We start from the raw sequence: 131,577 nt of genomic DNA, 5'->3' as shown, positions 1-131,577 counted from the left end.
ATTTTAAACTCAAAAACTCAATACTCGGTTAACACACCAACTTCCATGGCTCATGCTCCCAGTCACAGATACTGTGAAGCATGTATATCGTTTTCCTAATGAGGACACTAACATCCGTGAGTTCCTGGACAGTGCTTGTGGCGTTCCTACTTATGGAAGTTTGTCTTATCATCAAGCCCTTCTTAGACTTCGGATTACGTAGTCATGCTTTGCCATGCATGGGTTGATAAATTTAGCATTTTGGAGACCGGGGGATGAACAATGGACAATAATGGAAACAATATTGGAGATACTAACGGATCTAGTGTATTATAAACAACAATATTATATCGTGGACGTTACTGGCAACGTTTCGGTTTGTAATATTGAAGATCCCAATCACGCACATACGCAGCTAGTTGTTGCAAAGATGCTACAAAAATTTGTGTGTGCTTCTATTAGAAAAATATATTTGGTCGAATCAAGAGGGTCCTTATTGGCGGTTTCTCGTTTTAGAAAAGTGCCTTATGAACCAACCATCGGGTTTAGGTTTTTTGAGGTGCCTTTTAGTAATGGCAATTGGTTGGAGTCGGAGGTGAACAATTTGGGGAATAAAACCCTCTTCCTAGGTGATAATTCTTCCTTCTCTGTCGATGCTTCCAAATACCCTGGATGTAAAGCGAATTGCATATACTTCACCAATGATTTTCTCATGTCTTACAAACGAGAGCAAGAGGACCTTGGTATTTATAATATGGAAGATGGAAAGATCGAGCCACTCTTAGACAAATCTCCTTGTTTTAAAACTCCATATGTATGGGTTCAACCAAGTGTCTAGCTAAGTGGGATTTTCCTGTCCTTGAACAAACTCTAATAAACAACTTTTATTTCTTTGCAACCAAGAATTTGTAACAGTATCCAGTGATGGTGCAATTTTACTACTATTTTAACTGCAGCTTAGGGGAAATGTAACAGTTTCTTTCATGGCATATCTTGCCTCATTAAGGGGATGCTTCAAACCTCTAATCACTGTTGTATGTTAATTTCTATTTTACCTTGAGTATAGTTTTGATTCTTGACCAATTCTAATCTTGTTAGAAGAAAAAGTGTGAGCTAAGGATGATGGTAGCAATTAATATCACTAAAAATGGTCCTTACCCTCAACTTTTCTTCAAATATTTAAATGAAATTATTTGGTGCAAATTGCAAAAGATTTGTAATATTATTGAAAAAATGTGTATATAATACTGAAGGAATTGTTGCTTAATCGACAACAAGATTAACAAATTATTTTATCCAATGCTTCCCCTCAAGAAAAATAAAATAAATCTACATAAAAGTCGCGATTGTACTATGTCAAGTCAAGGATCCACCACACAACGCATGCACAAAGTAAAATGTTGCATTTGATAAACAAAAATTATATTCTTAAAACTTATGAAAAAACAATGAAAATTGAGAAAAAGAGGCTACTTCCTTCTCAGCCAGATAACGCAATGAAAATTATGTTGCATTACTTGCCCTTTTTTCTTGGAAATTTTTTCACCCTACTTTCCAGCTATTTACTTTCTATATATTCTTTTGTAGTTTCCTCACCATCCAATCACCATCCAAGAGCGTTTAAAACGCAGTGGATGCAAAAACAAGCAAGGCCAACTTGGATGACAACAGGAGTAAAATTTCTTGACAATAAACAAGATCTTAACGATGCATTGAAGTTGGCAAAACGTGAAGGAGTGTTATTATTGGTTTACTACAGAGGTAATTCCTCCTAGCTCTAAGAAATCTCCTTTCATGTGCTTTGATTATTCACTCATAAGTTGAAAAATGAAGAATTGACAGTTCTCATATAAATTTTTCTTTGTGAAAAATAGATAAAGACGATGAGAAGTCAAAATGGCCAGAAGAAAATTGTAACAGTGTCTAAACTGTTTGAGGAGGCTAAACTATTTTAATTCTCACCAATATCTCAACAAATAAATTCAATAGTGTCTAAAATTTTTACTTCTTTCAATTATTTAAAAATATAGTGTGAAATTAATTATTTATAATATGGAAGATGGAAAGATCGAGCCACTCTTAGACAAATCTCCTTGTTTTAAAACTCCATATGTATGGGTTCAACCAAGTGTCTAGCTAAGTGAGATTTTCTCGTCCTTGAACAAACTTTAATAAACAACTTTTATTTCTTTACAGCCAAGAATTTGTAACAGTATCCAGTGATGATGCAATTTTACTAATATTTTAACTGCAGCTTAGGGGAAATGTAACAGTTTCTTTCATGGCGTATCTTGCCTCATTAAGGGGATGCTTCAAAGCTCTAATCACTGTTGTATCTTAATTTCTGTTTTACCTTTTGAGTATAGTCTTGATCTTGACCAATTCTAATCTTGTTAGAAGAAAAAGTGTGAGTTAATGATGATGGTAGCAATTAATATCACTAAAAATGGTCCTTACCCTCAACTTTTCTTCAAATGTTTAAATGAAATTATTTGGTGCAAATTGCAAAAGGTTTGTAATATTATTGAAAAAATGTGTATATAATACTGAAGGAATTGTTGCTTAATCGACAACAAGATTAACAAATTATTTTATCCAATGCTTCCCCTCAAGAAAAATAAAAAGAATCTACATAAAAGTCGCGATTGTACTATGTCAAGTCAAGGATTCACGACACAACGCATGCACCAAGTCAAATATTGCATTTGATAAACAAAATTATATTCTTAAAACTTATGAAAAAACAATGAAAATTGAGAAAAAAAGGCTACTTCCTTCTCAGCCAGACAACGCAATGAAAATTATGTTGCATTACTTGCCCTTTTTTTTGGAAATTCTTTCACCCTACTTTTCTAGCTATTTTACTTTCTATATATTCTTTTGTAGTTTCCTCACCATCCAATCACCATCCAAGAGCGTTTAAAACGCAGTGGATGCAAAAACAAGCAAGGCCAACTTGGATGACAACAGGAGTAAAATTTCTTGACAATAAATAAGATATTAACGATGCATTGAAGTTGGCAAAACGTGAAGGAGTGTTATTATTGGTTTACTACAGAGGTAATTCCTCCTAGCTCTAAGAAATTTCCTTTCATGTGCTTTGATTATTCACTCATAAGTTGAAAAATGAAGGATTGACAGTTCTCATATAAATTTTTATTTGTGAAAAATAGATAAAGACGATGAAAAGTTGAAATGGCTGGAAGAAAATTTTAACAGTGTCTAAACTGTTCGAGGAGGCTAATCTATTTTAATTCTCACCAATATCTCAACAAATAAATTCAATAGTGTCTAAAATTTTTAACTCTTTCAATTATTTAAAAAAATAGTATGAAATTATTTATAATATGCAAGATGGAAAGATTGAGCCACTCTTAGACAAATCTCCTTGTTTTAAAACTCCATATGTAGGGGTTCAACCAAGTGTCTAGCTAAGTGGGATTTTCTCGTCCTTGAACAAACTCTAATAAACAACTTTTATTTCTTTGCAACCAAGAATTTGTAATAGTATCCAGTGATGGTGCAATTTTACTAATATTTTAACTGCAGCTGAGGGGAAATGTAACAATTTCTTTCATGGCATATTTTGCCTCATTAAGGGGATGCTTCAAAGCTCTAATCACTGTGTTGTATGTTAATTTCTGTTTTACCTTTTACCTTTTGAGTATAGTCTTGATTCTTGACCAATTCTAATCTTGTTAGAAGAAAAAGTGTGAGCTAAGGATGATGGTACCAATTAATATCACTAAAAATGGTCCTTACCCTCAACTTTTCTTCAAATGTTTAAATGAAATTATTTGGTGCAAATTGCAAAAGGTTTGTAATATTATTGAAAAGATGTGTATATAATACTGAAGGAATTGTTGCTTAATCGACAACAAGATTAACAAATTATTTTATCCAATGTTTCCCCTCAAGAAAAATAAAAAGAATCTACATAAAAGTCGCGATTGTACTATGTCAAGTCAAGGATCCACGACACAACGCATGCACCAAGTCAAATGTTGCATTTGATAAACAAAAATTATATTCTTAAAACTTATGAAAAAAACAATGAAAATTGAGAAAAAGAGGCTACTTCCTTCTCAGCCAGACAACGCAATGAAAATTATGTTGCATTACTTGCCCTTTTTTTTTTGGAAATTCTTTCACCCTACTTTTCCAGCTATTTTACTTTCTATATATTCTTTTGTAGTTTCCTCACCATCCAATCACCATCCAAGAGCGTTTAAAACGCAGTGGATGCAAAAACAAGCAAGGCCAACTTGGATGACAACAGGAGTAAAATTTCTTGACAATAAACAAGATCTTAACGATGCATTGAATTTGGCAAAATGTGAATGAGTGTTATTATTGGTTTACTATAGAGGTAAGTCCTCCTAGCTCTAAGAAATTTCCTTTCATGTGCTTTGATTATTTACTCATAAGTTGAAAAATGAAGGATTAACAGTTCTCATATAAATTTTTCTTTGTGAAAAATAGATAAAGACGATGAGAAGTCGAAATGGCCGGAAGAAAATTGTAACAGTGTCTAAACTGTTTGAGGAGGCTAAACTATTTTAATTCTCACCAATATCTCAACAAATAAATTCAATAGTGTCTAAAATTTTTAACTCTTTCAATTATTTAAAAAAATAGTATGAAATTTGTGAAGTTGTGAACTACATTATACATATATATATTAAATCCTCACATAATTGGTATGAATAAGTATGATACATTCTTTGAATAACACTACACCCCAAAATATATACATAAGAATTTTGTGAATCCATCTAGATATTTACAATTAGAGTTAGTATGAATGGTATGATACATTCTTTGAATGACACTACACACCAAAATATATTCATAAGAATTTTGTGAATCCATCTAGTTATTTATAATTAGAGTTATTTATGCCGAGCATGTTAAAAATTATTGTTATAATATTTGGTTTTACACATTTATTGCACTAATCATCATCAACTGTTCGTCTCTTAATTACTACTCTTTGTGTAACATCTAGTTCTTAGAAGACTACAATATTCCACATAAATATATATCAGATGCAGCAAGTGTGGGGTAGAAGGCCACAATAAAAAAACCTTTGGCAATGAGAGATGTAGTTCAAGCACTCAACATTGAAAAGAGGTATATATACTTGCCCTAATTTAAAAAGAAGGATAAACCTATATATTTTTTGTTAAAATTTCAGTTAAGTGAACTTGTCTTTATTTTTTGAGTTATATACTGCTTCTAATGTGGTCCACCATGTGGAAGAACCTCAAATGAGCATGGACTAGGTCCAGGTCCAACTGTCCAAGTAAGGTGTTTTTAAATGGCCCAATATGTTTTAGGTTCGTTTGATGTGACCTAAATGCCATGGACTATGCTTACTGGGGATATAAGAGACATATATATATATTGAGGGCCCTTCCAATAAGGGATCCCTCATTTAGTGTTAAATGAGGGATCACCTTGTGGGGCCCACATGGGTCGTTTTGTATTAATCCGAACCGTCCATTTTTTATATCTCCATTGTTAGATCATCCCTGCAAAAAATCAGCCAAATCGGAAATCGTTTACCCGTTCAATTAAGCAGTCAAAGTTATGTGTTTATAGAGGAATTTGTTATTCGTCCATTTGTTTTAAAACTTTGACCGCTAAACCGAACGGGTAAACGATTTCCGATTTGGCTGATTTTTTGCAGGGATGATCTATCAATAGAGATGTAAAAAATGACGGTTCGGATTAATACAAAACGACCCGTGTGGGCCCCACAAGGTGATCCCTCATTTAACACTAAATGAGGGATCCCTTATTGGAAGGGCCCTCTATATATATTAATTGGCCAATATATTAAATGTAGGGGTAGCATTTTCAACAAGCACCTCAATAGCCTATTGGGCCAACCCCACAAGCCCAGTCTCAATGCAATAATCAGGCCAGATTTTCTCAAACAACGATGGGCGTTGTCAAAATCAATGTTGATGGGGTGTGTCGTGCTCTATCAATATAAGGGGGTTTGGAGTGGTTCTTGAAATGAGCTCAGGGGTTCATAAACCCAACCGAGACGGAATTCTTTGATGCATGTGTAAGACTTGAGTTTGCATATGATCCTAGATTTCATGTAGTTGTTTTGGAGACTGATGTGCAACATGTGCTAAACAGCGTATCAAAGGGAAAGAGCGTAGAGGAACTGATAAGAGTATTATACCACGTAGTGGTGTTATAGTCATATCAAAAAATAACTTCTCGTTAAAGCATTTTATATTCCTACTTTATTGGAAACCCCTTTTTTTCTAATCCGCAACAAAAAAGAATAAGTATTTGTTTTTAAATTAAAATAAATAAGTTGTTGGGCCAAGACTATTGGGGCTAGATTATAAATCGAATGTGGATTTGATGGTCGCTGATTTTCAGAGTTTGGTAAGTATTTTCATTTCTTTGCTGAAGTTTTTTCTTTTTTGTTTTTTAGTTGATATTATTTCAAGGACTTTCAGTTACAAAGAGTCACTAAATCTAAATATATTGAAGAAAATGCTGAAAAAATTGGAGTAGTAGATGTTATTGGATGGACCTTTAAGTTTCGGGAGTGAAGGTGGAAGCATATTAAGCTCTGGATGCTAGAAAACGTTTTCAGCTGGATAAGGCCTAAGTGTCTTGGGTACTTAAAACAATTGCTGGGTTTTTCTGGGATTTTCACTAATACCAGAAATAATTCATGGAATGGATATTAATGCTAAGTCTTTGGCTTGGTAACTGGGTAAGGGGTCATAAACGCAGCTTGGAGCTCCTAAGACGGTGTATCAAAGGCTTTTGCTCTTGCCAAAGACACCCTTTATACTTAAAGCCACATCATCATCATCCCCTATGCACTCCTCACCCTTAAGGCCAATTACCTTCCATGGCTTTCCTCTGTCTGTGTGTTGTACACCTCTCTCTTGCCATATGTGGCTGAAGACATTATCATAATCTAATACATTAGCAGTCACCTCAAAAATGTTGATTACCTTTTGTTCATGATTGGTTCTCATGGGTTTTGGTTCTCCCGACCCTACCCAATTATTCGATTATCATTAGATTTCTAGGTACAACCGTACGTACAAGTAGCATAGCACGGAGCATGTATACATTTCAAATCATACATGATATTACATCAGCGATGTAAGACTGTTTGACAATTATTTAATCTGCATAAATATGATGATTCTGACATATGCATAGCAGAAGATGTAATCAAATGCTGATGCTATTAGTTCATCTGTATGGGAACTGCTACTAACTTGGATGTGTCCCATGTTAATCTAGTATCCATTAGGTTCTATAGTTTTTGTTAAAATGTTGAAGATTTTGCTTTTATGTTGAGTTAGGAGACATCAAATGGATCTGCCAAAGCTAGTCTAGCCTATCTTTACAAATTACACATATTCATGATTGTTACTTCCATTATTTTGTAAGTGATCTAGAATCTAGTATTTTATTTTACTGCATGCAGAATGTTGATTTTCTGTTCATCTGAGCATAGCTGTTCTGCTGGAGTAACATCAATTGATATTTTCTCATTTTGCAGGGGTACCTGGATTTTGTGAACAGGAAGATGAAGTCTGAAGCTACCTAAGTGTTTCTTACTTGTTCATGACAGAGTTATTTTTTATGACTGCACTCACAATATACTCTGCAGATCACCTATTATGCAAAAATTGAATTTTGAGGCCCTAAAATCATCAACCCTACAGAAAACAAACTCAGGACTTTGCTAAACTATTAGACCTCTGGTCAAACTTCTTGTGAATAAATTATTTGGCGAAGACAATGACAGTTTTGTCAGATGACTCCAATTTTGTTCACCCAGACTTTGTAATGTACATCACTCTCTATTGATGAATGCAAACGAAACTGTCTGCCGGATATTATAATTTACATTTTAAGTTCTTTGCATACTCTCTGTTTGTTTCCTGTGAATTTTTCTATTGGCATGTTCTAGGTCCATTTGACAAAAGGTTTGTACAACCAAATGTATCACAAGTTCATGTATGCATCACTTGTTAATTGAAGACATTGTCCTATTGCACAGTGATTACCCATTTTTTTGCTCTGCAGATATGCCCAGTTTGTATGGAATCTATAGATATTGTCTAAGCTATTGTTGACTTGTTATTGTGTGAGTCTTAAGTTGGAGGTCTACCAACCCCATTAGCATCTCAACCATGCTTACAAAATACAGTCAACAAAGTTAAAAAGATGTTAAACCTGGGAAAATTTGGTTTGGTGATTAAAGGGGATCCTTGCGGCCCAACTGTGCACATTTAAAAGTGAAGAATTTATAATTCAAAATGAATCACAATCCCATGAATTGAATTCACATTTTAATAACAAGATAATAAAAACAAAAACATTAAAACATGTTGGTAATGACAAATTAAAGAAGGATGTTATATTATCATGTGGGCCTACTAGCCTAGGACTTTTGTTCCTACTCCTTGTCCTAGAGTTGAAAACATTTGTTATGTTTATTGCTTGTGGACCAATAATTCAACAATCAACACTTTATTGACCATGCTGATTACTCATTGATTTGTTCAAAACTACGTGACTCAGCTAATAAGCCTAATATGCCCAATTGTTCCAAAAGCCGTTGATAAACTCATAAACACGAAAATACTTTGCAGGCAGCTCATTTCAATTTTCACCCACCGACCAAGGCAATCACATTAAAGGAAAACGCTATCGTTTACACATATCATGTCCTTTTCTCCATGTCCAGCAATTGTTTTCATTGTAACTTCAAATCCCATCTTTTTCCAAATTTTTTGAGTATAGTAATATTTAGTATTGAGACAAAGGAATTCATATAACATAGTACTCTCATTTTGTATTGATGCACTCCTCTCTTAGTTTTTAACTTTTTATTCATTATATCTTCTTTTATCAATTCTATTGACAAAAATGCTCATCTTTACTCTTTCACTTTCTTGAAGAAAACCTCCGAGCTCCTCTAGTCTCATTTTCTATGCATATTGTTAATCAGGCTCATACCAAATAAACCTAAATATGGTTAGAAAAAAACTTTAATAAAAGTCTAATTCAATGAAAAAAAGGCTCTAGCCATTGCCTCAGGTAATAGGTATACATATGTGCATCCCATTGTAATCTGTAGAGAGAAGAAAGAGATATTGAGGCCATCAATCAAAATAGAGTGTGCGGGAGGGAAAAATTATTGGGTATATCCGATACACCGTCATGTGGTGTAACCAATTCAATATGTAAAGATATTATTGGACAGTATATTTATATTAGTAGGGTATAATATTAATAACATCCACCTATATTATGACACGTTAGATTGATTACACTACGTAACGGTGTATTAAATACACAAAATAATTTCTTGGAGGAGGAATCCAAGCTTAAAATGTTCTAACGTAATGAGGGTAGTTTTGTCCATAGCATTGATAAATTTTTTTTTACAATAAATAAAAATTAATTTGAGGAGTGCAGCAAGTAAAAATGGGAGTTTGAAATGTGAATATAGCCTCCCAATTCACTATACATTTTTAAATAATAAGGCCTCGTTTGGTGCATATGATATAATTGGATGTAATAAAAAAAACTATATTCATGTGTATTCAAGGAAAAATATGAATGATATCTTCTAACTTGAAGGAAGAAAATAAGAATAAGATGAGAATAACATGGATTATTTAATCCTACTATTTTTGAGGGATTGGAAGAGATAAGTCTCTCCTTATGATTAGTCTATCTTAATACATCTTATTCTTTCAAGATATAAACTTTTTCCTTGAATACATATGAATTTATTCATTTATCATATCCTATCTTATCTTATGCATCAAACGAGATCTAAATAACTTCACTTTTATAATTAAATCAGTCTAGTCCACATTATAAACAAGCGTTCAAACTCTTACTCCTTTATAAGCATTCAAACAACCCCCTTATTACCATGGGAGTATAAGACATTAACAAGTATGTGTGAGTTGTATTTGACCAACAATAATCATCATTTTTTTGTTGTTTGGACTTGAGTATTACTTTCTTATAGTTATATATTAAAATTTCATAAATAACATGTAAAAAACTATGTTATGATAATTTCTTTTGACGTAATTGTGAGTTGTAATTGTTGAACGATTGCAAGTCGAGTGTTCGAAGGCTTGATGGAAAAAGTGAGCTGACTTGTATTATTTTTGAGCGACTCTCCTTATGTGTCTACCTATTTTACAATTTTTCCTTAAAAACTGAGTTATATACTTATATACCACCCCCAAACTATACATTATCTAATACGTTGCTTTCTAAACTAAAATTTGGACACTTTATACCCCATACTCAATTTTGTTAAACAGTTTATCCTAAAATTGTTAAAAAATCAATTTTTTCGTTAGTTTTGCGCATGTGGCCTTATGCTTGAGAGTATTTTTAAGTTAATCATCAATTGCAGTTGAAAATGGCCTCAAGCATAAAGCCACATGGTGCCACCTGTGTATAACTAATAAAAAAAATTAATTTTTTAGCAATTTTTGGGTAAAGTGTTTAGAGGAATTGAGTTTAAAGGTAAAGTGAAAATAATTTTAGTATGAAAGAAAAATGTCAAATATTATATAATTTGGGAATGATGTGTAATCAGATAAAAAATTATTCTATATTCTTGATGCTTCTTCAATTTTTTTTTAGGGCAAATTACACACAGGTATGTCAAGTATACACCCTTGTTCACTTGAGTATTCCAATAAAAAAAAAGTTGCTCAGAGATACCTCAACTACTGATTTTGCACATCCAGGTACCTCCGTCAACTATTCCGTCAAGAATGCCGTTAATTGCCTACGTGGCACACTCACATACTTTTAAAAAAAATGCCACGTGGACAAAAAAATAATAAAAAATGAAATAAACTTTTAAAAATGAAATAATTATTTAAAAAAACAAAAAAATTTTTAAACATAATAATTAAATTAGAAAAAAAACAAAAAAATAAAGAAAAAATGGAGTTGCAGGCTTGCAGCCCTCCTCCCTCCGAGACCCAGCCATCCCTCCGACCCCAGCTACCCTGCCACCGACCCCAGCCACCATGCCGCGGACCCACCCCCTCTTTCTCCCTACCTCTCTCCTCTCTCTCTGCCTCACTTTCTCTCTTTGCCTCGCTCGCTCGCTCTCTCTCTCTCTCTCTCTCTCCTCGACCGAGCCACCCATCCCTCTTTCTCCCCTCCCTTTTCCTCTCTCTCTCTCTCCCCGAAACCCCAGCCCCGACTCGCTCCGCCCCGAGCTCCACCCTTGTTCAGATCTGAGAGAGAGAGAGAGAGAAAGAAATAGAGTGAGAGAGTGACAAAAAGATGGAGCTGGTGGCCGGAAAAGGGAGGGAGATGGGTAGGTCACTGGGTTGGGTGGCCAACGCGGGGGAGGCGGAGGGAGGAGGGCTCGGGGCTGGGCTTAGGCTGGGGTTTTGAGGAGAGAGAGAGTTAGAGAGAGAGGAGAGGGGCGAGAAAAGAGAGGGGGGTGGGTGGCCGGGTAGGTCGACGGCGTGGTGGCTGGGGTCGGCGGCAAGGTGGCTGGGGTCGGAGGGGTGGGTGGCTGGGTTGGGTGGGTCTCGGAGGGAGGGGTGGGAGGCGGAGGGAGGAAGGTGGGTGGGCGGGTTAGTGTTTGGTTTTTTGGTTTATTTTAATTTAATTATTGCGTTTTAAATTTTTTTAGTTTTTTAAAATAATTATTTCATTTTTTATTATTTTTTGTCCATGTGACATTTTTTTAAAGGTATGTCAGTGTGCCACGTAGGCAGTTAACAGCTTCCCTGACGGAATAGTTGACGGAGGTACCTAAGTGTGCAAAATTAGTAGTTAAGGTACCTCTGATCAACTTTTTTTTATTGGGGTACTCAAGTGAACAAGGGTGTATATTTGAGGTACATGCGTATAATTTACTCTTCTTTTTATATTTTATATTTTTCATAGTTTATTTTTTGTCCCATTAAGATTTAAGACCGGCCCATGGGCCATGACCAAATTCCACCTCTCTCACCCCCAAAAATAAGAAAAAAATAAAAATATTTTTGGTTCCTAGCACTGTTTACATCAGAATAGCAAATCCAGCAAAGGTACCCACCACAACCATAGAGAGAGAAACGAGAGAGAGTTAGTGAAAGAGAGGTGGGGCCCTGGAGGGCTCTGTGCCCTAAGAAAGGGCAATATGATAAGGACATGTAGGTTGGTACTTTGGTAGGCCACACACTGTCTCTGCTATACAACTAGCCTTTCTTTTCTTATAGTCAGATGCTTACACCCCTTCACTCACTACACAAGAAAATAAAGAAAGGAAAAAGGTCTTTACTCTTACTTAGTAGTTAGTACTTAGTAGTTCACAGTTCACACACGCAGCACACAACTTTAATTCAAAAGCTCCAATTTCAATTTATTTTCCTCCCAACCCCCTCCCTCCCCTCTTTGTCTTTTTCTCCCTCTTTTTTTCTTCTTTTCCACCTCCTGCATTTTCCTTTCAAAACCCTAGATTTCAAATCTAGGGTTTTGTCCTTACTGCTGTGTTGAGGCAATGATTCAAGAGCTGCCAGGTTGTTAGTCTTGCTTTGGTTTAACTAACTGAGCTCCTGAATTTTCTACATTTTATTTTTCCAGAGTACTCTCTGTTCTGGATTTGTGGGGTGGTACTGTTCAAGCTTTGGAATCATTTGGTCTCTTGTTTTTGTGGGTCAAGATCAAAATTTTGTTGGGTTATTAGATTTTTTCAAACTTCAAGCAAAAACCCATGTAAAATCCTTGCTTCAGGAGCTCACTGTGTTACTGTATTTTGAAGATTTAGGGTTAAAGGGGATTTTTCCCCTTTTTTTTTTGGTTTTGATATTTTCAAATTTTTGTGATAAGCTTTTTCCCCATTTGAAGCCTTTGTTTGAATCTCCATTTTCTGTTTAATCTCATGGTGGTGGGTGTTTTCTAGAATCCTTGGCATAATTGACAAACGGGTTTCAAGACACAAGCTTTAGGTGACAAAAAAATTAAGCTTTTGAGTGACTAGTCTCTTAGTAAATGCATGGATGGGAGAGAAGCCATGGCAATGTCTGGTGGGTCAGCTTCATATTACATCCATAGGGGAGGGGTTGGTGGGTCTCTGCCTGGATCACAGGCTGGTGGGCTGCATGCTCCTCCTGGCTTCAGACCCATGTCACACACTATGATTCCAACTCAGTCTAATGTGAGAGTCAGCTCAGTGGGATCAACATTCTCAGTAGAGCCTTCAAGAACTAATTTTACTCATGGTATTAGTATGAATGTCTCTCCTGGAGTGCCTTCAGGTGAGCCTGTAAAGAAGAAAAGAGGGAGACCCCGGAAGTATGGTCCTGATGGGCAGGTTTCTCTGGGATTGTCTCCCATGTCTGCAACACCACCTAATCCTACACCAGGTTCAAACTCTCCGACCCCAAAACGCAGTAGAGGGCGGCCACCTGGGAGTGGGAGGAAACAACAGTTAGCTTCTCTTGGTAAATTTTCTGGCTCTAATTCTATTACTTTTCTAAATTTAGTTTGGCTAGCATGCAGTGGTTCATTGTCTTCATGGTTCCTGATTACTTGCATGTATTGTTAGCATTTATTAGTTTTTATCAATTTCACTCATTTGATTTCTATAAATGGTGGTTAATTCATGCCAATTCTGCTAATGTTCCAAAACTTCCCTCCTTTGTTGATTATGAGTAATGTCCTTGAAGTGCCCCGTTAACAACCACAACTGTATTAGCACAAACATCTCCCAAACATACATAGGAGTTGTGAAACTGAGGTGCATGCTGAAGAAAGAGCAATGAGCTTCTAGTGTTAAGTTTGTTTTTATGGTAGTTAATCCTCAGATGTTTGTATTTTTCCAGTTCAAGTTTTCTCATCTGAATAGCTGAAATCTGTTGTCTGTAACGATCTCCATGTATTTTTAGGTCTATGAATTTTTACCATTTGTTGCATATAACTGTTTTTACAGGGGATTGGATGAACAGTTCGGCTGGACTGGCTTTTGCACCCCATGTTATCAACATTGGAGTTGGAGAGGTATGCTATATAAGTTCAAATTACTAGGAAATATGAATTATGATGCACAGGCATGTTGCACTCTGCAATTACTTGCTCCAATAAATTGTTTTCAACAATGCCCTTATGAAGATATAAGAGGTTGTCATTTATTTGTTTAATTATGACTTTGCAGCTGCATTAGATGCTGCATAAACACTGAAATTCTCTTTCTCATGCATAAGGAAAGGTGAACAGATTGATACTAGAAATGGAAAATGATCATGCTTTACCAGCCCTAATATGCTTGCTTCAGATAATTAACTAGAAGTTTGTGATACATATACTTTTTACTCAATTGTACTGGAGTTTTCTGGATCACAAATATTTAGGGAAATAAGAATGGTGCTATATAATTTTGTATGGTGCTTTACCAGTTATTATGTTAAAGCCTCATATATTATAGAAGTTTTTAACATGTCCAGTTTGTAAATATGAGGACTTTTGCAAGTATGTATGAATGGAATGGCCATATCACTAGGATTCCACAAAATACACACATAGAATTGAAAATAAGCACATGCATATCAGTCTACTCTATATGCATGCACACACACATGCCTGCCTACCGCCTGTTTACTGATTTCTGTAGTGTCTGGCTCTTGATGAAAGTCTTAAAGTTGAAGGACTTGAACTTATTTTTGGATTATAGAAATACTTAGTGGTGATAATTGTTCAAATGCATATGAACTTCTTCCCTGTTAAAAGGTAATTCTTATTATTTTCTTTGTAGGACATTGCAGCAAAATTATTGCTTTTTTCACAACAGAGGCCAAGGGCACTATGCATCTTGTCAGGAAGTGGTACAGTATCTTCAGTAACACTACGTCAGCCTGCATCTGCTGGTGTCAGTGTCACATTTGAGGTTGAAGCACTCACTTCTATCTTTATTTTGCTTGTTTTAAGGCTAAAAAAGTATTCCATTTTCCATGCTTTTCCTTATATGTTAGACTTTATGAAAGTTATTAAGAATTTCCATCCCAAAATTAGGATTAAAAGCTGTAAACTTGAAAATACCATAAGTCGCAACTATAGTTCAGTTTGTGTAACATTGTAACTTTATGATTGCAAAGAGCTGCCCAAGCTCGTCGTGTAAGGTTTTGGTTTGTTATAGTTATAGTACATTTCAGAATTGGCTTTTAAACTAATAATTTGAACAGTTTGGTTAGATTCAATTCAAATAGCTGATGAGAAATTAGTGCAGTAATTAACTACTGATCAAAAACATGTCGACAGAGGAGCAGTTGTATACAAAGTGCTACTGTGGCCATAGGGATACCAGTAGAACCAGAACTAATCAAACATATAGAATGAAAACAAAACAAATGAAGGGCTAGGAGGCAGGAATCCGTCTACGATTTGGAAGATGGTAACAAAAATAAACTCAAGATTTGTTAAGGCTTGGGTTTTTAAGCTATTGTGTGATATTTATTGTTTTGGAGAGATTATTTGGTTTGGGATATAAATTGTATGTCTGCTACTTGAGTTGAGGATTGGGAGTTAAATCTGATTGGGGAAGGTAATGCTTGCATGCTTGGGTTAGATGTAGCAAAGAGTAGTCAAAAAGGGTCTTGGAAATTGTAGGTCTCAGAGAACAGTGTAATATGCTCTGAGCAGATGATTTTTGGGTAGAGAAACAGTAATCTATGCGATAATGAGAGAACCATTGTAGTGTTGATTTCTTCCAATTGGAGCTAGAGATTAGGGAATATCTTAAGCGAGAGCTGGGAAAGTGATTGGGGCAGAATGTATTTATGTAAATTCTACGATAATTGTTGAAAGTTGTAATAAGGTTTGATTACAGTTTGGTCTAGCAATAGCTGGTGTACTATTAGTTTTGTGGAGTACATGGGTGTTTGTCTGCGGTGGTTTATTCAGCAAGTCATGTTTGGTATTAAGCAGTTCTTGGTCAAGTGGCTAAAAGAGTTGATTGACTGGGCAGTTCTGGATCAGTTTAAATGGATAGAGTTTCCCTAGAAATGAAGTGATACTGGCATAGATTTGATTTGGTTTCTAGTTATGGTGGGTTTTAATTGGAGGTGGTTGTTTGATGATTTAACGGATTGATAGAGGTCAATGGCAGTTCATGGTGGGTTGTCCAGGTAATCAGAATGGTTGAATTGTGATATGTTTATAGTGATTGTGAGACTTCATCTACTTTTGGATTAAGCAGTTTTGTAGTTACGGTCTGTAGCCATCCAATCTCAATGATCAAATCTGATGCAATTAAAAGTGGACTGACTGATGCCATTAGGTTTGCCCGAGTCAATTTAAAGTTGGATTAGCTGTCAGAGGAAGGGTTGAACAATATTACTCTGTTCTAAATTAATTAGTTCAGATACTTTCTAGGTTTAAGTAGCTTCAATTGTCTACTTCTGTCCTTTTTGCATGAGTGGCAACACGTTTTTCTCTTCTTTTTTTTATCCATTCTAGAACAGCTTAAAGTCTTTATTTATTTTCCAGAAAATTGGATCTTTTCATTAACAAATAAATTGTCTTTATGATAGATTGGCTTAAAGTGCATATCATAGTAGAGTCAATACTGAAATCACGAATGACATTGCTCCTCTCTCTCTCACACCTTTCCTAGTCCAATATATTAGCTTTATTCCCTTTCTTTAACTCAATTGTTTATACGGCTTTGCAGGGTCGTTTCCAGATATTATGCTTGTCAGGTTCTTACTTGGTTGCTGAGGATGGTGGCCCCCGCAATCGAACAGGGGGGATAAGCGTTTCCCTTTCTAGTGCTGATGGTCATGTCATTGGTGGTGCTGTGGCAATGCTTATTGCAGCAACTCCAGTGCAGGTAGTTTCTTTACTGCTCTGGATATTAACATTTCTAGTATCAATGCTAATTGTGTGTGCACATGTGCAAATGTTGTGATATGTGATTTTTGTGTGTATAAGCACTTTGAAGATGGGTATGTTTGGTTGGAAAGTTGTGTGATAGAAACACATGTCTAGCATGGGATGATCTTAGAGGCATCTTTTTATTGGATTCTGATGGTAGTGCGGAGATGTGGTGGTCTATTTGATGGTAGTGCAGAGGAGGTCTAATTATGTTTGTTACAGGTTGTGGTGTGCAGTTTTGTATATGGTGCCTCCAAGACCAAGAGCGGCAAGCAAGTGGCTGGTCCCAACAGTGATGAGAGTTCCGAGCCTCAGCGTAGTGACAAATTGCCTCCAACTAGTGCCCCATCTACTCAACACTATGTTCCCTCCGCAGCAGGCATTTGGCCTGGGTCGCGGCCAGTTGATTTGAGAAATCCCCACACCGGTATTGACTTGACTCGCGGATGAAGATATGCTGCAACAGACACATGCCAATTTTGTATATATGTGTTGTTGTAAATGAACTGAATCTGTGGGAATTGTAACTTTACAACCCTCTTGTTGACCCACTAGTGGGTAACAAGTTTGTGCTAACATAATCTGTAACAAAGCCATCGTTCCGAGTGTTAACATTATCAACTCGTTGAGGTAGTTTCATGTAGTGTGGAGGTTAAGATACTCATCTGTAGCAAGAAATTCTTTTGGCCTTTGGGTGGAAACTTCCTATCAAATCAAAGTCCTTTTGAAGTTGTAACCAACAGAATCACAATTTGCAGAATTATATGCAGCATGGCTATAACTGAATGAGGTTTTCTTTTCAAATCTCTGGAGCAACTGGTCTTTTTCCATATTGGTAAATGAAGCATGCCTGAAAGCAACTCTTTCCTACAGTAAGCTTTGGAAGATCAGTGGACGTCTGTGCATATTCTGGCAAATATGAATGATTTACAGTCAATGGTGGTGATAGATTGAAAAGATAAAGTGCGTAAAATTGATCCACCAAATTTCCCATTTTGCTGAGCCTATGACCTTCCAAAGGGAAGATTTAGCGACCACGGCTGTGTTGTGAAATTGTTAAACATTCTCTTTTAGGAATTGCATTGAGGAAGAGAATCGTTCAATGAGATAAGAAGGTAATTGTAATTGTTTTGTGCTGAGCAAAAGGGAAACAAATCAGTGCAATCCAAGTAGGCAAATGCAAATCAGTGTAATCCAAGTGAGCAAATCAGTTTCCCTCCAGACGAGTGGAACACCACTTGCAGAGAAGGCAAGCTTTGCTCCACTTCTAAAGTTCACTGGTGTCTTGGCAAGGCAACAATGACTATACACAGCCGGTTCACCGGTGTCTTGGAAAGGTGACAATGACTATAAACAGCTTTGAGGAGGAGAGGATGACGGTGCACCTTCAGAAAAGATGGCAATAGCTACCACTCTAATGACACACCAACCATCAGAACTGTCTGCAGAGACTGCAGGGTGTGACCCACTTGATGCTCTCATCAATATTGGAACTTTATTGGTCAATGCCCTGAGAGAGAGAGTTTTACTCGGTGGAATCGTTATATGTACAACCTGTTAATTAGGAGAGAAAGGACAAGCCTAGGCTGGAAAACATATTCAAATATGTGACTGAGATTATCATCTCTAAACTCCTAGTGTTGCTAATTGGGCACCTGGGGCAGGAATCTTCAATATGTGTTAGCAATAACCAATTCAGCAGACCAGGTTTTACTAGATTTGAAACAACTTGAAGGTCATTGTCAATCATCACATAAAGGAATAGATATGGTCTTGTTCTGTAACTTCAGTTTGTAGAACCAGCAGGGGATACAACTGCTTAATCCTTTGGCACCACACATACATTAATATAATATAATATAAGTACAACCTTTAACAAGTCTTGGCCACACCAACACACAAAAGCAAGCTTTTTCTTCTTCCCCTTCCCGTTACACACAAAGGCAAGCATGTGGATACTGATTAATTGTGCCATGACCCTCCAGTTGAAGCCTTCACATCTCAGCATTCATGAGACTCCCAACAGCTTCTTTATGTCATGCTGCAAAAACAGTATAACATCAAAAGCTAGCCAGCTTGACCAATCTACTCATGATCAACCATAATAAACCACAGTGGCAGCATAAAATAATTAAATTCGAGAATCAGACATCTAGACTTTTACCTCAAAGCTAAGGGGGGGAGTTGTAGGGTAATAGCGATCAACAACCTTCCCCTCCTTGTCAACTAGAAACTTGGTAAAGTTCCATTGAATATCATCTTTAAAAAATCCCCATCTGCCTAACTTCAAGAACTTGTACAATGGAGCAGAATCATCACCGTTTACTTCAACCTAACACAAGAACAAAAGATGGTGAAATTACAAACTGCATTCACATTATTACAATACCATCCAAGCTGTTAGATGTATTTGAAATGACCATAGGGAAGAACAGATGCAAAATTTCCAACTTGCATACAATTATTTACCACAACTATTACCACTGATTTGACTAGCCTAAATATGTCATATTTGAAATCCTTGAAACTAAAACTTGTAACCACAGAGATCCTCAACCAGTCTGAATGACTAAAATTAAGTTTGTTGGCATGCACATACATGGCAATGCATTTCGGCGTCATTTAACAAAGACAATAGATGAATTTATGGTTGAAAAACCTTTTGTCTGGCCTAAAAGTGTAATAGGTATGAGCTGTTGGAAAGTAGATACAACATAATCTACCGTTCCTGCATCTACCTTGTCAAATATTGGAAACTCTGATTTGAAACGAGTGCAGACAAACTCTTCAATCTCTTCATTACTTCCCGGTTCCTGTGAACCAAACTGGTTGCATGGAAATGCCAGTATCTCCAAGCCTGCATCAAACCCCCAGCGTATCATACAAAGGGAGTGAACAAAACAATAGAATTTCTGTAAACTTTTGAACTTCTGAGTGCAGACCTTGATCCTTATACTTCTGATACAGCTGATTCAGCTCCGCGTAATTTGAGTTGGTCAGTCCACTGTCGCAAACCAGTAAAAAAAGCAGTGAATAAATAGTTTCTGGTTTTTAGTACCCAAAAAAAAAAAAAAATTCTTTCTTTTTGTAAGGAAAAGAAGAAAGAAACAAAGAATGTAAGAAGAAGAGGAGGAATACCATTTGGATGCAACATTGATAATCAGTAGAACTTTTCCCTTGTACACGCTAAGATCCACATCATTTCCCTTAGCATCCTGCAACAAATCAACAACGATCAGACAGACCAACTACAAAATCAACACACAGAGCATTTCTCAACTGAACATCCCACATAGATTCAACACAAATATCAACACTTCTTTTATTCCCAACCAAGGAACCATCCAGATACATACGTTTCCATTACGATCATCTGAATGTTTCCTGCTCTCATCCTCTCAAAAATGCTTTTTTTTTTTTTTTTTCTTAGCAATCAACCAGACCAAGGAAAATTGGCAAACATGCCAAAGAGGGAGTACCCACTACCCACCAATCATTCAAAATTTGGTTTTTTTGGCACATATTCAAGACAATCACATGTGTTAAAAACTACCCACCTACTAATTGTTTACATTTTGAACACCCACCTAGAAAGATGCAGCAGAAACTCATAAACAAACTGAAAATAGGCTTTACCTTGACAGTGAAGTCGTAAATGGTTTTTGGGGTCTCAGTGGGTTGGCTTGTCATCCTGTTATCTGGTTTGAACTCTCAAGTAGACTAGAGCTAAGCTAGCACAAGTGAAACGAAACTGAGAAGCAGAGTGAAGCACAAAGATGAAGGATACGCCCCTTTGGCCTTTTGACCTGAGAAGCTCCAATCTAATTGGCCACCGTGTCTAACTCACGTGTGAAGAAAACATGTTTATGACGTTTTTACCCTTGTTTTTCGTCGTATTTTACTCTGGGGACTGGAGAGAGCTATTGTATTTGTTAGAGAAAACATGACTTTCACACCTAATAAACGTTTTTGTTGGTCAAATAGGTATAATTTATGAATTAATAACTCCAACCACTTGTCCAGCATGAATCACCTTGGGTTTATGCGATGGGGATATACTCATTTAATTGTGCAGTTACCAAATTTTGTTTGTCAAATAATATGGTGATGTTTCGTTTATTCAAATCAAAGTTATTATGAGTTTTATTTATTTTTAATAAGTAATAGAGAAAAAAAACCTAAACTTTGCACCTTATGTCAATTCAGGATATAAATTATGAGTTATATCAATCTGCTTTTCAACTTTATTTTGGATGGCGCAATCGTTGCAAATTCCACGTGTCACACGCGTGATCAATTTTTCAGGAGTAAATTCGTCATTGCACTTGTAATACGAGTCTATAGAAGTCAAACCATTTCTTGCATGTGATTTTTTTTTTGGACGGAAAATGTAATTGGATTAACGGAATGAGCAAATTAGCTTCAAAATTAAAGTTAAAGAGACACATTAATACAATTCATAATACGCATATTAAATTGACACATGGATCAAAGTGTAAATCATATTTAAAACATTTTCCTTGAGTAATATACTAACATGTATTAGTAATCCAACATTATCTAGTGATAAACAAACTTGAAAAACTGAAGGAGGTAAGTCACTCGATCTTTAAAACCAAATATTTTGAAAGATCCATGGACATTACATATAGATTATAGATTATGGACATTACGAAATCTTGGGCGCTCTCACGACCGCACATAGTCTCTGAATTTGGTTGGTGAACCTGGTAGTGGTAAAACCACTCAGGTTTGTTTCTCCTAAACTTTTTAATTCAACTTTGAGCATTGCTGCTCTCAACGTTCAGTTGTGAAGCTTATATAACATGCATGCAGTGGTCTTATGTTTTACATTGTGATGATGCATATATATATATAGATGCATAATGACATGCATGTGATTTCACATGGTGGTTTTGTTTGAGCATATATGGTACGTAATTGATTATGTATGTGCTTCCCTTTTACAGATTCCTCAATTTGCTTTGGAAGCTGTTGATTCAGAATTAAACTACAGATGAAAGCAAGAATTTGACCCCAAAAAAAGTTAACGCAGGAAGAAGATGATTGCATGTACCCAGCTACATAGAGTTGCTGCAATTAATGTCAGTGTCCTACCGTGTTGCTCAAGAAATGGATGTAACCATTGGAGAAGAGGTTGGTTATAGTCTCCGTTTCGATCGAGTTGATCCTCAACTGGAAATGGTTTAGACCAAGGAACCTGTAAGGCCTTCCACAGTGGTGAGCTTGAGAGTGAGAGTGAGAGTGCCCTGAAGCTCTAATTTTGCTTACAGTGGGCCGGAGTAATGAGAGTGAGGGTGAGTGAGGGTTAGAGTTGAGGGTGAGGAGAGGATCCGGCTGAGAGTGAGAGTGTGTGAGTTTTTTATCACATTGGGCCCCACCGAAATCGAAAAGACGAAAAAGGGCAGAGAGAAGAATTAAAACCCTTCAGCACAGTCCGGAATTTTCGTTATTGGCAGGGGCATTTTTGTACTTGCAGAGGGAAAGAAAACAGTGGCCGACACGCCACTGTTCACCAGCAGAAGCACCGAACTCGAAAAGACGAAAAAGGGCTTTTGACAAATTCAAAAAGCTGAGGCACGGTCCGGAATTTTAATTATTGGCAGGGGCATATTGGTACTTCGGAGGGAGGGAATAAAGTGGCCGACACGCCACTGTTCACCGCAGGTGCTGCCTCCCACTCGCCCACACGCGCGCTTGCTTCACACCGTTGGCCCAGATCACTTGCCCGTTGCAGATCAACGGTCCTCTTTTTAAGCCCGGTTTCAATTAAAAAAAAAGAAGGCAGCAACACGTGGCAGCGTCTGGAGGCTCAGATAAGTGTATCCGTTGGAGATCAACGGCTAGAATTAATTGACCGTTATAATGCAATTAAAAATACAAAAAAAATACAAAAAAAATTCGAAAAAATATTTAAAAATTCTGAAAAATTTATAACGGCTATTTCATCATTTTTCCTATAAATTGAGCATTCACACTTCATTTTTTCACATATCTATCTATCCAATTCATTCATTTTATCAATCTATTCAAATCACCTCACTTTTCCTAGAAAATTCTTTTTTTCCAATCATGGAAAATGCAAGGAAAAAGAATTGGTCCATTGAAGAAGAGGTAGCGCTTGTTGAAGCTTGGATGGAAAATTCGGAAGATTGTGAAATCGGATCCAATCAAAGAAACATGGAATTTTGGAATAAAGTGTACGATCAATTTATTCGGAAATGTCCTCTCGCCGTGAGGAATGGGCGACAAATTGGGGCGGTCATGGCTCACTTCAAGAAAATAGGGCAAGCCACCTCGAAATATCATAAATGTATCTTGGCGGCCGAACGATCACGCACTAGCGGGCAAAATCAAATTGATACGGTGAGTTTTGCTAATTAAACTCAAATATTTTTGTTAATTAAATTCACATATTTATGTTTGATTAATATGTGTGTACTCTATTTTAAATTGTGTATACTTTATTTTTGCTAGTTAAACTCAAATATTTTTATTAATTAAATTCACATATTTATGTTTGATTAATATGTGTGTACTTTATTTTAAATTGTGTATACTTTATTTGTGCTCGTTAAACTCAAATATTTTTGTTAATTAAATTCACATATTTATGTTTGATCAATATGTGTGTACTATATTTGAGATTGTGTATACTTTATTTTTGCTAGTTAAACTCAAATATTTTTGTTAATTAAATTCACATATTTATGTTTGATCAATATGTGTTTACTATATTTGAGATTGTGTATACTTTATTTTTGCTAGTTATAACTTAACTATAACTTAATCTAACTTAGGCTTAATTTAATTATATACAATTACATTACTCTCAGCTCTTACTCTCAGCACCACTGTAGCTTCAGCACATATCACTCTCACTCTCAGGACAAAAAATCACTTTTCAGGCTATGTCTTACTCTCACTCTCACTCTCACCACTGTGGATGGCCTAAGGGATTACATGGAGGCAGCAATTACAACTGTTGTGAAGATTCATATGGTCTGAGACTTCAGGAGGAGATAGAAGATGCATATATGCTGCAAAATTAACAAAGAAATTGACGAGGCTGGGGGAGATTATGACAATATGTTTAGACAGCCTCACGGTGTGAGGCCGAGATTACTTCATCTCACCTCCAAGAAAGTACTTGATGTTCCAAGAGAGTAGTGGATTTTACAAGGGTCATGGTCACCTCCTTTTTTAATTTTTTAATTTTATAATAGCTTTTTATTTTTATTTTTAATTATTTGGTCCAGTGCACCAAGGGTGAATTCAGAATTAAAAAAAAATAATAATAATTCTAAAGTAGACATTTTTTTAATTGGGTGTGTGATGTCAGTGTGAAGCTAAATTTTGTCATCTCTCGGTTATTCATGTGTGTCAGTTTGCTGGATTTACCACCAATTTTGCTTCATGTGGATGTGTTGCCAATTTAAAACAAAACTGGGTGCATGATGTTTTAGTTCTTAAAAGGAAATAATTAATATTCACTGGGATTAAGCTACATCAGAAAATCAACAAGAGAATTTAAGCTTCAGCTTGAGAATGCAGCCATGCGACGACGATAATTTAAGCTGAGCTTGTGGAACTTGGATTTACCCCAATCTTATCTTTTAGAACATACTCCAAAGTTTCAAACATGGTATAGTTTTGGGGTAGAAAAAAAAACTTTGTCTTAAATGCCGTTAGTTGAGTTGACATCACTTACAAGAAAGAAAGAGAGATGGAGAGATATCATCAAGTAGAGAATTTGTTATGAGAGATGAGCGAAGCTTCTGCAAATTACGAGCTCAATGGCGCATTCATGAGACTCCCAGCAGCTTCTTTATGTCACGCTGCAAAATAAGTGTAATTATAAAAAAGCTAGCATCAACCACAATAAACAACAGAGGCAGCATAACATAATCAAATTCGAGAACCGGACATCTGGCTTTTACCTCAAGGCTAAGGGGTGAAGTTGTCGGGTAATAGCGCTCCACAACTTTCCCATCCTTGTCAACTAGAAACTTAGCAAAGTTCCATTGAATATCATCTCCAAAGATTCCCCATTTGCCTAACTTCAAGAACTTGTACAATGGATCAGCATTATCACCATTCACTTCAATCTACCACAAGAACAAAGATGGTCAAATTACAAACCACATGTTACAAAATTTCTAAATTGCAAAGTTCAAAAGGAATTATAAATAAGCAGCCAGTTGGTACAATTATTTACTACCAACTACTACAGTTCATATTTGACTAACCTAAATATATCATATTTGAAATGCTTGAAACTAAAACTTGTAAACACAGAGATCCTCAACCAGTTTGGCTGACTATATTAATTTCGTTGACATGCACGAATATGGAAATGCACTTATCCCTCATTTTACAAAGACAATAGATGAGCTAGTGGTTGAAAAACCTTTCATTTGGCCTAAAAGGTAGTAGGTGTAAACTGTTAGACAGTAGATACAACATATATATTCCACTATTCCTGGATCTACCTTGTCAAATATTGGAAATTCTGATTTGAAACGAGTGCATACAAACTCTTCAATCTGTTCATTGCTTCCCGGTTCCTCATCACCAAACTGGTTGCACGGAAATGCCAGTATCTCCAAGCCTGCATCAACCCCCCCAGTAGATCATACAAAGGGGAAAAATTAATGGACTCATAATAGAAGCTGAGGGAGTTCTTGTTGTTCTGATAAAACTTAGATTGTCACATATGCAAAACAGTAAACATTTATAAGAAAAAAATAAATGAAACAAACAGCGTATGCGCACATTCCATAGAGAGAGAGAGAGGCAGTCAGAAGGGAGGAAACAAATGTGATCCACATGTAAAGAAACAAACTTGGTAGATGTCCACAAGAATGATTTTCCTAGACAGCTAGACCTGGTTATCATATTACAATTATAAACTCTAATGTTGTCAAGATGATAGGCATGAAGGAACATTATATACTAGTTCAAAATAGAAACCTTGATCCTTATACTGTTGATATAGTTGATTCAGCTCCGTGTAATTTGAGTTGGTCATTCCACTGCCGCAAATCAGAGAAAAACAGCAATGAATAAACAAATTCTTTTTTTTTCAGAAAAAAAAAATCAAAGAATAAATGTAAGATGAAGATGAGGAATACCATTTGGAAGCAACATTGACAATCAGCAGAACTTTTCCCTTGTACACACTAAGATCCACTTCATTTCCCTTAGCATCCTGTACTAACATGCAATTTAAGAAATATCAAACCAACTACAAACTCAAGATATAAGGGCATCTCTTAACTGCATTTCCAAAGGAGATTCAACACAAATCAACATTTCTTTTATTCCCAACCAATGAACCAGCCACATAGATTCTCATTACAATCGTCTAAATGTTCCCTGGTCTCATTATTTCAATTATGCTTTTTTTTCTTGGCAAACAACCAGACTAAGGAAAATTCTCAAACCAAGCCCAAAAATAGAGTACCCAGAATTCAAAATTCTACTATGCATTAGTATTGCCAGAGAAAAAGAACATATTCAACACAATCACATATGTCTACAAAACTACCCACCAACCAAATTGTTTACATTGTGAAGAACATTTACAGACCCAGCTAGAAAGATACAGCTGAAAACGCATGAACAAATTAAAAATAGGCTTACCTTGACAGTGAAGTCGTAAATTGTTTTTGGGTTCTCAGTGGGCTGGCTGGTCATCCTGTTATCTGCTCTGAACAGTGAAGCAGAGCTGAGGAAAGTGAATGTGAAACTGGTAAGCAGAGAGAAACATGAAGAATGCGTCTTTGACTTACGAAACTCCAATGTGTCCGACGCACGTGTACTGAAATGCTAACGAGGTTTGGGCCCTTATTTTGTAGCAAATGGGCTTGTTTCCTTGGGCCGTGGTTTGTTACGGTCTCTCTCCCTAGGTTGGTCATGAAATTTTGTAGTCTGAGGTGAACCATAAAAATGAATCACCACATTGTCAATTTATCATGCACATTCGTGAATGATTAGTCACAACAATTATTATAAGATTTTTGGACCTAACTATATAGGGGTCTATAAAATTTAGAGTACGAAGGCCCTGAATAATTGAGGATCCGAAGCAATTGCCTCACTTGACACTCTACAAAAATGACCCTATCTCGATCCATACTTGATGACTAGTTCATTTTTAGTTTTTCACATTTTAAAATGTAAGAAGATACATGCTACTAATGCCTAATGGTATATGGCCACAGCACATAATCACATATCATATGTGGAAAACTTAAAAAAAAAAAAAAAAAAAAAATTATTGTACGACATATATTTTTCAGATTTTCTTAGGTCCCAACTCCGAACAGCATATTATACTGCTTATTGTCATTATTGTGCCCGGCACCACATCCTTGTACTTGTATAAGACAGCAACTCCTAAACAAAATCTTATCCATTTGTCTGTAGGCTTTGGAAAGGGACACTTTGTTCGGCTTCATCAATAATCACTATGGGAGGCCTCTTTATAATCTGAAATTCTGAATTTACTGCTCAATTGAAACATCAACAAATTAAGTGCACCCTCTTTACATGTTCAAAGAGATTCGTTCTTATTACAGTGCTTATTCCTAGTAATACTCTCATTTATTCATCAACAGCTGGCTGTACTCATGCAACCCCCAAAAGTTTCTTTACATCATTCTGCAAAAAGCAAGACCAACCAGAATTTAGTGAGTCAATCAGAAAAACCAAATTCACATGAAATTGAATACTAACACAATGGCATGAATGATTTTGTACCTCAATGCTTAGAGGAGAAGTTGTTGGGGCATAGCGGTCAACAACATTCCCTTCTTTGTCAACAAGGAATTTGGAGAAGTTCCACTTGATGCTGTTACCAAAGAGTCCACCTTTGCTGGACTTCAAGAACTTGTAGATTGGAGCAGCCTTCTTACCATTTACTTCCACCTAAAATTTGGAAGCATATATTGAAAACAGGTCAATCTCCAGCTCTAGATAATATCACATTTCCATGAAGAGAAAAACATGCAATTCACCATATTAAAAATGAAATCCCAAGCATCTCCTACCTTATCAAAGATGGGGTACTCCGCCTTAAAGCGAGTGCAAGCAAACTCTACAATCTCTTCATTTGACCCTGGCTCCTGAGCTCCAAACTGGTTGCATGGGAATGCCAAAATCTCCAAACCTGCAAGGCCACAGACGTAAGAATCAACTACAAAGAAAAACAAAAACCTCGACAAAATAGCATTACAATGAAAATATATAGCCCGAAGATGAAGTATCAAAACAAAAACAGGCAAAAGGAAATGAGTCAAAAAGCAAACCTTGGCCTTTGTATTTCTCATACAACTGACTCAGCTCTGTGTAGTTTGAATTTGTCAAGTCACTGCATTAAAATCAAATTGCAAAGTGTATAAATAATGTTAAAATGAAAGAGGAAGAAGGGCGGCAGAAAAAGGCTGTTAGCTTTTGAAGAGGGTCTGCACTAATTCACTATTCCATGTTTAAGAACTAAAGATCCAGCTTGATATCTCAACTTCTTTTATGTGTATGGATTGCATCTTGTAGGATGCTACCAAGAGAAACATGATTATCTTTGATGCAAAGAAAGAATGCTTGAAAAGAATAATGAAGCCATATATGGTGTACCATTGTGATGCAACGTTGACAATCAAAAGGACCTTCCCTTTGTAGGCACTGAGATTAACATCTTTGCCCTTGGCATCCTGAAAGTTAAAGGACTCATTATATATTGAAACCTCAGTTAAGACATAAAAATTGGAAGAGATTTGTATAACCTGCATCCCCTATTAGCATATATAAAGTTTGAAAAGAAAACCCCTTACTAGTTGACACAACCTGTCAAGGATGCAATAAGAGGAGGGTTGGTATGGACAAAAATCACAAAACAAATTAAATCAATCCTGAGGAAGAAGATTATAAAAGAAATTCTCACAGGGTATATAACTAACACCAAAAGACTAATACTGACTGCTTGCTCTTAAACATTAGAACAAATCAATCCAAGTACAGCCCTTTTCCATCGATTATTCATCTGGGTCACCATTGTTTTTGAGAATCAACTTTTCTCCTTATGATTCTAATAAGATGGGCAAACCAAACCATTAAAGGCTCATTTTTCTGGGTTGATGACATCAATCTTGTTCTTTCTTGGGATCCAAGAAAGGGACCAAAGTAAAATCCCCCTTTTTCTACACTCAAATTACAAATACAAATAAACTTAGTTGTTCACAAAATAAATACCGCTGAACCCAAATGCAAAACCAAAAAGAAATCGCAATAAACCAACCTTGACAGTGAAGTCGTGGATGGATTTGCTCTTAGACTGGCTAGCCATTCTAAGCTTCGAGAACAATCGAAGGCTAAAACAACAAATGGGGGTCTTAGACTGTGCTATCATAATCCTAACTCATTATCCACTCTTCCACACCACTATTTGATGTTAGCCAATTTTAGTTTTCTACATGTTAAGAGGTAAGAGCATCTCCCGCTCTTCCTTAAATGTCTCCACAAATTTAAATTTGAGGAAAAATGAAATAAAATACAGCTTGGACCCTTTCATAAAATCTTTCCAGATTTGAAATTTTCCTAAAAGTTTCCCTAAATCAAATTGAATGGAATGAATGGAGCTACCCAAAAGCAACTCAAACCTTAAATGGACAAACTTTATATGATTTGAAAAAATTTCAACCTTAGTATTAGAGAGTCATTCCCCAAATTTTAGTAATCTTTCCAAAAACTATTCTTTGTTTTCATTAGTTATAAATATAGATGAAGAAGAAAGGAAATTTTTAATAACACTTTATGAATAGAATACCAAATATGCTTTTTTCCATTTTTCCACAAATTTCGTATTTGAATGAAATATAGGGAAATTTATGAAGATGCTCTAAGACTACTTGATGCCTAAAGGTGTATTTCTATTAACCCCTTGAGGCTATCCAATTGGTGAAGGTGAGAAAATTTTTGTGTGTAATCGTAGCACCAAGTAATAATATAACCAATTCACTTAGTTATAATATGTGTTTAATTTTAAGGATTTTAGATATTACTTATTATGCGTGAGTTATAACTTTAGTGGTTGGTCATACCATCATATAATGTTACAGATACAATAAAAAGTTTATCATAAAAATGAATGCGATAATAAATTAGGGTTGTGATAAGTTTAGAATCGATTTCTTCCAATGTTATTTTTTTTTTTTATTCAATCAACTGCGATTCCTAAATGTTACAGAAACCATGCAACAACAAAAAACAAAACTTATTTTTATTTTTGGGAATTCTCATTTAGTTATTTTAGAGTTTTTGTTTTATTCCTTATAGGATATTATATTATATTGCTCATTGTCATTATTGTGACCGGTTGAACATCCTTGTACTTGGATGGGACAGCAACTTGCAAACAAACTGTTAAACCATTTGTCCGTATCATTCGCAAGGGACAGAATCTTCGGCTTCGTTACTATAAGGGCCCTTCTTAGTTCTTCCTTTTCTGTAAAATTCTTGATGTTTATGCTTGGTTTCAACTTGATGGTAATTTTAAAATATTTATAACTGAAGATATAAAGAAGAAAATGTTTCACCTTTGTCTTGTTGGATCATGGATGCCATTTGTCTGGCCTGCTTTTTTTTGTTTTTTAAAATTTCAAAAATACCTTTCCAATTTTACAACCATAACTATTAACTGTGCTGCTCCACAACTCACACCTACAATTGATTTGGAACTTGGAAGTGTGATAAACTCAAACTCCAAGAGGCCTCAATTGTGGGTTAACATGTAACAAAATTTCGGAACTGCTTTACAAATCTTGGATGCATGTTCTGATGTACAGCACTCAAATTTGTATTAATATAACTGCACACTAGTCTTTATCTGAAAGTACTGCTTATTGATACATCAACAAAGAGCGCCCTTATAACATGTCCCAAAATACAAAGAGATTCATTATTCATTATTATTACAGATATTATTCCTAGTAATTCTCTCCTTCATTCATCAACAGCTGCTCATGCAACCCCCAACAGTTTCTTCACATCCTTCTGCAAAAAGAAGGGACCAACCAGAAATTTGTTAATCAGAAAAATCACATACACATGAAATTGAATACCTAATACAATGGCATGAATGAATGATTTTTGTACCTCAATGCTAAGGGGAGAAGTTGTTGGGGCATAGCGGTCAACAACATTGCCTTCTTGGTCAATAAGGAACTTGGAGAAGTTCCACTTAATGCTGTCACCAAAGAGTCCACCTTTGCTGGACTTCAAAAACTTGTAGATTGGAGCAGCCTTTTCACCATTTACATCCACCTAAAATTGGAAGCACATATTGAAAGCATGTGAATTTCCAGCTCTAGATAATAACATAATTCCATGAAGGGAAAAGCCTGCAGTTCTTTCATATAAAAATAAAATCCCAAGCAGCTCCTACCTTATCAAAGATGGGGTACTCAGCCTTAAAGCGAGTGCAAGCAAACTCTACAATTTCTTCATTTGACCCTGGCTCCTGAGCTCCAAACTGGTTGCATGGGAATGCCAAAATCTCCAAACCTGCAAGGCCACAAACGTAAAAATCAACTATAAAGCAAAACAGAAACCTCGATAGAATAGGCATTTCAAGTCAAATGACCATTAGATGAAGTATGAGCATGATGAGATGGAGAGAGAGGATTATCAAAGCATAAACAGGCAAAAGAAAGAAAAGAGTCAAGAAAGCAAACCTTGGCTTTTGTATTTCTCATACAACTGACTCAGCTCTGTGTAGTTTGAATTAGTCAAGCCACTGCATCAAAATAAAATTGCAACTGTATAAATAATGTACCAATGAAAGAGGAAAATGGATAGCAGAAAAGGGAAAGCTTTTGAATAAGGGTCATCACTATTCTATGTTTAAGAACTAAAGACCCCCAGCTTGATATCTCTACTCCTTTTTTGTGTATGGATTGCATCTTGTAGGATGCTACTAAGAGAAACATGATTATCATATGATGCAAAGGGAGAATTCCTGAAAAGAAAAATGAATGCCATGGTGTACCATTGTGATGCAACGTTGACAATCAAAAGGACCTTCCCTTTGTAGGTGCCGAGATTAACATCATTGCCCTTGGCATCCTGCAAATAAAAGGACACATTATACACATTAAATTCCCAGTTAAGAGATGAAAAATGGAATACATTTGTATAAACTGCAGCCCCTATTAGCATATATAAAGATTGAAAAGAAAACCCTGTACTAGTTGACACATCCCACCAAGGATGGAATGAGAGGAGGTTGAAATCACAAAACAATTAAACCAATCTGGAGGAAGATAATCAAAACTCAAATTCTCACAAGGTAGACATATAAAGAGACAAATCTGTTTCCCCTTAAAGATTAAACAAATCAATTAAAGTACAGCCTTTTCAATCGATTATTCATCTGGGTAACCATTTTTGTTAGAATCAAGTTTTCTTCTTATGATTCTAATAAGATGGGCAAACCAAACCATTAAAGGCATCATTTTTATGTTGTTAATGGCACCAATCTTGTTCTTTCTTGGGATCCAAGAAAGGGAACAAGTAAATTCTCCCATTTCTATTCTCAAATCACAAACACAAACAAACCCAGTTGCTCACCAAACAATTACCACCGAACATTAATGAAAAACAAAATAAAAAATTGAATTCATGGCATAATCAAAATTCCTCAAAAAACCAACCTTGACAGTGAAGTCGTGGATGGATTTGGTCTCGGACTGGCTAGCCATTCTACGCTTCGAGAACGATCGAAGGCTAAAACAACAAACGGGGGTCTTAGACTCTGCTATGGTCGGCGGCGAATTGGAAGAACACCACGAAATCAACGAAGAACCCAAAAGGGTATGCTCGGAATTGGATGAGAATTTCTTGGGAGAAAGAAGAGAAGAAGCAGAAGTGGCAGCGACACAGAGATTTCTTCGGAAGAGAAAGCGCGTTGGAGCACTAAGCATTGAGACACATAAAAAAGAGAACGGCTTGCCATTTATAGCGTTTATGTGGAGATTTGTAGGTGACGGAGTTGTAGGTGTACAAGTGGATGATGGGATAGGTGTCCACGTTGGTGATTTCTTAAATGCACACGTGGAGGTGCGAGGACGAAGTGTAGGTGTTATATGAATCTAGGAAAATGGAGGGCTAGGATTTTTGCATCAGAGACTACGTCATGGGCTGATGGTTGGGCTTGGGCCAATGGCCAAACGTGATGTTACGTGGAGAGTGCGAATAATGTGAACTGGAAATTTTTTTTTTTTTTTTTGGCCAAGGTGAACTGGATATTTTTATTGTTTAGTGTGAAATGGATAATGGGGAATTGGGGACAATGGGGTTTCATAAGAGTCACAATTTTTGTTCTTTTGGACTTTGCTATTATTCTGTGAAAAGATCTTGAAATTTGCCTTTGTGCGATGGAATAAGTGTTCGAAAGTTTGACAAATCAAATCATAACAGATCTCAACTTTTTTTCCTAACATTCATACATTAAATATTTAAAGAAAAACTTTATGCAATAAAATAGTAACACATAAAATAAGAAACAAATGTTGAGAAAAAAAAGTTGAAATTTTTAGCATTTTCCATGAAATATTGCATTAATTAGCTTGAATTATGTAATTAGGAGGTTTTTTTTTTTTTACTATAGGGGAGGGGAGAGGGTTTGAATCTAGGTGTGTAGGAGGGAGCTATTGTCCTTAGTCAACTAGGCCAACCTATAAAGTAGGCATAAATTAAGGAATTAGTTTTATTTTCCTAATTAAGTATTGTTCTATAACTCTAAGTTTCTCGAAGATATAGAAGAATAAAACATCTAAGAAAGAGTTTTTGGTTAAAGTCATGACATTTAGGCTATTTAGCTTATGACTGTCTCTTTAAGATATTTTATCAAATAATTTTGTCATACCCCTAAAGTAGAAAACCAAGAAAGTTGAGAATAATTACCTAAGTTAATTGAGAAAAAGTAGCTTCATCCAGTCAATTGATCATTTAATGTTGGAAGATAGTCTCTTTTAACACTTATTTCTGACTTATATGGAATTTATATATTACACTATATAATAAATAAATAAATAAACTAAAAAACAAAAAGATAAACTTGTCAAATGAATTGATGCCACATGGGTTGTAAAACAAAAGTTTGGCAAAAAAATGTTGAGACAATTAGCATTTTTCTTTTTCTTTAATGATATATATATGTGTGGAATGTGGTACCGCTGCTTGTATACAATCCTTATATATAAACTTATCTTAGGTTTAAACAGTTGACCAATTATAAATCTATAATTAATCTTTGATTATGGAATTATGTTCGAGTTGATTATAAATTTGAATTAATTAGCCTTGAATTATGTAATTAGGCATAAGTTATGGAATTAAACTTTACTTTTCTAGTTAGATATTTGTTGCTACTACTATAAATTCTTCAAAGATAGAGAAGAATAAAACTAGAGAGGTGATTTCACACTCTTTTTTTATCCTCTGCCCTGGGTGCCCTCTTTCTCTATTTTTAATATTTTTTATTATGACAACAAATAAAAAAATAAACAAAAAATGAAAACAAGGAGATGACCCCAATGAGTGCGAAGGCTGAGTGGCGCTAAATGAATTCCAAATTAAAATGAGATAGAATTTGAATGTTTTTTTAGTCAAATTTTAAAGGGTAAATTTGAAAATAAAAAAAATAATGAATTATAAAAATTATTAAAAAAATAAGAAAGAGTGGATGAGAGTAAAAGTGGAATGCCGAAAATTGACTTCCTAAAACTATTACAAAAATGGTTTTTTATAGTCAAATGACCAGCTTCATAAAAAGAAGGTGGTGCAACAGTTATATGAAAGAATTTCTAGTATTTTGCGACTTCAAATTGAGCTAACGTGGAGCATTATAGATCTAGAAAAAAAAAAATGCCAAATTATCATATTCAAAGCAAGAGTTCTATTTTGATTTTTGAGATAATTAAATAAAGCGTTGAAGGATGTTAAATACTTATATACAATCCATACAAAACAGTATGATTGCATTCCTCAGGGTTTCTTTTGCCTCCCCCATACAATTTGCTTATAAATTGAAAGGGAAACAAGAATAAATTAATAAAAAGAAAAAAAGAACATGCATGTGAGCCTCAGTTATACAGTTGAATCCAATTTGGTCACCCTCTCCATCAGACTAGTCATTGTAATGGAAAATGCATCCTGAAACTTGTCAAATTTAGCACTTGAATCCCCATATACCAAACCAGGCAACAAGTCATACACTATATACCTCCTCATATCCTCCCTCTCCTTCTGAGAGACCTTCATCAGCCTCTCCACCACATTGACCTTCATCTGCCTCACCTCTTCTTGGTCCACAAACACAGAGTACTTCCCATGATCCTCTGGCAGATGCCATGGATACTGATAGTAAGCAGTGAAAGGGTCGAAAAGTACCGGTATGCAGCCCGAAATCAAAGAATCGAAAAGGGATTTTCTAGTTGGGCTGTCCCCTGGAGGCTGCAAGCAGAACTCAGACTCCATGAAGAGCTCAATCACTGACTCTGGCTGATTGCACCCACCAGAACCACAATCAAGAAACTGACACTTCCCATTGTCTGCTGCTTGTGAAATATTGTTGCACTGTTTGATCAATATGGACCTTATGTTCTCTGCTTGATCAGGCCTTGCTGCCCCAGCAAAGCTCACCAAGTGTTTCCTATAAGAACTGATAGTCTTCCATTGCCATGCCATGATGTCATCATCTGAATGTGGGTGGAAGAATGTTGGGTGTGGAATCCCAATGTCATTTGGGTGCCATGGTTGCCTCTCAATCAAGAGCTTTATTGGGTTTTGCATTTGATCAATCTCCAACAATCTAGTCCCCCATGAACCATCTTTTCTCCTAAAATCCCATGAAATCTTCCCCAACACCACCACATGGTCTTTCCCTTTATTCCTACCCCATGCCCTTTGCTTCTCAAGCCAATTCATGAGCTCCAAACTCAAAGTGTCCTTCACATCATTGGACACATTCTTGAAATGCCATCTCAGAATGTCCAAACCACCATAAAATGGCACATAGAAAAGCTTTGCTTCATTCTCATTGTAAACCCTGCAAGGATGCTTCAAAACCCTCTCATGGAATATGGGCTCCAAGGAGTACTGATGAGTCTGGTACCACCCATTTCCCAACTTCGATATTGGCTCACCCAATGCCTCATTTTTGAAGTACTTGCAGAAGTCCATCCATGGAACCATGTCTCTGCACTGACCCACCAAGTCCTTGTTGAACTTTGATGGCAAATCATACACATACACTCCCCTCCCTTCACACCCTTCATGCTTCTTATCCGAAACCCATGATCTGTGCAATCTCAGCTGCTCTTCAACATCCTTCTTTGCATTTGCAACCTCCAATTCTCTGTCTTTGTTGGCTCCATTTCTAATAACTGGATCAGACTCATCCCGGTCAGCATTGACAGTGGGACTAGCAAGACTAGTAGGACTAATGAAGGTACTAGTACTATTGGTGAGTATTGGAATTGGAATTTCAAAATTGGGCAATTGGGTACCAGCAGAAAGGCAGTAATGGTTGTTTAGCTTCCGCGAAGAGACGCAAATGTGAACAAAGTTGCCGGACATAATGGTAAAGGAGGAAGACCAGAGATAGATAAGAAGGAGTAAGAGCAATGCAGCAGGGATTCGATATAGAAATCTAAACAGACCAAAAATGTCACAGAAACTACATGAGTGTTGTTCTTTTGGAGCTGGTTTTTTGGGTTTTCTTTTGGACATGGACATGGCCATTTTGAGAGGAGTGCTTACTTTCTGTTTGGCCATTGTTGCTAGCTCTGCCTCTGATTTTCTAGTGTCTTGTAATGACTTTGAACATGGCAGCACGTATGAAATGTATCATCAATGCACGTTGGAATGTACTTTATGATAATAAAATACAATGATATATTATTAGGCAGTGTCTAGCCATATCATATTTGGTGACGTTCAGCCAAATAATATAAATTTATGGCTGTTGTCTGTCGGTATTTGGTTGGTGACATGCACATAACTTGATCAATAATAAATGTTGCAGATCCTCTTCTCTTTTGTTCTCCTCTCTCTTATTTATCTCAAATTTCATTCATTTAGTCTCATTTAAAACATAATCCAAATATAAAAAAAATAAGCATTTTCAAGTCAAATAATATAAATACAATGATATATTCTTGGGCAGTGTCTAGCCATATCATATTTGGTGATGTTCAACCAAATATATAAATTTATGGCTGTTGTCTGTCGGTATTTGGTAGGTGACATGCACATAACTTGATCAATAATAAATGGAGCAGATCCTCTTCTCTTTTGTTCTCCTCTCTCTTATTTTCTCTTATTTATCTCAAATTTCATTCATTCAGTCTCATTTAAAACATAATCCAAATATAAAAAATAAGCTTTTTCAAGTCAAGAGTCCATAATGAATGGAGTTGGATCCTCTAGTTTCTCATTTTTTTTTTCCTCAAATCTCATCTATTAAAGATCATTTAAATCGAATCCAACCATTAATTTTTCTTGATTCAGTTCTTGGTTGGTACTAATTAGTTGGGATAATGGGTCGTGCCTGTAGGATTATTAAAATTTAAATGACTAAGATAAGAATTTTGAGGAAAGGAGAGAGAGAGAGAGAGAGAGAGAAGCTTTAATTAATCTGTATTTGACTTTATTTTTTAGTAAATTAAAGCCTTGTCTTTGACTTGAAATTTGCGTGAAAGTTTTATGAAATCACAATATATCACAGATGAGATGAAATAGGATTGTTTATGTTTTCTGTGTTAACCATTTCAATGATAAGGCCTAGCTAAGATTCATGAAGGCAACATATAAATGGAACCCAAAAGGAATGGATCTATGAAAGCTTTAAGGGGCATTAACGTTGGAAAAAAAAAAAAAAAAAGGAATGAATGAATGGAACATAAAATAATGTAATGCCGATCAAGTTGTTAGGTGCACAAATTAGAAGGAAATCGAAAATGCAAGAATTTTTCTTAACAATTTATTTTAATTAAGTGGGGATAAAACAGCAAGATACAAATCATTAATGGTCTCAAAGGAGAACAACAAAAATGTCAAGAAAGAAACTTCATGGTTCAGCATTTAAAAGTCTAGTAAATGATCCCAGCAGCCAGAAACATTTGAGCTTCAATTTACAACATACTATCAGTCCTAGCAGGCAGCCTGCGGAAGAAGTTGATGGGAGCTGATGGCAACCTATGGCGAAATCTCGGATGCCTCATCATGAAGAACCCTGCCAATGCTGCCACCACCTGGAATGGTGTCACATACATGACCAAGGCAGCTAGAAGGCAGAATGTGACAAAGAGGGCTGAGGCGCGCGGATCACGCCAGCTTAGCAGTGCCTGAATTCGTTCCCCCTGAGTAGCTACATCACCAACTACAGTCTGAATTCTACCAGCCACACTCCTTAGGCGATCATACCTCATTCTCACCAGCTCTGGATTCCGGCTCGTTGGGAATGTGTCAAATTCCTCATCAAGCTCATCAGGGTGGACTAACTCGGCTTGTGAGATCTTTGTGTTCATGTGGGGAGGATATCTAGGCCGGTAACGGAAGTTCCATACCCCTATTAGAAACATGTAGAGAAAAGCTGTGGGAAGAATTAGTTCTGGGAAGCAAACAAGCATAAGGAAGAGAACATGGACAAGCACTGTAGTTATAGGATTCCTCCACATGCAAATGTCAGTAAACCATTTGCCTACAGAAAATACTCCTGAGAAAACCGTCATTAGCCTGAAGAAATTTGCTTTGCTCCGTCTCATGCTCCAAAGATGGGAGTCCACATCAGACATGTATTCCACCACTTCCTTCCTAAGTGGTGGCTCAGCTCTACCTAACCGCGCTGCAACTATATTGACGGCCTGGTGGCGTAACATGTCAAGCTGCATAACATTGAAGGGCCTCACATAGTGCATCTTTGGCAGCAGCGGTTTTGAGTATGTGTAAAGCATGTTCACAAAAGACGTGCATGAAAACCGAATTGCCAAATGCAACTCCCCCATCTTCTTAACACCAGCTGGGTGAAGAACTAGCAGTGGATATGAGTGTGTATATATACGGCCTGCTTCAAGTGTTGAGATACGAATTCGAACCTTCCCAATCTTCAGGTCTTTGTTACCATTGGAATCCTTATTCCCAAGCTGGCTGTTGTCAAATACACCTACAGTAAGAACTGTAGAAGGATCAAACACCTCCCAAGTGTATTGTTCATTGTATTTTGGAGATAAGTTGTCAACAAGAGTTCTTGTTCGAACCCATTTATGACCATACTTTGCTACACAGTATGTATCTGATGTGCCTCTTCCATTGCGTGTTTTCATTGGGTGAAGCCCCACGGCATTCAAGATTCCTAGCTCTAAAACCCCAATTGATGGCCTCCAGAGCTGCTTTGCTGTGGGACGTAAATCACTACTATAATGAGTTGATTCGTCAAGAACATGGTATCCTCCATCGAGACAAACTCGAAGATGAATGCGACTTGAGAACTTTTCTCTCTTCAACTGATCTACATCAACAGCAACTGGCTTTTCCAGATTAAACCATCGGGAATGGATCATACGATCATCTGCACGCCTATCTACAGTGTTCAGTGGCAATATGACCCTCCCAATGATTTCATCTTTCCCAGGGCCTACACGATCCTCAACTGAAAGGACCAGATGATCTTCAAAGGGTTCAGCAGCCACAAACAAAAGATCTTCATTCCACAGGGGGTTTAGATTCCGAGCCTGAAGTGTTTTTGTTTTCAAAACCTGGTTTCCAATCTGTACCTTGACATATGCATCTGGGAAACGATTCTTCTCTGTTCCAAACAGGTCTTGTGCCTCAATAACATTAACACGCACATACCACAACCTTGGTGCATGATAGACCTTTGAACGTATCACTGCGGAGGCTGCTGATGTGCTATCAACAGGAGTAGCTGCATCAGAATGCCATGCATCTGAAAAAGCCTCATCTGCTTGGGTGCCAATCCAGACTGCAAGCATCAGCTCACCCTTAATCTTTTCTCCTTTCTTGTCCTCAAGCCGGTACCATTCTGGAGCCAGAGGACTATCAGGAGGGACTCTCATTGGCACCTCATTGATGTCAAATCTTACAATCCCCACAAAGTCATCTTTAATCAGATCCTTGTCCTTAACCACAACTTCTAATACAGATGCTTGCATCCGTTCCTTTGAAAAGGCGAAAACCTGATTCCATACTGGGTTTTGCTGCTTCTCAAAGTGCTTTGTAATCCCTCTATAGTTTCCAATTCTCGCTTCAATAAACGGATCAAGACTCCCCGTAAGATCCATGGCAGGAAGCTCACGAGCCTTAACAACCCTTACATAGAGAAAATACATCCGTTCAACTAGATCGTAAGTGCTTGCAGTCTTGTCTCCATGAATAACACGGCCACCAACAACTCTTCCACCTCCAAGGAACGGGCTTGTCTCTTTCAGTGCAAAATCAACAGGTTGTGATGATGATGCGGAGTGCATGTGAACCAACTTTGCAGGCTGTGGTTCAGATGATTTCATTTGATCAGCTTCAAACTTGGGTACGTAATGGGTATCTGGTGCGGCGGAATGATGCTCATGCTGATGTTGGTGGTCATGAATAGGATTAGGAAGATGATCAAAGGTGTGCCTTGTCTCAACTTTCTCATTTTGAAAACTGTTCATGACAGGATTTGAAGCTCCTTGTGAAGCTATGCCTGGATCCGTGTTTGCGAGGGATTCAGCAGCATGGACTGGTGTGGAGGTCTTAATTGATGGGTTATCAGTAATGTAAACCTTTAGGCCAAGCTCTCCTCTTACACGTGAGAAGATGCCACGCTTTTCCAAAGGGTAATGCAAGACAACAGCATCAGAGTAGGGGACAAATGAATTCCCAGTGAGGCTAATCTTTCCAAGAAAGGACCTGGAGTAGGTAGCTTTGACATTATTGTAGACATAGGCCTCAAGAGTAAGATAGTGAAGGTTGGAAGGATCAGAAATGTTGAAGTAGAAGCTTTCATTCCAAACGGGGCTGAGATCCTTTTCTTTAATGGTGGTGCGGAACCTCTGACCATCAAAGTAAAGCTCCACAAAGGCATTGGATGAACCTTGCCCATCTTTAGGCAAAAGATTGTGGGCGCTAACTACGTCTATCCCGAGCTTAAGGTTGTTCATAGTAACATATAGGTTATATATGTGCACTGAAGAAATGGAAAATAACTACAAGTACCTGCAGAGAAGGGAATAATTAAATTGAGATACTAATACTGATATATATATATATATATGTGTGTGTGTGTGTGTGTGTGTGTGTGTGTGTGTGTGTGTGTGTGTGTTTGTGTGTGTAATTGCAAGCACTGACATGTAACAGAGAGATGAACAATTAAGCTGAAAATTTGACAGAAACAAGGCACCTATACTTCAAAACAATCAAATAATTAAGAAAAAGATTTACTCTTTAATTGACAAGTCAGTTGACAAAAATGCGCTAGAGAGAATACATTGCGCAAGACAAGAAGGAAAAAATTAGACAATGATAAGAAGATGGTGTATGAAATTATTGAAGTTGATATGGTTTCATGAGTACTGGGAAAGACATGCTCGCATATTTTTGCAGGAATATCAAAATGTAAATCAATCAATAGGCCTGGGGCAAACTGCAGTATTTGGATATCCCGACACATAAGATTTCAATAGCTTTACATTTATTCATATATCATACATGATTCAAAGAAATAGAAAAAGAGAGAAGTCCATAAAAAGCAACACAAAACACAAAACATCATATGCAGTGGAAGTACAGTCTAGTTAATCAATTTTCCCAGATTCCTAAAGGAAACAAATCAAGTCTGCTTACTTCCACAGAGAACATTATTGGCAAGAGATTTTAAAAGGCAAGAGCATACTAAGAGCACATAACTCAGACCAGGCATGCATCAAAATGCTGGTCAAAGGGGATTATGTTTTAATCACAAAGTGTTCAATAGAATTATTACGAATTCTTTACATAATGGGAAACGGGAAATCTGATGGAACTGTTAAAAAACTTTTATTTGGCATGGAATCATATGGTTCCAGCCTACCAATAGTTTTACATAAGCAAATGGATTACATTATTACAATAGGTGGTGTTTCTCAAAAAATCAGCAATAATTCTAAGTGAAAGAAAGAGAGAGGACTGAGGAGTAAATAAGAGGAGGAATAAAAGGAACCTTAATAAATGAATCATATAAGTTTGGGCCTGAATAAAAAAAAAAAAAACACCTGAGTACTAACTTAGCTGAATATTGTTTAACAACTTAACACCCATATTGATTCATCAGCTTTTAACAATGTTACCCATTGCATCTATTTTCTTTAAAAGAAAAAAGAAACAAAAAGTCATGGAGCAAAATCCAAATAAAAAGAAGAAAGAAACTAAGAAACAGGGTTGTAAAAATTAAATAAACAAATAACACCCAAACAGAGTTTAGAAGATCTTCTTTTATCTATTTCTGCTAAATTTCACTGGGCTAATTTTTGTAATCATTAGTAGAAAATTTAAAAAAAAAAAAAATGTTAAGCAAACCAAACTCTGGCCAAAAAATCTGCTAACTTGAAAAGTACTAAAAGTGAGACTTAAATTAAACAAATCCTATGAATTAGATTGGTAAAGAAACAAGTCAGCAACTTTTTAGCTCAAGCATGTGCAAGAGCACCACCCAGTAGTCAGTACAACTGTACAAGGATCTAAGACACAGATTAAATAAAATTGAGCACATAAATAAAAGCAACATTCCCATGAGATCCAAAAAGCCCGCTTAACACACATGAGCTTTTTCACTGAATTGTCAATACTTAAAAAGTAACAAAAATACAAAAAGACATGATTGGCCTTTGGGATTTGGGTTTTTTGAGATCTGTTTGGTGGCCCAGAAAATGCAGCAAAATAAAACATTAAAAATATCATTTGAGAAAATAAAATATTTGTCAGTGTGAGGTGCATGGTTCACCTATTTTCCTCCCCTTTCCCAGCAACCAAACAGAGTCCACTGGAAGAAATCAAAAGAACTCTACACTAGAGAGAGGAAAAAAAAAGGCAACAATTGATCAGAGTTGTCAAGTCCTCTGTTTCTGCACAAATACAAAATCAAAGAGTGCAAAGAATGTCCACATATTTCACTGAAAAATGAAAAGCCTAAAACTGAAATGCAGGTAAAAATTTATGTCTTAATTTGGCATAGATACATACATGTGACAAGCAGAAAGCAGAGGAGCAAACACTGATCAAAAGCTGGAATTTATTAGAGCTAGACTGCCACTGAAAAACATGGTTACTTCAAAAGAGAATGGAAAATTTGTGAGCATTTACCTCCTTTAAGGCTAAAACCCACATCAGATTTTCGCCATTTTCAACAGCCTTTGAGTCAGAGGGAGAGAAGGATGACAATGCAGGCAAGTGAGTAATGCATGTTGAGGTTGAGGCTTTGAGCTTTGAGAATTGAGAGAGAGAGAGAGAGAGAGAGAGAGAGAGAGAGGCTTAAAAGCAAAGTGGCATTGCTTAAAAGTTAAAACGTATATAGTAGTGTATGTAGTAATATAGTGTTTTGTGGTGGTGAGACAAGAAACTGTGAGTTGCTCTCTCCTTGTCTTTCTTTTTGTCTCTTTCTGAAATCTGACCGATCTACTCCTAATTTAGTCCCTACTCTCTCTCTCTCTGGACTGTGCAGTCTGGTTTCTCTTAAAGAGTGAGTACATAAGATGTGAGTCATGTGACCCAAGTCACCCAACTCATTTTCTTGACATGAATTGAACTGCATTGGTAGCTAGGGGAAAATTAGAGGATAAAATTATTTTATCTTCAATGTTGACGAGTTCACGTTTTCAATATTAGGATATACATCATCTATCATTACTCATTAGATATATGTGTACTATAACCTACGGTGCCCATATTATAAATATTCTAGATAGCTAAAATGCCTAAGGGTCAAGATTGTAAGATTGTAAGATTGTAAGATTTAATATTAAATAAAATCGGTGTTTGCTAATCCAACGGCTACATGCTTACTTATTCTTATTTTAACTTATGCTCTAAGAGAAAACCTGTTAACTTATCCTCTCTAATTAGTTTTTTAATCTGGAGCCTAAGGTTTAACTATAAACAAAATTCATCCCAAATAAACTTGAGTCAAGTAATCCCAACCAAAGAGTTCCAAACCGTGCAACCCAAATTCAAATCATGTCCAAGAGAAACAATTTCATCGCTGACAAACTTGATGGATATATTAATACCAACTATTAGTTTGGTGTGCGAAAGCTAACGGAGCACATCTTCAGTTACAAAAAAGAAAAAAATTTGTGATATATATATTTTTTAATAAATTATTTATAACTTCAGTTTGTGAAAATTTTTTAACTAGAAATCTACTCAAAATATAAAATTAAGTTCCAGCTAAATCTGTTCGTATACGCGAATGCAGAGAGAAAAATTTACATTACCGAGCGCTCAACAGATCACCAAGAGCTTGACAGCCTACCGAGAGCTCGTGCTTGCAAATGCACTTGCTTGCAGATGTATCTTTTTTGTTTGCAAATACAAAATTATGTTTGCAGATGCATAAGCAGATGTACGCACATCTGCAAAGCCACCGAGCACTTGGTAGATGTTTCACCGAATGCTCGGTGGACGATTTGAATTTTTATTTAAGTTTTCGATCGGTTGGAGTTTGATTTAACTTTCTTTTTTATTTTAAGATTCTATTTAAATGACCCTTCTTTTTTCAGTGTTAGTTCTTAATCCTCACTTTCCAAGAAGGAAAAAAAAAACGTAGCAACGGGGGACATTCATATTCTAAATAAATCGGCAATTGCAAACATGAAATACCTGGAGAGAGCATGCATATTGTGCTCGCCCAACTTTGTGGTCATCTCATATTAACATATATTCAATGCTTTTTCCCATTAAATTAAATCTATATCATTTTGTCACCTCATTTAGACTGATTCTACGTTCATATAATATGTAAAGTATGACAATTCATAAATTTATAAATTACATCTTAAATCGGAATGCATTTAAATTTTAGATTTCAAAATAAAGAAATGAGTTAATAATCAAAACCATTGTCATCCCTAAAAAATGACATTTCTATATTTGATAGAGTTTTCTATTGAGCATATTTTATGAGACATTCTCTCACAATAAGGTGATTTCATTATAAGATTGTAAGAATATGTCCCAAAAAATATGGCTTATTAAAATCTAAATCACGATAATTAATATTAGTTTATCATGCAGTTACAATACTAATATAATTTCAGTGGTGTCAATTGCATCCAACTCGGACGTTAATTTTCTCTCTTTTGATGAATCCAATTTTCAGAAATATTGAACCTAATGAAACCCCAAAGATTGAGCCTTTGAGATTGTGTCCCTCGTGGCTTGGTTCGTTGCTTAGCTATCAACTACGCAAGCAAGCGTCAACAAATAGCCAGAGCTCTGACTCCCATGCCTGCGTACCGTGAACACTGCGCACACCATTAATGCCACGCAGCTTTTTAATGCTCATCTAAGAACGCGTAGATCAACGGTCTCGATGTATACACGTGTCAATTGCAGATACTATTGTCAGCTCCTCTCGAACCGAGGAGGCTCTGCTCTGCGGCCTCTGCCAGTCATCACCACTTACCAGTCAAAGTTATGTGCAGCAGCCTGCAGCTTCAGCTTCTAGAACGGCGTCGTTTATGAGGTCCGTATGTGGGCCAATTTGGGCTCTCTTTTCTTTGCTGCATGTGAAGCCCAAATTGTTCTGTCCAGCCCAAAAGAGGTCCGGCCCAGTCCATTCGGGCATGTCCAAAATGCCGCGAAGATGCTCTAAAACCAGATAAGATCACACACAAAATTACAAAAAGTCAGAGAATCCAAATTCTATAGAGAGAGAGAGAGAGAGAGAGAGAGAAAAATTCACTGGAAAATTACACTGGCGGACATAACCAGCTACGCAGCGAGAGTTATATAGAGAAAGAGAAAAATTCACCCAAAAAAAAAGGAAAGACGAAAATGAAGCTGAAAGTGTACGCTGATAGAATGTCACAACCATCACGTGCAATTTTAATTTTCTGCAAGTAATTTACTTTCATTTTTTTTCTTTTGTGTTTCGAATTTCACTGTTTTCTTGTTAGTTTTATAATTATATTGATGAATTTACCAGTTTCAGCTGTAATTTAAATCTGGGTTTTTGTTTTTGTGGTTTTTTCCTACAAAATCTAATTTTGGCAATTGTTGTTTGTTTTTTTTTTTTTTGGGTGTGATAGGGTGAATGGAATAGACTTCGAGGAGATCAAAGTAGACATATTCAAACGTCAACAGATGTCTCCTGAATTCAAAAGTAAGCACATTTATGTAGTTTTTGTTGAATTGGGGTTCATAATTGGTGTTAGTGTTGGCAAAGCTGAGTTCAACTTAGCTCAAAATTCATTTACTCTAACAAATTGGCTGTGAACATATTTGGGTTGTATCATATATGTGTGGGTACCTGCAAATTCTGAGACCCAATAGTGTGAAACTGATGTATTCATACTGCTAGTGAATACAGAAACATTTGTAGTAAATATTTTGATTGCTTATTTTTTGCTTTTGCTAATGTTGTCATAGCATAGTGGTCAAGTTCCCAAGTCATGTAATGAAATTAAAAAGGAAAAAAGAGAAGGCCTGGGTGTGTTGGTATCTACTTGATGACTCATGGTTTTTGTTTTCGATATGACTGTAGAAATAAACCCTATGGGACAACTTCCTGCTATTAGTGATGGGAGATTTAATCTGTTTGAAAGGTAATTTTGTTATATTTGTGTTTTGAATATTTCAATAACAATCTTGGGTTTTCTCTATTAACTTTATTCATTCATTTTCGTTTCTTTTTGGCAGTCATGCAATTCTTGTCTATCTTGTTTGTGCATTTCCTGGAGTGGCAGATCATTGGTAACTCATGTTGCTTCTTTGGTGTAGTTAATTCTTTTGGTCACATTCTTTTTAACATAAATGTGTAGAGATTGTACTGAATGCCTAAGTTGAACTTATAATGACATGTGTTTGGTAATGTAATTTGGACCATATGATAAGGAGAACTGGAACTTCATGAATTAAGACATCCCTGTGTCCAAAAATTTGGAGGTTATGTTAATACGACTACTAAGGACATACTTACACTTTAACAAATATATTATTTTCCATGTAAAGTAGGTTATCATGGTATCTGGATTCATGCAGCTTCACTTTCAAAATTGTTCTCTCTCTCTCTCTCTCTCTCTCTCTCTCTCTCTCTAATTTTGTAAATAATTATTCTTTTTTATGGCTTTAGGTATCCTGCTGATCTTTTCAGGAGAGCTAAAATCAACTCAGTGTTGGACTGGCATCACTCTAATTTACGCCGTGGAGCAGGTCTCTATACTTGTCTCCCAAATTATGCTCCCAATTTTTTAGTCTTTGGTCGTATTTGATCTTGCTTTTATTCTTGCATTGAGAAAAAAACATGGTAACTTTACATTGATGATTAAATGCTTCAACAATTTTAACTTCTTGCTATCTGATGAACTTGGGATAAATTTCATTAAGATTTTATCAAATACTTGCTAGACAAATTCATGTATGTCTCTATCTCGAAGAACGAAAAGACCCTATTGGAGTGACTTAAATAGAAGGTTGTTGGAATGAATGTAGTGGTTATGACTGGATAGATTGAGGTTCCGGAAGGAAAACAAGGTTCAATTCTGTAGTCATTGTCAGTGGTAATTTGTTCTCATTCTCGAAGGACCTGCACAACATGTGGGGAAAAAAATAATAAGAACGTTATTCATACCATTTGTGGCTGGTCAGTAGTGTATTTCTTTCTTTTATTTTTTATATGCTATAGAATCTGATAGTATATGTTAGGCATGAGTACATGCAGGATTAGTAACTTTTATATTGCAACTTGTAGGTACATACACCTTCTGCCATCTTGAATCTCATTAAACATAAGTTGTGATTATTAAAGTCCTTTATGTTCAAACCACATCAATTCTTCCTATATGCAGCCATAGATATGGGGTCATGGCTCACACTGCATTAGATTGCATTGACTAGTGAATTTTCATATACATATTATCTGTTACAGTAGTGATCATTATACCATTGATATAATATGATTTCTGGTTATTCTTTGTTGTGATGCCACTCTTATCACAAGATATGTACGCACACATTTGAAACTGTAATGTACTTCTTGTGGTTTGCCCTTGTCTTATTAGTTTTTCTTTAATTTCAGCGACATATGTTCTAAATACTGTACTTGCACCTGTTCTTGGGCTTCCATCAAATCCACAAGCTGCTGTTGAAGCTGAGAAACTTTTGTCCTCCTCTTTGTCAAAAATAGAGTCCATTTGGCTCAAGGGCAATGGCAAATTCTTGCTGGGTGGCTTCCAACCATCCATAGCAGATCTCAGCCTGGTTTGTGAAATTACGCAACTTGAGGTATGCCGATATGACTCGACGCTAATTAATGTTACTTTATAATGGGTTATCAAGTTCATTTAAAATTTTGGGAGGGTTGGGTCGGCAAGGACTTTCTTCAAATTGAAAAAAGTAAAAGGTGAGACATGTTAAGAGATGAAGTATAAACATTTAAGATGCCGTAAGGCCATTTACAGTTGAAACTCTATTCTTGGATAGAGCAGCAGCTTAAGATTTATCATGCAAATGAGATTCATATAATGGTCTAAGCAAGTGGCCAAAGCAACATCAGAATTTAATGGGGGAAACATTCAACTTTCAAGTTTGAAAGGACTCCACTCCACTTTGTCCATCTTGTGATTGTAGATTAACCAGAAGCTATCTGTTACTACCTGAAGACAGATAAGCCTATATATAATTTTCTTCTGGAGTTTTACTCTGGTGTTGTAAGGGGAGCTCTTGCTCTGGTCTTCTTTTTATAACGAAAGTATAAATTATGGAAAAAGGAAACCTTTATTTGTAGGAGACATCATGTGTTCTCACAATTCAACGTATTGTATTTAGGTTTTGGGTGAGAATGATCGCAGTCGTATACTTGGCCCACACAAGAAAGTTCTACAGTGGATTGAGAATACCAAAAATGCGACAAGACCTCACTTTGATGAAGTACATGAAGTCCTCTACAAAGCCAAAACAAGATTTCAAGAGCAGCGGCAGATGGGAGCAAACCACAAGACCGATTCTAGTGGTAGATTGGCTCTGCCTTCAAAGATGTGAGAATCCATATATGTCATTATAAATGCTGTAAGAATATTGAGTTTTTCATGTGGAAGCTTGAGCCTGGCCTGCAACTGTAAATGTCACTCTGTGAGAGTTACTATGTCTTTACTACCAAGTTAATACATGGGAGTTGTTGCTTTCTTATATTGTTACTTTAGCAGATATGTTGAGATCCACCACTCTCTCTCTTTCCCTCTTGCTAGGAATAGATGCAACAGTAGTACCATCCTCCTGATAGGCTGATACTACGGGGTATGTTAATTATGAGTTGATGTTAATGCAGGTGGGGATTATTAAGAAAGATTTTAAGGCCTTTTCCATGAATCTTTTCTGCAAGAAAAATTCCATTAATCGTCAGATCACAGTAATATACATGGGCAGCAAACAGTCAACAATCTATACACACCTTTCATCAATCGACTAGCTGCCTAATTTTCTTTACTCCTGCATGAATATGCACAACTGAATCAAAGCCATTATTATCACTCAATCCTCACTTCTTGTATCTCAAGGATATCCAACTTCTTGGGTCTCTTGTAATACTTCAGCAACAGAGAGCAGCAAACCACACTAACAGACGAGGCTGCCATGGCAGCTCCTGCAAGCCATGGTGGTAATCGAAATCTAGTGATCGGAAAAAGGGCCCCTGCGGCTATTGGGATGCCAAGCACATTATAACCCAATGCCCATATGTAGTTCAAGCGAATACGGGAAAAGGTTTTCCGGGAGAGGTCAATGGCTGTAATCACATCTTCCAAGTTGCTCTTCATAAGAACAATGTCAGCTGCCTCAATAGCAATATCTGTGCCAGCACCAATTGCCATTCCTACATCTGCTGCAACAAGTGCTGGTGAGTCGTTGATCCCATCTCCCACCATTGCCACAATGTAGCCTGAAGCCTGTGAATGAGAAAAATGCAGTTTGTTGTATTAGAATAACGAGTATAGTTTTTTTTTTCCCCTAAGAAATGTAAGTTCTAAAAGTTTATTTTAGAGAGTAATTGATGACCATGACAATGCATGACTCACCTGCAAATCCTTTACTTTCTCAGCCTTTTGTTCAGGTTTGGCCTCTGCAATTACTTCAATTTTAGTTTCCTTGCCAATGGAATTGGCTGTACCCCAATTGTCGCCTGTAACCATGATGCATCTCACTCCCATAGACTTAAGTATGGAAATGACTTCTTGAGCACCCGGTTTCAGTGGATCAGATACGGCTACAATTCCTGCAATTTCCCTGTCTATAGCTATTAGGATCCCAGTTTGAGCCAATGCTTCAGCTTCTGCAAGTGTATCTTCAGCCTCCACTGGAATGGCAATGTTGTTGTCCAACATTAAGCTTTTGTTGCCGACAATTATTTCCTTGTTTCGAACGACTGCCTTCACTCCTTGGCCAGTAATGGATACAAACTTTTGCGCTTCCGGCCAGGTAGGATTCTCTTCATCTTCTCTGAATTTCTTGGCATACTCTACAATGGCCTTGGCCAGTGGGTGCTCACTGTTCACCTGATATATTTTTGCACAATCCAATTATCAATGAGCATCAGATTTTGAATAAATACTGGAGCTTTATTCCAAGCACTGTAAATTCCATTAAAGCAATTTAAAGAGCAGAGGGTTTGCTTCTGTTACAGAACATAACTTTTCCCTACCTCAGTTGCAGCAACAAGTTCATAGAATTCATCAGGTAGCATATGGTTTAAGAGTTTTCTGTTAACAACCACTGGCTTCCCAACTGTGAGAGTCCCTGTCTTGTCAAACACTATGCAGTTCACCTACAACACTCATGTTACAGATCCATGAGAACTAAGAATGCTAAGAGGTTCACATGCAGTCTTCAAAGATAAATGATGACTTCATGATATTCTAAAGTCAAACAAAAGTTTAGACAATTAAGAAAATTAGGGCAAAATGTTCCTCTTAACTTATCGACTAACTAATGAGAATAGAGAAAATATCTGCATGTCATGGATCCAACCTTATGTGCACTCTCTAATGCTTGGCCCCCTTTGATCAGTATACCTTGAGATGCACCAACTCCAGTACCAACCATAACAGCAGTAGGAGTTGCTAGGCCTAAAGCACAAGGACAAGCTATGACCATGACCGAGATCCCGAACTGAAGCGCAAGCTCAAAACCATCGATTGAGGATGGAATCCAAGAACGTGGGTAGCTATGGAACTTCCCTGCTAAAAACCAGGCAAGCCAAGTCGAAAACGAAAGTATGATAACCTGCAAAATTGAGCCATTTGTTAACAAAGGCATGCATTCACAAACATAATACTTCTTAAAACACTTTCAAAGATGATATGACATTCATATCTATTTGCTTACCATTGGCACAAAGTATTTGGAAATTCGATCAGCAAACTTCTGTACAGGAGCCTTGGCCATCTGAGCAGACTCAACAAGTCGAACAATCTGCGAAAGAGCACTCTCTGATCCAACCCTTGTTGCCTTGATATGCAGCACTCCATTCTCATTCACAGTGCCTCCAATGACTGCATCACCCTTCTTTTTTGCCACTGGCCGGGCTTCTCCTGTTATCATGCTTTCATTCACATGACTTTGCCCCCACAACACAAAACCATCACAAGCAACTTTGGCACCAGGAATGATTTTAATCACATCATTCTTTTGTATCAACCTACTATCAATTTCTTGTTCATTTACCACATTTCCTTCCTCATCCAAAGCTAGCAATGTTGCTGTCTCTGGTGCCAAGTTCATAAGCTTGGCAATGGCCTCAGATGTCTTCCCTTTTGCTCTGGCCTCTAGATACTTTCCTAACAGAATAAATGTAATGAGCATTGCACTTGTCTCAAAGAAATCTGTACCCCGAAAATCCTTTGAATTGGCAGCTCTTAAAATTATGTAGACTGAATAGAAGTAGGCTGCATTGGTTCCCAAGGCAATCAAAACATCCATATTAGCTGAACCATGGCGCAATGCTTTGTATGATCCACTGTAGAACCTCCTGCCTATGATGAACTGCACTGGAGTTGACAGCTCCCACCTCAGAATCTGCCCAATATTCAGCTTATTCACAATTTTAACATCAAACACCTTCTTAATTCCAGGGATATACATCAAAACCATGGAGGTTAAAAACACAGGAATGGTGAGAAACAAACTCCACAAAAATAATTTGTAGTACTGCTTAATTTCCTCCTTTCTATGAGTGTCTCTTCTTTCTTCAGGGTATAACATTGCCTTAAAATGCGCAGACCCAGATGATTCAATGGTTTCAACGAAAGTTCTTGGTCCTACCATATCCGGTTTATAAGAAATGGTGATTTTGTTGAGCTCAGGGGATGTCTCTATGTCTTGAACCCCAGGAAGTGCATGAAGAGCTTTTGCTATTGCTCTAATGGACTGGTCAGTCTTTATGCCATCAACTTTAAGCTCTATCTTGCTTATGTCTTCCCCAAGACTGATAAGTTTGGCTTCGAATCCGGTGTGTTCTACAGTTTCCAGTAGCTGATTGTAGCTTAAAATATTTGGGTCATAATGAACCTCTGCTTCTTCAGTTGCTAAGGCAACCTGAGCTCTTTGCACCCCATGAACTGCTTGTAGAGCTGATTCAACAGTGGATGAGCAAGAGGTGCAAGTCATTCCATTTATGCTTATTCTGCATACTTGTCTGGATTTCTCATTTCTCTCCTCTTTTATCAGTTTGGCCTCAAACCCAGCATCTACAATGGCCTCACATATCTTGCCCTCCTATATATAAATGTAGTACTTAATAATCATTTCTAGTGAATTTTGGTGAATGTGTGATCTGTTGCAAAAAAATTTATTGAGTAGTAAACTGAGATCTCTAAAGTGATTATTGAAATAATAATTTTTTTTTTTTTTTTTAGAGAATACAAGAACCTAACATATGGAATTGTAACCTTAAGTCTTACCTCTAAATTTAACCATCAAACTAACACGTCCATTGAAGGCAAAAGAATAATACAATTCCTTCATATAATAAGTTACAAATTACCAGACTTAGAATATAATCATTATTTTACAAGCAATCTTCTTTTTTAACTCAGGTAAGGGTACATTGTTATTATTATTATTATTAATTGGTATTAGTAACACATCAACATTAACAGGGTATTTTGCTAATAATCAAATTTTGTACCTCAATTTCCACGTCAGTAATAAACTAATCATGATATAACTTATATAGTACAGATTTTAAACAAAAATGCAAAAAGTCGGATTAGACTTGTGTATTAATAAATAAAGTTTTTTCCAGATAAAAAATTTAAAAAATAAAACTTTTATTTAGGTAGAACCATACTTCCTATTACAGAAGGGACCAGCAAAAAAAGTTACAGAAGGTCAGGGTTATAATTTCCTAAATAATGCAGTGCTTTCAATCAAGATAATTCTGGTCTTTGCAAAAAAAAAATTCTGGTCAAAAAAGGCAATAAAGGAAAAGGGAAATAAAGGTTAGCTTTTGTAATGAAGTTACATGCCCATGTGATTGATTTTAGAACCAAGGGTCACGACTCAAGGCTGAGATTGGGGGCCCTTGAGTCTTGGCAGTTACCAAGGTTTTTTTTTTTTTTTTCAAAATTATCTTATGAAAAACTTATGTTAACTGATCACCTACAAATATCTGTAAACTGTCCTTAAACCCAAATCCTATTTAATTTCTTTTTTTCATTTTATTTTTCATTTTGAATTAAGTTGTCATGGCAATAAAAGTGGTAAGTGACTAGTCTAGTTGAAACATGTTATTTGTTACTAATATAAATTCTGAATAAGAACTTGTAACAAATGACATGTTTTAATTTAACTGTTCTGCGGCTCAACATATGTAAAAAATTACCCACCCAAATTTTTCTTCATAATTATATATTGACCAGACAACAAAGCTTTTCTCCATTACTAAGACACAAACCTTGATTATGGGCTGCCCCAGAGCCAGAGGTAGCATCCATTAGCTGGGAGGCTAAAAAATTATATTACAAATTTACAATACACAACTCATGCAAATTTAGTTTCCAATACATTAATTGCTCATTTGGTCAACATACGGTTTATGAAGATACAATTTTTTTTTTTTGGGCCAAAAGGAAGATACAATTTATGTAATCAAGTCTTTATATACACGCTTAAATAAAATAAAATAAAAGTCTTTAATTATATACAAGCTGATGGTCAGCAACAACTTAAATGTCCCCAAAACAAAGTTAATTACCTTCTTGTTTGTGCCTTAAAAAAATTTCCCCTACATTTTTAGTCCTGAATTTTGGCCTGAAATTAGATTTGGTCATCATGATTTCAATTTTGCAAATTTGATCCTTGTGTTATATATTGTTTGCAATCTTAAAACATTTTGCACCCAACATGAAAATGTTTTTGAAATAAAAACTAATGACTATTTTAAAAAGAAAAATTTGAATTAGTTTTAGAAAGTGCATAGGATGGTCTTTCCATCCCCTCACAAATTTTGTCTTAAAAACAATAATAAATTACTTCCAAGGACAAAACATCCAAGGTTCATAATTAGAAATTCACCTAAATAAAAAATTAAGCTAAAGGTGATCATTCTATTCATGTGCGCACGTCTGGAGGCGATAAATAGACTACCGAGGGCTTGGCACACCAAGCGCTCGATACTTGCCAAGAGCTCGGCAAATGCATATGCATCTTCCATTTGCATCTGCAATGTAGATGCATCTTTAAGGTTGTATGTAGATGCAACTTTTTAGATTTCAGATGACAAGTTTTAAATTTTAGATGCATCTTTTAAGTTGCAGATACATAATTTAGGTAAGTTGCGTCTATAACTGCCGAACGCTCGGGATGATTTTTGTCTTGCGACCTAATTTTTAGGTTGAGTGGGACTGTGGGCTATCTTTTTTTTCTCATTTTTGCCTTCTACTTAAAGCACTCTAAAAAAATGGATAATTTATCTCCAAATTAAAAAATTGGATTTTGTTAAAATTGTATTAGGATTGTGAATAAACATAAGCCAAATTGGTAAAATTAAAACTACGAGTACTAAATGTGATTTCGGGTAGGTAAAAACACAGGACCAAAAATATAATTTACTCTTATATAAAAGTAAAACATAATAGACGGCCTTTCAGTTTACCCAAAAGGACCACACAAAAAAAAAAAAAAAAACATAGAAAGATAACTTAATACGTATATTTTAGATTTTTTTTCCTGATGAGTGATGAATGACATGAAAAGAATTTCATCTCTTAAGCTAAAAAAAAAAAACGTGAAAGTTTGAGTGTGAAATTTGTATGTGATACGATTGAGAAATCTAAATTTGAAGGGATAGAGAAATGGATATAAAAGTTTTGGTGACTTACATTGACAAAGGTGGGGTAGTAGAGAACATGGGCGGTATTATTGAACACATCCACCGCAGCCTCCCGAATCCCCGGAAGGCGCTTGATGGCCTTTTCGACCGAACCAGCGCATGCAGCACAAGTCATTCCAAGCACCGAAAACACAGCCTTCACCTCAGAGCCCTCCTTCGGAGACGTGCCTTTGGGGTACCTGCCCGGCATGGATGGGTAGTGTGGCCGGGGAGACATGTCACCCCAGCAGCCATTGCTGCAAATGCAACCCATTGACACAAGCTTGCTGGAAGCCATGGATTTGCTCAAGCCTGCAGGCCTTTGCTTATCAATATTAATATTTATGCCTTTCTTTTCTGGGGAGCTGAGCAGCTGGTATTTAAAGTGGGCCGGGGAAAGTAGAATATTTAGTAATACATATTTTAAGTTGTTTTTCGTTAGTGGCCGAGGAATATGTCTGAGACTCTTAGCAAATGAAAGGGTAAAAATTAGGTCTGAGTGGGAAATGGGGTCGACCATGTATTACTTTACTAATTGGGTGTTAAACTAGCTTTGGAGTGTTTCTTTCTGCTTCTTCTCGATCTGTAAAGGAAACATATGGATGCCATATATGACACCATGACCGGCCCTGATTGATATGTTGGCCATTAATTTATAATTAAGTTTAATCCTCAATTGCCAGGTCAGCTTCAATTAGAATATTTGGGTTCTTAGTAATATATGTGTAAAGATTTCCATAGGTTCAGATGCCCAAAGGTTTTAATCAATTGGTACAAGAGGCTGCAGATTGATCAACTTTTTAGAAATTGCACTACCATAAGCTCCTGTGCTTCGATCCGCAACCTCTTTTCTAGTTTTTTTTTTTTAATCTCAATCTTGACATAGCTCTAAAGTTAGAAACATCATTTAAAATTTAGATTTTTAAATTTTTAACTTTTTATTTTGGTAGTTCAAAATCTAAGAGTTATGGCCCTCCCTCTTAATTAGTCGTATTGCTTCCTCCCGACAAGTAGGGATTGACGTTTTTGCACAAGATCCGATTTATCTTGGGCGCTGGATTTTCTTCTTTTAGAGTTCATTCGATTTCAGAAGATGGAGAATGATTTAGCCATTAACGGGCATCTTTTGAAAGAGGCTAAGAGAGTTTTGGATTCAATTGTTTGAGGTTCCCTATACATGCATGCTCTTGTCTATGTTGTTTCATTTTATAGATCTTCTTAGTTGGGTGGGCGAAGCTCTTGTTTGGCTTCAATAGTAGCTTCAATTTGATTGTAACTCAGTTTAGTTTCTATTCAATAAAGTTTTTTCAATCAAAAAAAAAAAATCTAAGAGTTAAAACTTAAAATTCAAGTGATGTGCGGGTGCTGATTGATCTGCATAAAAAATTATAAGGTATAACCGATATACCGTTACGTAGTATAACCAATCTAACGTATAAGGGTATTATATATTGGACGATGCGTTTATATTAATAGGGTATAATATTAATAACATCCACTCATATTATAACACATAAACTGGTTATACCATGTGTCAAAATATCAGTTATACAGAATAATTTCTCGATCTGCATGCATAAGCAAAAATTTTTGCTGGCCAATCGCCTATCAATCAACGATAAGCACCTGCATTGTTAATGATCGAGAATTAACATTTAGATAGGTATTAAAGCTATGATATAAGGGACATTACATGATATCGATCATGTGCTTTAAGAGACATCACATGATATCTTGATGGGTATTTGACATCTTATGTTATCGAATTCTCAGTTAACCGTACTACTTGTTCAAATGAAATTAATTTGATCAATATATATTTCAAACGTCTCAAACAGTCTGATAACATAGCATTTCAAATTTGAATCATTCACTAATTAAGTAAAATCTTGGTTAAATTAATGTGTGGTTCACAACATATATAATATGTCATATATCTATCTATCTAGTAATAGAAAATTAATTTATATATGTTTTATACATATCTTTCCAAACCAAATCCTGCATTATCAAATATCTTAGTTAATTAAGAAAATGGCTCTAGATTAAACTAGTCCAAGTTCAATAGAAATTAATAAGACTTGGTAAAATACCAATTGTCTTGAACTATATGATAAGGAATGTACGTACTATATATAGGCTATATACGTAAGCTTTGATTGATAACCACCCTATTAGTTATTATATATATGTATATACACACACACTACAATTTGCCTTTAATTAGTTTGGACTTTGGAATCAAGTAGCTAGCTAATGACTAATTAATGAGGATGACTGGAGAATATGTAAGATGGCCGGGGTTGGCCTCAAATCTAAGTAAACTAGCCAACTAAATATTTAAAGAATATTGAGAGAGAGAGAGAGAGAGAGAGAGAGAGAGAGAGAGAGAGAGAGAGAGAGAGAATTCATTACAAGGCTCCATGTCTTAGACTTTGGCGTCCTTTATTTAGTTATTTCACATCATCGATCAATTGAGCCAAGAAATAGAAAGATTTAAATGAAAGAAAATGACTTCGATCAAAAAAAAGAAAGAGACTACTGCAGGGCCCTCAATTAATTTAAAGGTGCATGCCCATATATACAACACGTCATTGCTAGCCAGTGTGAAGCGTGCTGCCATATTTAAAGCTTACCGGAATTTGTTGGTGCCGGTACGTCCTGTCAATTAATTGTGCTCTGTTTGCGTGTCCACCACCATCCCCCACGTCAAGTTCAACTCATCCTTTCCCAGTTTCCCATGCATGCATCTTAATGTCTCTCTTTTAATTTTCTACTTACGAGTTACGTCTCTGTTTTCCACTCATATTATACGGGGATTACTAGAGGTCGTTTGGTGGCCAGTTAGCTTCTTTTTGTGTTTTTTGTTTCTTGGGCCGGTTGGCCCCATCTTACCAAAAAAAAAAAAATTATATGATTCCACTCATAAGTAGTAAGTGAAAATGTATAGCCGTTAGACTCAAAACATGCATGAATTAATCTAATATATTTTGATACAATGCGAAAGTTATCCATGATACTAGGGATGTTCAAGATTTTACATATTTTGATATAAGATTTCAAATACCCAATGCATGATTTTAAATTCTAAAAAAAATCACAATATATAACATGTCATACTTTTGAGTTATGTAATTAAACATTTCCCCTTTTTTTTTTTTTAAAGAGCTGCTATATGAATACTTTTTTCCTTCTCACTAGTCACTACACACTGGCTCCCTCCAATATTAAATTTGTAAAATGATAAAAAACACCTAATTTGAAAAGACCATAAGGGACAAAAGACAAACAAAAAACAGAAAATAAAAAAGCCACAAAAAAAAAAAAAAATGGAACCGACCAAACCTCTGCCCTTGTGGGCCTCTGCCACCCTGCGACTACCATCATCGCTGGTGGTCAAACCCCATGATTGCGGGCTTCCTACTAATCTCATAATCTGAAATGTTCATTTATTAGGCTCCATTTCAAAGATCATCATGTAAAAAATCAATCAAATCAAAAATTATTTAGTCATCTGACTATAATCAAATAAAAGGACAAACACTATTTTCGGTAAAAGCATATAAATAGTTGGTATTATAATCAAATTACTAAATGACTTCCGATTTTGGAGATTGTTTACAAAAATGATATTTGAAGTGTGGTCTAAAAAATAAACGGTTCGGATTATAAGATTATATCGTGTGGTGGACCCAAAAGGATGCATGGTTAGCTTCGTATAACTTGCTAACCAGTTAGCTTCGTATAACTTGCTAACCAGTTAGCTTTAAAACATTCTTATATATATATATATATATGGAATTTTTAAAGTAGGATGTCCTTATATACTTTAAGAAAAGTAAGAACATTATATTTTTTAGACCTACAATTCAATTATCGATCGGAACTGTTCATATTTTTGAACATCATTCAAAGATCACCCTTACAAAAAATTAATCAGCCAAATCGAAAACTGTTTAGCCAGTTTATTACAACCAACATCATTTCAATTTTATCTGACGAACTGTATTTGTTTGCACAGTTTAGATGACTAAATAATTACCGATTTGGCTTATTTTTTACAGGGGTGACGCTTGAGTATGAGCCTAAAACATGAACGTACGGTTACAGGGGTGATACTGAGAGAGGATGTTCTTACTTTTATTAAAGTACGGACATCCTTACTTGAATGAGACTAATTAATATAGGGAAATTTTCAAGAAAGTAGGTGAGTTGGAAACTAGTCAAGGGGCTAACATATGAAAAAAGAAAAATATGGGTTTAATTGAAGAAATAAGATTTTAAAGGGGTTTCTTTGATTTTCTAATTTATAAAACACTAAATTTTGCTGTCGTGGAGAGAGCTTTAAGTGAAACAGAATTTTGGCTTATTGGGAAAAGAAAAAATCAGAAAAAAAAAAAAAAAATATATATATATATATATATATATACAAGAACAAAGTAACAAACACAAAAAAGGAGATGTACTTTGTGATCCTTGGTTATTGCTACCAGATATACTTTAGTACGAGATAATATAATTTATTGTCATACAATAATATTGTATACATAACCAGCACTCGGGCCTTCTAATGGAGTATCTTCAGAAATTTTGCATTTGGCTTCTAATGGGGTATAGTGGTCCAATAATATGGTATCTTTTAATCATAAATATATATATATAAGCAAATCTAACCACTTATGCAATTCCAATTAAGATTTTGTTTCTCACCCTTTACAATATAGTACTTTGATATAACCTCAAAATTGTTTATCAAATTCAAAGAAAAACTAAGTTGTTTCTGACAAGTTAAACTTTCATACATGCCAGCAATTTAACAGATTGTGAGTTGGCATTCTTGTCATGATCAGATTATGTTAAGAGGCAGCTGACCAAGCTTATTCTATAGGTTTCTCTCCACATGGAAGCTCTCCCAAGTAATCACAAATGAGCACCGAAAGTTATGCATGTTTGTTTAATAGTGGGTGTCATTAGCTTGGAGATTGATTAAACTCTGAACATTAATTTTGAACTTCTCAATTAATGGTGAAATTCCATGAGAGATTTGATACATATAGCCATATAGGTGCTACATATTAAATAATCAGCTGCTAGCACATCATCAAAAAATTAATAATAATAATAAGAACAATAAATAATATTAAAAGGACATATATACACAGTAACATGCTACGAATTTCATATCTAATCATCTAAGACTTTGTATATTGCATTCGGGTTCAAATTTTTATTTTTATTTTTTATTTTTTGCTGATATCGTGCTTAAACTATTTTGTATCATACATTCGTTTAATTATTCTTTTTGACTTTGATGTGAATATGTGATAATGAAACTTTCAGGTAAGTTTTCATTAAAAAAGTTGCTTGTATTATTAAATCCATGATAGCCATGCACTGAGCAGTCATATTCATGGGGGTTGAATCATATATCCACACAAATTAATTGCAATCCCTGGTCCACGTCAAAAGCTTGCAGGTGCCAACAATTGGTTTGCTGGTTCATTTGGTACTGCTTGTTTTTAGGTTTCCATGTACGTTTTTGCTTTTTAATTATATGGTTTTTACTCTTCAATCATGCACACTTCAATCATTTGTTATAACTATTATATGCTTTCTCTCAAAAAAATAAAAACTATTATTTGCTTTTTGATTTTTGATTTTTAGTGTTTTTTGCAATCGCATTCATAAGCCATGAGTAATCCAAAAGAAGTGCACTACCAAAAAGGTTTTATGGGTGCTACAAAATTTGCTTCTTCATCTGGGATTTGTTTGTTTTATTTGCACGGTTTTACACGTTTCTGCCTTTAAACTTTTGTGTTTGTTTTCTTTGCTTTTCATCTTTTGGGTCATACGGTTTTCTTTGCTTTTCAATTTTGCTATTACATCAGGGTTTCTTGCAAGGTGGACTTTATTTCCAGAACAAGATTTTCCCAATGCTAAGTTCAGCTTTGGGGCCTTATAACTTATAAGGAGTTACATGTTTGAGAAGGAAACTTCAGTTTTTTTGACAGAAAATTTACTAACAGAAAACGTTTCTAAATCGAGCCACCCTAACTAGATTTTACCATTTAAATGTTCCAAAAGAGGTGCGGGATCTACAGCTGCAGTAATAGAGTGTTTTACTTTTACCCCACCCACATCCACGATAATAGTTCGATTCTCGGTATTCATTTTTCTGAATTAAAAAAATGGCCGTAAGAAGCTGAGGAGTCCAAAATGGAATGCAGCTCAACAAGAAGAAAATAAACCAATTTAATAAACTATTAGCCTGCATTTGAACTTTTGGTTTATGAAGACTAGTTGTCAACTAGGTCTCTTCTAAAACAATTCAGATAATTGAATAATCTTCAAGAAAACAGAGAAAACAAATACCTTTTCAAGATTGTCAAGTCTAATACGTTAGTGTTGAACAGACCATGAAAAAGTTCAACTAATCTGTATTTATAGAAACCATGGGTTTGTTTATTCAATTGCTATATGCAATCAGGTCTTATATACAATTTCCCTTCATAGCTATTATCAATGATATTGCCTCCTCTGATTTTCTAACCTGGTTAGGCTGACAAGTTATGAATTTGATTCATTATACTCTAATACTATGCCAAGATTAGGACATTGTCAAGAGAATTGTAAAAGAAACCACAGCCTGAAATTGTTCTATCTCATGAGTTTAGTTTGTGACGTATGGTGAAATGCAACTTGCAGCTGATTTCTAGGGTTGAATTTCATCAGGGGTTGCATTTTCCAGTCACCACCCTCTAAGTTATTTGCAAAATATTGAATACAAACAATTTCAGTCACCAATAACTCTTCCATTACAAAGAATATGATAACCTCAAGATCGCTTATGTTAGGGGGCGTCTTTAGCATATCCCACATCGAGAATGTAAAGCCTTGCCTTACAACATATAATGTCATGAACCTCTTCACCCATTGCCAATTTGTTTTGGGTAGGATGCTCCAATTTTTTACACTAATGAATTAAATCATCCATCAATTAACATACCAACGCTGCACATGCCAATGTCTTCTAATGAAAAATCCATTCAAACACGCATATGTACACAGAATATGAACCAAACAATGTACATTATTCCATATTTGCTTCATCAGCCAAAACACTACCTAAATCACTAGAACTTGACTCCTGGATATGCACACACAACAGAACCAAAGTCTCCTAATCAATCATTCAATCCTTATTCCACGTACCTCCAGGGTGTCCAGTTCCTTGGGCCTCTTATAATTCTTCAACAACAGAGAGCAGCAAACAACACTAACAGAAGAAGCTGCCATTGCAGCTCCAGCAATCCATGGTGGTAAACGAAATCCAGTGGATGGGAAAAGGGCCCCTGCAGCTATTGGGATGCCAAGAATATTATAACCCAAAGCCCAGATGTAGTTCAAACGAATACGGGTAAAGGTTTTCCTAGAAAGGTCAATGGCAGTTATCACATCCTCCAAGTTGCTCTTCATAAGAACAATGTCAGCTGCCTCAATAGCAATGTCTGTGCCCGCACCAATTGCCATACCAACATCTGCTGCCACAAGTGCTGGCGAGTCATTGATGCCATCTCCCACCATTGCCACAGTGTAGCCTGAAGCCTATGAACAAGAAAATTGAAGTTACATGACGTGTCAGCATAATTAACAGTGTCCTTGATAAAATAACATAAAAAAATAATAATAAAAACCAAAGATGACTTAGAACTTGTAGTTAGGCCATGCTATGACCGCTTAAAGTGCTGAAGAACTTCCTCTTGTAAGTTGTAACAATGTTATTATATGTACCTGTAATTCCTTCACTTTCTCAGCTTTCTGCTCAGGTTTGGATTCTGCTATAACGTTCTCATTTCCAACTTCAATTCCAACCTCATTGGCAATAGAATTTGCAGTTCCCCAGTTGTCACCTGTCACCATTATGCATCTAATTTTCATAGACTTGAGTATGGAAATTACTTCTTGAGCACCTGGTTTCACTGGATCGGATATGGCCAGAACTCCAGCCACTTCTCCATCTATAGATACTAGAATTCCAGTTTGAGCCAGTCCTTCAGCTTCAGCAAGTATGTCTTCTGCATCAACTGGAATTGCAATGTTGTGGTCCAGCATCAAGCTCTTGTTCCCCACAATTATTTCCTTGTTCCGAACAATGGCCTTCACCCCATGGCCAGTAATGGAGACAAAATCGCATGCTTCTGGCCAGGCAGGATTCTCTTCATCTTCTCTGAATTTTTTGGCATACTCAACAATGGCCTTGGCCAAGGGGTGTTCACTGTTCACCTGATATGTATCCATCAAACAGAAAAACAATATTTTAAATGACTGTAAATAATAATGAACATACTTGACTTTAAATGTTCAGTCCGATTATTCAAAATAATTTAAATCCATCTTAAATAAGCAGAGATATTAATAACCTTCCTTACCCAAAAGAAAAAAAAAAAAAAAGAAGCGTTCATGGATATTTGAAAATATAAAACGTATGTGTTTCACATGTTAAAGCCTACCTCAGTTGCAGCAACAAGTTCATAGAATTCTCGCAGCACCATAAATTTCAGGAGTCGTGTGTTAACAACCACTGGCTTCCCAACTGTGAGAGTCCCTGTCTTGTCAAACACAATGCAGTTCACCTACAACATCATTAATCAGATATATAAGAAACAAATCTGAAAGTGCTGAGAGACAGTACCTAAGGGTAAAGATAGGAAGGATATAGTTACATCAACAGACTTAAATGGCCACCACGGGTCCACAACTTAGTAAATCAAACCAAAATATAAAGAAATTGTTAAAAAATGAAACTCTACTAATCTTTGATCTCCTCTCTTTTTTTTTTTTTTGCAATGCAACACCAGAATGGTTGAAAATGCAAAAATAAACACTCACTGCCCCCCAAATTCATCAAACTGCCATATTTGCATCTTATAAAAAGTATGAAACTGCAAGAAGGAAGTTGCTTTCTCACCTTATGTGCACTTTCTAATGCTTGGCCCCCTTTGATCAATACACCTTGAGATGCACCTACTCCAGTACCAACCATGACAGCAGTGGGAGTTGCTAGGCCTAGAGCACAAGGGCAGGCTATAACCATGACAGAGATCCCAAACTGGAGTGCTAGCTGAAAGCTATCCATGGAAGATGGTATCCAAGATTCTGAGTAGCCATGGAATTTGCCAGCCAAAAACCAGGAAAGCCAGGTCAAGAATGAAAGTATGATCACCTGCAAATTAAAGCCACTTCTTAAAAAAAACCACCAATATCCCTTTGATTAAACCAAAAAAAAAAAAAGTAATCCATACAGAAATTTAGATAATTTATTATAACACTTACCAGTGGCACAAAGTATTTGGAAATGCGGTCAGCAAACTTCTGTACAGGAGCTTTGGCCATCTGAGCTGACTCAACAAGCCGTACAATCTGAGAAAGGGAACTTTCTGATCCAACCCGTGTTGCCCTGATATGCAACACACCATTCTCATTCACAGTACCTCCAATGACTGTATCACCCTTTCTTTTTGCCACTGGCCGTGCTTCTCCTGTTATCATACTCTCATTTACATGGCTTTGCCCCCATATCACATAACCATCTGACGCTACTTTCGCCCCTGGAATAATTTTAATGATATCATTCTTTTGTATCAACCGGCCATCAATTTCTTGTTCACCTATCACATTTCCATCTTCATCTAGTGTTAACAATGTTGCTGTTTCAGGTGCCAAGTCCATAAGTTTGGCAATGGCATCAGATGTCTTCCCCTTAGCTAACACCTCTAGGTACTTCCCCAGAAGAATGAATGAAATAAGCATGGCACTAGTCTCAAAGAAATCTGTACCCTTAAAATGTGGAGAGGTGGCAGCTCTTAGCACTGAGTAGACTGAATAGAAATAGGCTGCATTTGTTCCTAAGGCGATTAACACATCCATATTAGCAGAACCATGGCGCAATGCTTTGTATGACCCAATATAGAACCTCTGGCCTATTATGAATTGCACTGGAGTGGCCAGCACCCACCTCAGAAGCTCCCCAATGGTGAGCATATTCACCACTTTTGTTTCTAAGCCATGCTTAATTCCAGGAATATACATGAAGACCATGGAGGTTAAAAATACTGGAATAGTAAACACCAAACTCCACAAAAAGAATCTATAATACTGCTTAATTTCTTCCTTTCTATGAGTTTCTCTTCCTGCTCCTCCTCCAGGAAATATTTTTGCCTTGAAACGCCTGGACCCAGTTGTTTCAATCACGTTGATGAAATTTCTGGGCCCTGTCATATCTGGTTTGTAAGAAAGGGAGATTTTATTGATTTCAGGATATATGTCAATGGATTGCACCCCTGGGAGTGCTTGAAGAGACTGTTCAATTATTCTCATTGAACGATTTGTCCTCACACCATCAACTTCAAGCTCTATCCTGCTCATGTCTTCCCCTGAATTAATAACTATGGTTTCAAATCCAGTGTGTTCAATGGCTTCCAACAGCTGATTGAAGGTCACAATCTTTGGATCATAATGAACATCTGCTTCTTCAGTTGCTAAGGCAACTTGGGCTTTTTGTACACCATGAATTTCCAATAAGGCCGATTCAACAGTAGAAGAGCAAGAAGTGCAAGTCATTCCATTTATCCGTATTCGGCATACCAAAGTGGACTTCTCATTTGACTCATCATTAATCAATGCAGCTTGAAATCCAACATCTTCAATAGTCTCACGAATTGTCTCCTCCTATAAGATGTAAGACAACAGCTATAAAATGCCAAGTACCAATAAATGAACTTTGCATAAATCTGATTAGGAATGATAAGGAATAAACTAGAAAACAGAAGCCTGATAGAACTATATAATGGTATGCAATAGCGCCAGCAAACTTCATTTACTTTCAAGACAAATTCAATAGTCCAATTTTGACTGCTACAATCTTTTAGAATATACTTCTATATAGCTAACTTGCTGAACTAGAGATGTCTCCTAGATCATCTTCTAATTAAAATCTTAGTATTAGTAAGAAAAGTGAAAACTCAGAAAATTATAGAAGCCACAACTGTTAGTACTTAGTAGTAATTAGAGCTTATCAATGTGTAGTCGTTACAGTTGGATACCTATAGAAAATTGTTTTCGTATAATTTAGTGAAATGTTATCACTAAATTAAACTGTACTACATAACATTCTGATTGTTTCTTTCAAATGGTTAATGGTGCTGCTAATAGAAGACACGTGGTGGAAGTTTAGCCTGAGAGAGAAAAATACTTATAACAAGACAAATTCTTTCCTACAGGAAAAAGACTCAAGGTGCAAAATTTTGCTGTATTGGCTTAAAAATGGTCTACTCAGCCCAAATGTTGAGCAGGATAAAGTGAAACTTTTGTGAGATTTTTTGTATTTAGGTTTCTAATTTGACAATCAATATAGCAGACGTTGTATTTTAGTAAATTATTGATTTGGGTCTTATTTGGTGTGTGGAAGATCTTCCATGTCAAACAAAAAGGACTTTTGGGGAACTCTATACACATATGACTAAGTTTAAGGCCCAGGACAATATTGTAGGATTATGTGGAGCCAGGATTGTGTCTTTCATATGTTTCTTTGTCTTTTCTGCAATACCCAATTTTTTTATTATCCTGCAAAACAGAAACAAAGCCTAGTTATTTGGACTGAGCTAGAGTTTAAAACCCAGGCCCTATGTTGACTTCAGTTAAACCCTCATATCCCAAAATCACACAACCCCACCTTGAAAGGACAAACCCAATACAATTTACAACCAACCCAAATCCAAGAAATAAGAAGGGGACCACCAAATTGGGATTAACTAAATCCTCAAATTTACCAAGCTAAAACAAAATTGATGATTCTTGAAAATGAAATCTTGGGTCATGAAACAGAAGAGTAAGAATCGAGACAGGGTTGGTGCCAAATTGGGTTTTTCATAGCTTCAATTACAAACCTAAATACCACTCAAAAATAAATAAATAATTAATTTTGGGTATAGGTCAGAGCCGTGTGGTCGGTAAACTAAATCACATGTCTGAGTGTCTGACAAGGCATTACATTTCTTGTAGTATCGAACAAAGCAAAAAACAAAATGAAAGGTTCTCACTTACGTTAACGTAATTGGGGAAGAACATGACTTGAGCCCGATTGTTGAGGACGTCGACGACGGCCTCGCGAATCCCGGGGAGCCTTTTGATCGCCTTCTCGACCGATCCAGCGCAGGCGGAGCAGGTCATGCCGATGACGGAGAACACCGCTTTGGCCTCGGAGCCCTCCTCGATGTTGGTGATTTCCTGCGCCGCCACGCCCTTCGGGTACTTCGGCATGGACGGGTAGTGAGGCCGCGGCGACAGCCCGCCGCGGCTCTCGTTGCGTATGCACGCCAAGCCCAAGAGCTTGGTCGCCATTAACGCTCGCTGCTGCAGCTGATCGAGCTTTTTGTTTTGTTGCGGTCTCTCTGCAAAAAAGTTGGTGAAGAAAAGCACGAAAGTTTTTAAAAATTGGAGGGTAAAATATGAACGGAGTTTGTGTTTGAATTGTTGAGAATTTAACGGTGAGAGATTGCTTGACAAATAAGTGGGTGGTTGTGGGTCCGGCCGTAACTTAAGTTCAACGCTAAGGAATGTGATGTTTCTGAAATCATGGAAAAGTAGAAAACACTAACAAAATTAATTAAATGATTAAATAAAATAAAGTCAAAAGTTAGTTTTCCACCCCCAAATTATTGAGCCGGGTGATGAGGGGACTGTAATTGGGTGTACACATCTAGGATCCAAATTCATAGAAACTTTGAACACGTCTTTTAAAATTTATCCAACTTTGGTCGTGAGTGTGAAGGTTAGGAGCTTACACTCGAAACAATACAAATATTTACTTGGTTTTGGATTTCGAAACTCATATCATGAGTGTGAAGATAAGTAGTGTGAACAATATAAACATTCGGCATGGTCTTTCCTTATCCAAAAATAATTAAAAAAATTTCAAGTTAATTGACCTTATCCAAATAATTATATTATTTATCTGAAGAAATATTGTAATTTTATAGAGTTTAATCTACTGTAAAAGTGGTCATTCAGAGACTTGACATGAAAAAATTATTATACGTGACTTTAACACTATATTGCATATATGTTGACATGATAATATTATTCCAAATTAGAATATGTGTACAATATTCAATAATATCAAAACCCTAAACGATATTCTTCACTTATGATGTTTCTTGATTAATTAGCATTCCATTAACTGGGTTGTTGGATGATTAAAATAAGACTATAAAGAGTACCCAGGCTTAAATTTATAGATTGCAAGACTGATACATATACTAAACCAGTAATAAAAAGATTGACTTGAAAAAATATCCTTAGAAATTAAATCTTGCTTGTGAATATCTGATCGATTATTCGGAAGAAATAAAACAATAAATAAGAAAAAGAAAACATTAAGAGGTACGTAGCTAGAAAAATATGTACATGAAGTGAAGTGTTTGAGGGAGAGAAAACCCTTACTCGAAAGATATATCTGGACTATGGTTGCTGAAAGCAGACCTCTACGAGCAATTGTGTACCAACTAATCAAAGTATCCATCGATATATATATATATATACTAGATCACTGCACAACACTCCAAAAAGGTGTGATCGATGCTGCAAAAGTGACATACTTCATTGACTTTTCAATATCATAACACGGGTACACGACAATGCATGAGTTAGACACTGAGCTATGTAAGGGCCAGTTTGATATTGTTGTGAGAAAAAACAGTTGTGAAGTAAAACAGTTGTGAAGTAAAGTCAGCTATAAAATAAAGCAGTTGAGTGTTTGGTAAACTATATTTTCAAAAGTGTTGTGAGTGCAAAAAACAGTGTCAAAGTGTTTGGTAAATGTTAATATAAAAATGTTGTGACTGTGTATAATTACTAAAATGAACATGATACTATATACATATATTAGCAAACACACACTACAAAAAATGTGAACAAATGTCACCTTCATTGGTTGTACAGAAAGGAGTGGCATTTGAGAACTTTAATCTCTATTGCTTAATTGCCACCTATTTTTGTTAAAATTGAGGCACTTTAGTCCCTAATGTCTAATTGCCACCCCTTTTTGTGCAACCAATGAATGTGACTTTTGCTCGCATTTCTTGTAGTGACATCATACTAAGACAAATAATAAACAGCTAAATTGATGTCAAATACGAATCCATTTCGGTTGTAGGTATAACCAACCTGTTATGAAGGATATGACAGAAATTAATAATAGAAAGAGAGTTCTAGTAAAACCATGCATATATCCTCATTGATACGTTAATTGTAGAGTAAATTACAACTTACATCTCTTAAGTTTGGAGGATTTCACAACTTGCACCCTATGATTTTATTTTTTTCAAATGAGTATCTAACGTTTTGATTTATTTACAATTCACTATTGTAGTCTGTTTGACTATCTAATCAGATGTTAATTGATGATGTGACAGTTACAGGTCCCACATTTTATTGACTTGTAAGTCCGAATGATCTCTAAGACTGCCTCATAAGAAGTGCTTCAGCAGTTTGATATGAGTTTTTGATTTTTGAACGACCTGTCAAAATTCATATCAAATTTGATGTACTGAAAATGCACATGCAGATAAGACATTTGGCCTTACAGGTTGGCAAAAATGTAGAATCTACAACTGTCAAGTTATCAATTAACATATAATTAGTCAATAAAAAATATGGCACTAGTAAATTATAGGTAAATCAAAACGTTAAGTATTAAATTGAAAAAATTAAAATTATAAAGTATAAGTTATGAAACACTCCAAACCTGAGATGTGTAAATTATAATTTGCTCTTAATTGTGTACCACTAATAAGAAACACTAGAATAAGCGGTATTTACTAGGCGAAGAGCATCTCCACAAGTAAAAGCTACTACAGCTATAGGTCATTTAAAGGATCATGTACGTACACATATGTATACCTCAAAATTTGTTGCCAAGCTACATAAAACAGATTTCCGGAAGTCCATAAAAAAGTTATTGCCAATTGCTCAAATTGAGAGGCAAATCAATTCTTAGAGAATTAGAGGGTAATTTTATTGATTTTTAGTAGTAAATATTTTTTTTATATTCGAACAATAATTATATATTATAAAATATAGAATCTTATATCATAAAATATTAAACACTGTAAAAAATGACATAAAAAATGAAAAAATATCATAAAAAAGACCCATATAGTTAAAGAGCATACGTGCTATATAGAGAGAATTTATATATATATATATATGAAAAAAGTAGATTTATATTTTATGGTGACGTAGTGTTGAAAAAAAAAAAAAAAAGATTATGCCCTAGTTATATGTTTTGATTTTTCTTGTAACTATGTGTATATATTATTCAAAAACATATATATATATATAGAGGAGTGCTCTAAAACTAACTAGTTAGCAAGTTAATACGAAGCTAACTATGCTTTTGAGACCATCACATAACTAATCTCATAATCTGAACCGTCAATTATTTAGGTCATACTTCAAAGATTATCATTACAAAAAATCAACTAAATCGGAAATCATTTAGTCATCTAATTGAAATCAAATAAATAGACGATCAGTGTTTTCGATAAAAACATATAAATAATTGTTATTATAATCAAATGACTAAATGATTTCCGATTTTAGAAATTTTTTACAGGGATGATCTTTGAAGTAGGGCCTAAAAAGACGGTTCAGATTTTGAGATTATAATGTACAGTGGGCCCAACATGGTGGTTAGCTTTGTATTAACTTACTAACTAGTTAGTTTTAGAGTATTCTTGTATATTATATATATATAATATGTGTACGTATAAGATGAGCAAGGCTTTCCTACTTATCAGTTTCGCCCCAAAACTTTTTCTTATTTAGATATAATAATATTATTATTTGTTTAAGTGCAAACATTATTAAGGACAATGCTTCACTCTAGCTATGATCAAGAGCCTTTTCCAATGTACCTTACAATTAATTTTTCTTTTGGGCCTCTATGTACCTTACAATTTAATTAGGTGGCCGGGTTGAGCTTATATTTTCCATGCCTGTCTCACTTTTTTTTTTTTGTGTGTATAAATACATTTTCTCACTAATTTTTGTATCCAAACACATCTATTTGTTTCTTTTTAAAACTAACAATCACAAGTCAAAGTTGTCATACTACTTCTTATTAATGTAAATAGATCGATTAGGTGATGGTGTCGATAATATATAAACCATCTAACATGCATATATAATTAATTAAATATATGTTACAGTTGATTAATACAGTAATACTCGACTCGATATAATATGATGATAATTACTTGATTGTCACCCTACTTAAATATTATTAGTGATTACTTGAAAGACGGACCAAACATTAAATAAATTAATATAACAAAGGGAGAATAGAGAATTTATAATAATAATTTTGACCTTAGATCGATGTTGAATCATAATTATATAAAAGACCTAGTGGCGCGCCAAAGAAAGCACCCATTTTTATTGTTTAAGGGAGTAGTAATACTATTGTGGTATCTATCCTTTGAGTACGTCTATGTGACCTGGTGGCGCGCCAAAGAAAGCACCCATTTTTAATTTAGTTTGACGTGCGCTATGCTAATGATATATCACTACAAGAAATGTGAGTAAAAGCCACATTTATTGGTTGCACAAAAAGGGGTGGCAATTAGACATTAGGGACTAAAGTGCCTCGATTTTAACAAAAATTGGTGGCAATTAAGCAATAGAGACTAAAGTTCCCAAATGCCACTCATTTCTGTACAACCAATGAAGATGACCTTTGTTCACATTTTTTGTAGTGCATGTTTGCAAGCTAAATCGTACAATTAATTAATGCATATATTGCAAAGTGTGAAAGATGTAAATTCCTTAAGATTAAGTAGTGAGGGTGTCGATGGGAAAATGATCGAATTAGGATTAGTATAAGTTAAGAGTACAGTATTTTTTAATTTAACAATATATATATATAAGAGATGCGGTGGCTCTTAATTAGCCTGATTTCGTCAATTTTGAATGTAAATTACACATTTAGTACGTATTTAAGAGTTAATTTAATGAAGTGAACATTAAATTATCTATGAAGAGAACATTTCTTTAATATTATATACAAGGATTCATATAATGAAAAGAACATCAATGGGTGGGCAAAAGACATAAAATGATATATTTAATTATTAGATTGTTTCGTCCAAAAAATAAAATAAAATAAGTATTAGATATTTAGATTCCTTGTTGCAGCTGCGTTTAGATGCACTGCAGGTAAATATTTGGGATAAGCATGGAAATATGACCATATATTATGCATGTATAATTAGGAAATACGAGCATTATGCATATAACTGCTTGTTTATCATCAGAATCTTTTGCTGCTGCCGCCCTTAGATGCACTGTAAAACTAGCTAGTTGGGATGAGGCATGAAGATATGACTCTGATTATTCATGTAACTCCAAGAAATCCCTTATTACCAACAATTATATATAATTAAGGATGTGGATTTGCTGTTTTTTACATTATATGTATATGTACATGTCATATATATATAAGAAGCAAATATTTTATATTACATATATATATTTAAATATTCATAATTTTTTCTGTGCAAAATGTCTGTACGTTATTTGATAATATTTTTGATAAGGTTCAATATTTAGCATATAAAATTATTGTTCGATGTTAAATTTTAGGTTTTAACTTCGAGTTTTGAGCCTAAAACTCAAGAGTTTAAATGAAAACTTAACCAAGTAGCGGGAGCCTAAAAATTAAGAGTTAAATGAATCTCGATGATTCGATACTTGAATGTATTAAACCATTTCCATAATGTAATTAATTAATATAAAATAGAAAAAAAGCCATAAAAACTATACCTCTGCTCTTTAAGACATCCTGCAAATATAAAGAGTATATAAGTATATATCAGTAGTGCTAGACATCCCATATTTTTATACCATAATTTCATACCACCTTATGTGGCAACTTACATGGCATTCATGCATTGGACACTAAAAATTAAAAACAAAAATCCAAAAATAAAAAGAAAAACTTTGTCCAGTAAAATAATGACACGTAAGATGGTATACAAATATGGTATAAGAATGTGGTAAATATAGCATTATTCAAGTATATATATATATGATTAGTTTCATTTAATTTTTATTTTTGTTAAATTCATGTGACTCGAAACAAATTATGATCGTGATAGAATTAATTTTTTTAAAAAATATGTGGCATAACAATCTACAAGGATCCTTTTTCTTTGGTGGAAGAAGATATTTTCATATATGCAGAGTGACGTTAGTTCAGGCATGCAATAAAACACAAAATCGATAAAACTAGCTAGCATTAATATCCTATGTTTGGAAGAAGAAAGTCCACAAACATTTGTTTGGGAGTGAAACAAATAAAGATTGCGATAGAGTTAATATCTTCCATAAACTGCTTCCACATGCACTATAAAATTATCAATCTATTAACAATTTGACATGCCTCGTTCGAACGAACTGAAAAGGCTGTTTAATATAGAAGGAATTTTGTGAAGAATGATGGTGATATTTAATTTGGGAAGCATTATATTCATATTTCAAATTAAACTCTTATTCCATCGAGTGGTAATGTAAGCGCATTAACTTCTTAAAGCGAAAGAATGATTAATTTGGAAGAACGCGAATAGCATTAATTTCGGTAGAGCAATCTCTAAAATCGTTCGTTTCTCGTATTTTAATTAAATTTTAACTAAAATGGCTAAAAAGTCTCTCAACAACTCTAACCATTCTAACTAGTTAAGAATTTTATATATATATATATTCTCCCTATACAACCCAAATATTAGATAGCTAGCTACTCTAGCTAATTTAGCTACTCTAGCTTAATAGCTAGCTCAGTAGGTTGGAACATGATTTTTCTGGTACTTATCTCTATTTTAGCTAAGGGAGTTCCATTTGACAAACCTCCGAAGATGCTCTTATATTTTATGGTGGCCGGATTAATGAATATAGCCAAAAAATGTATCCACATACATCTTTCAAAGCAATTCAGGGAAAAGGAAGTTACTTTAAAATCATATTATTTATTCATGAGGTTATGACTCATGAGACAAATACTGGTGCCCTAAAGAAAAAGTCAAGAGACAAATAATATTGTTGGATATTAATGTCTCTCGGATCTCGACCATACCTTCAGAAAGGCATCACGGCACGAATACATTGGCTGATAATATTTAAGACTGGGGCGCTGACCAATTCCGACCTTATTTTATAGAATCTCATCACAAGGGAGAACCGGCCTTCAGAATTAATTGACATTAACATTAATTTATCAAATGGCCGGCTGACATTAATTTGTATATAATATTCTGTTGGCATTCCAGCACCGTTCAATGCCATGACAACGCGCGCGAGAGAGAGAGAGAGAGAGAGAGAGGGGGCAGCGCTGGTGGAGGGGGAAGTCGCAAGTGGTGGCTAAGGGGGTGAGGTTGATGGTGTCTGGGTTCAGATCCAGTCACTTTTTTTTTTTAGGAAAATTTAAAGTCTAGTTCATTTTATGAGTTTTTCTTAGATTAAGACCGATAGTGATTTAAGGTTTTAAATTAAGTCCTTTTATTTTTATTATTTGATAGTTTCATGTTAGGTTTTAACTCTAAAATTTTGGGCCCCTACTCTACACCTTAAGAAGGGAAAACCCTTCAAATCGGGGAATGACTTTATTATGAATTAAAAGAATTTTATATAAATTAAAAGAATTTTATTATGAATTAAAAGAATTTTCTTATAAATTATTATGAATTAAAAGAATTTTCTTATAAATTTTAAAACACTCATGATTTTTTTCTAAAAACTATTTTTCTAAAGAATCTAAACTAATTATCTCTTTTTTTATTTAATTATTTTTAGTTTTAATTTTTTATAATTATTTTAGTTTTAATTTTTTAATTAATTTTTAGCTGAAATGACAATTTTGACCTTAAAAATTGGTCACATGCTTTGCACGTGACTATATTTTAATGGAAATTGTAACAAAATTGACATAAATCTTTAATTGAAACACTTAAAAAATAATAGTTATTAATTGAAGTAAAGTGAAAACGAGATTCTCAACTGAAAATAAAGGTATAGTTGGAGTTCTTTTGCTAAAAATTTTCCTTATATTAATATAAGGATTCACACTCTAATTTGTATATTTGCATTTCTTTTATATTTTCATACAGTTTTATATTCACACTCTAATTTGTATATTTGCACTTCTTTTATATTCACACTCTAAAATAAAAGCATCAAAAGTGAAAATCTTTACCCTTATATTATACATCTAGTTTTAAAGTGAATTTGCTTACGTTAAAAATATCGTTTAAAATGTAATGCGTAACAGCGTAAGTGTTGATGGGATTGAGTTGTATCAATTCTTTAGTTTTACTATTTAAATTTTTTCCAATAATATGCCTTATCATCATAATTTTCTCTTTTCTTCCAAGTCAACTTTGAGATTCACAAGAGAGCACAAAGTTGCAAATATGCAAATTGAATTTTAGGTTCAGACCAAGATCATGTCACCATCTGTCATGTGATTCATGTCACACGTGCGAAAGATGATGTCAACTCATATTTTAGGTGGCAAATGTTATTTCCAAGTCCATCCTTCTTTATTCTTCCATACATATAAACAAAAATACAAAATAAAGTGGAAAAAACCTGAACCTTTGATGGGGTGTCCATAGAACTATAGAATGTTTTTTTTTTTTTTTTCATCTAGAAGGCCCATTAGGAAAGGCCCATTAAAAAAGGCCCACATAAAGTTAAGGCAAAGACGATGCTAGACTAGAAAGTATTAAAAAAATTATTTGGTATAATAAATATACTGTCACATACATACTGTAACCAATCTAACAACAGTTTGATATCTTCAAAATCTCTAATATGCACAAATTAACACAAATTAACAATGGATGGAGATACTTCTGTTCCTCCATTGAAGGGAAATAAGTAACAAAGAAGAAAAGAAAGTACATGACATAATAGTACCCATTACAAGTTTTACCTTAAGACTCATTTTGTACTGAATCGGTCCTACTCACAAGATCGGGGATTGAAGAACTAGGAGATAAAGATTTTTTGGTCGATACGTATTTAATTGCTTTTTTTTTTTTTTTTTGGTGATAGTATTTAATTGCTTAATTTGTTAGTACGTTTAACAAGATTATGCAAATAGCATTTTAGTTTATGCTACTGAAATTAGCATTTTAGTTTTCACAGTTCTAACAAATATATGCCTGAGAGTGTGTGCGCCTTGGTTATATTAAGAGAGTGAACTGCAAGTCCTGAGACGCCAAGCTTAGCATAGGAATGGTTTTTTCTTCTCTCACATTTCTGTTTCTTACACTTTCTTCTTTTTCTAACTCAAATTATCAAGATGATGTTCCCGGTTGAGGATTTGAGTGTCCAAGTTATTGACTAAGACGAAATTATAAAATTCTCTCAAGCTTAATTAATTGGAAGCTATATGATGAGCTTGTAAAGCCTGTGCAGACCTTAAAATATTGGAACTTCGATTAATGGCATTTTCTTTGCTGAAGAATTCATGTTAGATTTTATAAGGTATATATGTCTAGCTTATTCCCTTGCTAATGTTTGAATGCAGATGATGAGGCAGCGGTAACTAGGAGAAGGGGAATTGTTATGGATGGTATTGAGTACTTGTAAAAGATTGTGAATTACAATTTGATATTCTTAGAGCACAACTCAGTTTAATTTGATTTTGGTTGGGAATTAATACAACTGAGCTGGGCTCTAAGAATTTGTTATATTGCCATGAAACCAATTGTTATATTTCACAATTGAAACTGTAAATTAAAACATGCATAAATGGTCACATTTTATGTAAGGAGCACGTAGTTGCTATTAGTTGCTAGTGTTTATGGATGCATGCATCTGCATAATTTTATTTCATTTGGTATAATCCACACCCACAACTATAGCTTTAGGGATTGAAATGTATTCAATAGAGATATATTTTCTGTATGCATGCTTCAATAAAAAGATTAGTTAAACTACATCATCAGTGGATAATAGAATTCTTCATTGAAAGTAAAAGATGACTACATACTAGCTAGTTTATTAAAGTTTGTTCGAGGGCATGAGCATCGATCCCACTTAGAAACTCGGTTCAACACATAAATATGGAATCCTAAAACTAAGAAATTCGTCAAAGAAGGGGTCGAACCGCTCAATTGTTCCATCTTCCATATTAAATATATTCATTTCTTTTTTTCCATCTTCCAAGTTACTGGCTAAGGCGAAATTTTCCAATTCTTCATTTGAAGCTTAATTGGCAGCTATATGATAAGCTTGTGAAGCATGTGCCCGCAGAGCTTAAAGTATTGGAATTTTGATGAATGGAATTTGCTTTGGTGAAGAATATGCATATTTGAGTTTCTTCATCCCACCTAAAAATTTGGTTGAACTCTGATGAACAAAATTTGTAAATAAATAATAATATTATTCAACATCCAAATGCAATGAAACCAACGGGTTATTTTGTGAGTGTTTGGATTTTCAATATGTAAAAGACCTATTGAAATGAAATTTATTTGTGATTGTGGTTGTACCTTTATTTTAGGTTGCCTACGTACCCATTGCAGAATCAAACCACACGTAGTTCCAAGGTTTTAGGAATTAAATGGGTGGATGACCCATTTAAATGATTTGTGTAATTTGGGTAGGGTTTAGACCTCTTAAATTTGATTTGAGAAATTAATTCAGAGACTTTTGTGTATAGAACTAATTTCTGGAGAATTTGGACGAATTTGATTTTGTGCGAAATTAATTCAAAGAAACTTGTATGAATTGATTCTTAAGAGAATTTAGAGAATTTTGTGAAAGCGGTTGAGTGTGAATTTCGCTCACATTGCCTACGTATCCATGATGGGATCAAACCGAACGTAGTTCGGTGAAGAATTTGACTTGGTTGACTTTGTGCCACTTTGGGGTTGAATTTAGAATTTGGATTTGAGAAATATGATTTTATACCAATTTGATAGAGATGGTTTTGTATTATTTGAGAGTTGAGTTGGAGATTTGGGATAGAAGAAAATGTGCCCATTAATATTTTTGTATCATTTATTTTTTAAATGACACACTTTTATTTATTAATGGACAAATATGAATTTAGTTATATGCTCACTAATATTTTGTATCAATTATTTATTAATTGACACATACTATATTTTTTAATGGGCATAAAGATTTGAGAAAGGTCCATTAGAATTTAATTAATTTTATACCAATTAATTTTGCTAATTGGCATGTTAATGGGCAAATTAACTTTAGACAAGCTCATTAAATTTGGTCGATGCACTTTGAATGAGCTCTTGGCCTTGCGGGTGGGTCCAAGTCCAGTAGCTTTCTGACTTAGTTGGCCTGATGGATTAAGAACACCCTTACCTTGTGGCATGCACCCTTACCTTGTGATGCCATTGCAGATAGCTCGTGAGAATAAAAAATGCAGTCAAGGTGTTTGATACAATGCCAAACTCAGCCGTGAGTCTTCCTCTCTCTGTGTATCTCTATATGCACTGCCTATATGGGGTAGAATCTTTTATGCTTGTAATTGTAAATAAGAGAGGGGACTCTGACTGTATATTTATAGATGACAACTCCTAGGTCTCTTGCCCATAAAGAAATACCCGAAGTCAGCCTTATCACCTCTGGATTCCATAACCTTATGTAATAGGTATTCCTTGTTAATTAGAATTCCTACTTCACCTTAAGTACCAGGCTGTACAAGTTAGTCTCCAATTTGAATTCTTAGTTGTATAAGTGATTAAATAGGTTGCTAACTCAAATAGGTTCTTACACACCCTTGTTAACCAAACAAGCCAACAACCCATTTGTTCTTCAAGTCAACAAATCAACAAGCCACTTTCATCGATCACTTTTATTTTTGGTTTAGTAACCCTCAGCAACCTGTAGCTTGCTCTGACAATTTTGGGACTAAGACCAACTCGGTTAAACTTGTGAGTCAGCAAATGCTCGCCAATTTTTGTTTTGTCTTTCATGAGATGTTGGCCTCCGTTGCAGACCTTGCCTTCTCTTGGTCTTTAACTTGCAGCCATGCCCAAATAATAATCTTGTATACACGGGCCAGCAAAGTGAGATATTTTTTTTTATTTACTTTGCTCTTATTGGTGAAAGCCTCCATTCATTTTGATTTGTAACTGATGTGCATAGAGCAAGAAGGCCCTGGCTTTTCTCTTTTTTGTCTTCCTCACTTGATTAATCTAAAGGGAAAATAAAAGAGCCTTGTTTTCTTTGTTGGCTCACGGCCGAGAAGGATTTTTGCTGTTGCTGCCATCAACTTTGAGCTGATGCCCTTGAGCATGATATTTTGTTGATGCTCTTGGGCGTTGCCTCTTTTGTTGGTGCACTCGGGCATCATTTGAGTCCATCATTTTGATGTCCGTAGCCACCAATTTGGGATTCGGTCGAATCCATTTTTTTGCGGATTTAGCCGAATCCATTTTTTTAAAGGGTGGTTTCAGTCGAAACCAAATTTTGGAAGAGAAAAGATTCAGCCGAATCCATTATTTGAAGCTCATGATGGTTTCAGCCGAAACCAATTTTTTAGTGAGCAAGGATTCAGCCAAATCCATATATTTGACATTTGAGAGATCCATATTCAAAGGATTCTAAACGAATCCAAAGGCCGTCTTGAGAGGATTCTAAACAAATCCAAAGACTTGATTCAACATGCCATTGGAGGAGAATTTTGGTTGAATCCCAAAATAGAGATGAAATGAATGGCATAGAAGGACAGTTACTTGTAATATTTGTGTTCTGGCGACTGCACTTTTGCTCAATACACCTCCATTTCCTCATCCTTTTGGCGTCCTTTCTCTTTTTTCTGAATCTCTTTTCTCAAGTTGCTAAGAGATGAGGATGTGATGAGATAACTCATTTGAAATCAAACTGATCTTATCAGGGTTAATAATCTACAATTCAAAATTGATAATTATCTCTCAATTATCCTTTATTATAGAAGTCTCATATTTATCAACTTCATGCATTTCAAAATGTGAAGCTAATGCACAGTTTTTTCTTTTATCCAACTTGGCACCGGCCACCTATGTGATGTGGTGCTCTATCCTTTTTTTTTTTTGAATTTTTTTATCAATAATGCTACACTTACCACATTTTTTTACCACAATTTCATACCATCTTACATGGCATTCATACATTGAACACTATAAATTAAAAAAAAAAAACCTAAAAAATAAAAAGGAAATATCATTCCAATAAAGTAATGACACATCAAGTGGGATACAAATATGGAAAAAAAAAATGTGGGACAACTAGTATTATTTTTTTTTATGGTTCAACAAACCCATAAATATGATTTTTCAAAACTAAGAGATTTGTCTAAGAGTGGCTCAATTTTTCCAACTTCTATATTATAAATACCCATATCATCTTGCTCTCAATCATAACGCTCAACACTGGTGAAGTATATACAATTGGATTTGCATCCAGGGGATTTTGAAGCATCGATAAAGAAGGAAGAATTACCACCCAATTAAGAAGAGGGTTTTATTTCCCAAGCTTTTCACCTCCGACTGCAACCAATCGCCATCACTAAAAGGAACTTCAAAAACCCTAAACTCAATGGTTCTGCCACGTTTATACAGCCATTTTGCTTTTCTAAAACGAAAATTGCCAATAAAGACCTTTCTGATTCCACCAGATATATTCTTGTCAAAGGAACATAATAAATAAGCTCTTCTGGAGTCTCCACAACAACTTTCGTACGTGATCTTCAATATTACAGACCAAAACCTCGCCGGAAATGTCCACAGTATAAAATTGTTGTTTATAATAAACTAGGTCCAATACCGATGTCGATGTATTAATTCTTGTCCAATTCTTGTCTCTTGGTCTGCAAAATAAGAAACTCTCTGACGAGTCCATTAATTATAAGGTACTAACAAAGCAAAATATTAACCAAAACCACTCAATCTATTTTTATTAACTTGCGGACACTATCTACCAGCCCCCCAAAATATAACATGCGGGCACCTTCCAAAAGAAACGCATCACAACCAAACCAACTACACAAACAGCCCAAAACTCATCTCCTTCTTTTTTTTGCCAAATCGATCTCTTTCTTCAACTTTACCAAATCGACAATTGTTCATCTTCACTCACAGCATCGTTCTGCAACTCCAAAAAAACTGCAGTTTCAGTTCACTTTGCAGTTTCAGAAACTGCAGTTTCACTTGCAGTTAGTAACTGCAACTGCACAGTTTCAGTTCATTTGCAGTTTCACTTACACTGCAACTGCAAGCTTGCAACTCAAATAAACTGCAGTTTCAGTTCATTTGCAGTTTCAGAAACTGCAGTTAGTAACTGCAACTCCAATAAACTGCAGTTTCAGTTCACTTGCAATGTTCCAAAAATTGCAGTTTCAAAAATTGAGCTTAAAAAAAAAAATCAAGAACCTTCTACTGATAAGAAATCAAAGTAGGAGTCTACGTACCACAAGCTGTGATCATGCTCAATCGAGGAGAAGTCGGAGTGGTCAGAGCAGATCTAGAAGGTTTCGATCAAGCTCGGAGCATATCCATTAGAAGGCTTCAATCAGGCTTCGATCAAGCACAGAGAGAGAGAGAGAGAAAGAGAGGAAGCCGGCGGCATTACTCTCTTTTCTAGCATCGATTTGCTGTAGGTTGCAGTCAATCAGCAGCGGGGAAGGTGGGTTGAGTCGGCGCCGGTGTAGGGAGTACACCGGTGGTCGCCATTCGTTGGGGGAAGGCCGGAGCAAGAAGCTTCAGTGTGGAGCAGTGTGGATCGCGAGAGAGAGAGAGAAAAAAAATAACATATTTTTTTAATATCATAACTTACAAATGTGGCCTTATTGTTAAATTTGAACAATAGGTATAGTAGAAGTTAAATAAAATACTTGTCATGTATTCTAGAGTAATTAATTCTTTAAACATTTGAATCGAAGTTGAGTGTATCCATTTTAGTGATTTAATTACTACCATCATCTTTTGCTCACTCTATTTTTTCCTTCTGCCACTGATACAAACATTAGAGTTGTCAAGAATCAAGAAGCAAAAGGTAATAGAAGAAATTGACATACGACAGTGAATAAAGCTTAGAAACATCAGACATCAAGGAAGTCTCATGGCCCACTACAATTCACTCTAAAAATAAGCTGTTCATAATATTTGTACAAACTCACATAAAAAATTGTAATGATAAATAAGTTCATTTTGTATAAATAAAGTCTATATTATATTTGCTTCCGTGTTTTTAGTGCCGAGCGCAATTAGTAACAGTATAACACGAGTGTTAAATAGTTACAATATAACTCTTATTGTCACTGTCAACGCTCTATTTATAATACCGAGCACTCAGCTCATTAAAGTGAACCGGCATGTCACTATGGTTTTGCATGTGGGCCAATCGATGATGGATTTTTTTGTTTTGGACTTAAAAAAAAAAAAAAAAAACCTGAAAATTAAGATTGAAAAAAAAGAAGAGAGACTTTATTCATTTATATGAAATATCCTCCAAAAGTACATTAGAAAGTCTGGGAGAGCCATCCTCAACCCAAATATGGAAGTCATGAAACATAAGCACTTTTTTGCCACAAGAATCAAGATGCGCTACCTTGTTACAATCACGAGGAGTATATTGACAAACATGGAGATCAAATCCCATGCTAAGCAAAATATAAGCCTGGGCCTAGTAACACCAGCCCAATGATCCTTTCGATGGCCAAGAAAGTAGAAAGCCCAAACCATTGAGACAACCAAACTTGGCAAAACTGTCAACAACATAAAGTTTTGATGAAGGCTAAACTTTTTTCATAAAAAAGTTGCTATTGTAAGACGATGGTAGAATTAGAGACAAGAGTGTCAAGAACATCCCACTTAAAAACTGGGCTGAACCCATAAATATGGAGTTCTAAAACAAGGAGATGTGTCCAAAAATCGCTCAATTTTTCCATCTTCCATGTCATAAATACCCATGTCCTCTTGTTGTCGATGGACAAAGAGAAGCAAATCACTAGTAAAGTAGATGCAATTGGCTTTGCATCCAGAGTATTTGGAAGCCTCGATAGAGAAGGAAGAATTATCCCCCAAAAATAGAGCTCTATTCCCCAAATTCTTCACCTCCGAATCGAACCAATTGCCACTGCGAAACGGCACCTGAAAGACCCTAAACCCAGTGGTCATATCGGTAATCTCTTCCCTAAAACGTGAAACCGCCAATAACACCCCTCCAGATTCCACCAGGTATAGCTTTCTACAGTTAGCACACATAATTTGTCTCGGCATCTCTTCAACAACAACCTTGATATGCACTTTGTGAGGATCTTCAATGTCACAAACCAAAACACTTCCATCCAAAGCCATGATATAAAATTGTCTTTTGTAATAATTTAGGTCCATTGCTTTCACTATGTCCACCATTGTCCAATCCGTGTCTCCTGGTCTCCAAAATGCCATTTTTTCCGACTTATAAAGAACCATGACTACGTAATCCGATGCCCAAGAAGGGCTCGACGACAACACAAACTTCCACAAGAATTGGCGAGCCAAGAACTGCCCGCGATAGTACCTAAATTTCTCAACATTTGGCAGCTCAATTTGGGCACGATTTAGAGGATGCACCAAATGGGCTTTCCAGTCCGTAGATATAGTTATCAACCATCCAAGACTAGAATAGCACAGCTTTGCCTTGGCTTCTGGGAGAGTCACTTTGTAAGACTTACGTTTTGTGAGGTTGTGAAACCCACGAATGTCAGTGTCCTCCCAAGCTAGCACCACAGAACCTGTGTCTGGGATTGGGAGCATCAGCAATGGGAATTGATGGTGTGTTGATCCAGCGGCGAAGTTTTCTTTGGTGGCGACTGATCTCCATGATTTACGAACCGCGCCGAAAGCGATGTAATCCACTATGGGAACTATGGCTTTGGCTATGGACGCCACGAGATCTTGTGGAAGATCTGACCAATTGGGGGTCGGAGACGATCTCTTTCGTTTCGCCATTGAAGAAGAAGAAGAAGATCTCAGAGCACCGCAACACAAGGTTTTGGTTGTGGCCCTGTGCTGTGTTTGTCTGTGGATTGGGAAAAGAGCATCGGCGGCTTGTAGAACAGAGGCCAATTCATTGGTTTAGGACCTTTAGGACAAATGGTCAATAAATTAGAATAGAGAAACATAAAGAATAACTTTTTCCCTAAAGTAAAGATATAATAAATTAAATAATTAAATGAGGACAAAAAGAAATAATAAATAAAATAATTAATTGAGAAAAAAGAGACAAAAACAATTGTAGGACAATAAGAATAAAGAATAGAATTCGAAGAATAAAGTAGGATGGAAAACAGATTACAAAATAAGGTATACTTTAGTAAGGAAATTTTAAATTTTTTTTGCTAGATGCCCTCATGACAACATATAATTTTAACAGATAAAAAAGTTTACCTTTTGAAGTTTTTTTTTTTGATAAAATAATTGTATTTATTGCTCTATTCCGACTAACTCCCACCAAATCTTTAAATAAGACACTCACCACACAAGGAGGAGGAAAAGGATAGGACACAATACAAAAGTCCCCCTCTATAGAAAAATTATTTTGTGTAATCGATATATAGAATATCAAAATTATGTGAGACGCATGCTATTTTGTTTGAATAATTGACAAAATTAAGAATATAATCTTAAATTACAATGATTAGATAACTATAAGAAAGAAATTAACACTATTAAAACTAGGCCAAATAACACTTTTGGTCCTTGTATTTTTATGAAATTTTTATTTTGGTCTTGTATTTTTTATTTTTGGCGATTTTAGTCATGTATTTTCTATATGATAACAATTAAGTCTAAATAGTTAATATTGTTTAAGTTGTTAACGAAAAATCTGACGTAGAAGCACGTGCTTCGCACATGAGTGACATTTCGAATCTTTTAGTCCACCTAGATACTTATTTAAGCCTTTTTTTGTCATTTAACATATTCAGTTTGATATTGAAACTTCTTATTTTTTCTTATTGATTACATATAAGGACAGGTATGGGCGTATATAGGCATCCAAGTAAAGTAAGATGTCTGAAATGTCAATCACGTGTAATGCACGTTAAATTCTTAATCATTAATTTAACGAAATTAATGATTTAAACTTAATTGCTATCGTATTGAAAGTACATGACTAAAATTTTCTAAATTAAAAATATATGAACAAAGTGAAAACTTCATGAAAGTAGATAAACTAAAAGTGTCATTACCTTAAAACTATAAGAATCTATAAATAAACTGCGTACTTAATTTGACCTTGTAAGTTTTTCAGGCACATAGACCTTTAGCAATTTGCACCACACAATTCCTTTCAAACATTTGGAAAATATCAAGTGTATCTGTGTATGTGATCAAATTGCTGCCGTCATCTTTTGATGCTCACCCGGTTTTTTCTTTCTTTGTGCAACTAAAAAGGTCAAAAGAGAAATTGACAAACTACACTGAAATTAGTGTTCTAAACCACCACGCAACTCGTGGGCCAGGCCAATAAGCCCATAATGTGGCAAAATTATAGGTCTTCTTGAATTCCATAAGGCCCACGACGGCCCTTTTGCCTCTTCCCCAATTTCCTCTTGGCTTCTATCGCATCCCTTTCAGCACCAGATCATCCATCGCATATTCACATCCCCCAACCAAAGGCAACAAAGGCAGCTATACCCTCCGGTGGGCCCCAACCCGATCAGCCACCCCTGCCCATCTGCCGACGTGTCACACAAAACGACAGGATTCAGATACGTGGAACCACACTTCTCGAGGTGCGGTACACTCAAACTGACCGTGAACAGCGCACCACGTGTCCCACCACCCGGTCCACCCCTCTCCTTCCCTGCAGCAGCTCCAGCCTCCACCGCATCCCACCCCCACCCAAACATCCTATAAATTCAAACCTCATTTTCTTGCTTTCTCCATCGTCGCCAAAAGAACACAAATCATAATTCTGTCACTACCACCAATTCGATCAATCTCTCATAACGTTATACTTCTGATTTTTTATTTTATTTTATTTATTTAATTTCATTTTGTGGGAAAAAAAAAAATGGAAAATCAAACTCTGACCGGTTTGCTGAAGAAGGTGGCGTCGGAATTCCCGAACCGCCGGGCTCTTTCGGTTTCCGGAAAGTTCGATTTGACTCACGCGCGGTTGCAGGAGCTTGTCGATCACGCCGCCTCTCTCTTAGTCGCCTCCGGCATCGCTCCAAACGACACCGTCGCTCTCACCTTCCCAAACACCGTCGAGGTAATAACATTTTCCATTCACTTTCCTCCACTTTCTCCGCAACCAAACACGGTATAAGATATAAAATTACTATATTTTAAATTTTAAATTCTGTTTGTTTTTGTGTGTAGTTTGTTGTGGTGTTTTTGGCGGTGATTCGGTGCCGAGCGACAGCTGCGCCACTGAACGCGGCGTACACGGCGGAGGAGTTCGAGTTCTACCTCTCCGACTCGGAGTCGAAGCTTCTGATTACGTCAGCAGACGGAATTGAGCCGGCTCAAGCCGCCGCTTCCAAGCTCAACATCCCTCACGTGACCGCCTCGTTGTACGACGCCAGCAGCCACTTGACTCTCTCCTCCACCACCGCCACCGAGTCGTCGTCGGTTTCGCAACTCGTCAACGACCCGTCCGACGTGGCACTCTTCCTCCACACCTCGGGAACCACGAGCCGACCCAAGGGGGTTCCCCTGACTCAGCTCAATTTAGCCTCCTCGGTCCAGAACATCAAATCGGTCTACAAACTCACTGAGTCAGACTCGACCGTAATCGTGTTACCTCTGTTCCACGTGCACGGGTTAATCGCCGGGTTACTGAGTTCTCTCTCCGCCGGAGCAGCCGCGACTCTCCCGGCCTCCGGCAGATTCTCAGCGTCGACGTTTTGGTCCGACATGCTCGCTTACAACGCCACGTGGTACACCGCGGTCCCCACCATCCACCAGATAATCCTCGAACGCCACGCCAGCAAACCCGAACCCGCGTACCCAAAGCTCCGGTTCATTCGGAGCTGCAGCGCGTCGCTGGCGCCGTCGATTCTGGCACGGTTGGAGGAGTCGTTCGGCGCACCGGTGCTTGAGGCTTACGCGATGACCGAGGCGACCCATTTGATGGCTTCGAACCCGTTACCCGAAGACGGCGAGCACAAACCCGGGTCCGTCGGGCGACCCGTGGGCCAAGAAATGACGATTTTGGACGAGAACGGCGTCGTTCAGCCGGAGGGTGTTAGCGGCGAGGTGTGCATTAGGGGACCTAATGTGACTAAGGGGTACAAGAACAACCCGGAGGCGAATAAGACCGCTTTCACATTCGGGTGGTTCCATACCGGAGATGTCGGGCTTTTGGATTCGGATGGGTATTTGCACCTTGTGGGTCGGATTAAGGAGCTGATTAACCGTGGAGGTAACTAAATTTAAGCTCAAACTGTTTGATAATTGCGTACTTTTAGCTTGCATTGTGATATTGGGTGATTAAATTGAAGCACAAACTGTTTGATAATTGCTTAGTTTTAGCGTACATTGTGATTCTGATTTGTGGGTACAAAGTAGAATGCATTTGGACTGAGATATTGTTTGTTTGATTGTTTCAGGGGAGAAGATATCACCCATTGAAGTAGATGCAGTGCTTTTGTCTCATCCCCAGGTTGCTCAAGGGGTTGCCTTTGGAGTCCCTGATGACAAATATGGTGAAGAGGTATGTGTCTATTTGTCTACAGTGCCTATAAAACACGCCATTCTCTTTAGGTTCGGTTTTATGTATATTTATGTACCATGTGTTGATTTTGCAGATTAACTGTGCCATAATCCCAAGAGAAGACTCGAGCATAGACGAGGAAGAAGTACTTCGATTCTGCAAGAAGAATCTGGCCACATTCAAGGTCCCCAAGAAGGTGTTCATCACTGACTCTCTCCCCAAAACTGCTACTGGGAAGATCCAACGCAGACTTGTAGCAGAGCATTTCCTTGCACAAATCTCCACTGCTAAAGTTCCCAAGTTTGGTGCTTAATTCACCTACAGGACTCTGCAGGTTAATTTATTGTGTGTAGTATTCCATTTCACTAAAATTCAAAGAATATACACATGTAGGCTGCCTCTCAAATGGTCACGTGAGGATTTTTATTTTATTTTTTTTTAACAGCATGGTGATTGGTGACCTCTGCTATTTGTCCCATAAATTGTGTGCTTGGTGATGTAGCATAACTGTTGAAGATAAAGTGATAAACGAGGGCCTACCCTCACCTCACCTCACCCGTTGTGTAGTTGTGTGGCTTTGTGTTTCTTTATTGACCAAAATGTTGAAATGAGGAATACTTAGGAAGCCTGTTGTTTGATTTGTCTTTGATTCTCCTTGGCTTTTGTAGCAGTAATGCTAAGTGCAAAGTTGGGTTTGGGTTTATAATGACGAAAGCACACAGCTCATGCTCATAAAAATACAAGCTTTGCCAGGTCGATCTCCACTGTTAACCATTTTTCTATGAAAGAAGATGCATCCAATGGACATGTAATTGTGTGAAGGCCTTTTGCTTATTTAATTGAGGAAGGAAATTTGCTTTATTCTAAAATCCTATTCATTTTATGAAGTTAAAATTCAATTGCTACTTTGCTACAGAAAGTGATGATTTGATTCCCTGTCTGTCTTTCTTTGGACTCCAAGCTCATGAAATCAGCTGTTTCTTAGCCTAATGGGAAAGATCATCAGAGGGCAGACATATCTACACACTAAAACAAATTCATTCATGGTAATTAAAAAGAAATGTTAGTCCATCTAAATCGAAAACCTATGTATAGGGTCTTTTATCAAAAGTTGTTGAAGGAAACTTTTGTGTTCTTTAAGCAGTATTGGGCTAAAACGTGTAACTCTTTTGGTGCTGGGTCTGGGTCAATGCAGGTATGGATATGACATGAACAATAATTGAACATGACCCAACCATACCAATAAATAAATATTTTCAATACCAATGGGATCCATTATTAGTTGTCCTATATATCCACCTAAGAAACCACACGAGGCAGGAATGGGTTATGTACTTATGTCCACGGTCCACCCATAATTAACAATAAACCTTGAGAAACTGCTAAAGGTAACGACATCTCACACATTGACCACAAACACATCTGCGGATCAGTTTGCGACATACAAAGTTGCTCAATGGCCAAACTGCAACACCCAAAAGCCACTGCTTCATTCATCACCATCACCAGCTGATCGATTGTCCATCCTGAAACTCAAATGAACCACGTACACCTTCATGCTTGTTAATAAACTATACAAAACCTCCGGTGAGGTGAGGTTGTGGTCCATTCTACTTTGCTAATAAGCAACTCTTTATTATCTCAGGATGGTAAATGATGAATGTGGGGTTTCCGGCCAGATGTGTCTTCCTCAAATTGTCCCACGAGCTGCAACGATAGAAAATATATATTACAAAATAAAAAATGAATGTGTCTTCCTTTTATTTGTTTTTGATCATAACCGTATAATATTCAAGGGTTTATTTAACCCACTCAAACTCAAAAAGTGTTACGAATCAATTTCATCTTTTTCTTCTTACGTACTTTTAGATAATAAATATACGACTACAATTAAAAATCAAACATAAACAAGCAGATAATCTGAATTCTTAAACAGCACGTAAAGAAAATATAGAAAATGTTTTACCTCGTCCAACAAAGGAGAGGAGAGGTCCTTTGGATCTATGTTGAGTTTATTTAATTCCTCAACCATGTAGATCCTTTCTGCAACACTATATATATATATATATATATATATATATACCAACTAAAATTAACCACTAGATAGCTAGGTTGTTTTACATACGTTTAAGTTGTGGCATGCATGCAAGCATGACCAATGAATTCATATATATAGTTTACAGACTGACCTGAAGGGGGCTGTAAAGTCAATCTCAATTGGATCGTTATTATCATGTCCAATATTTGAATATTGACACTTAATTTTATATCCACCTCTAAGTTCCTTGACCATCTCATTCTGAATGTAATATAATATCAGCAAACACATCCCCAAATAATTAATGAGAAATTTTTAATGTGGTGATATGACTAATTTATAATACATTTATACATGTACACTTTATTAATATCTAAAATTCTAAAATTTAAACAATATCTTTAAAATTGTACACCACCGTATAATGTTACGGCTTAAAACCAACAATTAAGTAGTATTTCAAGACATGTATCATTTGATTTTGATGCCTTACTTACCACTCAACATGGTCTCTGTACGGTCCATCAAACAATTGAGGTCTTCATCATGCATATAGAAATCACGGGTAGTGAAATCATGAATTAATTAGGAGTCACATTCATGTGGCTTTGTATCTCAGAAATACGGTTCATTCCATCCAAAATAATTTCCTTCCTATCATAAACTTCCTATAAAATGCGCAAGGCTTGCCCACTAGAAGTCACAAAGGGAGTTATGGTCTGATCGAGGGAGGGAAAAAGAAAATCAAAATAGATAAAGAATGAATGACAAAGATAATAAGACACGAATTCTGGGTGTTTGACATTCTTCTCAAAAATTGTTTTTTGTTTTCATCTTTGATTATTTATGGATCAAACAATGAAGAATTTTTTTGATAATTGTTTTTTAATAAAATCACGACTATCAACAAATGCCCATGTAAAATTGTAAACGCAGTGAATTCAAAACACTAAACATCAACGAAATCATGATCATCATCAATTCATCATCATCGAAAAGATAGCTTCTAATATATATAATTGATGATGTTAATTTCTCGTGGTTTTGAACATTTTTGGATTGGTCAAAGTCTGGTGATTAATTGTGCCCTCCATTACAATTTACAACGCAAATCAGAATGAGAGGAAGAGAGGTAGAGTCATATAGCGCTTTGAGGGGATTTTGCATGGTGTGCCGGCAGGCCCTACACCATATGAGAACTTTTAGAAAGTAAACAACGGTGAGCATGTTCGGAGTTTATAAAGGATTCTTTTAGGATTTCTTTAACATGTTTATTAATCCGTAATCATAACTTAATTCTTTCAAAATAAAGATTTGGATTCCAATTATGGATGAATCTTGTGTTTATTAACCATATAAGAATACAACACAAGTGGGGTTCACATAAAATCAGGAATTCAATTCCTTATTTTGGAGGAATTAGATTCTTGGGTGGGGAGTGATATTCTGATTCCTTATTTTGGAGAAATTCAATTCCTTATTTTTTCCCATTATACCCTAATATTATTAACTAGCATATCAAATAATTTATTTAGAATAAGGGCATTTTAGTAATCAAATGCCCACATGATATCATTCATATTCTGATTCCAAATAGTTAATAAACAGCTTCAATGAGAATTCAATTTTTTCTCAATCCAATTCCTTCTAACCCGATTACGGATTAGTAAAAGACCATAGTGCGTTACTTGCTGTGCAAGTATACATTTATTTGCAAGTCAGATGCTTACTAAATGGGAGAGTCGGATGCTTGTTAAAGCCTAGAGTTATTTGTCACTACCTTCCTGGCACGTGTCAATTAATATTTTTATTGTGTTTTTTTTTCTTTTTGTATTATTGTTTTATAACTTCCCACCACTCTCCAATAAGGTGGTGGGGTGTCTTCTTTTTTATTTTTGAAATTTTATTTTAATATTGTATTTACAATAGTGCCCTTGTTTATTAGGTTATTTTTATGAGACTGTTTTTTTGAATGAAATGTATTTTAGGCAATCTCATTTTTAGTGAAGCCTGTAACACCAAACCTTATTCCAAGCTGTATAATAGTAAAGATATATAGTTGGACCAAACCGGTCCAATGGTTTCATTGGTTTTCAAAATTTATTTCCAATCTTAAATAAGGCCTAGCAAATTAGCTATTTTCATGGTTATTTTAGAAAAGCTATTTTCATACCTACTCACAAACATAATGCCACTGTCTAACAAAAAAATGACATATTATATTACTCATACATACATACAAATACTCCACTCAATGTGCTTGATGCAAAACGTTAAATTTGACCATTTAAACGTTTAGATAAAGGACTTTGAAACTAGAAAGAAATTCTAAAATGATGTGATTTAAAGTTTTAGAATTTGTAAATTTTTTTGTTTGGTTAACCTAATAAATAATGAAATTTAAATACATATTTTATAATTTATAGTTTTTAATGCATCAATTATAAATGAATGATGGTTATGGTGGCAGCAACAAGGATGATACTTGTGGTGAGTTGATATGGCCCACGGGAGGTGGGAGAAATGGTGGCGGTGACATTGGCCACGACGGTGGTGGTGATATTGTATTAATTGGCAAGGTAATGGGTGGTTAGGTTTATTTTGGAGTTTTGAAAGTGATACTAATTTAAGTAAAATTTTGAAAATGACACAAATTTAGAAGAATTTTAAAGTTGGAATTTATAACTTTCAAATTCTACCAATTTTTTTCCACATTGAATTTATTAAAATTTTGTGTTTATGGACTTAAGTAAGATGTTCTAGATGTTCTAATTTCCTAAGTTTTGTCTAAATGTTAAGTTTTTTTCTCCATCCAATGCCAAACATACCATAAAATGTATATGAGATTCTATATTCGAATGTCTCTCTCCTAGATTTAAAAAAAAGGGTTAAATACAAAAATGGTTCACAAACTTTACAGTGAATCTCAATTTGGTCCACTAACTATAAAAAGTATCAATTTGGTCCACGAACTTTTCAAGTTGTACCAAACCAGTATAAATGTTAATTTTCATCAAAAAATTAACGGAATTGGTCACATGAAAATGTGATGAACGAACTAAAATGCCTTTGAAAATGTGGTTACTTGCTGAGTTGCTGTGCACATGACCAGTTTTCGTTAAATTTTTCAATGAAAATTAACATTTGTACTGCTTTGGTACAATTTGAAAAGTTCGTGGACCAAATTGACACTTTTTATAGTTAGTGGACCAAATTGAGATTCACTATAAAGTTCGTGGACTATTTTTGTATTTAACAAAAAAAAAATTATAAAACTTCTTACTTAAAAAACGTTTTATCTAACTAACGACGCCGTTCTATTTGTCGTTTTTCATTAGAAGATGATGCGCGTTGATACTCTCTAAGTCTCCAACGATGTCAATGAGGAGGCGTTTGCCAACGTATTCCCCAGAAATGAAATACAGGAATTCTGAAACTGGGAAAATAGCCGAAGGGACCAAATTATCATCAGCTTGGACATTTGCTCAATACTGTAAGTTCTTCGAAGTTGAAGCTTTCTCACAGGCTCTTCTGCATCTCCTCTGTTTGATGATTTATGAATCCTATGTTTATAACTTTTGCTCGTAGTTGTGATGAGTTTTGGATAATGTAAATGCAAAACCCATTTGAATACTTGACTGCTATAGCAAAGAAAAGTGAACTGTAGGAAGTAAGCTTGAGAAATAGGTTACAATGAATAATCTTCGATACCCTTTTGACCATCGAGGTCGGGTTCACTCGTCTGGACCTGTTTGACACTTAGCATGGTTTGTTATTTTTTTCGTTAAACTTAGCATGGTTTAAGAATTAATGGGCGCGATTCATATTAGCTTATGGTTGATTTTAAGTGAATTAGGGTGACTGTAAGCATGTTAAATCTCTTTAAATTCTGTGACAATTTTCTACATATGGAACTAGTTTTCTTTTGCTATACTTTTGACACACGAAAAACTAACTTAAACATTGCAAGATGTCATTCTTTTGCTTGTAGGGGTTTTAATTTACAATTAGTATTAGAGACATTCTTAGATTGTTAAAGGAGTTGCTAAAAAGTTCTCTCTGATTTGTTCTATCCAGTTGCAAAATCAAGTTTTTCTTACTGGTGATATAAAGATGGAAGCAGAAAGTCAAACGAGTGAGGTAAAATATGCTGCTGATATTTCCTCTATAAAGGAAGCACAAGGACGCATCAAGCCGTTCATACACAAAACTCCGGTCTTGTCCTCTGAATCTTTGAATGTTCTTTCAGGAAGACGGCTGTTTTTCAAATGTGAATGCTTCCAAAAAGGGTGAGAAGTTAATTAACATTTATCAGTTAGTGGGAGACTTCTGATTTTTGTACTTCTTTCCTATATAGGTTTGTTCTTCATTATAGTTTCCTCAGAAAATAATTCTTATTATGTGACCTATACAGTGGTGCTTTCAAATTCAGAGGTGCTTGCAATGCTGTATTTTCACTTGATGATGATCAGGCTGCTAAAGGGGTTGTAACACACAGCAGGTTTGCTTTGGGCTCATTTGTATCTCATGGGTATTTTCATTGACCAGTTTGTGTGATTACCACCTGATATTGCCCTCCAAATTTAGTGGTAACCATGCTGCAGCATTGTCTTTGGCTGCAAAACTACGGGGAATCCCTGCATACATAGTTATACCAAAAAATGCTCCAAAATGCAAAGTTGAGAATGTCATGCGTTACGGTGGTCAGGTTATCTGGAGTGAGGCCACAATGCAGTCAAGGGAAAGTACTGCATCCAAGGTGTTGCAAGAAACTGGCGCAGTTCTTCTACATCCTTACAATGATAGGCGCATAATAAGGTACAAGTGTGGCTTTTATTTGTTTTAACCGCATTTGTTTAATCTTTTTCCCTTGATAAGGGCAGAGTAGAAATCTTTTGCACAGTGATGTGCTTGTTTTGTATAAATGTTATTGAAACTTAGGATGTCTCTTGAAAGTCTTCTCTGTTGATTAAAACTAAGACTTACAGTGAGAGAGTGTATGTCTTTGGTTCAAGGACAACCAAATCGAAATCATGTTATGATTTGTAAACTGTTGTTCTATATGTATATATCATGTTTACCATATTGTCTTGAAAATACAACAATAGCTGCTGCCTTAAATTTTATGGGGATATATTGCCCTGATTACTCCTTAGTAAGTATTACATAGGCTAATTCCTAATACTTAAACAATTCTGATACATTAAAAAAATTATGACTTCTTCCTTGTAGGTGAATGTATTGACTCTACTATAGTTCCTATTAGCGTAATAATGTGGGCAGGGTATCTTAAATCAACGTACCTAATGAAATTAGGGCTTTATGACATGTTTAATTGTTTTGCAGTGGGCAGGGTACCATATCATTGGAACTTCTGGAGGAACAGGTTCCCCAGTTAGACACTATTATAGTTCCCATAAGTGGTTTGTTTATCTTCATTAAATCATCAAATTTTGTCAATTCTTTCATTCTTGTTCCTGCATACTTTTGTTGTTGATTTCTGAGCTTTGTTTTCTGGTGTTAACCATGTTATTTATGTAGGAGGTGGCTTGATATCAGGTGTGGCTTTGGCTGCCAAGTCCATAAACCCTTCCATTCGAGTTTTAGCTGCTGAACCTGAGGGAGCTAATGATGCAGCTCAATCCAAAGCAGCTGGGAGGATAATAACATTGCCCGAGACCAACACTGTAGCAGATGGGCTTCGAGCTTTTCTTGGAGATCTTACATGGTATACAAAAATCTACTTTTGTACAACGGGTTCTTTAGAAATTTATCTTCAGCTTCTCAATAATGAAATTCCTGCCTAGCTCAGTATTAAATGTGCTTCTGCACATGTTTGGAAATTTACCTTAAGTAACTCAGTCTATCTTTATGCTGAACCAGGCCTGTAGTAAGAGATCTTGTCGATGGCATTATAACTGTAGAGGACAAGGAGATTATAAATGCCATGAAACTCTGTTACGAGATTCTGAAGGTTGCCGTAGAACCTAGCGGAGCAATAGGCCTTGCTGCTGTTTTATCCGATAGTTTCAACAAAAATTCTGCTTGGAAGGATTGCAGCAATATAGGAATTATACTTTCTGGAGGTAATGTAGACCTAGGCATCCTATGGGATGCATACAGAGAATGAAAGCTAAATAACTTGGTTTTTGTTTTCAAACTCGCTCTTTCCCTTAATACTGATGCTTGCTCCTACGAAGTCAAATCGAAAACCTTGACACATTTTTATGTATTATCTACACTAGTCACTAGTGTCCTTTAAGTACTATTAACAGTGAACAGATTTAGAGTTCTCTGTAAGCTTGCAAAATTCATAAAAACCTGTTGAAAAGCTGTTCCCTTTTTTTCTATTATTATTTCCACTCATTGTTTGTTTAGAAATTCCTTGAGGGTTTGGTATATGCTTGAATACAGTCTTTACCCTAAAAGATTGAGGATTCACAGTTTCGAGAAAAACCCTTTAAAAAATGAAAACTATGTTTTGCTAGAGGCTGAAAGGAAATTATACTTACAGTTTTGGGCCAAGTGTCAATCTAGTATGCAGAAACTAAAACAAGGCCAAGTTTTCAATGAGCTAGGTGACTCTGTCCTTGAGCTTGGCCCAATGAATTTCGGAGAACCTAGAACCAACACCAAAACAAAGCCCATCACGTACATGGTACTAATAACATTTATTTATGCATTTATACAAGCCCAATACATTTGTGAGACTTTATGGCAAGCTAATCTTGCGAATCAGCTAGCTTGTAAGAATTGCTTTGACAGATTTGTCTTAGTTCATAGATTTAATAATGGGAAAGGATATGAATGCATGAAAGGTCTATCTCAGTGCAATCTGATATTTCAGTGAGCTGTCTGTTATTCAATGATTCAGTGTACTATACGGCTTATAAATTGTATATATATGACTCAGTCTTTGCTGTGCTTTGCAAGTTGATGTATGATTGTTAGAATTAGCACCGCAAACAATTGAATAAGCTATTAGCTATGTGGCTATATATCCCGCATTTGGGACCACTGAGATATGAGTGGTTGGTTCAGCACTAAATAGGTCCGAATATAAATGAGATGATTTTGCTTGTAAGCTGGTGTGGAAATCATTGGTCTGTCTTTTACTGTGATCTGTCACAAGAATCCTAATTTTTTATAAATGCTAATTGTCATCAAGCCTCATGTATGTGATTCTGATTCACAATTTGTTAGTATGTATTGTAAGGTGTTAGAAATGTATAGTGAATGCATGGAACAGTTTAGCATTTGGATTAATGCATTATGCATGCATCAATGTCATATTCATGGGCCATTGTGTTGGTCTGAACATGTTTTACACTTGCAGTTTCAAGAGCTCAATCCTATGCTGCTATCAAATGCTTGTAGTTATTTAAATATCTTTAATTTCGAAGAACTTTGGGAAAATGGGGCGGACCACACTCACAAATGTGAGTAGTGGTCTCATTAGGACCCCATTTAAGCATTTTTCCAAGAGACTCTGTATTCTCTTGTATGAATAACGATTGAGAGCTGTCTTCTTCCCGGTCTGATGAGAGTAGGGTGAAGCAATTAATGGAGTTGGACATGGACAAGATTTAACATTCCTTCTTAGTTAGATTCACACATTAATAACGAAGTGAAAGAGGCATTGGTGCACACACATGCACGTACGGATGAGAACCACATGCATCACTGTCATGGTGCTGAAAAAGAGTGCAGCTAGTATTTGCCAGATTGTGATGAATGTTATGGTCAAATGGTCAATCAACTACTGCAGCAGTTGCAAAAATGAAACCATGCATAGTTACATACATTGAAAGTACATTCGACTTTGGTTGGGTTGAAAATTTTAAAGTCTTTGGGTTAACCCAAATATATAATGTATTGGGCCACCTCTTTGTCTATTATTGATTAGTTTTGAGTTGGTGATTGTTTAGTAGGGCTGACTAGAATTCATTTTTGTTATATCAGTATTAATTTGTAAGCGTAGAGAAACTCATGACTGATTTGGTATTCAAATCTAATAACATAATTCTATAATAGTACTTATGCTTTTATATTTTATTTATATTATATGTAAGTTTTTTCTTATTCGATTGCTTAACAAAACTAGGTTGGACACAGGCCCACATCTTGGCTTAAATGTTGATTACTTTTCCAACACTCAAATAAATGTCATTATTAACTCCAGGGTCGATATCATCAACTAATGTAGATAGAATTTATTGCTCTTGTACTATGCAGGATATTTATCCATATCAGATTGCTTAATGGTGATTTTAAGCATAGCATTGGGTTACGGATCAGGACTTCGTTTTAATTGTCAATACTAAGCCACTGTCCTGTGTATACATCCTTCTCAACTTGATAAAAATGATATTGATGGCATCAACTTGTTGCTAAAGGTATAAGTTGGGGAGGGTCGGACGGATACGACCCAGTTAATCATGGTAAATGAGGATCATATCACAGTTGAATGTGCCGTTTCGTAGCGTGTTGTGTTTGAAAAATGTATAGACGACGGGTTATAACATGAGTAGCCGACAAGTTTATATTTTTAAAGTATTTATTACATAATGGTGCTTGTCACATCAAAAAATTATTAAAAAAATATAAATAATAAATTATAATATGAGTAAATAACGAATTTATACATTTAAGGTAATACTGATAAATATATATGTCACGTGACGGTGTTTGTCATATTGAAAAATTACTGATCCTCATATTATTGAGTTATATATTAAATGTAGGAGTAAATATTAAGCCCCATCACGCTATATGTTTCGGTTCATGAAAACTTTGTCAATGCAAAGTCACTTTCATATTTGTATCCATTGTTGGAATCTGCAAGCTGGTTCTGTACGCTATTTTGGGCCTGTACCTAATCAAGGAGCCCTTGCTTTTCTAATCCTTAACCTAACCTTTCTGACCAAAAAAAAAAAACCAACCTTGAAACATCTTACTGTTATATCCACTTTGATGGAGACAGATTATCCAATAGTACTGCAGCATTAAGCCAAAAACTACCAAACATGAAATCAATATACATAATAGCTTTGTTCCCCACCCATATATATACATCGCTTGGACCCTTGCTATGCACAAACATTTCACTATTTGTGAAATAATGGTCTCAATATGCATGGAAGTGTGCACAAAGGGTAAGAGTTAACTAGCAAAAAGCTTTCAATAGCCTAAGGCAATTTGTTGCATAAATTTTGAATAACTCAATTTTTTCTTTTTCAGATAATTTATCCCTTTTTCCAGAGGACTAGTTATGACCTGCTTAAGAGTGTTTATGTAAAAAATATGTTTATTGGTAGCGTTTACGTTAGAAGCATATAAATTTGTTTTTATCAAAAAGTACAATATTTCTTGTAAATGTAAAAATTAACTCTCTAATTAAGCACTTATTACGTGCTTCTTCAAAAAACATTAAAATGATGTGATTTTTTAGCTCAAAAAACACTTTTAGTTATTTCTATCAACTCTTTAGAAAACACTCTCATACATGCCTTATTCAACTTGACTAAAGCTTTGGCATTTGAATATTTTCTCAACTAGGACGAAAGAAATATGGAAGAAATCAGAAAAGAAAGCAAAAGAAAAAGTGGATATAATAATGTGGTAGTATAGTGGTGTTGAGGGAACCAATTTAATGCCAACACCAAACAAAACCTTCTTTCTCAGAGGAAGACTCTTGCTTTATTCAGGAAACTGGAAAGAAGAAAAAATCCAAGAATTGGAGGGTCCACCTTCTCTTAATCTCTTATGCTTTATATGAAATGTGACACTGATAGCTAATTATGCAGATCAAGCCCATGAAATCTGAGTGCTAGCTTGTCAAAACTCTAAAGTCTATTGACTACATAAGGCAAGATGGACCCTTCACTCTTTACTTTTGGTGACTCATCATAAATGATTTTAGTATCTTTTTAACACCTGTTGAAGCTCCACTGGGTTTTGCCCACTTTTGAATTCTGATGAGAATTACAATCTTAATTCAAAATGAATCATGAGGCTCCTCCAGTCCTCCTGCCTTTAAAAATACTCCAAGCTTTAGAGTGTCTTGCTTGGAAGCATTGTCACTGAGGACCCTTCATGCTTAAACAATCTCCAGTTCTTGTGTCACACCCAAACTAAGACAAAAAAGGATGACTTTCATGCCCAAAACATAAAAGACAACCCAAAAAATTCATATCATATTATACAATCAGCTGCAGGCCACTGGAATAATAAAAAATGGGTCCACGTATTTAACTACTTGCTTTTTTAATGATGTTCATTTATTACTTTTATTTTGGGTCCAAGCTAGAAGACAGATCTTTCTATACATTATTTAGTAAAATTTACCAGATGCATGCAATATTTATTAGGTATTTGTCCATTCTTAATCTATATATACTTGAAAACACACAATCTAGAGAAAGAGATAGGAAACAGAGTGGTAGTTGTTGTACATCAAAACCATTGAATATTTGTGATGGATCACATGCTTTTAAGTTGATGGAGAACAACTGGATATTGTGTATAACTTGAGAGGAAACTTCATTCTCTTTAGCCTCTTTGTTTTTTAGTATTATTTCAAGGAGGACTTTTTCTCAACTAATTAACAGCAAAAGAGAAATTAAAATTAAAGAATGGCCTTATGCATATGACTTGACCGCCCTTACATAGCTACATAAAAGTACACTCACAAGGAAAGAGATCAAATTAAAACAAGAATGAAAGTCCAAGAGGAAGAAGGGTGGTGCAGGCATGCTTCTTGAAAATTGCAAATCTAAACTAAACCAATTAGCTAGCATTGATGACTCTCTATATGGTAATTAACATTATTAATTGCAGTACTCTACTTGTTCAAATAATTAGTTTTACTGAATTTTGATTGCTTGGGCCTAGCCTAAACTTATACTCATTTGATAATATCTATAATATAGATATAATGGGGAGAACTCACTTTGTCAACCGGAGAGCAATGAAAAATCAAATATAAAGTATAAACCCTTCAATATATCCAAAATAAGTTTCATAATAAGTTAAAAAAGCCAAAGTTTAATACAGGAATTGAACCTCACTTTCTACCCACCCGGCCCATTCTCTCTTCTTATTGTAACTTCTATTACAGTATTTTCTATCATGCTACTAAAACTTTTATCATATTGCTTCTAATTAGAGTCAAAATAGAACAATTTGTAGTGAAAATTGAAGCATTTAATCTAAAATTAATTAAAAATGAATGGAGAGACCCGATACCTTATAATTTATAAACCATTATGCAAGATTTTATTTATCTAATGTGAGATACTCTCAACATATATACATTTATTGACCATATTATTAATCACTAGTCTTATAGAAATGAGCCAATAATCATTTAGTTTAGTGACACCTAACTTTCCCCACAAAAGTCATACTGGGAAATATATGCCTTATAATCTTCCAACTTTTTCTTTCTTATTTTTCATGCAATTATGTATAGGGTCTTGTTTTGCTTTTTTTTTTTTTTTTTTTATTCAGAGAGGAGAATCAAAATTTGGTGTATAGGGACAAATTCTACTACTCTTCCAACTGTAATTTTCCTATAATTTGAGAAATAAAATTTGGGATAAGTAGTATTTTCTTGAAAAAGAAAAAAAAGTTTTTCTAATTTTTTTTCCTCTCTCATATTTAGTGAGATCTAATGATTCATGATATTTTTTTGGTCACATTGATGATATTATGCGACACCCTAAAGTGTTGGTACTTTAAAAGAAAATAAATATCAACAGAGTTAGAGAAAATTAATTTGAGAAAATAATTGAATGCATCAACCAATTCAGTAACTCTTTGCTATGTATCAAGTGGAATCGTTTTCTCACGATATTTTGACGATAAACAAGACAGACAAGATGAGAGTTTGTATCAGTGGATGTGGTATCGTGTGCTAATAATGAAGTGGGAAGGTGCATGCCAATGCAGTAATGCTAATGTGCGCTGAAAGCTCGGCACATGATTACTGCCGCAAATACCGGACGGTGCTTGCTCTGTTATTTTGTTAAGAACAATACTATACTTACTACATTTTTATATCATTTCACGTTATTTTATTGGACATAATTTTTCTTTTCATTTTTAAGTTTTTATTTTTATTTTTTAATATCAAATGTATGAATGCCATGTAAATTACCACATAAGATGATATGAAATTATGGTATGAAAATGTAGTATATTTAGCACTACTGATTTTGTTAATGCTAATAAGTTACTCACCAATGAGGGCCAAAAAAAAAAACTCGCTAATGCAAACCATACTTACATTTAGTACCAACCTCACTCATTCATGCTAGGGTTTTGTAGGTCATGTTCGTTACTATCCTGTAATTTTATTTCGTGTTAAATATTAATTAATTTTAATTTGATTCATTTAATCGATAATGTCAAATGACTCAATCTTAATTCTACTAATTTATAATCATATTATTTTCAAGTTTACCCATATATCTTGTTATCTAAAAACATAAATATAATTTCTTTATTTTCAAACTAAAAGGTAGCACTAATGCATCACTTATAAAAAAAAAAAAATTATATATTTATACTATGAATCATACAATACATGTGTTTATATGTCATAGTTAAATATGCAAATCGTGTTGTACATGTTTAACGCTATTTTAATCCGTTTATTAGTTGTGTTTAGTATGTCATGCCATATCAGTGTTTGTGTAAAAAAATAGTCGATCCAAACCCACTAATGTTATGTAGTATTCGAGTTGTGTCAAAAAATTTTATCTCTTTTTGGAGTCAGATAGTAAGAGAGGTAAAATCTCTTGTGAATTCCCTAGGCCAAGCATGGATTGCCTAACTTTGACCAGCCTAAGGGATTAGTCTGGTGCGCGAAAGTTGGCTTAGGACACCCTTGATTACAAAAAAAAATTTTCTACCTCTATTTTCAGGAGAAAAAAAAGATAGAAATGAATACAATATCTTTTATCTAAAACTCCATCCTTGAACCAAAATCTTTTTATTTTTAATAAAAAATTGATTTGTATTTTAAAATTTTTTTAAAGAATGAATATTCAATATTGAATTTCACCATACAATTTATTGAAATGAAAGTATTATGTGGTGTTTATTTGAAGAATGAAAATTTATGTGGGGTCTTACTAATTTACTTAAATTATTATATTTACAGCTAAATGATAAATTGTATTTTTTTTTTTTTTTTTGAGTTGGGGAAGTGAGGATCGAACTTAGGTGTATTGTGGGTAATTCTACAGTAATTCCAACTGGGCTACCCAACAATTGTGATAATTGCATATTCTTTTTTGAGTACAGGGAAGGAGGAAGAGTTCGAATCCGAGTGTGTAAGGGGATATTATCCTCAGATAAGTAGGCCAACCCCATTTCACTGATAACTGTATATTCAATGCACTTCAACACATTCTTTTTGATAAACACTCTTTATTCATTCTAGAAATTAATAATTTGTAACAACTGAAAGTAAAAACATTTTGAATTAACAAGCCTCACAGTAAATGTTCATGTGATGTGTATTGTTATTGCATTCTTTCTCCTCATTATGCGGTCCAATAAGAAAAGGTCGCAAAAGGTTGTGTATTAGAAGGGAAAAAAAAAGATGCAATAAATTTTTGTTTTGCTTAGATAAACTAGAAAACTTATGCAAGTTAGTGAAATTTGTGATACATACAAAATTAAAAATATACAGACACGAATTAGTCATTCATTGAAATAAATACAGTAAATTATTTTAAAACCTTTAATGATAATTAAATTCATCTAAAAGGTGGCAATAATAAATAAGTTCACTTTGTGACAAAAAAGCCCACGATATAATTTTTTCGTATTTTTTGTGTCGAGCTCGGCGTGTTTTTTTTTTTTTGAAACTGGACAATTAGTAACAGTTATTTTTACGTTATAACACAGATGAATGTGACTTCATAAGCTTGAATTGTGTGTTTTATGTTGGTTTCATTAGTTTTTGACATGTTTATGTAAGAAAAGACATAATATATATAAGTATTATTTTTATGCAGTTCAAACAGTTATGGTTGCACAGTGACAATAATTTTTACCATATGACAGTGGCAGTTGTCGAACACTCAGTGAATAAGTATAGCGCACATTTAATTAAAGTGGATTGGATTAAAATTTACTGTAGCGTGTAGGTTGAGTTATCAACTTTATTTGTCAAGTAGACTTTAAAAAAAAACTCAAATAAATATATAGGATTAATATTTATTTATTTCACAACTAGATTGCAGATACATATTATTGTGTGCTTTATATTAAAAAAGTGAATATTTAAAATGTTATTAGATGAAAAATTATTTTTCTACCTGATAGTTAATTAAAGGAGATAGAATGAGAGGAAAGATAAAAAAGAATAATAATAGAGAGCTGAATTTTAAAAATGTGTAATAGTGAGTTATAAATAGAGGATGGTTTTTGTTTTTACTCAAAACATTATTCTCTAAACCTCAATAATAAAAAGAACTAAAGAAGAAAGGTATGCTCTAGGTACAATTGTACAAACACATACAAAATGCCAAACAATATGGTCACCAATTCTTTTATTTTATTTTTATTTCATAAAAAACCAATATTATTTTTTTAAGTAATTGTCGACCTTGACAAAACAAAAGTAATATTGTCGATCATTTAATTTTAAAAAGTAATATGACTAATATCCAATGATGAAAGTGCAACCACCAAATTACGTGGCCCATTGATTGGCTGCGACCCACATTTGAGCTGTCTTGTAATGTCATCTGTCCGATCCATTCCACGACGATCTGATCCATGTAGCCCACCTTCTTACGATGCTCACACCACACCCTATCACAGCTTCTGAGATATTAAATTCTCATATATCGAATCACGAGATATATACAGTACACGAGAATTGTTTTTTTTTTGTCTAAAGTACACTCGAATTAATCAGTCAATTTTTAGCAGTTGCTTTAATAAAATCCAGAAAAAAGAAGAAAAAATCCAGAAACTCATACGACACCGAAACCCACTAATCAAAAGCCAAAAAAAAAAAAAAACTACCACCTAAAACCGCCATTTTAAAGAAAGTACTCTCTCTGTCTCTCTGGGATTTTGTTATCCATTATTTCTTTTCTTTTGCTTTTTCGTTCTGGCTAAGCTTTTACTGGCAGCATTAGCTAGCAAACCTCTCTTTGAATCCAAGTTTTGCAGTCTACGTCTTCTGGGTAGCTTTCACCTTCCAAATTTTGCTTCATTTTCCTCACTAGCTAGTGACTTGTTTTAGTGGGTAGTTGCCACAGCCTTGGATTTCAAGCTCAGCGGTATTTGTTTCAAGAATCTTTTAGCTTTTTCATTTCCGGGTAGCATTTCTCTTTCTACTTTGTTCGTATAACCCAACTGGGCCAACCCCATTGTAGTAGTAAGTAGTAGATTTACAGTATTAGTAGGATCTTGAATTTGGTGTGTAGGTTTTATTCTTTTATAAAGCCCAAAGCTTTAAGCCCCACTGGGTTTCTTTTTTCCTTCTTTTGCTTGGCTTTTAATTTCTTTTTCTGAGCGATGGGTGGATGAGTTCTTCTGGGTACTGTTTGTCTTTGAGGAAACTGAAAAAAAATGGGAGCATTGGCCTTGTTTCAGCTTTTGTGTTTGATATCCGGGATTTTTTTTGTGCGTTGTGATTCATTTGCATCAAAGGAAGGTATGTGTTTCTGTTTAGTCACTCTTTCTCAGATCTTGATTTCTGTAAATCTCCATTTTGTTGCTAAGAAAATGTGGGGGGAACAAGAATTTTAGATTGTCAATCTTGCGTTTTGTGTTGTTACATTGACAAGAAACTTTACCATAACTGAGCTAAGCAAAGTTTCTTATCGTTTCATTTGATGGAAAATTGTTTAGGATTGAGGATTGTGGGTTGTGATTGTGTCGTATTGCTAGTTTTGGTTTAAGTGTTAGACTCTGTTGTTTGCTGAAAAAATAAGAACAGGATGTAGTGTAATTATTTGTTTAATTGCCCATTTGTTGTGTTAGTAGATTTTCTGAGTTAAAAATGGATTTTGCACAGTTTGGGCCCTTACAACCTTTAAGGAAGCTATATATGAAGACCCACGTCTAGTTTTGTCCAATTGGAATTCCTTGGATGGGGATCCTTGTGGCTGGTCCGGCATTACATGTTCTATGGCTCGAGACCATGTTATAAAGATGTAAGGATGGTCTTGTCTTTGTTAGTGCCGAATCATTGCATATTGTTTCCACAATTACATTCCTTTTGTTGCTAGAATTTCAGAATGAATGGTATACACTTTATTGTAATGTTTCCTGCCACTTTGTTTTGGATTTTCTTTTGCAGTAACATTTCCGGTTCATCTATAAGGGGATTTCTTGTACCAGACTTGGCTCATCTGAGCTTCTTGCAAGAACTGTATGCTTTTTCCCCACGTGTCATTCTGAAATCCTATTCTCTTAATTTCATTTTTATTTTCATATTGTGATGGCTGAAGCTTGGAATTTTGTCTTCCTGTTTTATAGAATTTTGCATGGGAACAAGCTGCTTGGAATAATACCTAAAGAACTGGGCTTGTTAAAATACCTCAAGATCTTAGATTTGGGGGTGAATGAACTCACCGGGCCAATTCCTCCCGAGCTTGGGAACTTAACCAGTGTTGTAAAAATGTACTGGGAATTAATATTTGGATTATGTTTAAAATTTTGGGTTGTTTTGGATTTCTCTTACTGTGAGATTTATTATTTTTGTTGCAGAAACCTTCAGTCAAATGGGTTGTCTGGTAGGCTACCTTCTGATCTTGGCAATTTGGCATACCTTGAGGAACTTCGTTTGGATAGGAATAAGCTTCAAGGAACTGTTCCTGCCAATGGCTATACAGGATTCACACCTAACCTACATGGGATGTAAGTAGAAGAATGCAAAAGTGTTTAAACAATTTCTGCAACTGTATTTATGCTAAGATAGATGCTTTTCGAGCAAAAACTAATGTTGAGGATAGAAAAAAAGGTTACTATTGCATATCATCATAAACTTGGCTAAGCTAATCAGAATATTTTATTTGTTTTTTTTTTTTTTTTTTTAATTGGTGTTGATCATACAGCATTGTCTCTTGCATGCCATGTGGATCATTGGCACTGTATTTAGTACATTGTTCTTGTTTCTTGAAAAATGTGGGTGTAAACATAGTAGTATGATTCAGAGACAAGTAAGTGGGGATAAAGTTCAAGCTCTAGCGAGGACTTCATTTAAATTTGACTGTCACTACGCCAAAGATTTTGAGAAGTTTTTTTGAATGTTACGTTAGATCTTTAAGGTTTTATTTCTCCTATTTTGTTTGTGATAGTTTTCTTTCTGTTTCAGGTATGCCTCAAGCTCAAACTCAACAGGCCTTTGTCGGTCATCTCAGTTAAAAGTTGCAGATTTCTCATACAACTTCTTTGTTGGTAACATACCTAAGTGCTTGGAGTATCTACCCAGGTATTGTCCCAACTAAGTGCGACTATCGAATTGTGCAATTTTTATGTCATATCATTTTGGGTCCTCCTTGAGTATTAATCAATCCCGACCTTTTTAATTATTTATGTTAAATGATTTGACATTAACTTGACTTGTTTATTAATGGTGTCGTGTTCGAGTCGACACATATCTCGTAAACAAAATACTCAATAATAGGACCCTCTTATCTCTAAACCAAATTCATGACTCATACATTCCCATAAAACAAAATTACATTCATTCTAGGTGCTAACAAAACCAAGAATAAAAGTTCTAGTTCTACAAGGATTCATACAATACCAAATCAAGAAATGAAAAAGAAAATTGGTCAGAAATTCCTTTTCTACAATGCAACTTAAACAAGTTTGTTGTGTCAAAATTGGATTATTTGTATTTGGAACTAACTTGATCAATTTACTGTACTAATTAGTGGGTTGTATTATTTTCATGTTCATGCCAAGTAATAATTTAATCTGCTAAGTTCGTGTTGTTTTGAAAATTACTACCTGGAATCCTGACCCTCTGTCATTGTGGATTTTATGCTGTTTGCCAACCTTCATTTACCTAAGTTATTCCATGCAGGTCAAGTTTTCAAGGAAATTGTCTGCAAAAAGATCCCAAGCAGCGTCCTGCAGAGCTATGTGGTATGTATGACATGATTATATGGTTTTAAGTTGATGAACTGTCTATAGGTGCTTATATATTGCTTAATAATTTCAATGAACTTTTAAAATGGGAAATGAACACAAACCCCTTAAGAACATTAAAAGTGTAAACAAGTGTTCGTCCTTTCTGAGTGGACATCCTCAGATTTAGTTAAATCTCAACCTGGTGATGCTGAAATGGCTTAATTTAAGGCTTTCTAATGTTATTGAATCCATATTTTAATAGAATATGTCGTTTGAAAGTTTTGTTAACTCAATGCATAGTTAATTTTTATAATACTGGCTCTGATCTGTGGCAATTGACATTTCAATACGGATTATTATAGTTAGTGACTTGTTTTTTGTTGGTTCTTTGTAGCTGGTGCTCCACCTCCGAAAGGCCGTCCAGGAGCTAACCCAAAGCACAGAACTGCTAAAGATGTGGCCAAACATCAGGAGACTTCGAAACCTGCCTGGCTTTTGGCTCTGGAAGTAGTGACAGGAACCATGGTGTGCTCTCTCTTTCTAGTTGCTGTTGTCACTGCTCTTCAGAAATGCAATAACAAATCGTCTATCATAATTCCTTGGAAGAAATCAGCAAGTGAAAAGGACCATACTACAGTCTGCATAGGTTTGTTCCTTATTGCATGTGCCTTAGTGCAATTGAAATCTTTGAGTGTGTATATGGGAAAACAACAGTGTTGATTTGGTTGGTGATTTTTATACAGATTCCGAGATGTTGAAAGATGTTGTCAGATTCAGCAGACAAGAGCTTGAAGTAGCCTGTGAAGACTTCAGCAACATTATTGGATCCTCACCTGATAGTTTGGTCTACAAGGGTAACATGAAAGGTGGGCCTGAGATTGCTGTGATATCCCTTTGCATTAAGGAAGAGAATTGGACAGGCTATCTTGAACTCTATTTTCAGAGAGAGGTGACAGAGTTGGCAAGATTAAGTCATCAGAATACAGGAAAATTACTGGGTTATTGTAGTGAGAGCACCCCATTTACGAGGATGCTCGTTTTTGAATATGCCTCAAACGGGACACTGTATGAGCACCTCCATTGTAAGTGATGATTCCTTCTTTTAACCTCATTTGATTGCTATAAAAGGTCTCATGATCTCTAACCAGAATTTATTTTGCTGCAGATGGAGAAGGATTCCAGTTAAGTTGGACACGGCGCATGAAGATTATATTAGGCATTGCTCGGGGACTCAAGTATCTTCACTCAGAACTTGAGCCCCCATTTACCATATCAGAGTTAAATTCTAGTGCTGTATATCTTACAGAAGATTTTTTACCTAAGGTATGCATGCCAAAAATCTTCTTAAATTCTTTAATTCAGAAATATATTTTTCTTGTTCATAATTGATTTAGCTATATGAAAAGTCCATAAATCGACATGATATGAGTCGATGGCTATAATAACATTATTCCTGGTTTCAACTGTAGCTGGTTGATTTTGAAAGTTGGAAGACAATTCTTGCGAGGTCAGAAAAGAACTCAAATTCTATTGGTAGCCAAGGTGCTATTTGTGTTCTTCCAAATTCTATGGAAGCACGCCACCTGGATGTTCAAGGCAATGTTTATGCTTTTGGCGTACTTCTACTGGAGATAATCAGTGGGAGGCCTCCATACTGCAAGGATAAGGGGGACTTGGTAGAATGGGTAAGTTTCTGAAAGTTTAATGTTTGTCAAATTTTCTCCCACGGTAAACTGAGAAAAGTATAGTTTATGCTAGCTGTGCACTAAAAACTTAGGCTTCTCTCTTCTGCAGGCCAAAGACTACCTTGAGCTGCCAGAGGTAATGCCTTATGTGGTGGATCCTGAACTGAAACATTTCAGCTATGATGACCTCAAAGTTATATGTGAGGTGGTAAATGTTTGCATCCATCAAGAGCCTACCAAGCGGCCGTCCATGCAGGAACTAAGCGCCATGCTGGAGAGCAGAATTGACACATCGGTTTCCATTGAGCTCAAGGCATCTTCTTTGGCATGGGCCGAGCTTGCGCTTTCATCATAAATGAGTTAACGTTAACACACTGTAAAGAAGAAATATACAAACTGTAATACTCTCCTTTCCTTTCCTCCTTATGACTTACTTTTTGTTCCTTGTAAATGCCTGTAATTGGAGAGGGAACTTAAGGGTTCATGCATGACAAAATTTCTTTGTATACCATTTGCTGATCAGTAAAGCCTGAGATTACACAATACTAAGCTGCTAATCAAGTTTGTTCCATGATTTTGTTGTCTCTGCTCGTGTTGCAAAATTTCCCCTTTCTGTGCATAATGCAGTAATGCACTTCAGATGTGAATTTAAAATAACTGTCTTCAATATTGTTCACTGTGTAATAATACCAGATCTCTCTTACATTATACATTCAAATTAGCCTTTTCTTCTAAAAGACTTAAAAAAAAAATGCAATATGGCATTTTTTTTTTCACTGCGTAACAACACTAGATCTCTCTCTCTCTCTCTCTCTCTCTCTCTCATTATACATTCAAAATAGCCTTCACTTCTAAAAGACTTTAAAAAGATGCAAAATGGTTTTTTTTTTTTTTTTTGTCATAACTGAAGGACACATTATCTTTAAAGAGAAGAAAACGTTAAGTTAAATTAATATCTCGATGTTACCAATTCGTACATAGATGATACAAATGAACGAGTTGAAAAAAATGGTCCCCTGGACTACATTATAGACATCTTTAATAGAGGTGAAACTGTTATGACAAAAATATGGTACAATATTTTATTGCAAGGATTCACATCTCAATCATATAGATTCCAATCTCCAAAAGGATAAGAGAGAAATATGTTGGGTCAGACGAATATACAAGCCTCTCACCTTTCTTGTCATATTATAGAAATACATCATGAATACCTTATTCATTCATTTATTATGGCGGTTGTTTTAAATATGGTTCATTATATGTTTCTCATTTAGGTGGTGACAGGCAGCCCAGCTGAAGTTTCTGCAATGCAGACTGAGCAGACCTTGTTGCCCATACATTTGATTTTGAGATGCGATAAAAAATTGGGAAGCCACACCATCTTTGCTTCATTTATTCCACCAAATAGCATTCAACAGATTTTGTTCATGCCACACCAAACTTAGAAATTTGGACATTCCATTGAGAAATAAATAACAGGAGAAATACTAAAAAAAGCTGATTGTTCTTCCAACAAATTTTGGTGGCAGTCCTTCAGTGTATTCATGCTTTCTCTTCCAAGTTTCAGACGTTAGTCCAACTGAAAATAGGAACGGCCATGAATGTACCCGAAGGAACAAATGAAAATTTCTCATATACTTTAGAACACATGAATAATTATCACCCATAAATTATTAGGTCACACTCATCCTAACCTAAAAAACTGAAAATATCAAAACTGCTTTCCAAAAGATAGTTAAACCCACTATTTATGCCTAGAATGTGACGAGTAATGATTGTCGTTGGGATTCCTCCTTCCGCTGAAAACAGCCAATGCCTTCCTTATGGGCGGCTGCAAAGGAGCCCTTTTATCAGTATGGTGACGGAATATGAAGTCATTGGAAGTGAATAGGTCATCGTCTCCCTGAAGATGTATATGTAGTATATTAGACACTTGAAAATTAAATACGGAAAAAAAGAAAAAATTGAGTTACCTGCTTATTTGCTTTCTTCTTTGTCTTTGGATGAAGGAACTTTTGTGGGAGTTGATCTTCACGTAAAATGAGGTTCTTCGCAATGGCATCTCTTCCGCCTTGAGGCAAAGGCAGTGAAAACTGAAAATAACCAAGGATCAAGATGCATACATAGACATGGGCAACAAAGCTTCAAGTAAAATCCAAAAGTAACACATCAAAGTGCAAATGCACATGTAAATGCAGACACACATGGATGGATTAAGAGATGATAGATACATCCTGGACTCTGATACCTTATGCCTCCTTGCCCATATATTAGGATATGCTATCCTCACATCCTATTCGGTGACAACTATGTGAACAATTGCATGTTTCTGTGATCCCATAACCAAACAAGGTGTATAGCATACGAATGAACATAACACACTCAACATCCAGTAAAAATTATCATGGCAAAGACAAGGGTCTAATAACCAAGGGAAGAGTATGCAATAAAAAAAATGGAAAGATCCACTAGAGAGAAATGTGTAAAAACCACTGGACCATCACCTAAACAAATGACTGATATGGATATACTCACTCTTGTGCCACGCAATATGACCCGAGGTCGACGGGCTGCCAGAACAATGCCATTCTCACCAACTGTAACTGCTACCTTACGCAAAGTACCACCATTTCCACATTTTGGACAGAATATTCTCCCAATTTCACCAGTCACCGTATTGCAGGCATGGCATTTCAAAATCCACCTATACATGAATAAGTGAATTACTAAAGAGTTTGTAATAGAATGCAAAGGATGGTTAAATGGGGTAGCATATCAAATATGTACCTATGCAGCTGGCGGATCTGCATTCCTCCAGGTGCCAGCAATCGTAAACCCATCTGCAGAATAACATTCTGCATTGCAAAATCGCTTGTTATACAAGCTACACTAGACTCAGACAAGGATCTCAGCATCCAGCTCTGCTCACTATGATCATCATTCACATTTGATGTATCAATACTTTCGTTAGTCTGACTTGAGATCTCCAATTGATCTAGCCCTTCATTCAACATTTCCACCTCATCTCCTTCAACAGCCAAATTTGCACTGTCATCAGCAGTAGCTTCCCCTACATTTAAATCATTAGCATCAACCCCATTTAGCTCCTTCCCTTCTTGAAGAGCCCTTAGTGAATCTTCTTCCAGCCTCGTTTTCTTTAGGATTGAAGAGAGGTCTTCATCAACATTCTTCGCCTTTGTCATCTCACTCTCTTCAGAAATTCCATTTCCAGGACATACTTCTTCAGAGTCCACAAGCAACGATTGATCCTGGCCTCTTGCTTCCTCGAGTACGTCGCCACTTGTATTTTCCTCTGCATCTTGATGACCATCCTTTTCAGAAGCCTCATAAGACTCACGTCTAGCTTTTCTTCTCAAATACCTTCTATGCGTACTTCGACTGACAGCAGGCATCCAATCACCAGCATTATCATCAAATTGTCCTTGGGACGCATCAATTCCATCTGAAACCATCTTCCCTTCAATGTTTATCTCTTTCTTCTTGGGAAAATGTCTCCTATGTCTCCTTTGATTGCCCTCATCATCCTCCTGATTTTCAGAATGAGCATCACTTTTAACTTCCACCGCAGAACCATCAACAGAACGACAATCAGACTCGATAACATTCAGGTTTATATCTTTCAACGGAAGAATTCTCGAATTGGGGTCTGATTTATCCTCCCCCATTTGTTCCAGAGCTTCCCACTCTTCCAAATTAGGTACATTATTACCCCACCCGGGCAAGTCCTTCTCGGGCAACCTCCTGACATTCACCGTATGCACTGGGGGCGGGCAGTCCCTGAGATGTTCAGTTCCATGTATCTGAGCTTCCAATGTATAAGTCAAAGCAATGAGCTTGAGATCGACATCCGAAAGCGTCTGTAAATCCCCAGTAGCCCTCGCAAACTTTATAACTGCCCAAAAACACAGCACCCCATCAAACCCAAACCCCAACATACATTTAACCCACTCACACATCACATACCCAATTCCCATAACACAATATTCTACTATAAATTTGCTTGAAACTAACCAAAAATGCACACAAAAGCTTCAAGCTTTTTCACAAGCCTAAACAAAAGTGGGTTCATTAAAACACGTACAAAGTGCATACATACCTTTGTTGAGAGATTCAGGGGAGGGCTCCATGGTTTGAACTTCGAAGGGAACAAAGGCGAGGCGGTGGCGGGAAATGGGGTCACGGACCTCGTCCATGACTTCAGGGACAGAGACCAACTTGTCGGCCCAGTGGCTGAGGCTCTCTCCGCCTTGAATGATGGCATTGGCATCGACCACCGCCACGGCTATGCCCTTAGAGTTCTTGCAGCTCTCCACCAGTACCCGGCTGCTGGCGGTTGGGTCCGAGTTCTGGGGCTTTGGCTCCGGCTGCTTCTTCACTATGTTGCTCCAACATGAGGTTGGGGCTGGGGTTGGGATTGCGTTGTCGTCCATGGTTGTGTGCGAAGGAATTGAGGTCAGGGGAGGTTCAAGTTGCTAAACCCTAGAGAAAGTGTGTTATACTGTGATGATAGGCAAGTAAGCAACCAAGTACCAGCGACGTCGTTTTGGTGTAAAGGATCAATTTTAATTTTTAGTTTTCTTTTATTTATTTACTATCTCATTTACCCGCTGCGGGCCGATTGGCTTTCTCACCATAAAATGGTTACATTTTTTTTAATGTAAATTCACAATAATATTTTATAGTTTTTTCTAAAACACACAGATAGATAAAGGAATAGCTCAGCTTTTTTATTTCATAATTCCTAATTTATGTATTTGTAATAATTTCAACATTCGTTTAGTTAATTTTTTTCGAGGTATTTTTTAAGTTAATAAAATGAATTGAATTCTGAATTTAACTTAATTCTAACCTTTACTCCACACATTCTCATCACTTAGGTTAACCTTAAGGACTTAATGAAAATTTCACTTGCTATATATATATATTTAATACATATACAAAAATGTTTTATAGTTAATCAGTTGGTAAGATAATATGATGTTAATAAACTATTTGGGTCTACTACACAATGTGATCTTATAATTCAAACCGTTCATTTTTTAGATTTTCATTCAAAGAATAATCTTACAAAAAATTAACCAAATCAGAAATCATTTAATTGTTATCACAATCATTTTAATATTTTATCGAAAAAGTGTGTTCGTCCATTTTTTTTTTAGCACAATTAGCTTAATAATAGTTTGATTAAACGATTTAGTTTATTTTTTGCAAGATTGATCATTAATGAACAGTTCAGTCTGGTTATATATTAATGGTTTATTTATTTATTTTTAAGCGATGTTGTAATTGCTCCACAGTCATAGTGATGGCGTTGTCCTATATGCTTATCGATCCACACCTGAAATAAGTAGGGTCCAATTTTAAGTTAGGCGTTTGAAGGCTTGTTGGCCTAAATCACTATGACTATTAATTGGTTATATTTGACAATTACGGAAACAAACAAATATTCAAACATTCATAAGGAGAGTTCGGATGCTCAATTGGAAACTGAGTCAGGTAATGTATTATGATATATATGGATGGTAATGCATTAAGGTACAAATGACAATGTATCAAAATACGAATGGTAATGCATCAAGGTACAAATGATAACGCGTCAATGTGCCTACTAATGATGAATACCGAAGATACGAATGCTAAATGTTGAATTAATGCATCAATGTACAAATCACAATGCATCAAAGTATGAATGAGAATGCATTGATGGTATGAGTAAGAATGCATTAAAGTGCGAAGGACAATGTACCAAGATACGAATCACAATAGATCAAAGTAAAAAATTGAAAAGTTTGTAAAATAAAATTGAGTGTTGAGTGTACTAATTAAATTCATGAATGCATTTAGAAAGTTTTGTTCGGGTAGGGGTTTCTAATTAAGCCCAAGGCCATCCGCCAATGGCTCATTTTGGTTGTTGTTGGGCTTCTGGAGTCTGGACCCATTGTGTACAACATTAGAAAGAAGAAACAATTGAGTAAAACTAATCCTCAATTGTTAATGGAGTCTATGCAAAATCAAATCCCCATTCTAACATTACATAGAGAGGAGCTTTTTATCAAGACCCCAATGCTAACCCTTTACAGTTTTGTTTATTTGTTCGTTTTGTAATTTCTCCACAAGGCATATATACATCATTACTCACTCCTAAAAGCCAAAACTGACTTAGTTTTCGTGTTTGCTGGGCTTGAAGCCCTCCTTTCTACCAAAAAAAAAAAAAGCCAGAACAGACCAAAATGAAAAATAACATATGGTATATTTCATCTTCCTTTGAAAATAAAGCACATACTACAAAAGAATCACCCCAAGTGAAAAAAACAAGGGGTTATAAAACTCTGGTTGACATAAAATAGAGATTATTATGCTACTCATAATAATCTTCTAAGAGCATTTCACACTTGAGAATGGAAACAAGCAACCCTAAATTAATTTAACCAATTCTAAAACAGCAGTACACTGAGAGCTCAATCCTTTTGGTTAACTCCAAAAAATGCATGCATAATTTTGTCCAACAAGGCTTGGGTTTGACGTTATACAGAAGGGTACATAGTGAGTGATAGAGTACATTGATCACTTGGTGTTTAAAAACCAAGTTATAATAGTGGCTTTTTTATAAAAAGTGGCCCCCAAAGGTAACAACAGTGAGGGAAGCATGAAAAAGTAGGAAGCTAGAGTAGAGAGAGCAAAAGGGGGAGTGCTAGCTTAGCAGGCTCGCCCTTTCACTATGTCCAAGCTCATCTCACTTGGATCTGTTGCTTGCAATTCAAATGAAATGCCGTCCAATTCTCTTTTGAACCTGTCCTTGGAACTAGCATACACCATCTTCATCCTCACCTTTGATGTATCCGGTGACCTATGTATCCCACAAAACATGTACACATATGAAGTTGTTTAGTGTTCAATTGGAGATGGAGGAAATGGAAATGGGAAAAAAACAAATGCAAAAATGACTAAATGAGTGAGATAATTTGACATGTTATATTGATAAACTGTTAATCTAAATCAGTACTTATATAAAATTATGTTTGGATCTGCAATCTTTATTAAGTATGACGTACAACATAGGATGTCAATATTTAGCAAGAAAATATCGTCCAATATATATATATATATATACATAACTACAATGCATGATTGATAATTTGAAATCATTAATTATGCATGATCAAAGATAATTGAGATTTGTAATGCTTAAGATCCACTTTTGTGTGATGTGTTTGTATTACACCCGAAGCAAAAATAACTCTTGCACGAGATACTATCAGAGACTTTTTCTTTTTTTGGTCAAAAAAGTCTTTGATAGTAGAGATACTATCAGAGACTTATATACAAATTAACATGTAAAAATTTCTCATGAGTGAGGGCTCATACATTTTAGAAAAATAGTTTTAATTAAGCATAAATAGTGACTATGACTTGTTTATTTCTCTAAAGGCAACTGATCATGATGATTGTAGTGTAGTTTGTGAGTTTGTGTGAAATGAATGAAGGAATGGATTACCATGCAATGAAGAAAATCTTGCTTTTCTGGCAATTCTCTGCGGTAGTGAAATCAAAATCGTAGACAGCATAGCGACACTCATCAGCAGGAAAACTGGAGGTGAAATCCTCATAACTCTGATTGGGTTCCCCGAGCTTATCAACCACAATTTGTTGTTGCTCAATTTTGTACAGAATGAACCGATAGCTCCTCTTTGCTTTTAGCTCCGAGAACCTCAGCTTGCAATCATCGTGCACAGCCATTCCAGAAGCTGCATTGGCCTGCACTTCCATATACACATACCATCATAACACATAATACATACATAAATCAATGTGAATTATGTCATAAATATTGTATCATTTACAAATTAATTAGATGTTAACATGGGCAAATGCTTGCTTATTTGCTTCAATGTGCGGTTTAAATTGCCAATGTAATAACGTAACATGTCAGACCCTCGTAAGGACAAACTTATAATTGTACCTATGATCAATATAAGCCATCATAAATTGGTGATTTATATGAAAAGATAGAGAAGGCATGTTTGCATACCATTTTGTCTCCAATGAGAAAGGGCTTCTGAAATGTGAGAAAAAGAGAGAGAAGGGAATTGGGGGCCTAAGAGAATGGAAGTGGGGGCAAGAAGCACAATGAGAGCCTATGGGAGTAAAAAAGAGAAAATAGATCCTTGTTTTTGGGGAGTGCGAGAGGTGGAGGCTAAGATAATGGAGGAGAGAATTTGAAGGACAAATTTTGCTTCTCTGCCGATTAATGTCCACAATTCACTCTGTTGCTTCCACGTTGCAAGCTTTGTTATGCCTTCTTAATTGGGAATATCCATATTCATCAATTTTCCTGTTTTGGGTCTAAAGTATGTTGTTTAATTGATAATCCATTTTTGTGATACCAACAAAAATGTCATCCACTCCACATTATGAAGAGTCTAATAACATTTTTTACCAAAAAAATGTACGTCATCCTTGAAATGATTTCAGCCAGTGAATTCGATCCAACGAATTGTAAACTAACAATGACCATTTTTATTGGTTTATTCAAGAAAGGGGAGGACAACACTCGAAGTCTTGAATGTTGGGGGGTCACGTCTTTTGGCCCCTATAGGTTTCATTGATATTGTCCACAACTTAATCACCTAGATCTAACATGAATGAAGGCAAGCCTAATGGACTCATCTAGGACTAGAGTTTTATATCAAAAGGCATCGTTGCAACTTAGGGAAACATCGATCCCACTTAATACACCCAATGATAGACAATCGATCATTTATTCGCCGGACAATTGTATTTGATCCACAGTTCTTAACATCAATTGCTTACCATAAATGTGGGATAAATTGCTATCATTAGAGTTAGAAGTCTTAACTTGACCCATTCTTAGAACTATGATAATTGGTTTATAATTCTCAGAAAATGAGTAGATACTAGAATGTAGATGCATGTGTTTAGATTAGGTTGTCTGATATAATTATGCCATGTTCTAGTGATTGCAGTTGCATAAGAAAAAAAATTCTTATAATAAATTTTAAAATGTAAACTAACTGAATAAAATTTGTAATTTATTTATGTGCTTTACATAGAATTTGCATTGCTAAAAGTTTTTATGTAATCTGTATAACTTTTCAATGTAAAATACATAGCTATTCCTGCTTATAGAGACTTTTCCCAGTACTTATCTTCCCATTTTTCCACTTGTCTAATTAAATTGATATTGTTCCTGTAAAAGATTCCAAGAGCTTGTGGTTTAAAGGGAGGAGGCATGGTGCAGGGGTTTGTCACTGATGGACTCTTAATTAAAGACTCAGTCATGAACTTCTTCTCTGAATCATCTGCAGGACAAGCCACACTCTCCGAGCACAAATGTGTTGCCCCTTCAGGTATTCTTGGCTCAAATCTTAAGAGCTTAGCATATTCATTTAACACATGAAACATGTAGTCATACACAAGGTCCATCTTTAGCTCTTGCTGAATGAAGTTGCTTGTTGCTTTCCCAATTGCTTGTGCCTGTGCCAAAATCTCTAACTATTATGAATCATATATGGAACCCCTTGGGGTTTGGCTCGAAGGGGTTTCGGTTCCAACCCCATCACTTGATTTCAAACCGTAACCCTTTCGAGCCTTGAGCCAAACTAAAGGGGTTTCGGAGTTTGGGTTTGGTCTGCAAATTGTGCCAATGGTTAACTTAGAGGGACTCACCTTTTGTTTATGGTTGTTGCCCCAATGTACTGCAAACTTGATGGATTTACATTTGTTGTCATTCCTTATAGGCCAGTAATGGTGCACTGGTATTAGGCTTCTTGTGAAGAAATCATAATAGTGTGGTTTTACCAGCAATGTTACTGAATCACAGGCTAGAATGTATTTCTCACTAACAGACCATGCCCAGCCCTCAATATAGATCTTGTACCTATATATATCAGGAGCAAATAAAATGAAAAAACTCAAAATTTAATTACCAAAAACAAGAACATTTTATTTACACTACCTGTGTGTGCATTGGCGTGCTACATCTGATTGCTTGTAGCCTTGCTGAGATTCAAGGATCCAATCCTGCAATTATATGGAATTCGTTACTTGATTTATTGGCAAAAGGATCGGGTTTTGGATCAAAAGCTAATTTGTTAATCGCATACCATTTGCTCAAATCAATATACAAAGTTCACTCACCCTGTTTTCAATAAGGAAAAGTACTAGATTACATGAAAGTATTGCATATGTGTATATGTTACCTGGATGAATAGGCGAGCATTCCAGTCCTGTGTGTCTGAGACATTGCATTTAAGGAGGTCTCTCCTTGTTTCAGCTACAAAGGGGTTTCCTTTCCAGTATGCATATGGTTCCCTTTCCATCCATTTGCTCCTGTCATTGCCTTTCTTGAGATCTTTCAACAAACTTTCCCATGGCTTTATGTTTATCTCAGCCCTTCAAAATGCATGTAGCTCATGAGTAATGAGTCAAAATACTTAAAAGGGTAATGTTTTTTTTTGTAAGATATGACTTTTTTTTTTTTTTTTTTGTACATTATCAATCTAAATCAGACATTTAAATAAGAAATATACCTATTAACGGTTAAGTCTGATAACATAACATGTTAAACAGATTAATAAGAAAAATTTCCCTAATAAATATAATGTATACAAATTCCCCAAGAATTTTTCTTTAATGTAGTTCACCAATCAATTCATTCAACAACCCGATTAAGTTGTCCTACATGGATGGAGCTTAGTGGTTGGTACACTATCATTTTCATGCCAGAAGAGAGACAAAGAAGCTAAGACTAATTCCAAGTTTCCAACTTACCAGCCCCAGAAAGACCAATCAGGGAACACGATATCCTTTGTCCATCTGTCACCACAGTATCGGAACAGTGGTGGTACCTGAGTCGAGTTGGGTCCCTGATAGTCGCGTGATCGGATGACTGGCCGGTCATCACAGTCAAACATGAGCTCCAAGTCAGGTACTCTGCCAGGGTACCTCCTAAGAAGCTGCAAAATGCCCCATATGGTAAACACATCCCTTGTCTGTATGGACTTCTTGTACTTGTCAATATAAGCCTTGCCCTTCACAATCACTAGCCGGAAATGCGCTGTCCTCTTTGCTCCCTCCACCATGTCCCTTGTGATTCCTCTGGTTTTCCATGGCCTTAGATCTTCATGAATAAACCGGAAATAGTCCGGGCATGTGGCGTTTGACGATGGGTCAAGGTCATCACTGCTAAAGGTTGCAGGGTAGTTTTTTGGACATGTTTGGGTTTGGTTGCCAATGCCAATGGTACAGTTGAGTGGGAATTCAACTATTTTGGGGGATATCTGATGCTTGTTGGAGATTATTATGGTTTGGTTTGTATAATTATCAGCCTGAAAATTGCACTGCATGAAAAAATGAAAAACACAAAGCAAATTGAATACAAAAGCTGCAAATTATACACTCCCAAACAAAGTAAGGCTTTACATATGGTAAGTAGAATATATATGAATTGAAGCTTACAAGGTGAAACCAAGAAGAAGATAAAATGGCTGCTGAAATGATAAGCAAGACCAAGAAGAAGATGGTATTGGTGGCAGCTGCAACTCCCTTTATCAATGACAATCCCAAATTCATCGTCGTCCTCTGACCCGGAAAAGGTCTTTCCAAACGAGATCCACGGAACATTGAAGTACTAAATTTTGTGCAGCTCTTTCTTCCTTAATTGGAGTACTGGATCATGTACATAGTATTTAGTTGTCTGCTGGCTAGCTCTTAATTTGGTTAAAGTATTCAAGCAGAGCTATAGCCTCTAGCTAGCTAACAGAAAGTCCTATGAAACTTCCTTAGTTGAAGAATCGTAGTGATAGTGCGTTTTCCACTGATCATTAATAGTTGATTAGTTTGAGAAAGAATCTAAAATTTAAAGTCAAGTATCAATCGAGGACAGGAAAATAGAAAAGCCAAGGAAATCAGTTGATCATGAGTCATTTTGCTTATTGTTGCAAGGAGCATATAAGCATTATTATATGGTAGTTGGTCTTCTCTACAGGCCACAACTGTGGCTAGATAGAGCGAAAAGATATTTATAGATATGGCATTCACTATATCTCATCAAAACCAGTAAAATATTATACGCTTAGGAAGTTAGGAGTCAACAAAAATATTTCTAAATTTTTTTAGGATTTAACAGCACCCTGTTTGGTTGTAGGTGCTGTCCTGTGGGCCGTTCATTTTATTCCCCTTTTTGGTGGAGAAGTGTGTCACTTGATGAGTGTTTGACAAGTTACCGTGGTTTCTGTCAGAGTATTCGTCCAACTCAGATGGGGCTTTCTCTGAATATTGGAACCTAATTTTTGTGCTATCTTTATACACATTATTTATGCTTACTGTAGTCTCTCTACTTTCATGAATCTGATTGTTGTATTACTGATGTATGTTACTCTGCATAACTACTCCACCCTCCTTGCCCTGACATGTACACTATTCTGTTGTCAAAATATCTCTTGTCCAGATGTGTCCTCTACTGCTTTTTTTTAAGCCATTTCCAGTCGATGAATTTGTATATTGGCTACTGGATCTGGAAGCAGCAGATAGCCCACTTTCTGATTCTGATTGTGTAAAGGTTAGATTACACACATTGTCTTGGTCTTGGTTTGTTTCTTTTCCAAGTTTTTTCTTTCGAAGTATGGTAACGACAGTGTTGTTGCTACCTTTATTCTGTTCCTTTTTTTTGTTTTTTGTTTTTTTTCTTATTTGCCTTTCTGTTGTTTGTCAAATTAACTTTAATGTGTATTCAATTCATTGGACTAGGGTTTCCTGTGTCTTTTTGTAAGAGGTTTATCTTTGATTCTTCATATATTGCGTTAAAACTATTCATCTTTTCTTTTTTTATTGGTTTTAGTCCAACTCTGTCAATTCAATATCATGTGATTCATGTACAATTTGCTTTTTTACTAATCTTACATATTAGATACCGGCATCATAGTTTTTCTCTACTATACGTAAGTTGAATGATTTAGCCCTATTCCATACGCCATAAACTACCATCTTTTAGTTATTGTCAAATTGTGTTTTTTTTGTATGTTTTTCAAGACCTTGAATGTAGTGCCAATAACTGACCTTTTTACCTCTTGCAGATATGCAAGATGCACACGCTCTGTTCCATTGGTAAACTGCCTCACTATTTGATCCATAGACTTGTGTTTGAGAGTTTGAGCAAAAATGCATCTATTGCCTTTTTTTAATTTTTTTATTTTTGATCCAGAGACATCAAATAGTGGTTCATTGCACGAGTGGTGCTCCTGCCGTACGTCGCTGGTGAGAAATCCGGCAGTGGAGGTGGGGAGCGGTGGGGACTGAGAAGAGGTGGTATGGAGAAGAAGGTCAAAACTCTGTTTAAAATTTTATCGATTAAAGTTTCCTAATTAAAAAAATTAAAAAAATATATAATTAAATGATTAAATGCACAATTTTAACTATAGTTAGTTACATAGACACATGACATCTTCTAAAGTAGGTGGTGACCAAATTTGTTCTCAATAAGCTTCCAAGAGAAGCTTTTGAGTGGCGTGGCCAACTTAAAGCCACTCAATTCTACTAAGAAACCAGCCTCCACATCACGTGAGGCCCAACACATCATTGCTTAAGGTTGCAGGGTAGTTTGTTGAACACATTGGGTTTGGTTGTCAATACCAGTGGTACAGTTGAGTGGGAATTCAACTATTTTGGGGGATATCTGATGCTTGTTGGAGATTATACTGGAACATGTACATCGTAAGCATATAGTTCTCTGCTGCTTAATTTGGTTGAAGTATTCGATTTCGAGCAGAGCTACTAAGCTAGCTACCAGAAAGTCATATATGAACCTTCCTTAGTTGAAGACTCATAGTGATACTGCTTTTTCCACTGATTATATTGTTGATTAAATTGGAGTTGAGAAGGAATTAAAAATCAGAGGTCTGAGTATCAATCCAAGGCTAGAAAATAGAAAAGTCAAAGAAACCAGTTGACAATGAGTCTATTTGTTTGTTTAATGTTGCAGGTGCATATAAGCTTATTATATGGTAATTGGTCTTCTCTACTGGCCAGAAGGCCCAGAACTGTGGTTAGATAGAGCCAAACTCATCAAAACGAGTAAAATATAGATGGTTAAGAATTAATCCAAGATTCGTGAATTGTGACGGCTGCTCAAACTGTCTAGAAACTCTGATTCCTACCTGAACTGTAAATTATGGGGGAGAATGTGAACTCTCTATACTGTATATTAAACAAATAAATATTAGCTTATGTTATTCTTTTTTCTAGTACGACAATTTTTTCAGTAATACCCTCCAAATTTGAGATATGTCGCATTTTGATTTTTTCTTATTTAGAAGATTCTTTTCTCTATTTTTTTCAAAGAAAATTCTCAAAAACACGTGTCTTTCCTTGAAAAAACTAGTGCTATATATATCATTCGTGGTCCACACTCCAAAATATTTATTTAATTTACGCGTTCTAGTTTTAAGTGAGGTGGATGCTTCATGCTTCAATTAGGGGTGTGCAAAAATATCGAAAAATTGAGTTTCGAACTAAACTAAACCACTTGGATCGGTTTGGTTTGGTCTTTTATTTTGTTTTTTTGTTTTTTTTTTTTTTTCGGATATCAAATCAAACCAATTCGAACTTTGTGGTTTGATTTTGGTTCTCAATATGGAAATTTTTGGTTTTAACCGAACTGAATCACTACTTATAAATATATATTAATTTTTATATATGATTTTCATACAAATTAATTAGAGAGTAAACCAAATTCCCTATTATAGTTTATAAATTTTTAAAATTTTGTATATGTTTATTAAAATTCCCTATTATAGTGTATAAATTTTTTAAAATTTTGTATATGTTTATTATAGTTTATATACTTTATAGTTTATTTAGTATATACTATATAATTTAATAGGACTAGACAAGGATAAGAACTTGTCACTTGTATGACTATTTATTATGTGTTTTATATTGTGTAACTGGTTAAAACTTGTGTTTGAATTTTTGAAAAATGCTTAGATTGTCAAAATGAGCTTTTATATAGACATATGAAGTGTGCAAAATGAGTCTTTAGCTAGCTAAATTAGGCTTGCAAAATGGGCCATTATCCAAAAAACTCACAAAGTTGGGCTTAATATTTTGACCCAGTTGTTATCTGGTTTTCGGATAACCAAACCGTATCAAACCAATTTTACGGTTAACCAAACCAGTCAGATTGAGCTAAGCTTGGTTTGGTTTTGGCTCTCAAATTGGTCATTTTGAAAAATGTTGATTTGGTTACGATTATTGCTTAATTTGTTGTTTGGTTTTTCGAACCATGCACATCTCTAGCTTCAATTAGAGTGAATATGATTGTTATTTTAGAATGTTGTATTAATTTCTTGTATTTGCACATTAATATATTATTCATATATAACATGTAATCAAGGAGTAAAATTTCGTATTTTGCAGAAATTTCGATGAATTTTAAATTTCAACAAAAATTAGACAGAAATAATGAAAATTGCTATCAAAATAAGGAAATTTTGAATGAAACTTTACCATATGTTTATTTAACGTATTATATACTAAATTGATAAAAAACATTGAAGAAACCAAATTATATAGTAGGTTTCATGTGATATAAAATGAATATAATGAGCGCTGGAGGCAAATACTGTTAAATAAAATTAGTATATTATTTAGACTCTATAATCTATACACTAAACCCTATACACTATATAATCTATACTCTATATTCTTTAGGATATGATATAAGATATTAGGGTTTAGGCCCTTTTAGGGTATTTTTAATTATTTTTTTATATAGAAATCTATTAGAGTTTAGGGTTTAAAAATAACAAAACAAAACCCCAAAAGAGCCAAATCAAACCCCAAACCAAACCCAAAAACCTTTTTCTTCTTTCCATTTGCCCAAAGGCCCCAAACCATTTTTTTCTTCTTTCCTTCATTTTCTTCTTGTGACTTCTCTTCTTCCCTTTCTTCCTCCTTTCTCTCCCGATCTCTTCTCTCTCTCAGAACTCTTACACAAATTTTGGATCTCCTTCAAGACCATCCAGTAATCTAAGCACAAAAAACCAAAACCCATTTACCAAAAACCACAAAACAGAATTACCAAATTCAAAAATTGAAGAAAATTGAGCTTGAAAAAATGAAGGGTACCTGAGAAATAGACAGGGGAAGAGACCGAAATTTCACGAAAGTTAACAAAAATGTGCGTGGAAGATCAATCGAAATTTTTCCCGACGAGAAATTTTGATAATTTTGGTGAAAAATTGATGAATTCGTGTTTAAATTTCCATACCCGTAACAAAATTTACTCTTTAGGGAAGACTGGAGAGTCATGGGGGAAAAAGAAGGAAAGAAAAAAAAAAAAGGTTTAGGGTTGATTGGAGTTTGGGGCCTTTGAGCAATTAGAAAGAAAAAAAAGTTGGGGTTTGGTTTGGTTGTTTTGGGATTTCGTTTAGTTGCTTTTAAATCATAATATATATCTATATAAAAATAATTAAAAATACCCTAAAGGGCCTAAACCTAATATCCTAAAAAATATAGAGTATATAGGGTTTAGTGTATAAATCATAGAGTATAAAGAGTATTAGGGTATATAAAGTATATAGGGTTTAGTATTATGATTTAGTGTATAAATTATAGAGTATAAAGAATATACTAATTTCATTTATTCATTATACTAATTTTATTTAACAGTATTTGCCTCCAACACGCATTATATTTATCTTATATATATCACATGAAATTTACTATATAATTTAGTTTTTTCAATACTTTTTATCAATGTAGTAGATAATATGTTAAATAAATATATGATAAAATTTTATTCAAAATTTCCGTTGTTTTTGTCTAATTTTTGTCGAAATTTAAAATTTATCGAAATTTTCGTCGAAATTTTCATTGAAATTTATGCAAAATTCGAAAGTTTACTCTTTGGATACACTTATTATTTTTAGGGTTTCTTCGATAAAAGAAATATACCTATGATGATATCTATCACCAAAGCCTCAGCAGCAACACAACCACCAAACAGATCGAATAAAAGACCAAAGAAACGGCAATCAAGCATCCTAGCTCCTGGCATGGCATGGCCTTCAGAGTTGGAGGTAGCTGATTCCCATCTGATACAGTGGGTAATTTAATTTTTATGCCTTTAGTTTGCATGTCTTATAGCTATGTAGAATGAATTTCTTGCTTTTTTCATTAATTTACCGAGGTCATATCCAACAATAAGCAAGTGCTTAACAAAATTCGATGATTATGAAATGAATCAGATCAGTATTTTTTTATTGGTGGATTACTATCTCATCCAATTTGTCTGTCTTTTAACTATTTAACGGACCTGATAATAATATGTGTGAGGGTGGTAATATTGATTTAGAGTGTGATTGCACGAAAAAACCTATAATAATATTTTCTTCTTATTTCGTTTTTCATTTTCAATTTTTCATTATTTTTTCAATTTTTCTTTTTAGAAATTTGAAAAACTGATCGACCCAAATTTTGAAGTCAATTAAAGACTTTTAAGTTTTAATTCTTTTTTTTTTTTTTTTTTAGAAAGTTGACTCTTGATTATAGCTCCCTTCGAGTGGTAGTGGGCTCCAGCACTAATTGAGGGTTAAAAATTTTAAAATTTAAAAAATGGTTAAAAGCCTTTACCATAATGGGTTAGTTTTTCAAATTTCTCAATTTTTTATGTCTAGGGTTACAAATGAATATCTAAATGATTAATGTTTTCTAAATCAAACTAATATAACTTAATGTCATGTGAGAAATGAATTTTGTTTTATAATTGAATATTATAATTGTACATGTCTATATATATATATATCTATATAGGGTTTAGGGTAGTTGCATGAACCGTTTATTTTTTAGAGCAACATTCAAAGATCATCATTTAGAAAATCTATCAAATTAAAAATTATTTAGCGATCTGATTATCTTCATAATCATCATTTAGAAAAAATTGTTTTCATTTGTTTGTTTGAGCACAATTTATTAATAGTTGATTAAGCAATTTTTTATGGGAACTATGAATGATTAAGATTATGAGATCATGTTGTCAAGTTGACCCAAAATGATGGATATTTCTTTATTATATTATCAAGTTGTGCATGCATATATATATTGTTGCTATGTTAAAGTAGGAATTTTCATTAGTAAATCAGAAAAAATGCAATCCAAAAAGTTTCATTGTATTGTGGGGATAGAGACTGCCTATGCATTTCCTCACTTGCACTTGTACGTCATAATGCATGTCATCATTTGTATTCACTGTCATCAATTACAATTGTCTCCACTGTCTTCATTGTTGGATTCTTATCTTCAATAAGCCAGGGAAAACAAAGTCCAGGGAAAATTAGTGGGGTCCCACGTGAAGTTTTTCTTGGGCTTGTCTTCAGTTTGCTTTGAATCAAAATTGCATGTTACCGATGCAATTGTGCTGCCAGCAAAATTAGATATTGGGCCTCATTCCAACATTGCCAATTATCATATCACTGGTACCGGGGTCACAAATCCAATGGATATTTCAAATGCTAGCCCATTAAAAAAAAAAAAAAAAGTGTCATTTAACAAATTAATTATACAAAAATATTAATAGGCACATTTTCCTCCAAACCCCAAATCCCAAATTCAAACTCTCAAATTGTTACAAAACCAACACTTTCAATCGGTACAAAACTAACTCTCTTAATCACGAAACCGAAACCAAATTCAAACTCTCAAATTGGTACAAAACTAAAATTTTCAACCGATACAAAACCAAAACCAATTCTCAAATTCAATTCCCAAAATGGCACAAAGCCAATGAAGTCAAGGGTATGTAGGCAACCTACCAAATTTAGGTGCAACCGCGTACCAAATTTAGGTGCAACCGCAACCAGATCAAATTTGTCCAAACTTCCTAGAAATTAATTCCACATACAAAAGTCCTGAATTAATTTCTCAAATCATTACCCAAATTATCCAAATCCTTTAAATGAGTCATTCACCCATTTAATTCCCAAAATCTTGGAACTACGTACGTGTGGTTTGATCCCGCTTTGGGTACGTAAACAACCTAAAAATATGGGTGCAACCACAATCACAAATAAATTTCACAAACCTCTTAAAACAAATTAAATGCTTAAATTCGGACCTTTCAATGGGTCTTTTTCCTCTTGAAAGTCCAAACACTCACAAAGTCATCCGTTGGTTTTATTGGAATTAGAATCAAAGAGTATTCCCTTGAACTAAAGGATTGTAATTAAAAGATGTACTCCATCTTTAATGGTTCGTACCCAAAATAATGAAATCTTCATTCCTTAAATGAATTTGGGTGAAATTATGTTGAGTAATATTATTTATTTAATTGTACAAATTTTGTTCAACAGCTTTACATAGAATTTGCATTGCTAAAAGTTTTTTGGTGATCTGTATAGCTTTTCAATGTAAAATACATAGCTATTCCTGCTTATAGAGACTTTCCCAGTACTTATCTTCCCATTTTTCCACTTGTCTAATTAAATTGATATTGTTCCTGTAAAAGTTTCCAAGAGCTTGTGGTTTAAAGGGAGGAGGCATGTTACAGGGGTTTGCCACTGATGGATTCTTAATTAAAGACTCAGTCATGAACTTCTTCTCTGACTCATCTGCAGGGCAAGCCACACTCTCCGAGCACAAATGTGTTGCCCCTTCAGGTATTCTTGGCTCAAATCTTAAGAGCTTAGCATATTCATTTAACACATGAAACATGTAGTCATACACAAGGTCCATCTTTAGCTCTTGCTGAATGAAGTTGCTTGTTGCTTTCCCAATTGCTTGTGCCTGTGCCAAAATCTCTAACTATTATGAATCATATATGGAACCCCTTGGGGTTTGGCTCGAAGGGGTTTCGGTTCCAACCCCATCACTTGATTTCAAACCGTAACCCTTTCGAGCCTTGAGCCAAACTAAAGGGGTTTCGGAGTTTGGGTTTGGTCTGCAAATTTTGCCAATGGTTAACTTAGAGGGACTCACCTTTTGTTTATGGTTGTTGCCCCAATGTACTGCAAACTTGATGGATTTACATTTGTTGTCATTCCTTATAGGCCAGTAATGGTGCAACGGTATTAGGCTTCTTGTGAAGAAATCATAATAGTGTGGTTTTACCAGCAATGTTACTGAATCACAGGCTAGAATGTATTTCTCACTAACAGACCATGCCCAGCCCTCAATATAGATCTTGTACCTATATAAATCAGGAGCAAATAAAATGAAAAAACTCAAAATTTAATTACCAAAAACAAGAACATTTTATTTACACTACCTGTGTGTGCATTGGCTTGCTACATCTGATTGCTTGTAGCCTTGCTGAGATTCAAGGATCCAATCCTGCAATTATACGGAATTCATTACTTGATTTATTGGCAAAAGGATCGGGTTTTGGATCAAAAGCTAATTTGTTAATCGCATACCATTTGCTCAAATCAATATACAAAGTTCACTCACCCTGTTTTCAATAAGGAAAAGTACTAGATTACATGAAAGTATTGCATATGTGTATATGTTACCTGGATGAATAGGCGAGCATTCCAGTCCTGTGTGTCTGAGACATTGCATTTAAGGAGGTCTCTCCTTGTTTCAGCTACAAAGGGGTTTCCTTTCCAGTATGCATATGGTTCCCTTTCCATCCATTTGCTCCTGTCATTGCCTTTCTTGAGATCTTTCAACAAACTTTCCCATGGCTTTATGTTTATCTCAGCCCTTCAAAATGCATGTAGCTCATGAGTAATGAGTCAAAATACTTAAAAGGGTAATGTTTTTTTTTGTAAGATATGACATTTTTTTTTTTTTGTAAATTATCAATCTGAATCAGACATTCAAATAAGAAATATACCTATCAACGGTTAACTCTGATAACATAACATGTTAAACAGATTGACAAGAAAAATTTCCCTAATAAATCTAATGTATACAAATTCCCCAAGAAATCTATTGTATAAAAATTTCCCCAAGAATTTTTCTTTAATGTAGTTCACCAATCAATTCATTCAACAACCCGATTAAGTTGTCCTACATGGATGGAGCTCAGTGGTCGGTACACTATCATTTTCATGCCAAAGAGAGACAAAGAAGCTAAGACAAATTCCAAGTTTCCAACTTACCAGCCCCAGAAAGACCAATCAGGGAACACAATATCCTTTGTCCATCTGTCACCACAGTATCGGAACAGTGGTGGTACCTGAGTCGAGTTGGGTCCCTGATAGTCGCGTGATCGGATGACTGGCCGGTCATCACAGTCAAACATGAGCTCCAAGTCAGGTACTCTGCCAGGGTACCTCCTAAGAAGCTGCAAAATGCCCCATATGGTAAACACATCCCTTGTCTGTATGGACTTCTTGTACTTGTCAATATAAGCCTTGCCCTTCACAATCACTAGCCGGAAATGCGCTGTCCTCTTT

At 35.5% G+C, this 131,577-nt stretch overlaps 16 protein-coding genes and 1 pseudogene across 21 annotated transcripts in view; 5 read left to right on the top strand and 12 right to left on the bottom strand.

Annotated features, from left to right (window-relative positions):
- Positions 1-12,317: 12,317 nt before the first annotated feature.
- LOC147274024 (AT hook motif DNA-binding family protein) lies at positions 12,318-17,763 on the top strand. 2 transcript variants are annotated; one of them, XM_086256246.1, is made up of 6 exons: positions 12,318-12,545; positions 12,929-13,469; positions 13,958-14,025; positions 14,777-14,908; positions 16,691-16,849; positions 17,116-17,763. In XM_086256246.1, the coding sequence occupies exons 2-6, from the start codon at positions 13,022-13,024 to the stop codon at positions 17,341-17,343; spliced, it is 1,035 nt and encodes a 344-aa protein (XP_086112372.1). In that variant the 5' UTR covers positions 12,318-12,545; positions 12,929-13,021; the 3' UTR covers positions 17,344-17,763. The 2 variants fall into 2 exon arrangements, with proteins under 2 accessions (XP_086112372.1, XP_086112371.1); XM_086256245.1 differs by having other exon boundaries at positions 12,318-13,469.
- Positions 17,764-18,571: 808 nt separating this feature from the next.
- LOC147274023 (putative phospholipid hydroperoxide glutathione peroxidase) lies at positions 18,572-20,688 on the bottom strand (annotated as a pseudogene). Its single transcript, XR_015124190.1, has 6 exons — positions 20,530-20,688; positions 20,032-20,108; positions 19,836-19,897; positions 19,632-19,750; positions 19,058-19,225; positions 18,572-18,934 (listed from the first exon to the last, which is right to left on the bottom strand). The product of XR_015124190.1 is annotated as a putative phospholipid hydroperoxide glutathione peroxidase (transcript).
- A 3,789-nt stretch (positions 20,689-24,477) lies between these two features.
- On the bottom strand, positions 24,478-26,705 carry LOC147274022 (putative glutathione peroxidase 8). Its single transcript, XM_086256248.1, has 6 exons — positions 26,560-26,705; positions 26,049-26,125; positions 25,888-25,949; positions 25,407-25,525; positions 24,855-25,022; positions 24,478-24,752 (listed from the first exon to the last, which is right to left on the bottom strand). The coding sequence occupies exons 1-6, from the start codon at positions 26,611-26,613 to the stop codon at positions 24,720-24,722; spliced, it is 513 nt and encodes a 170-aa protein (XP_086112374.1). The 5' UTR covers positions 26,614-26,705; the 3' UTR covers positions 24,478-24,719.
- Positions 26,706-27,538: 833 nt separating this feature from the next.
- On the bottom strand, positions 27,539-29,260 carry LOC147274021 (putative phospholipid hydroperoxide glutathione peroxidase). The gene is made up of 6 exons (XM_086257035.1): positions 29,213-29,260; positions 28,552-28,628; positions 28,227-28,288; positions 27,969-28,087; positions 27,679-27,846; positions 27,539-27,579 (listed from the first exon to the last, which is right to left on the bottom strand). Exons 1-6 carry the CDS (start codon positions 29,258-29,260, stop codon positions 27,547-27,549), a joined length of 507 nt encoding a protein of 168 aa, XP_086113161.1. The 3' UTR covers positions 27,539-27,546.
- A 1,493-nt stretch (positions 29,261-30,753) lies between these two features.
- Positions 30,754-32,906, bottom strand: LOC147274020 (putative phospholipid hydroperoxide glutathione peroxidase). The gene is made up of 6 exons (XM_086257034.1): positions 32,625-32,906; positions 31,961-32,037; positions 31,647-31,708; positions 31,358-31,476; positions 31,069-31,236; positions 30,754-30,966 (listed from the first exon to the last, which is right to left on the bottom strand). Exons 1-6 carry the CDS (start codon positions 32,892-32,894, stop codon positions 30,934-30,936), a joined length of 729 nt encoding a protein of 242 aa, XP_086113160.1. The 5' UTR covers positions 32,895-32,906; the 3' UTR covers positions 30,754-30,933.
- Positions 32,907-35,061: 2,155 nt separating this feature from the next.
- LOC147274019 (xyloglucan-specific galacturonosyltransferase 1-like) lies at positions 35,062-36,717 on the bottom strand. Its single transcript, XM_086228498.1, has one exon. The coding sequence runs from the start codon at positions 36,715-36,717 to the stop codon at positions 35,062-35,064; it is 1,656 nt and encodes a 551-aa protein (XP_086084624.1).
- Positions 36,718-37,984: 1,267 nt separating this feature from the next.
- LOC147274018 (C2 calcium/lipid-binding plant phosphoribosyltransferase family protein) lies at positions 37,985-43,425 on the bottom strand. Its single transcript, XM_086256255.1, has 2 exons — positions 43,312-43,425; positions 37,985-41,190 (listed from the first exon to the last, which is right to left on the bottom strand). The coding sequence occupies exon 2, from the start codon at positions 41,133-41,135 to the stop codon at positions 38,109-38,111; it is 3,027 nt and encodes a 1,008-aa protein (XP_086112381.1). The 5' UTR covers positions 41,136-41,190; positions 43,312-43,425; the 3' UTR covers positions 37,985-38,108.
- Positions 43,426-45,880: 2,455 nt separating this feature from the next.
- GSTT1 (glutathione S-transferase THETA 1) lies at positions 45,881-49,353 on the top strand. Of its 2 annotated transcripts, none has more exons than XM_086256155.1 (7): positions 45,881-46,067; positions 46,257-46,330; positions 46,712-46,772; positions 46,867-46,920; positions 47,300-47,379; positions 48,245-48,450; positions 48,994-49,353. In XM_086256155.1, the coding sequence occupies exons 1-7, from the start codon at positions 46,003-46,005 to the stop codon at positions 49,204-49,206; spliced, it is 753 nt and encodes a 250-aa protein (XP_086112281.1). In that variant the 5' UTR covers positions 45,881-46,002; the 3' UTR covers positions 49,207-49,353. The 2 variants fall into 2 exon arrangements, with proteins under 2 accessions (XP_086112281.1, XP_086112282.1); XM_086256156.1 differs by having other exon boundaries at positions 45,981-46,063.
- Positions 49,354-49,461: 108 nt separating this feature from the next.
- On the bottom strand, positions 49,462-56,081 carry LOC147274016 (putative copper-transporting ATPase HMA5). 2 transcript variants are annotated; one of them, XR_015124175.1, is made up of 7 exons: positions 55,539-56,081; positions 51,544-52,932; positions 51,187-51,441; positions 50,861-50,983; positions 50,238-50,714; positions 49,616-50,108; positions 49,462-49,539 (listed from the first exon to the last, which is right to left on the bottom strand). XR_015124175.1 is itself a non-coding variant. In XM_086256154.1 (6 exons), the coding sequence occupies exons 1-6, from the start codon at positions 56,046-56,048 to the stop codon at positions 49,692-49,694; spliced, it is 3,171 nt and encodes a 1,056-aa protein (XP_086112280.1). In that variant the 5' UTR covers positions 56,049-56,081; the 3' UTR covers positions 49,462-49,691. The 2 variants fall into 2 exon arrangements, 1 of the variants encoding a protein (XP_086112280.1); XM_086256154.1 differs by having other exon boundaries at positions 49,462-50,108.
- A 6,312-nt stretch (positions 56,082-62,393) lies between these two features.
- LOC147274015 (putative copper-transporting ATPase HMA5) lies at positions 62,394-67,996 on the bottom strand. The gene is made up of 6 exons (XM_086256285.1): positions 67,631-67,996; positions 64,862-66,256; positions 64,497-64,751; positions 64,039-64,161; positions 63,320-63,811; positions 62,394-63,133 (listed from the first exon to the last, which is right to left on the bottom strand). The coding sequence occupies exons 1-6, from the start codon at positions 67,925-67,927 to the stop codon at positions 62,717-62,719; spliced, it is 2,979 nt and encodes a 992-aa protein (XP_086112411.1). The 5' UTR covers positions 67,928-67,996; the 3' UTR covers positions 62,394-62,716.
- Positions 67,997-83,061: 15,065 nt separating this feature from the next.
- LOC147274014 (F-box protein SKIP23-like) lies at positions 83,062-84,700 on the bottom strand. Its single transcript, XM_086227805.1, has one exon. It carries the CDS (start codon positions 84,583-84,585, stop codon positions 83,464-83,466), a length of 1,122 nt encoding a protein of 373 aa, XP_086083931.1. The 5' UTR covers positions 84,586-84,700; the 3' UTR covers positions 83,062-83,463.
- Positions 84,701-86,515: 1,815 nt separating this feature from the next.
- AAE3 (AMP-dependent synthetase and ligase family protein) lies at positions 86,516-88,938 on the top strand. Its single transcript, XM_086257483.1, has 4 exons — positions 86,516-86,854; positions 86,965-88,009; positions 88,197-88,300; positions 88,395-88,938. Exons 1-4 carry the CDS (start codon positions 86,654-86,656, stop codon positions 88,611-88,613), a joined length of 1,569 nt encoding a protein of 522 aa, XP_086113609.1. The 5' UTR covers positions 86,516-86,653; the 3' UTR covers positions 88,614-88,938.
- Positions 88,939-93,692: 4,754 nt separating this feature from the next.
- Positions 93,693-96,675, top strand: SR (serine racemase). The gene is made up of 7 exons (XM_086227470.1): positions 93,693-93,831; positions 94,416-94,627; positions 94,753-94,839; positions 94,926-95,156; positions 95,685-95,761; positions 95,880-96,066; positions 96,222-96,675. The coding sequence occupies exons 2-7, from the start codon at positions 94,452-94,454 to the stop codon at positions 96,466-96,468; spliced, it is 1,005 nt and encodes a 334-aa protein (XP_086083596.1). The 5' UTR covers positions 93,693-93,831; positions 94,416-94,451; the 3' UTR covers positions 96,469-96,675.
- An 8,680-nt stretch (positions 96,676-105,355) lies between these two features.
- Positions 105,356-110,721, top strand: LOC147274011 (putative LRR receptor-like serine/threonine-protein kinase At1g63430). Its single transcript, XM_086256539.1, has 12 exons — positions 105,356-106,023; positions 106,387-106,525; positions 106,672-106,743; positions 106,851-106,994; positions 107,082-107,231; positions 107,689-107,805; positions 108,406-108,467; positions 108,847-109,098; positions 109,196-109,534; positions 109,618-109,775; positions 109,922-110,137; positions 110,247-110,721. Exons 1-12 carry the CDS (start codon positions 105,939-105,941, stop codon positions 110,490-110,492), a joined length of 1,980 nt encoding a protein of 659 aa, XP_086112665.1. The 5' UTR covers positions 105,356-105,938; the 3' UTR covers positions 110,493-110,721.
- A 920-nt stretch (positions 110,722-111,641) lies between these two features.
- On the bottom strand, positions 111,642-114,618 carry LOC147274010 (RNA-binding NOB1-like protein). The gene is made up of 5 exons (XM_086255878.1): positions 114,258-114,618; positions 112,928-114,053; positions 112,676-112,844; positions 112,114-112,233; positions 111,642-112,043 (listed from the first exon to the last, which is right to left on the bottom strand). The coding sequence occupies exons 1-5, from the start codon at positions 114,589-114,591 to the stop codon at positions 111,885-111,887; spliced, it is 1,908 nt and encodes a 635-aa protein (XP_086112004.1). The 5' UTR covers positions 114,592-114,618; the 3' UTR covers positions 111,642-111,884.
- A 2,239-nt stretch (positions 114,619-116,857) lies between these two features.
- On the bottom strand, positions 116,858-122,025 carry LOC147274009 (uncharacterized). 2 transcript variants are annotated; one of them, XM_086255880.1, is made up of 7 exons: positions 121,640-122,025; positions 120,953-121,521; positions 120,382-120,574; positions 120,138-120,202; positions 119,849-120,059; positions 117,657-117,916; positions 116,858-117,008 (listed from the first exon to the last, which is right to left on the bottom strand). In XM_086255880.1, exons 1-7 carry the CDS (start codon positions 121,802-121,804, stop codon positions 116,858-116,860), a joined length of 1,614 nt encoding a protein of 537 aa, XP_086112006.1. In that variant the 5' UTR covers positions 121,805-122,025. The 2 variants fall into 2 exon arrangements, with proteins under 2 accessions (XP_086112006.1, XP_086112007.1); XM_086255881.1 differs by lacking the exons at positions 116,858-117,008; positions 117,657-117,916 and adding an exon at positions 119,212-119,656.
- Positions 122,026-129,479: 7,454 nt separating this feature from the next.
- The window catches only part of LOC147274008 (uncharacterized), a 2,790-nt gene continuing 692 nt past the window's right edge, over positions 129,480-131,577 (bottom strand). Inside the window, exons 2-6 of the mRNA XM_086256485.1 lie at positions 131,281-131,577; positions 130,687-130,879; positions 130,443-130,507; positions 130,154-130,364; positions 129,480-129,961 (exon numbers count right to left, since the gene is read on the bottom strand). The exon at positions 131,281-131,577 is cut by the window's right edge and continues 272 nt beyond it. Coding sequence (XP_086112611.1) covers positions 129,599-129,961; positions 130,154-130,364; positions 130,443-130,507; positions 130,687-130,879; positions 131,281-131,577 — 1,129 coding nt within the window. The 3' untranslated portion in view covers positions 129,480-129,598. The remainder of the gene's footprint in view (positions 129,962-130,153; positions 130,365-130,442; positions 130,508-130,686; positions 130,880-131,280) is intronic.

This window comes from Dryas octopetala, chromosome 9, assembly GCF_963921425.1.
Source record: "Dryas octopetala chromosome 9, drDryOcto1.1, whole genome shotgun sequence".
NCBI classification, from domain to species: domain Eukaryota; kingdom Viridiplantae; phylum Streptophyta; class Magnoliopsida; order Rosales; family Rosaceae; genus Dryas; species Dryas octopetala.
The sequence above is the reverse complement of the archived record's forward strand: the minus strand, read 5'-3'. Positions and strand labels throughout refer to the sequence as shown.

Coding starts and splice junctions, on each gene's coding strand:
- SR (XM_086227470.1), top strand. CDS start 94,452: ATGGAAGCAGAAAGTCAAACGAGTGAGGTAAAATATGCTGCTGATATT. Junction 95,762..95,879: donor TATTATAGTTCCCATAAGTG/GTTTGTTTATCT, acceptor TTATTTATGTAG/GAGGTGGCTTGATATCAGGT. Junction 96,067..96,221: donor TTTCTTGGAGATCTTACATG/GTATACAAAAAT, acceptor ATGCTGAACCAG/GCCTGTAGTAAGAGATCTTG.
- LOC147274010 (XM_086255878.1), bottom strand. CDS start 114,591: ATGGACGACAACGCAATCCCAACCCCAGCCCCAACCTCATGTTGGAGC. Junction 112,234..112,675: donor TCATATTGCGTGGCACAAGA/GTGAGTATATCC, acceptor GGTTATTTTCAG/TTTTCACTGCCTTTGCCTCA. Junction 112,044..112,113: donor AGAAGAAAGCAAATAAGCAG/GTAACTCAATTT, acceptor ATACATCTTCAG/GGAGACGATGACCTATTCAC.
- GSTT1 (XM_086256155.1), top strand. CDS start 46,003: ATGAAGCTGAAAGTGTACGCTGATAGAATGTCACAACCATCACGTGCA. Junction 46,331..46,711: donor GATGTCTCCTGAATTCAAAA/GTAAGCACATTT, acceptor ATATGACTGTAG/AAATAAACCCTATGGGACAA. Junction 48,451..48,993: donor GTGAAATTACGCAACTTGAG/GTATGCCGATAT, acceptor TATTGTATTTAG/GTTTTGGGTGAGAATGATCG.
- LOC147274009 (XM_086255880.1), bottom strand. CDS start 121,804: ATGTTCCGTGGATCTCGTTTGGAAAGACCTTTTCCGGGTCAGAGGACG. Junction 121,522..121,639: donor CTTCTTCTTGGTTTCACCTT/GTAAGCTTCAAT, acceptor TTTTTCATGCAG/TGCAATTTTCAGGCTGATAA. Junction 120,060..120,137: donor GCACGCCAATGCACACACAG/GTAGTGTAAATA, acceptor TGATATATATAG/GTACAAGATCTATATTGAGG.
- LOC147274019 (XM_086228498.1), bottom strand. CDS start 36,717: ATGGCCATGTCCATGTCCAAAAGAAAACCCAAAAAACCAGCTCCAAAA.
- LOC147274016 (XM_086256154.1), bottom strand. CDS start 56,048: ATGGTCGACCCCATTTCCCACTCAGACCTAATTTTTACCCTTTCATTT. Junction 51,442..51,543: donor CCAAATACTTTGTGCCAATG/GTAAGCAAATAG, acceptor TCAATTTTGCAG/GTTATCATACTTTCGTTTTC. Junction 50,984..51,186: donor CATTAGAGAGTGCACATAAG/GTTGGATCCATG, acceptor TGAGTGTTGTAG/GTGAACTGCATAGTGTTTGA.
- LOC147274018 (XM_086256255.1), bottom strand. CDS start 41,135: ATGAACAACCTTAAGCTCGGGATAGACGTAGTTAGCGCCCACAATCTT.
- LOC147274022 (XM_086256248.1), bottom strand. CDS start 26,613: ATGACCAGCCAGCCCACTGAGAACCCAAAAACAATTTACGACTTCACT. Junction 25,526..25,887: donor TCAACAGTATAAGGATCAAG/GTTTCTATTTTG, acceptor GGGTTGATGCAG/GCTTGGAGATACTGGCATTT. Junction 24,753..24,854: donor CTTCACCCCTTAGCCTTGAG/GTAAAAGCCAGA, acceptor CTTATTTTGCAG/CGTGACATAAAGAAGCTGCT.
- LOC147274021 (XM_086257035.1), bottom strand. CDS start 29,260: ATGGCTAGCCAGTCTAAGAGCAAATCCATCCACGACTTCACTGTCAAG. Junction 28,629..29,212: donor TCCACGACTTCACTGTCAAG/GTTGGTTTATTG, acceptor TTTAACTTTCAG/GATGCCAAGGGCAAAGATGT. Junction 28,289..28,551: donor GTCAACGTTGCATCACAATG/GTACACCATATA, acceptor ATTTTAATGCAG/TGACTTGACAAATTCAAACT.
- LOC147274014 (XM_086227805.1), bottom strand. CDS start 84,585: ATGGCGAAACGAAAGAGATCGTCTCCGACCCCCAATTGGTCAGATCTT.
- LOC147274011 (XM_086256539.1), top strand. CDS start 105,939: ATGGGAGCATTGGCCTTGTTTCAGCTTTTGTGTTTGATATCCGGGATT. Junction 106,744..106,850: donor CTGAGCTTCTTGCAAGAACT/GTATGCTTTTTC, acceptor CCTGTTTTATAG/AATTTTGCATGGGAACAAGC. Junction 106,995..107,081: donor TTAACCAGTGTTGTAAAAAT/GTACTGGGAATT, acceptor TTTTTGTTGCAG/AAACCTTCAGTCAAATGGGT.
- AAE3 (XM_086257483.1), top strand. CDS start 86,654: ATGGAAAATCAAACTCTGACCGGTTTGCTGAAGAAGGTGGCGTCGGAA. Junction 86,855..86,964: donor CCTTCCCAAACACCGTCGAG/GTAATAACATTT, acceptor TTTTGTGTGTAG/TTTGTTGTGGTGTTTTTGGC. Junction 88,010..88,196: donor GGAGCTGATTAACCGTGGAG/GTAACTAAATTT, acceptor TGATTGTTTCAG/GGGAGAAGATATCACCCATT.
- LOC147274020 (XM_086257034.1), bottom strand. CDS start 32,894: ATGCTTAGTGCTCCAACGCGCTTTCTCTTCCGAAGAAATCTCTGTGTC. Junction 32,038..32,624: donor TCCACGACTTCACTGTCAAG/GTTGGTTTTTTG, acceptor TTTTATTTGCAG/GATGCCAAGGGCAATGATGT. Junction 31,709..31,960: donor GTCAACGTTGCATCACAATG/GTACACCATGGC, acceptor ATTTTGATGCAG/TGGCTTGACTAATTCAAACT.
- LOC147274015 (XM_086256285.1), bottom strand. CDS start 67,927: ATGGCGACCAAGCTCTTGGGCTTGGCGTGCATACGCAACGAGAGCCGC. Junction 66,257..67,630: donor TCTTCCCCAATTACGTTAAC/GTAAGTGAGAAC, acceptor TACATCTTATAG/GAGGAGACAATTCGTGAGAC. Junction 63,812..64,038: donor AACTTGTTGCTGCAACTGAG/GTAGGCTTTAAC, acceptor GATACATATCAG/GTGAACAGTGAACACCCCTT.
- LOC147274024 (XM_086256246.1), top strand. CDS start 13,022: ATGGATGGGAGAGAAGCCATGGCAATGTCTGGTGGGTCAGCTTCATAT. Junction 14,026..14,776: donor TCAACATTGGAGTTGGAGAG/GTATGCTATATA, acceptor TTTTCTTTGTAG/GACATTGCAGCAAAATTATT. Junction 14,909..16,690: donor GTGTCAGTGTCACATTTGAG/GTTGAAGCACTC, acceptor ACGGCTTTGCAG/GGTCGTTTCCAGATATTATG.